At 39.6% G+C, this 120,676-nt stretch overlaps 11 protein-coding genes and 2 non-coding genes across 16 annotated transcripts in view; 9 read left to right on the forward strand and 4 right to left on the reverse strand.

The window, feature by feature from the left end:
* The window catches only part of LOC147866562 (ferric reduction oxidase 6-like), a 4,727-nt gene extending 4,117 nt beyond the window's left edge, over positions 1–610 (forward strand). Inside the window, exon 7 of the mRNA XM_087317015.1 lies at positions 166–610. Within this exon, the coding sequence (XP_087173141.1) occupies positions 166–347 (182 nt within the window). The 3' untranslated portion in view covers positions 348–610. The remainder of the gene's footprint in view (positions 1–165) is intronic.
* A 9,647-nt stretch (positions 611–10,257) lies between these two features.
* Positions 10,258–11,388, forward strand: LOC147866563 (ferric reduction oxidase 6-like). The gene is made up of 2 exons (XM_087317019.1): positions 10,258–10,765; positions 11,016–11,388. The coding sequence occupies exons 1-2, from the start codon at positions 10,267–10,269 to the stop codon at positions 11,195–11,197; spliced, it is 681 nt and encodes a 226-aa protein (XP_087173145.1). The 5' UTR covers positions 10,258–10,266; the 3' UTR covers positions 11,198–11,388.
* Positions 11,389–18,605: 7,217 nt separating this feature from the next.
* Positions 18,606–22,641, forward strand: LOC147866564 (ferric reduction oxidase 6-like). Its single transcript, XM_087317018.1, has 7 exons — positions 18,606–18,874; positions 19,026–19,389; positions 19,600–19,834; positions 20,256–20,601; positions 20,725–20,986; positions 21,074–21,891; positions 22,196–22,641. Exons 1-7 carry the CDS (start codon positions 18,631–18,633, stop codon positions 22,375–22,377), a joined length of 2,451 nt encoding a protein of 816 aa, XP_087173144.1. The 5' UTR covers positions 18,606–18,630; the 3' UTR covers positions 22,378–22,641.
* Positions 22,642–24,696: 2,055 nt separating this feature from the next.
* On the reverse strand, positions 24,697–34,100 carry LOC147866565 (kinesin-like protein KIN-12E). Its single transcript, XM_087317020.1, has 26 exons — positions 33,539–34,100; positions 33,135–33,290; positions 32,931–33,014; positions 32,709–32,828; positions 32,510–32,623; positions 32,301–32,393; positions 31,902–31,991; positions 31,706–31,776; positions 31,541–31,615; positions 31,364–31,451; positions 31,221–31,279; positions 31,008–31,071; positions 30,661–30,726; positions 30,395–30,577; positions 28,112–30,280; positions 27,823–27,930; positions 27,593–27,741; positions 27,401–27,491; positions 27,202–27,276; positions 26,888–27,100; positions 26,697–26,795; positions 26,535–26,603; positions 26,295–26,341; positions 26,053–26,164; positions 25,433–25,558; positions 24,697–25,112 (listed from the first exon to the last, which is right to left on the reverse strand). Exons 1-26 carry the CDS (start codon positions 34,097–34,099, stop codon positions 25,026–25,028), a joined length of 5,169 nt encoding a protein of 1,722 aa, XP_087173146.1. The 5' UTR covers position 34,100; the 3' UTR covers positions 24,697–25,025.
* A 10,661-nt stretch (positions 34,101–44,761) lies between these two features.
* Positions 44,762–47,125, forward strand: LOC147866566 (pentatricopeptide repeat-containing protein At4g18520, chloroplastic-like). The gene has a single exon (XM_087317021.1). The coding sequence runs from the start codon at positions 44,852–44,854 to the stop codon at positions 47,000–47,002; it is 2,151 nt and encodes a 716-aa protein (XP_087173147.1). The 5' UTR covers positions 44,762–44,851; the 3' UTR covers positions 47,003–47,125.
* Positions 47,126–49,190: 2,065 nt separating this feature from the next.
* On the forward strand, positions 49,191–53,568 carry LOC147866567 (putative protein S-acyltransferase 22). 4 transcript variants are annotated; one of them, XM_087317022.1, is made up of 9 exons: positions 49,191–49,434; positions 50,408–50,521; positions 50,753–51,091; positions 51,165–51,233; positions 51,328–51,399; positions 51,507–51,635; positions 51,890–51,970; positions 52,060–52,245; positions 52,368–53,568. In XM_087317022.1, exons 1-9 carry the CDS (start codon positions 49,393–49,395, stop codon positions 52,941–52,943), a joined length of 1,608 nt encoding a protein of 535 aa, XP_087173148.1. In that variant the 5' UTR covers positions 49,191–49,392; the 3' UTR covers positions 52,944–53,568. The 4 variants fall into 4 exon arrangements, with proteins under 4 accessions (XP_087173148.1, XP_087173149.1, XP_087173151.1 ...); XM_087317023.1 differs by lacking the exon at positions 51,890–51,970 and having other exon boundaries at positions 52,021–52,245; XM_087317025.1 differs by lacking the exon at positions 50,753–51,091 and having other exon boundaries at positions 50,408–50,452.
* A 3,054-nt stretch (positions 53,569–56,622) lies between these two features.
* On the reverse strand, positions 56,623–60,759 carry LOC147866568 (uncharacterized). Its single transcript, XM_087317027.1, has 5 exons — positions 60,417–60,759; positions 58,858–58,982; positions 58,656–58,783; positions 57,343–58,059; positions 56,623–57,054 (listed from the first exon to the last, which is right to left on the reverse strand). The coding sequence occupies exons 1-5, from the start codon at positions 60,590–60,592 to the stop codon at positions 56,785–56,787; spliced, it is 1,416 nt and encodes a 471-aa protein (XP_087173153.1). The 5' UTR covers positions 60,593–60,759; the 3' UTR covers positions 56,623–56,784.
* Positions 60,760–65,553: 4,794 nt separating this feature from the next.
* On the forward strand, positions 65,554–65,625 carry TRNAP-UGG (transfer RNA proline (anticodon UGG)). The gene has a single exon. It is a non-coding gene; the product is annotated as a tRNA-Pro (tRNA).
* Positions 65,626–75,485: 9,860 nt separating this feature from the next.
* TRNAP-AGG (transfer RNA proline (anticodon AGG)) lies at positions 75,486–75,557 on the forward strand. Its single transcript has one exon. It is a non-coding gene; the product is annotated as a tRNA-Pro (tRNA).
* Positions 75,558–79,031: 3,474 nt separating this feature from the next.
* On the forward strand, positions 79,032–80,520 carry LOC147866571 (SNF1-related protein kinase regulatory subunit gamma-like PV42a). The gene is made up of 2 exons (XM_087317031.1): positions 79,032–79,916; positions 80,042–80,520. Exons 1-2 carry the CDS (start codon positions 79,056–79,058, stop codon positions 80,453–80,455), a joined length of 1,275 nt encoding a protein of 424 aa, XP_087173157.1. The 5' UTR covers positions 79,032–79,055; the 3' UTR covers positions 80,456–80,520.
* A 1,074-nt stretch (positions 80,521–81,594) lies between these two features.
* Positions 81,595–100,980, reverse strand: LOC147866572 (sulfate transporter 4.1, chloroplastic-like). Its single transcript, XM_087317030.1, has 17 exons — positions 100,266–100,980; positions 99,244–99,292; positions 93,551–93,770; positions 93,306–93,474; positions 92,782–92,847; positions 92,581–92,688; positions 91,262–91,369; positions 90,984–91,049; positions 89,087–89,147; positions 87,188–87,315; positions 86,998–87,039; positions 86,792–86,908; positions 85,665–85,716; positions 84,820–84,958; positions 83,808–83,878; positions 82,295–82,371; positions 81,595–82,214 (listed from the first exon to the last, which is right to left on the reverse strand). The coding sequence occupies exons 1-17, from the start codon at positions 100,587–100,589 to the stop codon at positions 81,951–81,953; spliced, it is 2,061 nt and encodes a 686-aa protein (XP_087173156.1). The 5' UTR covers positions 100,590–100,980; the 3' UTR covers positions 81,595–81,950.
* Positions 100,981–104,607: 3,627 nt separating this feature from the next.
* On the forward strand, positions 104,608–107,605 carry LOC147866573 (pentatricopeptide repeat-containing protein At2g03880, mitochondrial-like). The gene has a single exon (XM_087317029.1). The coding sequence runs from the start codon at positions 104,782–104,784 to the stop codon at positions 107,353–107,355; it is 2,574 nt and encodes an 857-aa protein (XP_087173155.1). The 5' UTR covers positions 104,608–104,781; the 3' UTR covers positions 107,356–107,605.
* A 1,256-nt stretch (positions 107,606–108,861) lies between these two features.
* Positions 108,862–112,373, reverse strand: LOC147866574 (uncharacterized). Its single transcript, XM_087317028.1, has 6 exons — positions 112,080–112,373; positions 110,320–110,347; positions 109,910–110,137; positions 109,522–109,585; positions 109,364–109,423; positions 108,862–109,238 (listed from the first exon to the last, which is right to left on the reverse strand). Exons 1-6 carry the CDS (start codon positions 112,196–112,198, stop codon positions 109,189–109,191), a joined length of 549 nt encoding a protein of 182 aa, XP_087173154.1. The 5' UTR covers positions 112,199–112,373; the 3' UTR covers positions 108,862–109,188.
* Positions 112,374–120,676: the final 8,303 nt, after the last annotated feature.

Raw genomic sequence — 120,676 nt, forward strand, 5'->3', positions numbered from 1 at the left:
TTCTTTTTATGGGCAGGGCCAACTGGCATAGATCATAATTGGTTCCCTCTAACACACACACACACACACACACACTCTTAAAAATGATAACTAAAGTTGGTCACAAGTATTGAATACCAATGGTTTGAGAGGTAACCATTGATCATTTCATAATGCAATATGCAGATGTCTTTGATGAGCTTGCTGCACAAAACAATGGTGAGTGTGTTGGTGTTCTCGTGTCCGGGTCCGAAAGCATGCAAGCGGACATTGCGCAAGAGTGCAAGAGGAAATCCTCATTCTATTTGAAATTATCCGAACCTGAGAACATCATTTTTCATTATCACTCCGTAAGCTTTATCCTTTAGATACCAACCTCCTCCCTCCTTGCGGGTCGATAATTATGATTTCCGTCGTGTGCTGGTTTCTTATCAATGCCTCACTTCATTATGTATATAGAAGCATAAATCGAGATGTTGCATTGATGCTTTGCACATATGGTATTTTCGAAATGTTTTGCGGAATGGTGAAGATCTCACACAAGTTACATAATACAAAGCCTTTACTGTCCTTATAATTCCCATCCTTGTGGTTATACTCATCTAATACAATTTACCACCAATTACATGTATTGGCTCTTTCTTCCAGAATATTAATGGAAAACTCGTATACTCTAGATATCTTCAAAGAGGTGTCCCTTAATCCCCTAGATTGAGTTTGTTAAAAACGTGTATCATGCCACACATCATTCAACACAATAATGCATTGGCACTCATACTATGATACTATGTCGTGAAGATTTTCGGCAATAGTGTGAAAATCCCATAAAACGTACGAAATCGAGTATAAATCACATAGTACAATAATTGTGAAGATAACATTTTAAATAGATTTAATATCTAAGTACAAAATGATGGAGGTTTCGAATGCACTTTATTACACGAGAAACGGACAACTAAATGTCAAGATATGAGGGTATAAAGTTTGTGAAAGGAAAAGAGAAAATTGTGAGATATCCCACATAGGCACGACAAATACAGCTCTCATCATATATAAGGTGGCGCAAAAGATATTATCTTTGTGTCTATGTGTGGAGCATAGGGAGTTCAAGGTAACTTGAACTAAGAGTGGAGGTGGGCTAGCTACTCATAAAGGGTTTTGGCCAACCAAAACCGGACCGGTGATCCGGCGAGGCACCGGTAACCAACGACATCCGGCAAACTGGCGTCCGGCGACTAGATAAATAAATATATATACATATTTACATATACAAGGAGGGCAAGTAAGGATTCGAACCTTGCACCTCCAAGTTAAGAGTCAATTGGCTTACCATTAAGCCGTGCTATTTAGTTGAAATTATATTTCTATCATTGTACTTTTACATGTAAATTCTCATACATGAGAGCTAAAATGAGTGACATGGTTATCATGCACCACATGTAATACTTAAGCGCCAAATGGCAAACATGCAATTTATGCATGTCTTGTACCCTCACATGCATCATATGCATGAGAGCATCTATAAAAGAGGGAAGGGGGAGGAGAAAAAGGACGGTTTTTTATTATTATGAAATTAAGAAGAAGAAATTCTTTATCAAATTGATGGTGTAACTTGTTTCTTAAATCCAAAGATAAAAAGTTCAATCGATCTTTCTCAATCGTTTAATCTCAACTTCTCTCTTTCCCAATCTATCATAAGTACTTTCTCGCCAAAGCTTGTATCGACTCTAAATCCTTCTGGTCCAGAACCCCGACGGTTCCGCCTCACGATCCGCGCGTAGTGACGGATCTTCACGACAACGAGGAAACACTACACCTATACTAAAAGCATTCTATATTGAAAGAAATAAAAGTGATGTTGTTTCTAATACCTTTACCTTATTCTTTGTTTGTGTTGACTAATATTTTTTTGCAAGAATTTCTCGAGGAGGTGATTTTTGGTGGGATTTATTTTTGGCGAGATAACTATAGAAGTGCATGGATTTTATTGGTACTATATATATGGCATTTCAATCATTTTTATATGAGCATTTCACAACCTTGATACATGGGTTATCTATAACATATACTTTATTGTGAACCATATTGGTAACTAAATTTCTACCTTGTTTGTGTAGATAATAATCATGTGACTTAACTAGACGGTACTCAATAGTGTGATGTAAGCATGTAATGTGATGGTGTGGCAAATGTAAGCATCGAACTGAGTTAAAACAATGCATTCAAATGGATCACAAAAGGAAAATGACTCTCTTTGTAATCAAAGGACACTCCTATAGTATAATTTGTGTTCTCTCCATTACTTTGCTACCTTGTTGATTGTCTATACGTTTCACTCAATAAGAGGGAGAAGATTTTGCCAATGGTTTTGCTAGTGTTGTGTTGTGAAAGTGCCCAATATCCCTTGAGGATGTGAAGTTTGCCTTTTTGAATGGATATATCGTGGACAATGCATTCAAGGAGGAGCTACAATTATGTTTTAATATACCTTATTCAAAAGCACACGAAACGGTCGCCCATTTCACGATCCAGTTTCAGGATCTCTACTGACAACTGGCCAATGATGTTTCCGCTCATCACATTCTGGACACCTTCCTTTCCAGCCTACGGGAGCCTCTATAGGCGACTCTCGCACTTACCGATTTCTCGAACTAGACAATCGAGCAAGTCATCGCACGCGTCCATGCCATCAATCAGACACAACATACAATGGCTTTCTCCATGGGCTCTTTGCAAAGCACTCTTCCTTAGGAAGACAACCGGTTCCGACAAGCCCTCCAATGCACAGTCTGTTCGGGCTCAGGCCATCTGGCTCTTGAGTGCCCTCACTGGCCAAATTGTCCAATCTGTAAGTTCTGATCCCACACGGTCGAACAACGCGAATACAACATGCTCAACCGCACATGGTCGAACAATGCGAATACAACGATGGCTCCGGTTCGCTAGATCGAGCCTCAAAATACTTACTCACACTAGGACGAACGTCAATCATACCGACATCTGGAGAACAAGTGACCACGATTCTCAGATCGTTGGCGCCGCGAGGACGACTACTGTCGCCACGATAACCGCTACCGCCACGATAATCGCAGGAGATTGGACGACCGCCGTGACCATGACCATGATGACCAATATAGAGCAAGAGATGAGTATGACCGGTACGATCAGCAGTATTCACGAAACGATAGAAAAACCTCTTACAAAGGTTCACGGAACAATCGACGACAGAACAACAATCGTCATTGGGACCCCCCTCTAAATGTCCCAAACAACATGCCACGGGCCAACACGCCTATACAAGTGGCCGAGAACCACTCACAACCTTTCCCACACACTGAGCACGGTGACACCAACAACTCGGCATTCGTTACCTGCTTTAAGTGTAACCAACCCGGCCACTACGCTACCCAATGCCCAACCGGCCGTGAATACTATTATGGCCGACGTTCAACACGTCACTACACGTAGCAAGACCTAAGCCAGCCAATGGCAAGAACAAGATGACGTGCAACAAGCAGCGAAGGAATGGATGGAGATGGCCAATAAAAACAACGTGGAACGGATGCACACAGAGATGCAGGACGTGACCATCGGCACACCACCGCTTGCAGGACCATCCACCGTGGTAGAAGATGACCATCTGTGGGAAGTCCTTAATAGTGCTAGGATTTCGCTGCCATTGCATAAGCTTTTACCGCTCATGCCGTGCTTTCACGACTAACGACAAATCGGTCGCACCCCCTGTTAACCTGAGAGAGCCAGGAATGGGCCCACCCATCATGGATTCCTAGAATCTAGCCGTGAAAATCATGATTAAAGGACACGACCTTCATGGATGCATAATCAACGGTGGCTCTGGTGTCAATGTCATCAGCGAGGCCACATGTCACACACTCGTCCTGAACCAATGGGAACCTTGCCCCTTTCAGCTTCGGATGGCCAATACGCGATCAGTTCGCCCCATCGGGTTAATCCGCCACCTTGATTTCACGTTAGACGGCCACATGTTCACTATCTAGGTAGTCGTGTTACGCCTCGAAGCTTCGGGGGCCGACCCTGGCTGCGCACAACAAATATTAAACAACATTGGCAGGGAATATGATCTCTTTTTACCGGGGGAAGATCAACGTACGGGTAATAATAGAAGAACGCCTAACCACGCCCCACAACACCACACCCTTATACGTGGAAGGGGTACACATGCTCGACGGCTTAGCCGACGAAGAGGTGGATGACTTCCTGGAAGATCATCCCACTATCATACCCCTCTTCGAAATAAACGCCATCTCGGGTTTCGACACACCACCGGACGAGTATATCATGACAAATTCACTTCCCCAGGACGAGGTTGATTCCACAACTATCACGGAGTAACGACAAGCTCGGGACGCGTTTGAACGAGAACTCGCCATCTCCCAACGAGTCAAAGCATCAACGCTCGAGTCACTGAACCTCGGCTCCGACGAGAACCCACGTACACTACAAATCGCTAATTACTTACTAGCCGACAAATGGTCAGCCCTGATACACATGCTCACAGAATATCAAAATGTATTCGCATGGTCTTACACTGATATAAATGGATTGGATCCCCAATTTTACCAACACGAAGTACACCTCCTGCCGGACACTCGGCCGATCCAACAACGACGGTACCATATAAACCCCAACTACGCGGCTAAGGTCAAAGAGGAAATCGACAAACTCCTTCGAGTAGGCTTTATACGCCTAGTAAAAAGAGCCACATGGTTAAGCCCAATCATCGTCGTCCCCAAGAAAAACGGGAAAATCCGCATTTGTGTTGATTACCGCAAACTCAATGCCGTGACAGTCACGAATGGGTTTCCTCTTCCGTTCACGGATAGTGTCCTTGACACCGTGGCTAGTCATGAATGCTATAGTTTCCTCGATGGTTGACTACGTCGAGACTCTGTCCTTGTTGTGGGTCAACACTTGTAGTGAGCATGCTAGTACCAGGTATGACTTGACGCCATGACGGTGGTATGGGATGCCGATCAAGGCTCGAGTCGGTGTCGATCCCTTCATTCGGGGGTGGTCGAGACTCGGGTGGATCGACACCCTTCTTTCTCTCTTCTCTTATTTTCTATCTATATTATCCTTAACATATGCTCACATTAGTAGTTAGCTCTAACAGAGGGGAACAAAGAAGAACAATCCAAGGGTTAGGAATAGAGTTGCGGTAGAAAATAAATGAAACAATCCTCCCATAGAGATGAAAGAACATTTAGCCAGTCCCACTCAATATGGGTATTATGGGGCTAACATTTGACAATAAGGCGCAAGTAAATCCACCTAGCGGACAATGTAGAATATTCCCACAAAGGTTAGAGGAAGAACCATCAATTTTTTATGGTTGATTGCTATAACATAATTCCCACACCGTATTTAGAGATGTAATGTTTTGTTGTCACGTAGTTCGATGATGAATAATGATTGAAAGTACAAGTTATTTTGTAAAAACTTTTGAAAACGTTTCGAGATTGTGACAATCCTAAAGTGTTTGTAAAATTATGCGAGAACTTCACGACAATAATTGTCAAAATTATGAACAATATTTTTGTGGTTTGAAAATCAATGCACAAAAATTGGTGCTATCTTTTGTTCAGAGTAGAACTTTTGGGTCAGATGTGGGATAATTCATACAGGCGGGGGGAAAGGATTGATTAGTCTCAATCATATGGTGGGAGATAACTTTAGAGTTTTTTATCACTTGACCGTTTTAAATAAAGTAGTCAAGTGTGAAATAGATAAGGGCATAGGGTTCGATACTGTACAAGAGGGCTAGCTACCTTCATGAAAGGGATCATCTTTATTATTTTAATTATAGAGACTTTGTCAGTGTGGCAAAGCTCTAGCTACATACACGTGTGTCTCCTTCTTCAAACCTAAGGTATGATCCATGTTTAAACTCGGTGGTACGGGACACCAATGGTGAACCCAGACTTGTCTCTCACCTTCATTAGGGTTGTTTGGGTGGTTTAACACCTTTTCGTGTTTTTTTCTCCTTAATTTTGCTTAGCAATAATTTAAATTCTTATAGTTGTATTAGAGTATACTTAAGTTTTATTTTGTGTTCTTTTTGTTTTTCTACTTTCTCTTAATCCTACAACAATTAATGCATTGCGTTTTCTCGATCTAGGAGCAAGCAATTCGAGAATTACAATATTTTCCATTCCTCTATTCTTTTGTTTTATTCAATCATGTTAATTATCCTCAATCATATTGGTTCATTGGACTACCACCTTAACCTTCCAATTGGCATCAAAGTTTATTATGTCTTTCATGTTAGTAATCTCAAAGGGTTGTTGGTTGGGAGTGTAATTCATTTTCTATTAAAACTCTAGCTAGTTTTGAGGATTTGGCATCCAAGCCTCATAAGCTAGAAAGAATTCTCAATTCTAAGTAAACGCTTATGATCTAAGCATATTCAATTGTTTAAAATTAAATGGATGGATGGTTCTATAAAGAATGCTATTTAGGAGCAGAAAAATGCTCTTAAAATTGGCTTCCCTAAATTGTCATTATTAGAAGCAAATATTTAGAAAGGGGGAGTTGATTACGAGCATAATCGTAACCATAGTTCTTTAACCTGAGGTCTCAGTATGAGCTAATTCATAAGGAACGAAGGGTAAGGATTGAGTTACTCTCCATCCTATGGTGGGAGATAACTTTAGAGTGTTTCATCACTTAACCACTTTAAATGTAGTCAAGTGTTAAACAAACGAGGGCCTAGGTTTTGAGCCTACTGTAAAATTATGCGAGAACTTAAAGACAATAATTGTCAAAATCATTCAATTTTTGTGGATTACACCAATCAAATACTAAATATAATGTGGTAAGGATGGAGGAGGAGCAAATGTATAAGGAATCACATATCATTGCTAGAAAATGTCACGAATATTGTACTAACATGTTTGGCTCTGGTCAAAACTGATGGTGGTGGTAAACACATGTAAACTTCATTTATCACCGTGGGTAGGAATATTGATGAAGATATTAGGGAGGATGAGGTATAGGTGGGTGGTCCCACACTTTCATGGCATTATCAAATTTGGTCATGCTTTGATAAAGCCATGAAAGTGTGAACTTGTTTCTTTTGATTTAGTTTTGAAAATTAATGTAGAAAAATTGGTGCTATCATTTGTTTAGAGAGGAACATATAGAATCTAGGCTTGGCAAAAAATGGCGACTTTCTTTATAGAAAAAGTCGGGGTTAAATGCGGGCGAACAAGTATACTAGCCAATTGGTGGAATATTATAGTGAACCCTACCAACAAGTGAGAACTGGGGTTCAATGATAGTAAATCATTTGTTGACATCAAGGCGTAAGTTGTTGTAAGATGTACCATGTTGTCCACCTCCGCACATATAATATGAAAATTCTTCGAAAAGGGAGTTCCCATGAACTTCAAGAGCATTGGATTGGTAGGATAATCCTTCCTCCCCTATTGAATCTCATTGAATGGGAAGCGTTGGATTGATTACAATGGTGATATGTTGTCCACAAAGATAACTGCTTTAGGACAATTAGGTCAAGTTTCGGGATTCCTTGAAGTTGTAAAGAAGTGTGATTGGACCAATACTCCACCCACTACAAAAGTGTAGAACTTTACATCATAGTGGAGGTGGAAATTCCAACAAATAGGAGTTTACATAAAGTTAAACAAATGAGCTACATAATACATATATCTAAATTAGCATGGATGTTAGGGAGGGTTACTCGAGAATGCAAATTTAGCAAAATCATCATGTGGTGAAATGAGTAGTAGCGTTAGGATGGAGATATTGACTTCCATGTCATGCTACAAATTTTATTTGCATAGTGTGGGTGGGACGGCTAGTTGTATGTGTTGCAACTTGCATTAGAGATGAGAAACATTGTTGGTAGGACATGTTTCTTTTGTATAGTAGTTTTGAAACATATTGCACACAAGTTTATGCCTTGTCCCTTGTCCCTTGTCCAAATCAATTTTGGAAGCATCCTTGAAAAGGAGGTAAAAAATTGCCTTCCAATGGGTGTTCCCACAACTAGAGTTATTAGTGACTTTACTACACTAATTTGTGGTTTAGTTCTTGAGGCAAAGGGGTTCTAATCCTTGAAGTCCCTTGTATTAATAATACATATAATCAAAACACACACACACATACACACACACTCGCTCTCTCTCTCTCTCTCTCTCTCTCTCCAAGCGGTTGTAAACAAAGAGAGAGGATAGACTTGCATTGGCGATCCAATAATATCTTGCTAGCCTAAAAATTGTAACAATCTTTTTAAATCATTTGTAAAAGAAGAAGAAAAAACTTTGCCTGCCTAAAAACTGTAACAATCTTTTTAAATCATTTGAAAAAGAAGAAGAAAAAACATTGCCTTCTCATTAGTTCCTGCCCCTAGAAATTTTCATATTGTGCTTCATTTTTGTATAACTTTATCTTTGTTATCTTTTGTAAAATGAAGGGTGCTTCTAAAATAAACTTGTGAAAGTCAAGGGCACATTTTATACGTGAACTTAAAGCAAAGAACATTTGAAGTTGAAAAATATCCTAAAATTAATATGAAGGGCAAATGAGACCATTTATTTACCCTCTCTTCCAAGTACATATTCTAGGTATATAGTTTAGTTTCTTCCACATGTATTGACAAGCAATGATGGGTAAATGAATGTATTAGTTCATTTAATGCAATACTAATTCAAAATATACCCCCACTCTATGAGCAATATTAGAGTTGACTAGTAGAGGTTATATAATTCAAAACTTAAGCACGATGCTCGTAGTATGATTCGGCTAGACAAATCATGTTCTTGCAGTTATACAATACATAACTTAACCAGGATGCTCGTGTGTGTTGTAGGACTAGATAGATTACATACTTTGGTAAACTAATATGCAACTTCCAAAGGATGACACTAGTAACATCACATGGCTAGACAATTTTACTTGCTTGGGCCATAGAGAAACTCCATTTCGGCTACTAGTAGAACCCCTCCAAGATGGACTACATGTAAATATTATGTGCAATGAGCACTTTGTTTATTGTAACTTCTAAAATGTAAATAAAATTGCAAATTGTATTTGCAATTTATCTAGCAGTATGCCACTACATGCATCGTGCTTAAGGTAGATATTGGTTAGCTACAAGATCATCGAATTAGCCACATGATGCAAAATCGAGTATGTCATGGGTTCAAGCTCATGTATGGTGACCATAGTGAATATTTAGGACTACATATAATGTCCCATGGGCAGGCACCTGGACACTTGGTGTCGACAAATGAATCACGTGGCATTAATTTACCTCGATTCGACACAAGCAAACAATGTCGCATGAACTTATACTCAATCGTATTGGAGGTCTGTCTCTGATCATTAACTCGACGTATTATGTGATCAAAGCAAACGAGTACATTGAGAATCTTCATGATTCATTATCTCGCGAAGTACATGGCATGATGGGTAGTACACGTTTGACTTAGAAAAAGGTTCGTACACATTTGGGTTATTTCAAGTATGTACGTGAAGAGGATAAGAAGGTACAAAAGCTTATTCAATAGTACTGAATGTGGAACGATAGTCAAAAGTATAAATAGAGTGAATTCAGTGTGAGCATACATCAAACAGCCTCCCCCCCCCCACCCACCCACCCACCCACCCAACAAATCATGCTTAACGGCATCCCGGCCTTGTCGACCGAGATCGGCCGCCCCAAGCAGGACTTGGAGGTGATCAAGCAGGAAATAGGTTGGGCGCGCTTGGCAAAGTTCACGGCGCAAGCCATGATCACGGCCTCGTGCGTCTTTTGGGCTGCGTATTGTCTCGTCTCACCCGACCCCGCGGCCCACAACAAGTATAATTCCGACGGCTATGAAGGTAACCTTCAGGAAGCCTAATTACTTACTAAATAGTCGAGCTTGCAAAATCGAAGGTTTTGAATGCCCGACCACCGTAATTAGTAAAAAAAAAAAGAAGCTTAGGATTAATCAAATGGTTTCAAAGCATTTGTCCATAGTGTGTTTGGAAATCTATAGCTCCAGCAGTACTGATTGTATTTTTATTCCCCTTCCATCATCCCCTCTTGCCGGTCCGGGGTATGTGTAATCAATGATGCACGTTCGGCATTCATATACCAAGCCATGCCATTCATGGTGGTGGCCATACTGGGGTTCACGGTGATAGAGCTAAGGGCAGTGATAAAAAGGAAAGAGGTGGAGATAGGTTCATTAATGTCGGCTAATTCAGCGGGAAATACCGCGGGATATGAATCACGAAATGTTCGACATTTCTACATTTACGGCATCACATCCAGGGTCACAGACCTTGGTATTCCGACCACTTGTTGGTAATGGGGGAGATGTTCAAGGAGCAATTTCAAGTATAGGCATAACTGGGAGTACCTTTTGGGTAGCATGCACCACCATTGCATCTATTCTAGGTTATGTAGTTCTTTCGGGCCTAGCCAACACCCTTATTATCAAATCTTCTACTGAACCTGGTTTCCCTAACTACAACCGTGCACATATAGTGGTAGCTTGCGTGTGTTTAGGAGTTGTAGTATTTGGTGGACTTGTCGTTTTCATGTGGTCTCAAAAACTTAAACAACAAAGGAGAGATACATCCTCGGTACAACCAAGAAACCAAAGTACAATTAATTCTCCATCCAATAGTAATGATGAATTCATTGTAGATGATGAAACATGTGTTGGATTGGATGTCAAGGCATCTCCATGGATCGGTGATGTGCACCTTTATCGTCGTCCAAAGTGGAGAGGTATAGGCCAAACAAATTGCATCCAATGCTTTAAAATATGTTAATTTCTCTTTTAGTCCATGATTGTTAGCTTGATGGGATCCTTGTCATGGTTTCCACCGATATGTCCTACATATCTGAATTGGTTTCCCTCTAAAACACACAGTTACACACCTAATGAAAATTTTACAAACATTTTCTATTAATATTGAAATTATACCAAATTAGGTTTGAGAAGTACTTACCTTCTATTTCATAATACAATGTTTAGATATTTTTGATGAGCTTGCCAAACAAAACCATGGCGAGTGTGTTGGTGTTCTTGTGTCTGGATCCAAGAGCATGCAAGCAGACATTGCAAAACAATGCAAGAGAAAATCTTCATTTCATCTGAAATCTTCAGAACCTACAAGCATGATGTTTCATTATCACTCTGTAAGCTTCAACCTTTAGTTACCAACATTCTTGGGGTTAATGCTTATGATCCCATGATATTAATGTGAGCTTATCTATAGTTGCTCACCTATTTCTTAGAAATGTTGCACTTGATGTTGTAAATAATAAGCAAAAATCGAGATACGTCATATATGTTTAGCATACAAGGTTTGTGAAATGTATTGTCGAGTTGTGAAAATAGTCACAAATTGTGTAATCAAATGTATTATGATCCTTATCATTTTGTTTTTTGTGAATATAGTCATATAATATACAATTTACTACAAAAATGTATTTACTCATTATAACAGGTATCTAGCTCTTTCATCCTTAATTTGAAGGCAAAACATGTCATCCATTCTTAGGCTACTAGCATACATGCTAAATTCTTAAGAAAATGGAAAATCTCAAACTTCTTCCTAATGTAATGAATTGAGTTTACCTGAAACGACTACCTTAAATAGTTGCATTCCAAGGCCTCAATATAGGCTAGTTGAGGGATTGGGGACATCACTCCCCAATGTCAAACTAGACTACACCATACATAAACACAAAAGCACATGTTTAGAACTACACTCCGTGCAATTATGGAAGGCTTAAAGGCTTCTTAACACACACCTAGTCAACACATAATTAAAGAAATATGTTAGTCTCACTTAAATAGATAATTATAGTATAAGAACATTCAAGTCATCTTAGTTAATTGATAAATAAAAAACGTGCATATATATCTTGATCTTGATTAAGTACAATAACTGTGGAAAGGCTACACAGAGGAAAGAAACTCTTAGAGTATGCAAATTAAACGGTTCCAATATAATTAAACGGTTTTGTTTGGTTCAATTATTATTAAACAAATTGGTTCTAAAACTCAGTTTATTGGTTTATAGGTATTAATGAAAAGATATCCAAAGGCTACAAACAATCCATACAATAAAACATAACCCTCCTATCCCACTTCAATGAACATGTCTAGTAGCAGAAGCCTTCATGTAGTGTTGTTCCACGACAGGGAGAGTCATCTTGGTGGAGCATATCTCCACTTTATTCTCTCCCCAAAAAAGGTGAAGACCTGTGCCTTTTTCCAAATGTTGTTGCTTACGAAACACGACATCAGGTTCACTAGGTATTGCCTCATATTGACCTCTTAGAGTATGCAAGAGCATCAATCATAACTCGAAAATGTTGTTGCTTAAGTGGTTTGGTTTAATGGTAAACTTTTGTTTTTATTTCCTTAATGGTTTAATTACGGTTTTTTATTGATTTAATTAATTAAACTTAAATGCTTATTTAATTTTATATATTTTTATTTATTTAATTTTTAATTAATTTGACTTGAATAGTTAGGTTTAAATTTGCGATTAAATGGCTTGGTTTGGTTTCAACGTTTCCCTAACCTACTGGGTTTAGCTTTTCCTTAAATGGTTTGGTTTAAGTGGTTGGGAGTTCATAAACAGTTTGGTTTGGTTTTTGTTTTCTATAAAGGGTTTGGTGTGATTTAAAGACAAAGAACTGAACCAAACCGAAATAGAACGTTCTCTTAGTTTCCACATTTTCTCACCTTCTTTATTGTATTATGTTGGTCCCTATCTTGCCTCATATCACTCCCATAATCTCATTATCTCCCCCCCCACCGAACCAAACCGAACCGAACCGAACTGTGAATCCGTAAAAACCGCGGTTTCGTGGTAAGGTTTCGGTTTTCAAAATAGGTCAAATTTTTAATTTTTTTAAATTTATAATATTTCATTATTTAGAATTTTTAAAATTTTTAAGATGTTCCTAAAATGTGAGAATAAGGTGTAAAAATGAAAAGATTGTTAAAAAACAATTTCAAATTTTTTTTTAGAATTTTTTTAGAATTTTAAAAAATAAAAAATAGAAACGGTTTAAACCGCGATTTTTTACTGTTGAAACCGAACCGAAACCGAACCGAACCATTAAAAAAACCTAAACCTGAACCGAAACAAACCGTAGAAACTGTTAATCCACGGTTTCGCGGTTCGGTTCGGTTCAAACCGAACCGTTGCCGATTGTTAAGTACACTTGGGAGTGTACACATATTAGGTTGGAGGGTTGTGAAGTATCTCTCAAATATGTTACTTGTTATGAGCATAATTGTAACTATAGTTCTCAAACTGTAGGGTTAGGTTTGGTGGGAGATAACTTTGAAGTATTTCATCACTTGACCACTTATAATAAAGTAGTCACGTGTGAAATAGACAATGTTCAGTGTTGGGGGGTGGGGGGGTTGAGTATATATTAGAGGGATAGCTACCTTGATGAAAGGGATCATCTATTTTGATAGAGACTCGATCAATGTGGCAAAGCTCTAGGTTCATGCACATGCGCCTCGTTCTTCTTCAAACCTAAGGTATGATGCATGTTCCAACTTTGTGGTGTCGGACACCAATGGTGGACCTAGATCCGCCTTTTAATTTCACTAGAGGGGTTGTTCTAACACTTGTTCTTCCATCTTCTCTCTTTAATTTTGTTTAACATTAATTTGGATTATTATAGTTGGTATTAAAGTGCATCATTAACATTTTCTTGTTTGTGCTTGTGTTTTTCAAAATTTTCTTGATCTTACAGCAACTATCGGAGTATGTTTATCAATCTAGGAATAAGCAAAATGTGAATTACGGTATTTTCCGTTTCTCTCTTCTCTTGTTTTTTATCAATCAGGTTAAGATTTTTTTCTTCCTCTTACTAAACATATGATGTTCGCCCTTCATGTAAAAATTCTCTATGAGTAAGTGTGCTAAATTAACCGCATGCTTTTGTGGACCTTTCGTAATCCTCAATCATATTGGTTCATCAAACTTCTATCGTGACTAACTCACACAAGGTTCATCTTGTCTTTTATGTTAGTCGTCTCAAAGAGTTCCTGTGTTTGGAATGTAACTCATTTTAAATTAAACTTTGGTTACTTTCGAGAAAATGATGTCCAAACCTAATAGGCAAGAAGGAATTCTCGATTCCAACTAAATGCTTATAATCGAAGCATATTCAACAGTTGAAATTTAATTAAATGGATGGATTGTTCAATCAATGATGCTCGTAAAACCAGTTTCCTGACTTTTCATTATGAGACACAAATTTTTAGGAAGGTGCAGTACGTACAAGTATAACCACAAACCTAGTTCTTCGACCTTAGGACAAAGTGTGAGCTGAATTATAAGGAACAAAGTGTAACAATTTTGTTATTCTCAGTCCTATGGTGGGAGATAACTAAAGAGTGTTCCATCATTAGATCCTTTATAATAAAGTAGTCAAGTTCCAAACAAACAAGGGCCTAGGGTTTGAGCCAATATAAGAGCTCTAGCTACCAACTTCATGAAAGGGATCATCGTTTTTAATTTTGATGGAGACTCTTGCAATATGATAAGGCTAGCTTCATACACATGTGCCTCCTTCTTCTTCAAACCCAATGCACGATCCATGTCTAAGCCTCGTGGTATGGGACACCCATGGGGGAATCAGATCCATCTCTCATTTGTCACGGACACACCGTGACATCATCTTTGGTAAGGGGTGTTTTGATGGTCTAGAACCCTTTTTCCTTTCTTTTTCTAATGAAAAAATAAATTCTTACACCACCTCTTATGTCATGGTTTAGAGATGCATCAAATATCACTTGGATTAGGGTATAAACGTGTTACGTAATATCCATGAACCTTGAGGTGGTTCCCATGCGAGTAAGAAATAGTTTTTGACCAGACTAAAGGGGATGCTACAATTAGTTGCAAATGCTAAACATTTCTACGAATCAAGAAGTTCATTAAGAACCAAAGAGCAATAATTCCCTCATTAAGCGTAATGCACATGTGAAGCAATTGATCAAAACATCCTTAAGCAATTAAGCTTCTTTATAAGTGAAGACTTGCATGGCTTACTTAAGCAAAAGCAAATTATCATTACATGTTTTAGAAGAATATAAAGTTTTAGCGAATAAAACCACATGCTTATTGGTTCTCAATAACCAACTACTCAATAGTTTCATTTTTATGTTAATTTATAACAAACATGGGCACGTGTAGATGTTTCACAAAACATGTCAATCTTTCATTTTACATTAGTTTGTGTCATTCAAACACATCATCATGGAGAAGTTTGCCTCCATTTAATAATCAAGCAAGTGTTAAAACTACGTCTAATGCCACTTGTTAGAAATGTTTGGATGTTATGTCGCATGATAGGAAGCAAAGCTAATAGTATGATGTCTAATGAAGTAGACCAAATTTTACCAATAAATCCAGAAAACAGAATATTATACCACCAAAATCGCATTGCACACAGGGAGCGACGAACATGGTGATGTGAAGGCATCAATGTTTGGTGATGGTAAGCCAATGATGGTACAAGAATGTTAAGTTTCTTAGGATTGAACTCTCCTCACCCTCTAATTGTGTGTGTATATTATGTGCCATTGTTCACACAACAAAAGACGAAAATAAACATGTAGGTGTCCATAGCCCATTCACAGATGTAGGAAATGTTAACAATATATTATATCATCAACAATTGAATTATTTATCCTCCCATTCAAGGAATCTATCAAAACCTTATAAGTTTTCTAGTTCACCTTGAAATGGTGATCAATCTCTTATTCTTTTCATAATGAATCTTTTTTTTGCCAAAAAAAGATACTACATTAGTATTAGAAAACGCCCTTAAGACTATACATACAAGATACACCATAGATCCCCTTTTTTCTAAATACTAACCATCGGCTTAAATAAATACTTTGGTGAAGAGTAAAACCACTCCACCTTATTAGAAATGCAAGTTGGGCTTATAAAAGCAACTTTGTGATTTGTCATAGTTGGCGCTTGTAGACACAGACAATATTTCTTGGATCCCCAAGAAGACGAAAAAACCCCATTGAAATGTTGAAATTGGTTCAAGTTAAAAACACAAGCCCATGTAAGCATTGTAAGTGCATGTCAGTAGGATAAATTGTACAAACTTGTTCGTCTAGAATCAATGTCCAATTACTCACACATCTCAAATTTACTAGACACTTGTGGGATATCTATGTACTGGATATTTCCATGTTGAATAAATGCCATAAATGCAATGGTTGATTTTCGATGCAAATTTGTAGGATTTTTGTACTCTAAATCATGTTGGGAGTTACAAATAGTTTATGCAATGTAATAAGAAAATATCATTTTCATAGAGGTCAAAATTCTCATATGAGATTCACTATGTTCACAAACTTTGGTTTGTACATAATACTTGGTGGTTGGAAGTATGAATTGGTATGATCATAATATGTTGTGTATGACATAGTAACTAATGTCATACAGCAAATGATAAAACAAGATGCTTTTATGGTCTAGCTTCTTCACATTTCCATTAAGCATGAAGCAAGGATTTAGCCTTTCAAATTGATAATATATGAGCCTTTTTATAAGATTCATGCAACACCATTGTTTCCACTCCTTATGCTGAAACACGAAACACAACTAACAAATACAATAGAAATGGATTGAAGTCACATTGTATTTAATGTTGCAAAGCACAAGGTTTATTGCTATGGTAAATTTTTAGAAAAAAAACGATTTATTGCTATATATTTATCATATGCTTTACAATACAATATGCCCAACCTTATTATCTACAAGTAATGATTTGTTGGGACTTTTAAAAGTTTATTATTTTGAATATAAAGAGTATATTGCTTTCCTTTGTGCTACAAAATCATAAAAGAACAATTTGGATCATCTTCGACAATAGCTAAATATCCTTGTAACTATATTCAAGACCATTGACATATTAAGTATCTAAACATATAATTCTCGAGATATTCATAGCATCATCAATTTAGGTTTATTGTAGTTGACAAATGCCTTCCAAGTATTTGAAAACTTGCATATAATATTATTGTTCCTTGGTTTTCAAATCTTTGTCCACATTTAATAAAGACAATTAACGCTTGGCAAATGCATGCATTAGTTCATGTGATGCAATACTAATCCAAAATCCAATGTGCAATAATACATTTGAGTAGTACTCATGTGAATACAAGTATCATTTTAATGCAATTTAGAATAGTGTCTTTCGAAGGTCTCATTGCACGTAATATTTACATAAAGTCAACCATAAAAGGCATTGTACTAGCAATTAGAGGAGTTTTCATGCGGCCCAGGTAAATTCAATCAACCAAATGATGTTGCCACAGGTATCATCGAATATTAATTACAAATAACCATGTGCAAATGCATTTATCAATTCATCATGTGATGCAATGCTAATCCAAAATGCATACCCATTTGTATCCTCAATATTAGAATTTTATAGTCATGTGAATCCAAAGTTTCATTTTAATGCAATTTTCTATAGTAAATGATGCTTTCATTGCCTCTCGAAATGTTTACATAGAGTCAACCACAGAGAAGTCCTAGCTGTCGAAGAGGAGTTTTTGGTCTGGCCCAGGTAAATTCATCCAGCCACATGATAGTAACTCAAGCATCATTAATAATGACAAGTAACAATCGGCAAATACATGCATTTGTTCATGCGATGCAACACTGTTCCAAAATACATCCTCATTGTGTGTACAATATTAGAATTGAGCAGTAGTCATACAAATACAATGTGTCAATTTAATGCAAATTTGAATAGTAAACAAAGCTCTCATTGCATGTAATATTTTCATAAAGTCAACCACACATGAATTGTACTAGCAATCGAAGAGGAGTTTTCGTATGACACAAGGAAATTCATCTAGCCATATGACGTGGCAAGCATCATGCTCTGCAAGTTGCATATTAATGGATAATCACAAGATTAAAATAATGCCTCTAGAGTCGTATGATACTCCGAGCATCATGCATCATGATTCGCCTGGCCATATGCAACTGCAAGCATCGTGCTTACGTTGGATGGTGAATGCCCACAAGAATGTCCGTCTAGCCGCATGACATGTTGTGCTCAAGTTCATGTATATTGGCGATCCATCAAGATGTGGGATTATGTGTGTTGGGCCCATGGGTATGAAATGCTCGGTCCCGATTCAAGGTGTAGGATGTTCTAGTGCATATTATATGGCCACTGATATGTGGGGCATGACCCTCGATAATTTAGTTTAATGCAGGTGCCACATTTTAACTTCAATTCGATGGATACCATCCCATGAAGTTACTCATAGCGATCAAAGACTAGTACATGATCATCACGTGATGAAAGACTAGTACATTCGAGAATCTTAATGTTTTGTCACTCTATGTAGTACACTGGAGTACACTCTTGTGGTAGTACAAGTTGACTTTAAAAAGTGGGAGTACAACAATGGTTGTTGTCAAGAATGTCAACGCCAACTACATAATACATAAAGCTAAGGGCTGGATTCATGTGGACATGCATGGTAGCTGAAGGTTGATGGCCTTTTAAAATCATATCATTTAAAAGCTTGAGTAGCAACTAATCGAGGGAGCTTAAATCAGATGGGCAAAGCGGCAATTGCGACAGAGATGGGAAGACCCCATGGAGACACGGCGCGGATCGAGCAGGAGATACGTATGGCACGCGTGGCGAAGTTGGCCGTGCAAGTTGTGATCGTGGCCGCGTGCTTCTTCTGGGTCCTGTATTGGTTCATATCGCCTGACCCCGCGAGCGACCAGAAGTATGTCGAGACGTGGGTCGGCGATCGATCCCAGTCTCGCTTCTTCCGTACCGACGGCCGTGAAGGTAAAAAAAAGCCATGAAATTAAGCTTGTAATATATGCAGGTTTTTGGCCATGAATCAAAATGGATAAAAAAAACCAAAACAGTTGTACAAGGAAATTTAGAGCTAGGGGTACCCATCGTGTTTTATTGATCGGTATGTTGTTGCACACAGGTTTGACATTCACATTCCAAGCGTTGCCATTCGTGGTGGTGGCCGTGTTGAGCTTCGCGGTGATAGGCCTACGCGAATTCATAAAGAGGAAGGAGGTGGAGCTATGGTCTTCATTGTCAGCCGAGGGTAAGTCGGCATTGGCTCCATCATCGCCGTACTTGCGGGAGTGGCAATGGAGCACCTATCCATTGTGGATCGACGGGCGCGTGTTCGGCATCCTCACGGCCGCAGAAGTGGTCGGCATCCTCGGGATCCTCTTCTTGATCTCATACAATTTCGGAAGGACCGTGCACCTCTCGTTCGGCCGAATCGATGACGGGACTGCGACGCAACACCATCACCATGGATCCTCACTACCATCCAAGTAATCATACAAATCCATCACTCACTATATATATATAAATATATATATATATATATATATGCTAAAGATAGATAGATAGATGGATGGATGGAAGGATGGATAGATATGTATATGTATATAGATATTTTTATGTATTGTAACCATTGATGATGAATCTTAATTGTATGAGGTATATCAATATATTGTCGAAATGTTTTTGCGGATATGTAGGTCCTGGCAGAAGGTAAATTCGGCAGCGTTCTACTTTGGGACGGCCGCGATCGTGCCATTCTCATTGCTGTGGATCCCGGTGTCGCGGGGCTCGGTGCTCCTGCGGATTGTCGGGATCCCATTCGAACGCGCCGTGCGCTACCATATCTGGCTTGCAAACCTAATGATCCTCCTGGTCACCCTCCATAGCATAGGCTATATTGTCTTCTACTACTACAATGGCCAGGCAGAACTGGTAGATATATACATACATATGTCTCAACAAGAAGCAATCCATTCCTATGCTCAAAACTATCAGATTTTATATGCATCTTTTGGTCATGAACTTGTCAGATCAGATTCTATATGCATCTTTTGGTCATGTACTTTTTCAGATGACAGATTTTATATGCAACTTTTATATCAAAGCATCTTTCATCATGTACTTGACAAATCAGATTCTATATGCATCTTTTATACCAAAGCAGCATTCATCATGTACTTGTCAAAATCAGATTCTACATGCATCTCTTATATCAAAGCATCTTTCATCATGTACTTGTGAGATCAGATTCCATATGCATCTTGTATACCAAAGTAACTTTCATCATATACTTTTCTAATCAGATTCTATATGCATCTTTTTATATCAAATCTTGTCATGTATGGCATGTCAGATCTATGGATGGGTGACGACCAACGAGAAATGCGCTGTGGTCGCAGGCTTAGTTGCGTGGATATTGTCGGTCATTATATGGGTCACGTCCCTCGACATCTTCCGGCGCCGTTTCTACGACATGTTCTTCACCGTGCACCACTTGTATCTCCTCTACTCCCTCTTCTGGATCTACCATGCCGTCTGGAACTATCACTTCTTCGTAATCCCCATGTTGCTCTTCTTCGTCGATCGCTTCCTCCGGATGGTCCAATCCCAGACCGTTGTTAATATCCTCTCCGCCAAGGTCCTCGAGTCCGGCGAAGTGGAGCTCAAGCTCCCTCTCAACCCTAATAATAATGACCAAGGTATGTCCTTCTTAGCACTTAAAATAACAAAATGACTACCATCTTTTGGAAGTCATGTCCCAACGTCTACAAATATAACTAAATCATGTGCTACCATCCTACTTGAAATGTGTTTGTTATCAGGACACCTCTCTTACAACGCACTTTCCACATGGTGTATCCAAATAGCCGGTATCTCCAAGCAACAATGGCACTTCTTCAGTGGAACATCATCACCTTTAGACAATAGCCATGCAATCTCCATCATTATCAAGCCCCTCGGTAATTGGACGAGAGCATTACGTGACGAGTTCGTGGGTACCAAGCAAGCATCAAACTCTTGTCCTTTCTCCTTCAAGGCTAGAGTTGAAGGTCCCTATGGTGATGCATCCAATTTCTACCTAAAGTAAGAACCTTGTAGTAGCCCTTTTTATGAACTTCGATAATATTGCTCAATATAACGGTTTGCCATGTTTGGTTGTAATTGCTATAGGTATAAGACACTCGTGCTTGTGTCCGGAGGCATAGGAATAACTCCACTCCTCGCAATACTTCGTGACATTTTGCATCGATACAAAAATATAAAGCACAATGTATCCACGTGCCTTCCTACTTCCATTACCATTTATCATTGCATAAGGAAGCCTGAGGAGTTATGTGTGTTGAATAGTGTAGATCCTAACCAAATCCTTCCGGGCTACGACACATTGGGGTTGACAATCAAAATTCATGTATATATAACTTCACAAAACAAGGACGATTACCACAAATTGCATGCTAAACAAATTGGGGGGTTGGATACAAATCGTGAAGTATTTGACATTTCGACATTTAAGGTATCACATCCAGGGACACAAACCATGGTATTCCAACCACTTGATGGTAATGGAGGAGATAGTCAAGGAACAATTTCGAGCATAGGCATAACGGGGAGTACATTTTGGGTAGCATGCACCACCATTGCATCTATTCTAGGATATTTGATTCTTTCGGGCCTAGCCAACACCCTTATTGTCAAATCTTATTCCGGACATAACTTCCCGAATTATAACCGTGCACATGTAGTAGTGGCGTGCATGTTCTTCGGAGTAGTGGTATTTGGGGGACTTGTCGTTCTATTGTGGTTTCTAATACTAAAGAAACAAAGGGGAAATACATCCTCTATAGAACCAAGAAACCAAAGTACAGGCAATTCTCCAGCCATCAATATGGATGAATTCGTTGTCGATGATGAAACACACCTTGGATTGGATGGGAAAGCATCACCATGGATCGGTGATGTGAGACTTTACCGTCGGCCGAATTGGAGAGGTATAGACTAAACCCATTGCATTGAATCAATGTTTCATAACATGGTGGTAATTAGCGTAGTCTCTCTCTTTCGAACTCTTGTTGTTGGTTTTGTTGGTTTACACCATACCATCAAAGTCATAAATTTGAGAGAGCCCAAGTTTGGTTCTTTCTATGGGCAGGGCCAAGTGGCATAGATCATAATTGGTTCCCTCTAACACACACACACACACACTCTTAAAAATGATAACGACAGTTGGTCACAAGTATTGAATACCAAAGTTTTGAGAGGTAACTATTGATCATTTCATAATGCAATATGCAGATGTCTTTGATGAGCTTGCTGCACAAAACAATGGTGAGTGTGTTGGTGTTCTCGTGTCCGGGTCCGAAAGCATGCAAGCGGACATTGCGCAAGAGTGCAAGAGGAAATCCTCATTCTATCTGAAATCATCCGAATCTGAGAGCATCATTTTTCATTATCACTCCGTAAGCTTTATCCTTTAGATACCAACCTCCTCCCTCCTCGCGGGTCGATAATTATGATTTCCGTCGTGTGCTGGTTTCTTATCAATGCCTCACTTCATTATGTATATAGAAGCATAAATCGAGATTCTGCATTGATGCTTTGCACATATGGTATTTTCGAAATGTTTTGCGGAATGGTGAAGATGTCACACAATTTGCATAATACAAAGCCTTTACCGTTCTTATAATTCCCATCCTTGTGGTTATACTCATCTAATACAATTTACCACCAATTACATGTATTGGCTCTTTCTTCCACAATATTAATGGAAAACTCGTATACTCTAGATATCTTCAAAAAGGTGTCCCTTAATCCCCTAGATTGAGTTTGTTAAAAACGTGTATCATGCCACACATCATTCAACACAATAATGCATTGGCACTCATACTATGATACGAGGAAACACTACACCTATACTAAAAGCATTCTATATTGAAAGAAATAAAAGTGACGTTGTTTCTAATACCTTTAGCTTATTCTTTGTTTGCTTTTACTAATATGTTTTTGCAAGAATTTCTCGAGGAGGTTATTTTTGGTGGGATTTATTTTTGGCGAGATAACTATAGAAGTGCATGGATTTTATTGGTACTATATATATGGCATTTCAATCATTTTTATATGAGCATTTCACAACCTTGATACATGGGTTATCTATACCATATACTTTATTGTGAACCATATTGGTAACTAAATTTCTAAGTTGTTTGTATAGATAATAATCATGGATAATCATGTGACTCAATAGTGTGATGTAAGCATGTAATGTGATGGTGTGGCAAATGTAAGCATCGAACTGGTTTAAAACAATGCATTCCAATGGATCACAAAAGAAAAATGACTCTCTTTGTAATCAAAGGACTCTCTTATAATATAATTTGTGTTCTCTCCATTACTTTGCTACATTGTTGATTGTCTATACATTCCACTCAATAAGAGGGAGAAGATTTTGCCAATGGTTTTGCCAGTGTTGTGTTGTGAAAGTGCCCAATATCGCATGAGGATGTGAAGTTTGCCTTTTTGAATGGATATATTGTGGACAATGCATTCAAGGAAGGGCTACAATCAAGTTTTGATATAGCTTATTCAAAAGCAAAGGTCTAGTTGTAAACAACTCTATATGGGCTTTAGTAGGCATCAATGGCTTTATGAGATTGATAGATTTCTCAAGGAAAGTGGATTAAGAGATTTTAGCCTCTACATTAAACCATAAGGTAACTAGATGATAATATGTGTGTTACCGTAGACAATTTCGGTCTAAATGTCGGTGCAATTGAAGTATGAGCTTAAAATTCCAAGTGAATGACTTTACCTTGAGGTGTACAACACTTGTGTATGGAGATGTAACAAGTGTATGGAGATGTAAATATGGTTGTTTAATTTCAAAGCATTTGGGATGTAGGGATATAGTAATTTGTGTTGACTCTTATGTCCGTAGAAGTAAACCTAAATTTTATGAAGATAAGAAGCAAAATGATCGATAGAACACCAAATTCTTCTCCAACAATAAATGGCCCTCCTTACAAATGATAGATCCAATCACATTACAAGCAATCTTCAAGAATAAAATTGTTTTTTCCAAATCAAGAGTAACCCTTCCTCTTCGAAATCCATCTAAATATCTTTAAATATGGACTTCGGGGTTCCTAATAGCCCCAATGTGCACTTGTACTCAGTTGCACCATTGCTTGGGAAAGAGCAAATCTTGCCTCGTTCTCTCCTACCATAATAGTGAGGGTCCTATAGGTGTTATAAGTTTATTTGGTGTAATAAAGGTAACTCCTCTAATGCAAAGTGCCCACACAACTCACTTGCAAGAACTCGTAAATCAGATTATCTTTAAATTCAATAACACAACCTTCTCACACTTCAATATTTAATTTTCATCATTTATAAGTGGTCGATCATTAAATACAATCTCTTGCAATTGATCCATGAGTAGTCACATATAATTATGGTTAGTTCTTCATGTCAATTACCTCCTACATGGTTGCATTTTGTTTTTCCTTGAGAGTTCAATACAGGCTTATGATGGGGCCAACAATAATACAGTGGACAATTCTAAATTGAATTGTGCACGAATGAGGCATTGGGCACTATGTACAAAACCGCAACTCTCTTCTCTATTCCACACTTCAATTATGGAAATACACAATGGTAGAGAGCATTTAGTACACTTCAACAAGACAAGGTACTAAGCAAAGATGGCTCAAAAGTATTCACAGCTATAGAGTACTGGGCCCAATGTGTCCAATCATAGACTTGACTTGCGTTGCAATTTGATTGACCATTTACGCAAACACCTTCGAGCATTAACATTATGTTTAACCTTATTCAACATAACATAATATCCCTTCTTACATTGTCTTATTTACATGCAATCGGGAATTAGCAAGTCTCTGCTAATTTTATCATTTGCTATTATTACCGAGTAAAGAAAGAATGTATTATAGATAGATAGATAGATAGATATACAAATGTGTGCAAACTTTGATTTGCACATAATGGACAAATGGTCCACAACAACGAGCTTAGGGTAGATAGAATATATTATACATGTATAATGAGTATATGAATAATACACACAAGCCTAAAGCTCTTGTGACATTTAAATGTAGTATAATAATCACTACAAACAAACCCTTTCCTTTGTTTTGCTCGTTCGATGCCGTGTCTTCTTTGAGCGCTTAGTTCTCAAATCTCCATTATATTGCAACTGCAAGGAAGGGAGTAAAGTGAATAAAGAAAGAAAAAGAAGAAATACATTGTCTCTCAATGAATTCACATTAGTAGTAAAAACTCTGGTTAGGATTATGTGCAGAAACAACTAATAAAAACTCAGGCTATATTCCGAGTTCATCCCTCAGCACATGAAGATAGAAGAGCTTGATGGGTTTTGACCAACGGTATTTCGGGAAATTTTATTAGGGGCATTTTGTAGGAATAAAGAAAAACCTAGGGGTAATACTACTACTATTATCTCTTCAAGTATTTAGCTTTTCCCCCAAGTGTGAATATTCAACTGTAAAACCCTACCTGAATGTCTAAGCAAGCACCAATTGGATTTGTATCTTTGTTGCATCCTTCTGCTTCTGAAGACTCTGCTTCTTCTTCACCTTCTTTCAGCTTCATTAGCTTCCTCTTCTGCTTTATGAGATCAGCCTACAAGAAAACATAACACCATTTGTTTAGCGTGGAACTTGACTCTAATGAGCATTGTTGAATTTCGGTTAGAGTGAAGATTAATTGAATTCTCTGAAATGTAGCACTGAGATCAGTTAAAAACAATTCTATAGTAGTGAATTACGTCTCTTGAACTCAATGAAGAATACAAGTAATAGTGAATCAAGTCTTGGGAACGGAAGTTTGATTACAAATTAGCTAGTGAATGATGAGATCTCATATTTATGAATGGATTTCATTTTTGGGCACAGATTCAATCAAGATTAATTATCCAATTGGTGATTAAGATTCATTGTGTAAGTAGATTGAAATGAGTTAGGATTTTAACAATCGATATCAAATGAAGCTTTGATGTGATGAAATGCATTATTGATTTGAGTTTAGATGACTTCAATCTGTTATACCAAGTCTACATCTGGAATGCAGAGGATTCAGTTTTGATTGTAATGAAAAAAAAAGAACTGGGATGGTACCTTAAGTCGCTTATTTTCAGCTTTGAGAATGAATTTCTTTTGACGCATTTTTTCCATCATAATTTGCACCGAAACAGCCTCCCTTTGTCGCCTATTCATGTCTTCTAACCAACTGCAGGCATGTATTTTTCCAATACCATTAAGTAATAAATTCTTGGACAGTTCAATCATATCAATACATATTGACAAATTATTCTTTTCAATTTGACGGAATAGATTTGCATGTTATTCCTTTATTTTACCTCGTTCTTTCTTCATCGTATTGATTTCGTAACATCTCAAGTTCCTCCTGAGAAAAAACCGCAGAAATATATATAAATTTCTGGCTAGATAATTATTTATTAATTTCTGGCTAGATAATTATTTATTAATTTCTCATCATTTTCTGCATATTTCATGATAGAAATGGGAACTATGGCGATTAATTAACTAAGCAACTCTTCTGCCAACCCTGATCAGATCAATAATTTATCTGGATATACCTTTTGTACTTTAGTGTGATGAGATGCCACTTCTGAGATTTTTTGAAGTTGTATGTGACCTACATGTAACTGTAATGTGAAATTCTTGTCAGATAGATATCCCAGTAAGAAGCATACATAAAGCACACTGAGATCCCAAACATAAAATATATATGCACGCACATTGTGAGCTGTGAGGTCAGATTTTACGCCAAGTAGGTCTCTTATCACTTCATATGTCATTGTTTCAGCTTCAGCAAGCCTCTTGTTGAGCCTCAATATCTGAAAGTAAAACTCCATCACAAAACTACATTAACACTTTACTGAAAAGCTACATTATGGATTATCATTGATCAATGATGACAAATATATACCTCTTTCTGACGAGATGCTGCTAGTTCTTCGAGATCATCAATGCGCCGCCGATTGGAATATAGCTCTTTCTCCATGTCAATGCTTATTTGTCGAGCTAATCCGAGTTTTAAGCATTTGAACGGGGATGTAACGGCATCTTTCTCATCAGCCTTTTTTATTGTTTGTCCTTTCTCTTGCTTTTCTTTGTTCACGTTCTCAATAAATGACGTAATCTGTGTACGAATTGCAAAAGTGCCATAGCAAATTTTGATTTAGCCTATATGTCACTCACTTTCAGTAATTTATCCAAAATAAGAGATGCAAACATATGTACTCGTTGGTGATGCGTGGATGCTTGCTTCTCTGCAGTGCTTATCAAATCTTCGATTTGCACCTTCAAGCTTTTTATCTGCATGCATAGAGACAAGTATATTCTTTTAAAATTTGAGACAATACTAAATGTCTGCCCACTGTTCAATTATTATCTCCTCCAAACTTCCTGTGACCTGAGAATTAGTAAGAATGGAAGTTACCTCTGCATCTTTTTCTATAACTTTCTGTCGTAACGACATTGCCTCCATTTGTGCTTCGAAAACTTTGTGCTTTTTTGAGACATTATTATCTCTACAGGCATATTAAGTAGTTATCAAAATCAATAATGAACTTAATAAGAGTCAAGATAGTGAAATGTGATAGAAACATTGCATTCCATGTGATGATTGAACCTTGAATCAGAGTCCCACGAGTCAGTAACCCCTGCATCTCTATTGGTAGCACGAGTGCTCAACATTTGATGTCTCAATGCTTGCAACTCCATCTCTAAATCTTCTTTGGTCAGATTGTTTGCCTCTGTCTCCCTTCGCAAAATCTCCAACTGCATGCAGTTTTGATGGGTCGACTTTGGTCAATTTCAGCAAATAGACAGGTAAATAGCTATTTGCATATGGATACTTACTTGACTTTCAAGAGCATCTACTGTGCCCTCAAGTTCTAGGACTGATCTTTCCAAAAGCTTTATTTCATCCTCTTTCTCTTGAATGTCAGATTTTAATATATTCATCACCTGCATTTAACCACAATTGCAAATTGTTGAATGAAATATAACAATACCATATCCTATTAATCCAAAGCAATCAAGCAAAACATGGCCCTCCACCCATATCAACACAGAACTATATGAATATGAATGTGTGAATTTAATGAATATTACTAGGCATCTAGGAACATACGAGATAGGGACTTACTTCTTGTGATTCAGCAACCAGCCTTTTGTTCTCATCTGAAGTATCTTTCATCGATTCAAACTTTTCATTCACGATGGCCAGCTTTGTTTGCAATTGTTCATTCTCATTGATGGCTGACTTTAACTCCTTGTTAAGTGTAGCAATCATTTTCTGCTCCGTATGAAAGTTGATGTCAGACATCTCTGACTCCAATTCTTCAATCGTAAGCCTTCTCTCATTCAGCAGGGTGTCTAAAGCCCATATTTTCTTCTGTGATTCTTCAAGGTTCTGCTTTAGCTCAGCATTCTCTTGTTCCAAGGTTGTTGCCCAATGCTCAACCTCAGATAATTTTGTTTCCAAGAAAAGCAAAGCATTAGAAGTTTCCTTCTTTTCATGTTCAAGACAAGCTTGTTTGGCTCCCATAATTTGTAGCTGTTTGTCCCTGCTATCAAGGTCTTCCTGCAGAGATTTGATCATGAGAATTCCCCTGTCTATCTCCTCTTTCATATCAGTGGACTCCACAATGCTTTCTTGTAGCATGCTAAGGTCAAACATAGATCCTTTGAGCAGCTCATGTTTCCTTTCAAGCTCTTTCTCTAGATGGTTCTTCTCTGCCAATGTGTTGTCAAGCTCTGCACAGACAAGAGTTGAGAGACTGAGGTACGACTTTGCATCTTCTTCCAGCTTACACAGGGCAAGATCAAGATTGCTTAGAAATGAATCCTCAGCCCCAGGAAAATTCAGAAGTCTATTACTGATTGCTTCCAGCTTTTCCAACAAACTGCTAGTAGTTTTGTCATATGTTTCAAATACTGAATTCATTTGCATCTCTGTCACCTGATGCAGTTGAAGTGCGTGTTCTTTAACTTTGTATGACTTTTTAATTGTATTTCTCAATTCCTCGATCTGAGCTATGGAAGATTCTCGTTCTCTGCCCCATTGCGTTATTAGATCGAATTTCTCTCTTCTTGCACTTTCATTCACTCTAGTGAGAGTAGTGACCAGTGTTTCTGCTTCTCTAATCATCTCTTGGCTATCTTCAAACCTTTTTAAAGCTTCATTTGCCTCGCACATTCTCTCAGCTGCTTCGATCTTTACCTTGTTTAGCTGCATACACATATCTTTTCTTTCCCCATGCCAGGCAGCTTCAGCCTCCTTTAATCTTTCCTCCAATAGCAGCGGGATACTATTTATTCCACTCTCCATCAAGGTTAACTGTTTTTGCATGTGATCTACCAATAAACGAGCACCAGCAAGCTCCTTTTCTAAAGAAAGAACATGTTTCTGGTCCTCATTTGGGCATTCATGCTTTCGGATATCCTCTGTCATCTTTTTCCTGCTGATCTCTGCTTCTTGAAGGCTTGTAAGAGCTATCTCCATCTCTCTTTTCACACTCATGAATATCTGGTCTCTCTCATACACTTCAGACATAAGATTCCGATACTTGATCTTTTCTTTCGCTTGATCTTCCTCCCGGTCTACCAACAACTCTTTGTAAAGTTTCTCAAGGGCTAGTCTTTGATTTTCAGAGGATTCTAGTTGTTCCTCCAGGTTCCTTAGCTCTTTTTCCATCCATTCCTCTTTCTTTAACACGGCAGAGTTATCATTAATATCAACTGGTTTTTTAACACCTAAGAAATCCTCACTCATCAAAATATAGTCAGAACTTTTTGTGTCTGTGGCAACCTCCATTCTGTATTCAGATTCACATTCCTCCCCTGAAGATGAAAACCTCATTTCACTTTCACATTGAACACTCCAGTTGTGAATAGATTCCCCAACACTTGATACATCATTATTAGCTATAACATTTTCACAATGTGTACGATTTGCATCATTGTGAGGCTGCAATTCAAACAATTTTTTCCATGATTTTGTGTTCACAGTTTTATTATCAGTCATGACTATGCTACAAAGACCTCTAATTTGGTGTTCGACACCCTTGGTCATTGAGCAAATTTGCTGCATCAATCTCTGAAAGCTTTCATAGTTAGCATTATCGTGGCTCCTCACCTCACCCTCCATTACCAGGTTTGGTGCATCATTGTTCATATTTTTTATTTCCTGCAATGCCTCATCTAGTATCTTGTTTCCCTCGTCAAGAAAGCCTTTCAAACCTTTCTCTGTCTCCAAAGTTTCAGAGTTGAGGCTGATCAATGAAGAGTTTTCAAACTTGAGTTCTTCAATATTCTGCATTTATTACAAATGGAGAGGAAAAACCAACTTGACATTAGTTTCATGTACATAATTGTGCTGTAAAGGCTTCAGTGATCATGCATTAGGAAAACTAAATAAGGAAGGTACCTTTTCCTCGCCTGGGACAAACGAATAGTGCTGCTTTTTTGGAGTCTTCACAAATTCTTGCAAACATGATTCGGTAATTATATCCTGATTGTCAATTGCATGGGCAGTTTCTGCACTTTTTACTCGAGTCATTTGCAAATTTTCTGATGATTGTGTTTGATTACGCAATTGCTCAAGTTCCTCCTACAAACATGAAGTTAGATAGATGTAGTTATGTTCATAAGTACTGCATCTTGACGTCCAGTGCTAGGATGCTTATCTCAAACCTTGAGATTTTGTATTTGTGTGCGAAGTTCCATGATATCACCTGATGCATCCTCATTAATGATAGCCTGGCATCCAAGACACTTAAGTCAGTATTTAACATGTGTACCTTGGATTCCTAGTACACCATTTCAAGAAGGTTGATAAATATCTTATTCATTAATGTTTTATCCTGTCTTCCACGTGAAGATGTCTCAGCCATCCACAGGAACCCTCAAGATAATAATAATTTTCACATGGACCAGAGGTAGTTATTGCAACCATAAACTCTTGAAAAATACATCATTTCAGTTATATACAAACACGTACTGCAAAGGCTGCATACAAACTAGAAGTATTATAACCATACATTGTTTTGGATGAACTTAGCCCGCTGTGCAAATTTCAATGTGCTCAATGTCTCATTGGCACACCTGTAATAAAGAGAGGTTACCAATGTTAGCCTGCTTACAACAAATCAACTCATGGTGAGATTTGAGGTTGGTAATAATCATCAACAGGATTGTGTGTCAGTTTCTAAGGCTGAACAAAATATTTAAACAAGAATTCTTGCTAGACTTACGAGATAGACGGGCTCACTGTAGCAATAATAGCTGTTTTCGAATTACCACCCAAGGAATCCTGTATTAAATATCTCTCCTTGAAACATCATCATCTACAATTTTCATGTCCTGATAATCTATGTAGACTCAGACAGTGACTTACTTGAAGTAAGAATGTGAGTTTGGAATCTCGGTAGGGTACATGACGTTGTTTCCCATGTGCAATGTCCACCAACACCATGATCACTAAACTGGAATGGCAATTATATTTGATAACTTACTTATGAAACAAAGTGCACATTTATTTAATATAACCCCGTGGAATAAGAGATTTCCTTACCCAAGTGTGGAAAGAGATTTATTAATGCTTGCAGCCTCTCTCAGTCGCTCACCTTCTGCCCCAGAGGTCTTTTGCCTGTCAAATACATTTGCATTATCAATCAACTGATTATTCATGCTTCTTATATCTTTCTAACTGGGAGAGAGTGAGAGAGAACCAACCAACCTCTCTGAACCAGCAAGGTCAACTAAATTCAACCTTCCAAAACGGAAACTTGTCACAGAATCTGTCACCCACTGAATTTAGAAAGAAAATAGATTAAACATTCTTATTGCACCATATTCATCTATTTATAGATCTAAAACCGTAAAAAATGTTGACTGTTCTAGGAGAGGGATGTATGTGATTTGTAATAAGTTACCTTGCTCTCAATAATGCAAGTGAAAACACAATGTGAGCGGCTGCTCTCTTGGTTCATTCGTGTGTGAGCAACTCTCCTGTTGGCAGCACCCTTCCATCCAAATCATTTATCAACAAAATCAGCATTGCTTGTTTCTCAAAAGTAATAAGAACCTTACACAATGCTAGCAAAGCAAATCTACATGAAATAAAGCATGCCTTTTCTATAATTTTGACGATTAACAAGTTTTGTTGATGAGTGACAGTATGTGATGGAGATAGATGGAATGCACCAAAGTAAACATAGAATGGAAACCACTGTAAAAATTATGAGTGCAATGTCTCGAGTCTTCTTGCATGGAGAATTACATAGTCCTAGTTGGAAATACAGACCAAATATTACTAACATTGACATGTATACCTGATGGAGCAATTCCATCACATCCCCAACATTCTTCACTTCCACCTCTGTCAAGTTCTCCACAAAGAGACCCTTTTTGGGATCTTCGTGTATCTGTCAAATCAACCAACACATATGACAGTTCAACTCTTTTTGGTACTGCAAAGTACAATCAAAGATCAATAAATAGAATACTACACAAGTTTGTCAAGAAAAAACAGGAGATCTACTTGTAAGTTGCTTGAAGCAGGCTCTAAGAGATCAGTAATTTGTTCATTGTAGATCTCCAAAAAGGAGCATTTACAATTAATTGTCAGATGCTCTTGTCTGCGGGAGGCTTCTTCCTGCATCAGTATTATAGATAGGTCTCAACATGAGTGCAAACTTCAATGTCAGAAATATTCAAGTTTATGTTTTGCAGAACCATACCATTGCGATTTTACTGAACAAGTACTCAAATATACGAGGGGTCATCCCACGATGTGGATTTGGTTTACCATTTACTTCCTCAATGTCGCCCATCATTGTATGTGTTTTACCACTTCCTGTCTGAAATAACATACCAGAGCAAAGATATAGCAGAAAAACCAGGATTAAACACGCAGCAGAGCATGCACAGTGGATTCAATAAATGAATCTGAATGCAATTACCTGGCCATATGCAAAAATACTGCTGTTGTAGCCTTCAATGCAATTATCAACCATAGGCAACCCGACCACTTGAAACAGATTTTCCTGCACATAACAAGGAATACAGCATACATTTAAAATAAAGAAAATGGGAATCGATTTGAGAAATAAGATGGATAAAAGGAATTATTATTCGTTCATTACTATCCGAGATAAGTAACCCACTTGTGTAGTATTTGGAGAAGCAACGTGATCGAATGTAAATCTCGATTCGGGCTGCCCTGTCCAACTCAATACCTGTGAACTTTCTTGTCTCAAACATGTGCTCATCCCATTGGCAGTAGTTTCTGAGTGATTGAAAGGTCTCATGCGGATTAACACCTAGCACAAGACATTATCCACATCAGCACAAGTATTAGCAACTCCTCTTTACTGAGTAGAAAATAATCTGATCTAGATATGATCACATGGGAATCTAAACGCATTTCTAGATACATTTGACATCATCAGATTACATAAACAAGTTCATGGTCGAAGACCACTGGATTCTAAAGAACCCAGGTCAAGCTTACCTGTAGCTGATTTATACTTACGTAAAGCTCTACAATTAAAAAATGGATTTTGAATACCTGGACATTGTGATCCTTCCAGAAGTCTTTATCGAGTTGCAACTCGAAATGGGGAGCATCTGAGTTGAGATTTTTGTGCGGGTAGGAAGAGAAAATGGTGAGAAGTGACTTTGAAGTGAGTGGAGGTCGAGAAAGTTCACTTCTGTAAGCATAGAAGCCATGCTTCTGCTTCCGATGATGCTTGCGTGGAGTGGTAGCATAACCTGGATTCCGACCTACACAAGAAGCAGGAATTGTGGAAGAAGAAGAAGAAGAAGAAGATTGATGATCTCCTCTGTTGGGAGTTGTGTATGCTAAAACGGAATTATCATCATGTTTCAGCGATGTTGTAGGTATCTGATCTCTTCCTTTCTTCATCTGGCTACGCAGGGATAGAGCTGTGTTGAAGTGTTGCTCTGTTTTGCCCTCTTTCGCATAGAAGTGAGCTGCTTGCTGTTCGGCTCCCTGTCTGGATGAAAGGAGGGAGTTTTCTGAGAAGGGGGGTCTCGAAGGAGAGCGGAGGAGGGGAGTGGTAGTGAAATCGGGAGGCGGCGAAGAAGAATTGGGACCTCTGTTCTCCATCTCTTCTCTGTGTCGCGCCCCTCTGCTTAAAGGGAGGGGGGGAATTCTAGCAGATTGCTGTGTGCAGAAGAAGAAAGGATCGAGATTCTCTCTTCGTTCTTTCAGATCTTCGTTGACAGGAAGGAGAAGGAAGGGGAGAATCGATGGATGGAATTGCGCAGAGAAGAAGAAGGAGAAGAAGGAGAAGAAGAAGGAGAAGGAGAAGGAGAAGGAGCAGGAAAACAGAGTTTTGAAAAAAAAGCTTGGATTTTGGTTTTTTGGGGGCTTTACTCTGTTTTTTTTTTTTTTTGTTTGTTTTCTTCTCTCTTTCCTGCAACGGTCACAAAAATCAATTTCTTTTGTTGTTTTCTTCTTCTTCTTCTCTGCCAAGAGTCTCTCTTCTGTTCCTTCTTCTTTTCTATTGCTTTGTATTTTTTTAGCATGTTAAGTAAGAGTGTGTGTGTGTGTGTGTGTTTAAGTGTAAGTGTGTGTGTGTGTGTGTGTGTTATGTTGTGTTGTTTTTTTCCTTTGTATTATTTTGCTTGTTAAGTGTGTGTGTGTGTGTGTGTGTGTGTGTGTGTGTGTGTGTGTGTGTGTGTGTGTGTGTGTGAGAGAGAGAGAGAGAGAATGATAGATAGATAGACAGACAAATTATATTATCGTCTTCGGAGGTCAAATATGACCTATAAGACCAAAAAATATTACATGTCACGTGGTACGTGTGAAAGTGAGTAGCGACTCTCGATGTTCAAGAACTTTACCAATGAATGTCGCAATCAAGAGTGCACATTCTAGTTGTGAGAGAAATTTGTGCAAGGATTGGGCTTGGTCAAAGAGATGTGGAAAGCATGGTCGAATATGACCAAAGGCAGAGCAATGTATCAAAGTGTGATACGCAGACTCTCGAACTTGTATCAAAGAGAGAGAGAGAGAGAGAGATACATAGTGAGAATGAGCTTGGTAATGATAGCTCGTGTGCATCTCCTCCTCCTCCACCTCTTTCTATATCTCACCTCCGAGTCTCCCTACTTCCTGATGTAGTCGTCACTTGTCCCAACCTCACCTTTTGTCCTTGCGTGTCGTACCCACTTCGCCTCTGTTTGGTCCAAGTTTCAAGGTAACTACATGTCCCAGCCTCATTGATTTTGTCTCGTTTCGAGCTCGATCGTTGGGGTTGTGATTCCCATAGGTTCGGAACAGAAATTATTGTAAAAGTCTGAGTCATCATTCTGTGAGGACTTATTGGCATACAAGTAAACATTACTTGCAGCCTTACCTCTTATTGTCCATTAAACCATTCTCGTTAGTTTAACTACCACAATCCCCCAGTTCACTCTCCCAACTCACGTCGCTTTTTATGCATCGGCTTGTTAATCACACATATGTCGGTGCCTTACTACTAGGATTTTTCACTTGTGACTTCTACAAGACTACCTCGTAGTCAACATTCACCAACCTTGTCATGGACAATAGATTTCTGGCGGACTTGTGTGGTTGACACGTCTATAAAACACTTCGTATCACTTGCGTCAATCTTTATCTACATTATCTACTTTCCTTCGTTAGACATTTTTTATTGCTTTATGATCTAGCTATGTATCTCCCATTCATCATGTAGAATTCTCTAGAAATTTGTCACCCTTGATCTCTGTTGAATTAACCTGAATGAGGAATCGATTACACACATCAATATTGAATGCATGGTGTCTCATAAATTGTCTTTTCCATGCATGCACATTAGCTGTGTTGAGAATAATCAAGACTATCAATTTTTTGATCCAAATTTCCACTGATTTTGCTTGGACCTCGACCACAACATTCAAAAGCTCACAGGAATCCAAATTTGGGATCAAGTTGAACTTTTACTGTGTGTAGTTCATTCCATTAAGTTTTCCTCCTAAAAGCATTAGAGGTCCTCACCTCAACTTGCAAGTGGATCCATGTCGTTCACTTGGTCATTATCATGTCTTATCAACTCTCAAATCTTGGCATTATAACCATCCAGACATGCAGAACCTTCAAAGCTCAAACACATTAAAAACACGTAGTAGTGCCCCCTACACAACGATATAAATGAAATAAGAAAGAATCTTAACTTTTAGATGCTTGAGAATGAAATAACAAGAAGATGATACAATGGACTCGTGTGCCCCTAAGCAACAAAGAAAAACAAACACAATGATGGCTTGAAATACAACCTTAGTTCTATCATATAAGGTGGCTTTTTACCATAAATATGCTTACATATAGACTACATTTAACTCCTTGACCACCTATCCCATTGATTATTGTCAAAGGAATCATTTAGCTTATTTACACCATGTTATAGGCATCACAATCATTTATCTCGTGGTATTTGTACCGTAGTATTCTACAAACGAGAATAAAAGTGTGAGAGTTAATCGAGAGTATAAAAAATGGTGGAATACTTTAATCCTAGGGATTGCAGGTTGATTACAACACAACTACTATGGGATATCTGATCATTTATGGCCATACCTATAACACACCACCAAATAATTCACGATGAATCAAAGGAAAACATTTCGAGATGGCCCATACCAATGAATTAAATTAATCATGTTGGAGGATAGAATTATAATTTTTTGGCAACACTTTATATTATTACCATTGTGAAACTTCAAAAGGTGGGGAAAAGTTGTATTCAAAAGCACTAAAGGAAATTTTGATAACTAGCAATAAAAATATCATGAAAGTGGAGACAATCATACAAATTTATAATGATTGCTTCTAAGAATGTTTGAAGAATCTAAATTCATGAAAAGCGGGTTTATTGAAGACGGTATTGTTGAGTGATATCCACATAGTCCATAATCCCCAAAACCTTACCCAGTTTAGAAATTGGATATACTACCATGCATCCCTAGGAATGAGACCAAATATCTACAAAATACTTACCAAAATGGAGGGAGTTGGTGCTTTAATCCCCATAGGAAATGCTCAGTGCTTCAAATCCATGGCAAGTGTTTAGCATTTCCGAAACCAAAATTAGATTATTGGATCTTGTCATGACAACATGCATTCAATGATAAATTATCCAAAATTGTGAAACCTAAGTAAGAAATACCATAGTGGCAAGGCTTGCTAAGAACATTTTCCATCAAGATTATGACTTAATTATACTCCATTTAGCATTAATGATCACTGAATTGTTTTATCGACGGAGTCGGAAGAGGCAACCTCATAACTAATTGGTTGTTATGTGATCCATAGGATGATTTGGGGCCACCAATAAGATTCCAACCTTGAAACCTATTTTATATTGCTAGTGGTAGAAAAACTACCTAAAGATAGTTGAGTTTCAAATTGTTTCCATTGTGTTCTTGAAGGATACTGAAAAAGATTATGTGCGGAAGCAATAGAAAACTGAACACAGAAAATACGCAGGTTTAATGGAGAGCTTGAATATACACAGTACACGGGAGAGACAGAGAGAGAGAGAGAGAGAGAACACACAGAAACTCAATTCAAAATAATACTCAATCTATACATACACCGTGCTCAGTGAGCACCTTTTATACAAGCCCTAACAATAGGGCTGACACAAGTACTGATAGTACTTGACTGCTCATAAATGAGCCTCGACACTCACTCCCAAAATTATTCCTTACGAGGAATATCTCTTTAACGGCCTTTTCGGTTTACGCACCGATACAACCAAGTTATGCGTACTGATTTACGCACCCAGTCTACGCAATGGGTTACGCATCGTATTACGCACGAATGTTGAGCTTGTCTCGCAACACTCCCCCTCAAGCTCAACTTGAGGTTCCACCTGCTCCACGCCTCGCTCGCGCTCCTCGACCCGTTCGATTCCGCGCGCCTCGACCCTTCCGGTTGGCTTGTCTAGTTACACAGCCCTTCTCAGCTTCCTTGGTTGTGCAGTGTTGGCGCCTCTTCTGTTGCCTTCTCTTCTGCTTGGCCCTTGGTTGATTTAGCGTATCCGAATCAAACATCCAAACTGACTCAGCTTCCTCCGATCGGTTTCCGCTCTCGTCCGAGTTGGCTGTCTCCAACTCGTCTTCAGTCTTCTCGCCCTTGATGGCTTCGTCTCCCCCATGCTTGGTTGGCTTCGACTCTTTCTTTCGTTTGCTCTTCCGCGGATCAGCCCTCGGCTTCTTCAGCCGATTCGAAATCGAAATCGTCATCCGACTTGGCATCACGGTCTATTCCGTTCCTTTCCTGCTCCCTTCCGTGGTCATCATGGACATCTCTCCCCCTCAAGTTCGGCAGGTCGAGGTGACGCAACCCAAGCGCACCTGAGAATTGCCACAACTTGTCCAGACCAAGAGGCTTGGTGAAGATGTCGGCGTTTTGCCGATCCGTCGGAACATACTGAAGTTCGACTTCACCGGAGAGGACACGCTCACGGACGAAATGGTAGTGCACCTCAATGTGCTTAGTCCGGGCATGGAAGACAGGGTTCTTAGCTAGTTGGATGTTGCTGAGGTTGTCACAATAGATTGTTGTTGGATCGGATACCTCCACCTACAAATCCTTAAGTGGTCGCTTCAACCATATGGCTTCGCATGTCACGACAGTCGCTCCTCTATACTCAGCTTCGGTGCTCGACAACGCAATTGTCAGCTGCTTCTTGCTACTACACGCGATCGCGGCACTCCCAAGAGAGAACGCGAAACCGGATGTGGGTTGGCGATTGGCGGTGTTTCCGACCCAATCAGCATCGGTGTAACCGACCAACTGCGTGGCAGTATCAGTCCGATATAGTAGCCCCGGTCCTTAGTACCACTAACGTACCGGAGTACGCGTTGTGCGCACTAAAGGTGCTCCTCGGTCGGTCACGCCATGAACTGACTAATCACCTTGACTGGGTAGCTGAGATATGGTCGGGTGATGGTCAAGTATATAAGGCTTCCGACTATCTGTCGGAACCTCATCGAGTCGCATACCTTTCCGGAATCGGGACGAAGCTTCACGGTTCTATCCAGAGGCCATCCCGAATCTGAAGAGCATACTCAACACGTAATGTCGTTGACTGATCAGTATGCCTTCGAGGGTACGGATCACTTCGATCGCGAGGAAGTAATGAAGGTCCCCCAGATCCTTCATGTCGAATGATGCCGCAAGCTGGAGCTTCACGCGGTCAATCTCACCTAGGTCGGCGTTGGTGATGACCAAGTCATCAACATAAAGTAAAATGCTAAACGGCCCGAGTCAATTTTTCCGGATGAATAGTGAGGAGTCCGATTTTGACGTTGCAAAGCCCAACCGACGCAATCGTTGCGTGATCTTCGCGTTCTAGGCATGTGGGGCTTGCTTTAGTCTGTAAAGGGACTTCTTCAATCGGCACACCGCCGAAGTGTTCGTTCCGGAGTGAAATCCGGGGGGCTGTAGCATGTACACATGTTCCTCAAGTTCACCTTGCAGGAACACATTCTTTACATCCATCTGATGTAAGTGCCACCCCTTTGCCGTAGTGACCGCGAGCAAAACACGGACGGTCGTCATTTTTGCGACCGGTGCAAATGTCTCATCGTAGTCGATGCCGTGTTTTTGCGCCTAGCCTTTCGCTACTAACTGGGCCTTGTATCAGTTGACCGAGCCATCAATGTTGTACTTGACCTTGTACACCCACCTACATCCGATCGGCTTCACACCTTTCGGTGCGTCAACTAGGTCCCAGGTTTCATTCTTCGCTAATGCGCGCATCTCTTCCTCCATTGCGGCACGCCAATTCGCGTCCCTCGCCACTTCTGAGTAGCTCTCTGGCTCACGTACCTCCGCTACACGCGTCATGTACGCATAGTTGATGCGCCATGTACTCGTTGTAACTGAACCGCACAACAGGGTTCTTCTGGCAGGTTGATCAGCGTAATTGCTCATTTGCCGAAGTTGAGGCTTTCTTGGCCGACACGGACTTCGGTCTCGAGGGCCCGTCGTTACTTCCCTTGGAGTCGGACTCGCGTTAGTCCGACTGGTTCCTATTTGTGCCGTAATCCGACACCTTCTTCTTCCCTTTTTCTTTGCACGTAAGCCGTCTCCTCGGCTTCCTACACGGGGAATGCACGGCCGAGTCCCCACTACTCGCCGGCTCTTCATCGGACTAGTCGAACCGACTCAGTCGTCCATTCAGTCCGCTTAACCGAAACAAAATCGGACTCTCTTCGCGGGTCCCGATTTCAGGCTCATCCGGAGGCATCTCGGCCTCGCTGACCTCATCGTCAGAACTCGGATTGGAGGTGAGGTTCGGAGTCGGAGGCAAGTACCAGGACGCGGACTCGTCAAACACAACGTCACGGCTCACGCGCGCTTGTTTGGTGTGAGGGTTATAACACTTATAACCATTCTGCTCGTCCAAGTAGCCGACCAAGATACACTTCTCGGCTTTCCCGTCCAACTTCCTCCGTTTCTCCTTCGGCACATGCACATACGCAATGCTACCGAAAACTCTCAAGTGTCGTAGATTCGGCTTCCTTCCGAAATACAGCTCATGCGCCGACACTTTGTCTCCGATTCGATTATGGATGTATACCGCGGTTTGTACCGCCTTGGCCCAATAGAACTTGGGCAAGCTCTTTTCCTCCAGCATTGCCCATGCTGCTTCCACAATTGACCGGTTCTTCCTCTCGGCTACGCCATTTTGCTCCGACGTGTATCTACAACTGAATTCATGTCGAATTCCCAGTTGTTGCAGATAGCCATTTAATTGACCGGAAAAGTATTGTTTTCCGCCATCCGACCGCGAGCACTTGATCATCTGTCTTGTTTCCATTTCCACGAACCCTTTGAGGTCCCGGAAACAGTCGAAGACTTCACTCTTCTTCTCGATGAGATAGATCCATGTGTCCCGCGTATAGTCGTCGATGAAGGAGACAAAATATCGACTCCCGCCAAGACTAACGTTTTGTGCTAGCGCCCATATATCAGAATGTATCAAGTTGAGCTTGTTCCGGCTCCGGTTACGCTCGTTAGGGAAAGGAAGTCGGTGTTGCTTCCCTAGCTGGCGGGCTTCACAAAATTGTGCCTTCCGGCCACTAAATTTGGGCAATCCGAACACCACCTGTTTCGATTGCAGGTCCTAAAGCCATTGATAGTTGACGTGGCCTATCCGCTTGTGCCATAAGTCGATATCCGACTCGACTTTTTGTCCTTTCGCGAACATTGCGGTGCCACCGTCACTAGAGTCGAGGATAAACATCCTCCCGTCTCTACGCCCTTGCGCAATAACTCGGCCTTCTTCTTCGATGAAGCACCCGAGATGTGTGAACCGGACTTGCATCCCCTGGTCGATGATTTGCCCGACCAACACCAGATTCTTCGTGATTGTCAGGACGTGTAACACGTTCATGAGTTTCCCTTTCTGCCCGACATGGCTCAAGGGAACTTCATCGACATTCGCGACCGGATGCAGAGTGTCGTCTCCAGTTGCGACTACTCCCGGTTGCATCGGTTTCTCAAGGTATGAGAACCACTCCTCGTGGCACGTCATGTGATTTGACGCATCGGAGTCGACGTACCACACCTCATTCGATTTCGGGGTGCACATCTTCATCGAGTTCGCTTCGTATCTCATCACGAAGACTCACCCTTTTTCGGCTTTTCCAGATCCTTTGGCGTAGTGCGATCGCTGTCGATTTCCTTTGTCGGTTTGTCCGGAACCTTATCCAGACCCGGTTCTCTCCGACTCGGCGCACTTTTTCCAGCACTCGCTCTCCCTGTGGCCTTTCTTGCCAGAGTACCAGCATTCCGCAATAGATTTCTCTTCCCGGTTCTCATCGCCTCGACTCCCCCAGTTTCCAGAGGGTCCGGAATTGTTGTCGGCATCACTTCGGTGCCTTCTTCCTTGATCCCATCGGCTGCCTCCATTACGCACTGACTCGCCTCGTCCGCCACAACCACGGGGCCTATCTCCCTCCGTGTACAACATCTTGTTGTCGGCATGCGTGCTCGTCGACGCACCCGCGTGGTTCTCCTCTATAAGGAGCATCGACTGTAGGTCGAAAAATGACGACGTATTCTCTGACAGGAACTACACGCTCCATATGCGCAACGCTCGGCCACAACCGAGCTTAGAAACATACACCGAAAAAACGGGGAATGGATGCACGACACAGGAGAGAAGAGTACACAGGAAAGAAAAGAGAATACAAGATGTTAACGTGGAAAACCCAAACTAGGGAAAAAACCACGGCAACCCACATATTGCAAACTATCACTATATCACAATGATTACAACAGTGAGCTCAAAGAGGCAACGACCTCGTGCTCACGATCTTCGCCACAGGCGGCGGTTACAACAGAGATATGAACTCTTCGTCTCTCTCTCTCTGTACACGGTTGCGCTATAATCTTGCAACAACAAGAATGACAACAACAATAAAAGAGTTTGCCCTAAGTCATATTTATACTAATATGACTTTTTGGCTATTTACACATATAGCCCCGATAGACTCTCAGAAACATATTTACGAATATGTCCCTTCATCCGGTGAGCACTCCTCACCGGGTCTGCATCATCCGGCGCTTGTCGGGTACTCGTCATCCGGTTCTCACCGGGTCTGCACCATCCGGCTCATGCCGGGTACTCCACATCCGGTTTCGGCCTCGGCCTATCGGCCTCGACCGAGTTTGCTCATCAGTACTGTTCTCCTCACTTCCCATCCGGAGGGACCTGTTACCTAACATTCTCCCATGTACACACAGTAGTTCGGAATGCTCTGAACTTCGACGCCAGTCCCTCGAGACAGATCTACACCATCTCGCCTTCCCCGACGTTCACATCGATGGAGGCTAAGGAGTCACATATATCTTTGATCTTTGAGGTGTAATCAGCCATCGACAAATCGCGTTGTTGTAGGTTGCTCAACTCTTGTCGAAGTTGAAGCTTTCTAGCTGTAGTGCTTGCAGTGAAAATCTTCTTCAGATTTCCCCAAACATCTTTCGGCGTTTTTGCATCTCGAATGTAGCTTAGGAGTTGTTCGCCCACACAAGATGCAAAGCAGTATAGTACTCTGCTCACCGATTGTTCCCACGCCGGGAAATCTCTGTGTGTCAATTCGGGTGCTGTGTCATTTGCTCCGTCGACGTAACTCTAGTAACTGTGCCCGAGCAGGTACTGGTGCATCTTGTAGGACCAAGACGCGTAGTTGTTTCTGTCGAGCTTCTCGGTAGGAAGCGAGCTAGCCATGCTTCTATCCATTTTGTTTTTCCTGTTCTTCTTGGTTAGTTTTCTTTTCAAGCTATGTCGGCTGCTGAGGTTCTCAACCCTCGCGCTCTAATACCATGAAAAAGATTATATGCGGAAGCAATAGAAAATTGAACACAGAAAATACGCAGGTTTAATGGAGAGCTTGAATATACAAAGTACACGGGAGAGACAGAGAGAGAGAACACACAGAAACTCGATTCAAAATAATACTCAATCTATGCATACATTGTGCTCAATGAGCACCTTTTATATAAGCCCTGACAATCGGGCTGACACAAGTACTGATAGTACTTGACTGCTCATAAATGAGCCTCGACACTCACTCCCAAAATTAGTCCTTACGAGGAATATCTCTCTAACGGCCTTTTCGGTTTACGCACCGATACGGCCAGGTTATGCGTACTGATTTACGCACCCAGTCTACGCACTGGGTTACGCATCGTATTACGCACGAATGTTGAGCTTGTCTCTCAACAGATACACATGTTTGCTTTGTTGACTTTGCATTTCTAATGAAACCAACTATATTGTCCTCAACACTTATGTTGACAAATGCTTCAACTTATGATGTATTTCTTTTTCTATCCATGATTAGGTTTTGGTTCTTCTATGTGACTATGTTGCAGATGTTCTTCACTGTGACTATAGTTTGTATATTGAAAGTCCAAGCCCCATATGACAATTCCCAATAACATGTTATTAAATGGATCCATAATGAATTATTGGGCGACATTCTCAAAGGATTCTAATATACTAAAAATAACTGCAATATGTGTGGCTCCAATGTACACAACATTAAGAACACATGTATGAATCAACACCTACATGCCAATATCGTTGGGCAAAGGATGCAAATGTCCATATACCATATTAGTAATGAATTGGGCAAGAGTGGTTGTCAATCAGTGTCAAGCCTCTAGTCTCGCAACCCTAACATTACAAGCTCTTACTCACACTCCCTTGACTCTCAACTTAATATATTAAATAGGTCTTAATCAGACTTCACAATTAAATACACTTACACATCAGATAAGTACACATATAAAGACAACAAACACTTATGGCACACATACAAGAGGTAGAGTAATTAGGTTTTGGCTAATTAACACATAACCTTAATTAAGAGAATAGAGTTAGAACTCTAGTTAAGATTATATAAAAGAAGAACAATGTCATCAAGCACCCGCATATCCTTCGAGGTAGCCACATCAAAGTGCATTACAAAATATCCTCCCAAAGCTTTGGTCTTAAATACGACACCGTCACAGGTGGTTTGACAATAGGATACCATCATTCACCCCAAAAATCTTTACAGGGTGAACATAAACCAACCAAATTTCTCGTATGAAGAATGGTAACTCGACAAGGAATGAACACTTTGATCCTTGCTCTGAAGGGGGGGGGGGGAGATTGCCATGCTTATGAACCATGAGAGATGGTTCTCAAATGTGAGCCATAAGGCATCCATCCATCCATCCATCCATCCATACATACATACATACATACATATGGATGTTCCCATAGATGAGGTCTTGGGCTCAAATCTGATAATGGGCTTAATGATAGGAATAAGATGAGCCCATATGCAGAAGAAGCAGCAACAACTAGGTGTGCCATGGATGAGCAGATTGCAGTGTCTTCTCCGAGAATGCACAAAGAGGAAAGATGTCCACACTGGTACAAGATTACATGGCCTCATGGTCACCCACAGACTAGACACTGTGGATCTCTTTGGAGGTCTGCTCATCCTTTTTTATACTCAGTGTGGGAGGTTGCAAGATGCTCATCACTGCTTTCGCAGGATCATCATCTATGGAGGATCCACCTCTGTTCACACGTGGAACCTCATCATCTCTGCCCATCTCAAGCTAGGCAGTAGTCATATGGTTTTCCACTTGTACACTCAAATGAATGAATTAGAATGCCTCACCCCAAATAGAACTACGTTTGTTTCAACTCTTAGAGCTTGTGTTGACTCTCAATTTCTGGGGGAGGGTATGCTTCTTCATTCTCATATGATTCAAAGTAATGTAGATCATATGGTGGATTCAGAGCTAGCTTCATCTCTCATCTCATTCTACTCGAGGTTTGGATGTGTTGCTGATGCAGAATGTGTGTTTGATGCCGTCCATGCACGAGATCGTGATGTAATCTTATTGGGCTCTATGATCTATGCATATGTTGAACATGGATATGACCATACCAGTATTGAGCTTTTTGAAGGCATTCTAAGAAAAGGTCTTGAGCCGAGCCACTTCATCTTAAAATCTATGATGAAAGCTTGCAAAAGTTGTGTAGCTCATGTCTTGAAGATGCATGATCAAATTGTTAGAAGTGGGTATGAATCAGATGTTGTCATTGGGAGCTCGCTTGTTGATGTGTATGCAAAGTTGGGCGAATTTGATGGTGCATCAAAAGTTTTCAAAGGTCTTTCCAATCAAGATGTTGTATTGTGGGGTGCTCTCATAGGTGGACATACACATCATGGTCATGGACACATTGCTCTTGAGCTCTTCGATGGATTAATGAAACAGACGCACCTAAACCCAGACGTGGCAATCCTTTTAAGTGTAGTACTAGCTTGTACACAAGTCAGGAATGGAAGTAAAGGAAGAATAATTCATGGTTTGATTGTTGAGAATGATCTTGAATTGAATGTAGCTATTGGGAGCAGCCTTATCCGCATGTATGCTACATGTGGTTGTCTACCAGAAGCACATCAAATCTTCGATAGGTTGCAAGATAGAGACATTATCTCATGGGGAGCAATCATGGCAGGTTACATGGAACATGGACAATGCCAAAGAGTGATAAACCTCTACAGTCGGATGCAAGATGAAGATTTCCGGCATGAAGTAGATAGGGTGATTCTCATGAATTTACTGGGAGCATGTAGTGGTATAGGAGATATAAGACTAGGCAGGAAAATACATGATCAGGTGATGCTGTGGAATGATGTGCTTCTATTTGATGATGTCGATGTCGGAAATGCATTTGTGAACATGTATGTGAAATGTGGGAGTCTAAAAGACGCTCATCGCATGTTTGATCACATCCCCACTCGGAATTTGGTTGCATGGGGTGCAATGATTGCAGGATATGTACAAGAGGGTAACGTCTCCGATGCATTCAAACTATTCGATCATATGTTGCATCAACGAATTGAACCCGATGAAGGCTTGTATGCGTGTATTTTCAAGGCATGTACATTGACGGGAGTGGCGAGGAAACTTGGAAGGTTGTTACATGACCGAGTCATTCGAAATGGCTTCGATAACATATCCATTGTGTCGAATGCAATCATATATATGTATGGAAGTTGTGAAAGCCTACAGGAGGCATGCAAAGTTTTAGACAACATGTCAAACAAAGATGTGATATCATGGAGCTCATTGATCACTGGGCTAGCCTTGAATGGAAACAATGTAATAGCCGAGAAGTTACTTGTTGCTATGCGATTGCAAGGTTTGACCCCGGATGATACATTGTATGCAACACTTATGTCTTCATACACACATCGTGGTTTAGTGGAGGAAAGTATCATGTCTTTTAAGAATATGGGAGACATCCAAACCACATACAAACTATATAATTCCCTCGTAGACCTTTTTAGCAGAACAGGACACCTTTTAGAGGCTAAAGACTTGCTCCACACTATGCCATCCTTGCCAGATGGGGTTGTATGCATGTCTTTGCTAACAAATAGCAAGACTTATGGCCACTATTCTCTTTGAAAAACAATGTTCGAATCAAATGTATGTAGGGCCGAATTGTAAAACATGGATACACAATCAACTAACTTCCCTAATGAGTTTTCTTCTTCTTGTTCTTGGGTTAAAAAAATTTGCTCATGATAACTTACTCCAATTGTAGATGTAAGTGACCAGTTCTGGACAGTGTAAGGCCTAGCCGTTAAGTGCAAAAGATCAAATGGAAGGTGAGGCTTACTAGCAAAATTCTAGTTATAACTTATACCTATCAAGCCTAACCTCTTTTCCTAAATTCATTAAATCATTGTTCTTATAACAAGCATGCCATAACATGAAAACTGGCCTTGATAAAATCACACAAGGAACTTTTTATTGTCCCACAAACAAGTGCTCATAAAAGTTAAATATCAGTAAAACGTTCTTTGCAACATGTAGGTCATTGATGAAATCCACATTGGCGTTCATTGTAGAAAATTTACATAATCTTCATGAGAGATCATGCACACTTACCACCTGGGTTCTTTGTTGGGGCAAATCACGAGGATGCAATCGCCATGGTTGATATTGAAATATAAGATCATGAATGTCAGTGTGAAGGAGAGCTACATACATATATGTTTTTTTAGATGACATGAATATAACAAATGCATGTTCATGTGCATCCCACCATTTCATTGTGGTATTAGTGTGTTGGGTTGATGTGGATGCAATCGTTTGTGCAATAATATATGTGACAACATCGTGCCATCCGTACAATAATGTACATGGGTAGCTATAGTAGTCCCTTCACTTTCCATATTTTGGTGACTTATGAGAGAACTCTTGCAAAAGACTTCTTTTATATGGTCAATGCACAATCGTCAATAAGTACTATTTTGTCCTCACCTATGCACCCATGTGATCCATTATATCACGCATATTCCATGCCCATTTCAATGTGATCAATCGTTGGAATATATGCTCACTTTGTGATCTGTGCAACACCATATTGTAGTTATTAATACAACATTGACTACAAAGAAAAACACAACCAAGAAGAAACATCCTTTTCCGTAATAGTTCCAAATGGATCGATGGGGGATTGCAAGCGAACAATTGGGGAAGGAAAAACCCAATGAATGGTGGACCTCTCAATGACATAAGAAAATGGTTCAGAGGATGGGGTGTGGGTGATGTTTTAGAGCTTTCGGGTGATGTTGTGCATTATGTAATGATCGAGTAAAGGTTGGTGGATCATTAAGGATGAAGTGGTAAGATGCTAAGAGGACAAAGCTAGAATACTACATTGCAAATGGCAACCCTGAATGTTGGCCTCAATATAAGGCAAGAATGTCTATTGATCATATCCAACCTTATCTCATTACCAATATGAGTAGTAATGCTTGTAGACCCTTACACTACTTCACACTCATTCTCACAAGTTAGGTATCAAAGTTACATCATGCTATCAAAATGTAACAAATTTGAAGGCCTGTAAAGTATGCAATGAAGGCATGATAGAGGATGAATGTCACTTGCTCTTCACATGCTCGGCATATAGCACAATTCGTTCAAGATATGATGACATATTAAGACGGAGCGATAACTTAAGTGCCATACTTAAGACACCTCCTAGAAGGTTGAGCTCGTATGTGCATGCCGTATTCACGAATAGAGGCTTTGTGCTTCAATGTATGAATACCCCTTTTTAGGAAGGAGACACATATCAAGAACACATGTATAGTCAAAACTGGCCTCTTTATGGAAGATAAAAACAATTCTAAATCAACTTGTTAGTGTATAAAAGTGTCTAGAAAGCACCGTGAGATGTAGGTATGACGGACACGCAGGGTTGGGCGCCAGACAAATGGAGAGTAGAAGCATACATACATACATACATACATACATACATACTTACGTATGTACACATGCATACATATTGATACATACATAAATACATACATACTTACATACGTACACATGCATACATACATACATACATACATACTGATACAAGTTGATTTGTGGAGGTGTTGGACATTCAGACAATATGTATCTATCAATCATGTTCTTATTATTAGACTTTAGTATTACATTGTGGGGAGGAAGGCGTTGGCTTTGTCTTTGGAAAATAGCTAGAATTAAAATTGAGGCCATTTCCTGCGGAACACTTACAAAAGACATTTTGTTTGTTTTTTTGGAAAAAGAAGAAGAAGAAGACATTTTGTTTGTTTGTTTGTTGTTTTTTTTACTGTGGAATCAGACGCTGCAGGAAAGAAGGAGAATAAGAAGAAGCAGCAGAATCGCACGACAAAGAATCGGATGAAGGAAGGAGAAAGAGAGAAGGAAGGAAGGAAGGAAGGAAAGAAAGAAATGTTGCTGTTCTCTAAGTCTTCGGAGGTGATTTTATAGAAGGAAAAGCGTAAAAAAGAAAAATGCGACGCCATGGTTGGCACCTCCCTTACCATCCCTTACAGGTTTCTATACATCTTTCGTTCTCTTCTTTTCTCTTGATAATGTACTAAATTTCGCTAAATCCCTCTCTCTCCTACAGTTCAATATCGAACATTAAGCCATAATTATGTACTGATATTTGCTTAGATTTTGTTGCTGAAATCATTCTTTTCTCTTGATAATTTATTGATTTTTGTTTGGATTTTGTTGTAGAAATCGTCATGATCTCTTGTATAATGTACTGAAATTTGCTATAGAATTCATTATTATCTCTTAAAATTTGATGTAGAATTCATTATTTTCTCGTTGTAATTTACTGATTTTAGGAGTAATGGATTTTTTTGTGATGCTTTTGGATATAAAATCGCACTTTTCTCTTGATAATGTACTGATTTAAGTAGTAAAACATTTTTGCAAATTTGTTTGAACATAGAATTCATTCTTTTCTCTTGATAATCTAGCAATTTAACAATTAGAAAAAAAGGTTTTGGATGCAGAAATCATTTTTGTTCAGTTACCAACATCTCTTCTTCACAGTTCTGAAACCAGAAAAGAAAAAAGAAAACGTCTCATGAAAATATCATCTATGAAATTTCCAGCTGTTGATTTTACTATTTGTTTTGGCAGCAAAATCAGAATGTGCAATTTGTTTTCGTTGGTTCTGACAGAAGTTTTGTAATTTCCTTAACAGCAAAAGAAGGAGAAAAAAAATGCTTTTCATAATTGTAAATTAAAGTCTTGTTTTTACTCATGCAGAAAGAAGTCCTATAGAAAAGTGTTATGATTTTAACAATGGTTTAAATTGTTGCACATTTTTGCTTTCTTTTACTTTGCTGTTGTTATAGTGTACTTTGAACTGAAACATTCTAAAAAATTCTGGCTCCCAGAAAAACTTCTCTCTTAACAAACAAGATATATTCATATTTAACAACAGTTTACAACTTGCTTCAAAAGTCTCATACAGATCTATTTAACTATGGTTTCCATGATTTGCAGATTGTTGCTGTGTCAATATTCCTGGTTTTGGCATTTACTTTCTATGTATTTTTCATCCCTTTTGTTGGATCAAAGGTTTTGGAGATAGCTTTGTTTGTCTTGTATTCTCCAATGGTATGTGAGATTAGTTCATGCATAGTTGTTTGTTTTGAAGAATGGAAAATCCTCGGTGTCTTTTGAACCAATAATGAGCCAGGGATATGTTTATGGAGTTCTGTAAACATTTTCACATATTTCTGAGAATAAGATTCTAGCTACCTAAACTTTTTTAGTCTGTGTGTTGCCAAATGCATGCCAAATGCACGTGTTTAGCTCATAATACAACCATTGGCCCCTTTGTGTCAGGTCGCTCTCGTCTTTGGACTCTATGTTTGGTGTGTGGCTGTAAATCCAGCAGATGACGGAGTGCTGAGAAGCAGTAAAACCCATAATACATCACATTCATACTCTAAAATGGATGAAAAGGTTCATTTTCATCACTGTCTTCAGTTTGATAAGTGCTTGAAAAAGCCTGATACTGAATTAGACAAGAAAGGAGGCACTATTTCTCATAAGTCAACAGAAACAAATCAAGGGATTTCCCCGTGGAATCGTATGCTATCATCTTTATTATGTAGCAAATCAAAACCAAATATTCCTCTTAGTGAAGAGACCATGCTTTATTGCAGTTTGTGCGATGTTGAGGTAGGTATCGGGTTCTCCTCCATTATGAATAATGTCTTTGTAATCTGAAAGTTATTTCTGCATTTATGGCAAGATCTCCAAGGATACTAAACATTGCCGAATCTGTGGCAAGTGTATTGATGGTTTTGATCACCACTACCGTGTGAGTCTATTCTTTCTTTGAAAATGGTTTTCTCTTTAGAATTTTCGTTGTACAGATAAGACACAAACAAAATTTCCTGTGTTAAATCATGCAGTGGCTGAATAATTGCATTGGTAGAAAAAATTACAAGGATTTTGTGGGTTTGTTGGTGTCAACGATAGCAATGGTACTTCACAGTCTGTCTGTTAATTGTTTGAGTAATTCAATCTTTAAATATTGAAATTGGTTGATAAAGTGTTTTAGAACATCTTTTTCATTGCCATTTGTTTGCAGCTCATTTTGCAGTGGTCAGTTGGATTATGGTTGGTGGTACATTACTTTCTAAGAATATCTCGTTTCCAAAATCTCATCGTGTTAAAACTCGGGAGCCGTTTTCCATCTCTAGTTTACCTAATAATAGTGGTAAGTACTTATGAGTTCAGTTCTTTGTATGACAGTTCAGTTTAGAATATTGAGTTCTTAAATATCTAGATTCTTTAGCACCCTATGTTTAGCTATATTTATTTTGGTTTAATGGTTCTCAAGGATGGGCAAACATTGTAAGATATGATCTCGTGTTTGGTCTTGTAAGCCATTTTAGCCTCCAATAAGACATTATTATTATAGTGTTCTTTCGTTCTATCTTCATATGTTTGATTGATTAGTTTTTATTTTAGGCATTTTGTACATTGCTTTCTATGGCAGCTACATATCCATTCAGTCAACTCTTCTTGTTCCATATCATACTTATTAAGAAGGTGATTCAGCAAGGTTGCCATGCAAATATTTAGCTGTTTATTCTTGACAGCATGAAAATTTAAAAGGTTTGTCAATTATGCTATGTCAGGGGATGAGTACATACGATTACATTGTCGCAATACGGGAGGAAGATCAGAAAGGTATAGGTGGCAGTGCCCATAGTCCTACTTCCCCTCTTGGTGCTGTTGGAACAGGTACCTGTGGCGAAATCTCATTTCTTGGCATACAAGGACAAGCATGGTGTACTACCCCGAGATTCCTCATTGATAGTGAGGTGAGAGAGAGAGTACTGTTTGGTTGATGTGGCTTGGTAGGTAGGGTTATTCAGTGCAGCTAGAAGTTCATGTGTTCATCACCTACAGAAAGAAAAGTTTTCTTAAAGAATGTGTTTCACAGGAAGATGCAGCAACTCAGAGTTATCTTTCAGTGAAGGATTTAAACTCAGGCATTCATTTGGCAGCTCACCAAGATAGAAAAAAGCCAATCAAGTTAAACCCATGGAATCTGGCATCTTTAAATGCAGAGGAGGTTTTGCGCCTTGCTGCAATCGCCAAGAAGAATTCATCTATATTGCGGCCAGGCGGTCCTTCGAATGTCAGGGTGGTTTTGGAAGATGTGAACATTAGCATGTGTAGCCCGCCATTTTCAAATGTCAGTATTAACAGCATAATAGAGGCCAATATTGATTTATCACATCAGTCATTTGTTCCAATGAGTAATTGTGAACACAGGAAAGTTCCTGTTACGTCTGTGTACGGTAGTGGAAGTAGTGATGTGGTAAGGGGCCTTAATCCACTGCAGATGGTGGCCATGAATGCATTTAAAACAAGCAGGGAGTTATCTACTGGTGGAGTCACTATTTCATCATCTCAAATTTCTCATGAAGATTCAGATTCTTGGTCCAATACTGTAGATGTGGTTGAAGTATCTCAAGCTTCAGGTACCCCATCAAAGACTTTAGAAAGGGAGTAGTGGGAATTAGTGAGATGATGAAAGTGAATGACCACATGCTTCAGTTATGCTATTTAACAATTCACAAGTAGTGGAGGCTCGGATGACTATGAAGGTGTTGTATTAGAGAGGTTTAGGGTTTATGAAGAAGGGTGATTGTAGGTTCTTATGTATGTGATTCTTACTGATGTTAAGATATGGTTGCCAAACACAGCTTAAATCTACTCAGAGGTCCCATGTAGATATGATTGTATAGCGTGTCATTCCGGAATGTGATGGACGACTATTCTTCATGTAAATTGTAAATCTTTTTTCAGTTTGTTGATAACAGTTATTCTCAAGATCAGAAGATGGTGGGCATACTTTATCTATTAGAATAATTTGCTTCAGATACCCAACTAAATCGGTTGAGAGTTGAGAAAAACCAAAATCTGTTTATGTTACCTCTAATAAAAGAGCAAACTAGAACAACTTCCAAAGAAGCCAATTATAAAGCCTGTAACAAGTAAAGTCCAAAATCGATAGCAATCCAATGGATGGGTCTATGAAGAATGTATTCAGTTTTGCCTGTGTGGTCTTCTAGAATAATGTGTCGTCAAAATTTAATTTTAATGAATGAAATAAAAACATGTTAATTAGTTCTTTAGTCTAAATATTAAAAACTCAAGTAAAGATTCCATAATTTTAGTTATAACTTTTAAAGAATGAGAGACAAACAGAAAGAAAGATATGTCTATTAGAGGCCAAAATTTCATGCTCTTCCTTCATTATTAACTATAGCACGATGGTAAAAAAAGCCAACCAAAAAAACATAATCCTTGTTTTGCCTCAAGCCATCTTGAAATATATGAAATCAAATAGCAATATTCTTCAACTAATAAACACCATCATCTTAGTTGGTGGTTGACTTTTTTCTCTTTATTAATACATTTTATTACCTATGGGAAACCTCAAGATAAAGTGGCAAACCAATGATTGATACACGATAAGAGTGCTAAGATGTTTTGGAATATCATGAGAAGTATAACATAGAAAGACAATTGTAGTGATTTCTTGAAGGTAGAGATTGAAGAATGGTAGGGTTATCATAATGAACATGGTTATAGAGAGATCATAGTCTCTGTAGAGCTCAAAATGTGAGTTATTTGAGAAAAGTTGCATGAAAGTAACTAAAATTTGAGAAACATTTGTTAAACTATAACCAACAATCTCAATTGTAAGCAATGTTGTAGTTATGCAAGATAATGTGTGAATAGATAGGTCCACAATGAACATAACACATTGTCAGTAGTGGCATTGTTGCAAGTGACATTTTTTCAGCTTGATGACATCTCCAATGTTATATGAGACATCATTAATGAGGTGGTGGTAACACACATATAAAGTTAAGAAAGCACCTATTAAGCACAATGGTTTAGGGTTTAGGCTTTTGTCTTTTCATCGACAACTTGTAAATTTGAAGTAAGTATGTGTATATATGTATGTATAGACAGAGAAAGAAAGAAAGATATATTAACATCTTCTAAGACCAAAGTTGGCCCATGAGACAATTGGTTACAACAAAATGGAGCGAGGTTTAAATCATATTTCCCAACTTTTATGAGTATTGCTACTAGTTTTTCTTCTTTTCAAATGGAATGTCCATCTCTTATTGTTTAAAATATGCCACCTTTAAATTTGCCTATCCTAATTCTTCGTTCTCTTTGGCAATTTTAGCATTTTCAATATAACTTAGAAAACGATAATTTCTACTAAAAAATCTTCAAGGACGTGATTGGATTATTGCCTTGACTTCATATAGTTCTTTTTATCACACCTTACATGCCTTGTATCAATCTCATCTCAAAAGTTGAATGAAGTTGATAATATTTTTGTATCAATCTCATCTCAAAAGTTGTTCCTGAATTCTGAGCATTTACATTAGTTAACATAACGTTTATGTGTGAGAGAACCTTAGAAAAAATCAAAGATTTTTATTTCCCACTGAAGGGATGTTTGTCTTTGAGAATTGGGTTGTTTTCTATTGTTTATTGCTTTTGTTTAAATTATGTTTTCTAATAGTTGGGCTTGTGTTGGATGTCAACGCACATATTCTTGAGTGACATTAATTCCATGTTCTCATGAACTTATGAATGACATAAACGGGCAAGGAGACGTGTAACATTGCAAATGGTTCATGTATGAGAATCTATGTACGGTGTAGAGAATATAGTAATCCTTACTTTTTGGTCATGTGAACACTTGTATAAGATTTATAAAGTTGACCTCAAGTAGTTTGATGTAATGTGCGGAAGGATGAATAAATTTATCTGGCCCAACCTTCACTTTCCTCTTATATTCAATATAGATACAAGTTACAACTATTGAAGGAGGGGGGTGCAAGAAATTTGTGTGTTTGTTTGTCCCTCTTTTCTTTGGAAAAGTGGTTGTATACATCAAAGCACACAAAAACAAATGGACTATAGGGGGAGTGAGTAGAGGAAGGTTTGATAGTGGACCCATCTAGTAACATATATAGATGGACCATATCATCATTATATCATGAAGATCGTTGCTCACCGTTCCACCCAAAGACACCCAAGTCACAAATGCACTTGTTGAACTTCATCGTCTCACTTCACCACACCAACTAACCTTTGATGCCACATCCCCCAACTATTACCCTACATAAACATATTGGCTACATACTCCATGCTTGCAAACCGTCTTCACATTTATTCCACCACATGCATTAAGATCATTATGGTGTATTTTTAGAAAACTTGAGCATGAATGCGCCCATATTTGTAGTCATGATTCGTAACATTTTCATAGTAGGCGTGGAGAAGATTACTTGCAACATATATTCAACTAGAAACCTTCCACCTTGCATTTAAAGATGTCTGGTTACAATGGTATGTGTGAGTGCTAGACGTATGTAATAAAGAAAAGAAAGTTAATGGGAAAGATGGAAAAATGTGAAGTAGCTATATACATGTAAGCAACAATGACCCAATTATACCAGCAAATACGAATTCCCTTCATCACCTACTTTGTCGTATACAATTGAACATCTAGAAGAGTTTATCCACAAAACCATAAGTGAACATGATGAAAAATCAGACATTGAACAACCATAAAAAACAATGCTTTTGTCACCTACTCAACCACATAACCAAACTCATCCAAGATCCGAAAAGTAAAGTCGGAAATCATGCGTAAGTTTCCATTTCAGTTTTTGTAAAATTACACTTCGGATATGGCTAGGAAAGTGCTTTGTAAAGTTTCTTCCTCCTGGCCCCATGTGGATGTTAGTACGATATCAACGTCTCTTAATACAGCAATGTGTTTCAATGATTAGCCTTGTATCAAATTTAAACTTGGATTTCTCACATTCTCTCTCAACTACATGTATTGTCAATTGCAAAGATCATTAGTAGAATTCTTGAACATCGGGAATAGCTTAATATACCCTACAAACAATGCATGAGAATGCCACTTTGACCTTTGAAGGAAAAATCTCTCTCTCTCTCTCTCTCTCTCTCTCTCTCTCTCTCTCTCTCTCTCTCTCTCTCTCTCTCTCTCTCTCTCTCTCTCTCTCTATCTATCTATCTATCTATCTCTCTCACTCACACACACACACACACACACAAAAGAAAAAAAAGAAAAAAAAGAAAAAAGAAAAAGAAAAAGAAAAAAAGACAGTTTATGTGCTCGGATATACTTAACATAAATGATTCCAAAAAATGAACATGGGATCTACAAAGTAATGACATAATTAGAGGCTGTGTGAGGAAAAACGAAGGCCAATATATCCTTCGAGTTTGTATACAAGCAAGCACCCTTTATTTTTCCACTTGGTGCTTCCAATGGTTCGGATAACCTAGGCAGCAGGTGGCCTCAATGTCGGATCGTGTGGGCTTTCTGACTCCATTTGTGAGCGACCATCCACCACCAAGTCCTTTCTATGACCTTGAGCAGTAGTCACACAAGTTGTATCTACATCCACTTTATTCTTCACAGAATATGTGGATGAATTGATCGAAGGGGAACTGATAGAAGATGAACTGACACTCTTCACATCATTTAATTCTGCACCACCACCCTCATTCCATTCATGCTCTCGTGGCCCAGCAGCTGTTGTGTCCTGGGACTGGAAAGAATGCAGTTCCATTAGAGGATCCTGGTAAGTGTATCACCATAGCCTATCTATAAGCAAATGACTAGTTTTCAAGAAGTTTGATAAGTTTCAGCTAATTTTATGACCAATGTTTTTGAGAGATTTTCCCAATAAAATAAAAGTATTCTTCATCACAATAAGCTAAATATGAAAGATTAACCTATTTTCTCTACTCTTGGGGTTCCATAAGCTACAAGTCTGTACCCTGAAATGTTGTAATATCATAGCCAATAGCAAAATAATAGAGAATGCAATACATACCCCGGTAATATGGAAATCTGAAACTCGCACAGGCAAGGCCATAACGACTGCATTGTCTTGCCCTTGTTCGAGTGATGTATGTTGAGAGCGGACACTTTGTGGAAGATCCTTATTGTTGGAGTGTTTGGACTTTGACCTTGAATCTTGATTTGAATGTGCCACAGCCGGAATGGCAGCAGCTGCGCCGAGAGCAGAAGCTGCTGTTTGGGAAGCAAGATTAGCCGGAATCTGGACAACATAACCCCCTGGTAGAGGTGGCTGGACAGATGTTGGATATTGTGCATAGGGTCGCTCTATATGCGAATGTGACGATGTTAGAGCCTGTGGTGGAAAGGTTGGGAAAGGCATGTATGTATTGCCACCTTCACCATGCCGATTTCCAAACATTGCAGCATAAGGGTGCATAGGAAATGCTCCAATAGGTGGTGCCACAGGAATGTATGTGGATGCAGGATTAACAGAACCAGGAGGCCCTCCTCCATACTGATGTGAATCATTCTCGCCCACAGATACTGGTTGTGGAATTGGCATTGGATATGAGTATGGTGGTTGTGCTGGCGGCGGTGGTGCAGCCCCACCCATCACCAGAGATGGATCCATTGCCATCCAAGGTGATGATGATGATCGAAGACGTTGTTGCAGTTGGTTCTGCAACCTCTCTGTCTCATTCTTCAAAGTTGTCCTCTCCTCTCGGAGTTCATTCTTCTCTTGTGTGAGCTGTAAATTACAAGACAAGCCAAGCCAAGCATTACTAAATGTTGCACTGTCTGAGTAAGTGTGTCTTTGGTGTGAATGTACAGGTACAGGTACATGTATAGTACAGGTATATGTATGTGTACAAGTTCACTCTTCTCTTGTGTGAGCTGTAAATTACAAGACAACCCAAGCATTCACTAAATGTTGCACTGTCTGAGTAAGTGTGTCTTTGGTGTGAATGTACAGGTACAGGTAGAGGTATAGCACAGGTATATGTATGTGTACAAGTTCACTCTTCTCTTGTGTGAGCTGTAAATTACAAGACAACCCAAGCATTCACTAAATGTTGCACTGTCTGAGTAAGTGTGTCTTTGGTGTGTATGTATAGGTACAGGTATAGATATAGTACAGGTATATGTAAATATACATATACATATACATATACGTGTATATGTATATGCATATGTATATATGTAGATGTATGTATATGTATACGTATATGTATATGCATATAAACGAACATTGAGTTTCTACACCAGCAATATAATGTGTTACAAAAAAGATATAAGGATAAATGTATGTGCATGCATGTCTATAAAAACAAAGATGCTGCATACATCAGTAGATTCATCCAGTAGAGAAGAATGCTCTGTCTTCAACCTCTTCACCTCATCCCGAAGCTCCTTGACAACCTGAATACTTTCTCCTAGGATCGTTGCTTTATCATTTTTGGGTCTATCTGGATCTGAAGAGCATAGGGTAAGGACTTGGAGCATGTTCCATTATAGAGAAAACAGTACAGGAACCCTCAACTCTTACCTAATGCCTTTGCAAGTTCTGAAAATTGTTCATTCAACTTATCCCTTCTCAGCTTCTCACGATCAGCTTTGTGCATCCGCCTAGCAGACATTCGATCGTCGGCACCTTGACTTCCAGCATTATGACTGTCCACATGGCAAATTCCACAATTTTAAGACACTAAAAATTTTGTTTACACCAACACTAACAATATGCAAATTGACAAACGTAATAAATAAAAGATAATAAAAGAATTGACAAACATGATGGTGTAGGAAATCCAAATCTAAGCATATACATAGACATAGACATATAAGAAAAGAACCAAATAACCTGATGAGGTTCCAATCGACCACATCTAAGAGGCAAAAAATATGGTTCAATCCATAGAACCACAATATAAACATGAAAAGGTATATTGAATATCAAGTTATGTCATATAAGAGCTTCTGCTTCCTCAACATTCATGTGATACAAGCACCATGAATCAATGTCATAATCATTTGTCTCTGTGATAGTTTTGCAGGCTTCCTATCATCAAAAACAATTTGAATTAAGCTAGTTTTCCTCCTCGTTTTCATGCACATCGTGAGATGCTACCTCAGATTTTTTCTTCATTATTTTTTTAGATGATTTCACTTCAACATAGTACGTAGTAATAAGTCTAAGGACTAAGCCTTAGATTCTTTCACCTTAGTTATGTTGGGAGATACTTGCATATACAAAATGACACTTCTTTGCATCTGATCATTCTAAGATTCCAATTCCAAGGATGTCGGTCATTGCACATACATCCATGCAATTTTCTTTACTTGGGACCAGTAGTCTTTCATCCACGTTTTAAAAACAACATGGTTCAAAATGTATCTATGAACCCAAAGTCATGACCATTTTTGGCAAGCTCTTTGCTTCAATACATGAAAATCTGCTGCACAGAGCCCTCTGTCTCACCACAATTGCAAATTTGATAGTTTGTGATCAACCCAGTGATTGTTTTGAAAATGTAAGACAAATAAACTCTAATTCATAACAAAACAAAAAAAACAAATGCTAACTTGATCATTTATGCTCAACAAATAATTCACTTGCAGTTGTAAGATTAAAGAAACCTCAATCTATCCTCAACAAAATGATTCTTGAAAGATGTAACACTGATCCATGGCACCACAAAAATCAGCATGGGATGAAAAGGGTCTCTCTGTGTGTGCTTAAACTACATGACACCATATATCCCTTCCTGGTTTCAACTCTTACTTCCACACATCTTTGCTACACCATATATCACTTCACCTAAACTACATGACACATCGGTTAATCGAATTAACATCCTCACAGTCTCCAAAAGGTTGACACAGCCATCTCAACTGTGGCATCAAAATCCATCTCATGGTTACACAATTGCATTAAAAGCCATAAAATTCAGAGAACCAAATTTCAATCATTTCCATGAGCTTTGAACTGTCCCATGGATAGTATTCCAATTTCTGATGGCAGTTAATCAAATACCTACAATCTCTCTCTCTCTCTCTCTCACTCATATGCATATGCGATAATCAATGGAAGCTTTATTTTCCCATTACCCAAGAGTCGCAGCAGCAGTGGCGGCAGAGGAGGACAGATCCACTGTGCTGCTGTTGAGTTGTTGCTGAGGATGATGTTGATGATGGTGCTGTTGTGAATGTTGCTGTTGCTGTTGCTGTTGAAGAACGTCAGGGAAGTCTGTCAGGAAGGAGTGATGCCATGGGCCATGGGCCATGGCAACAACACCATCAGCAAACCTCAACCCTGTCTCTTTTCAGACTGAAAGGGAACAAGAAAAGAAGGAAAGGTTAGAATTCCCTTCTTTCTTGCTCTTTTTCTTCGTCTGCAATTCCTTACTCTGTACTACACACACAGACTACTTCCTGCTCCTCCTTTTGCTTTCCTTGCTTTTCCCCCGGCCCTGCTCTGTTCTGCTCTTTTTTCCCTTTCCTTTTTCTCTATCCTTTTCTCTTCTTTCTTCTTCTTCTTCTTCTTCTTCTTCTTCTTCTTTCTTCACCCAATCCAAAAGAGCAGCAAGAAGGTGTCTTATGGCCAAGTAAAAAAGTGACACAACTCGGACGATTGTTAGTCGCCAATCAATTAGCTAGATGATGATTCTTTGCCCCGCCTGCTACATATCTCTCGTCATCGATTGATCGGCTATATGTGATGATTCTATCTCTCGTCGTCAATCAATTGGCTAGATTACGCTTCGCTAGATATCACTCATCGCCAATTGATCAGCTCGATGATGATTCGTTGCCTCACTTTACTATATCTCTCTCGTCATCGTTCGATTGGCTAGATGACGATTCGTTGCCCCGCCTGCTAGATATCCCTCATCATCAATCGCTCGACTAGATGATGATTTTGCCCCACCTGCTAGATATCTCTTGTCGTCGATCCTTACCCCGCCCGCCTCTTAGATATCTGTTGTCGTTAATCGATTGGCTAGATGAGGATTCGTTACCCCGCATGTTGAATATCTCTCGTGTTGAATCGATCGGCTTAGATGATGATTCATTACCCCGCATGTTGAATATCTCTCATCGTCAATAGATTGGCTTATTGATTGAATTGTTGCCCTGCCCCACGTGCTGGATATCTCTCGTCATCAATAGATTTGACTTATTGATGATTTGTTGCCCTCACGTTGGTTATTGTGGTACACTGCTGTTGTTGTATCCTCGAATTGATTTCTAAGGGTTGGGAATGAAATTATGGATTTGTGTTTATTTACACTCACTCGGGTTTCTTATTTGAAATTAGTTGGGATTGAACACTTTATGCATGGTAGAGATTTGGTAGAGAAAGTAAAAATGAAATTTGACATTAAACCATGTTATTGGCGCAATTTTGAAACCTTGTGTAACTAAATGAGGTAAACCAAACGAAATGTTAGCAAGTAACACACGCCTTATCCTTTTTCATTCCCTAACAACACATCCATGGAGAGATGACACAATGCATTCTATTCTCCATATCACTTGTTACATATATGGATTCAGTTAATTTCCTTGGGAGAAACATTAGCTCAATGGCATGGTATCTTTAGGCCACAACTTAAAGTAAACATCAAAACTTATTAAAACTCAAAGAAAGGTAAACGATGAAGTAGAACCATGCTTTTTCACTTTACAAAATCAAAGGATGCACAAAATATTAATTGATTTTATTGCCATATAACTTAGATCATATAATCTCTTTGTTTTGACAATCCTAGTTTGAAAAGTTATTGTAAAACCTTTAGTTCAAGATAAAACATAGTAATTGAAAACTTTTCATTTATTTATTAGTGCCTTTGGCTTGAGGCAATTTTTAGTCTCTTGAGAAGAACAAGATAGTTGTGATTTCTCTATTAGAAAACATTTTTTCTTGAAAATATATCCTCCATTGGTATTAGATTTACAGTGGCCAAAGGCCTTATACAAAATAGTCCAATATTACATATGACTGCAATCAATCTTCGTAGGTAAAGATAAGTAAGAAACACACGTAGCCAATCTTTAGAGACAAAGAAAATACAATGAAACCATATCCGTCTCCAAATGAACAAGGTGAATAGTCCAACCTCTAGAAAAAAACCCGGCAAAGTAGCCAACTTCTCAAAAGCACGCCTCCGCCTTTCACAAAAACATTCCTACAAAATCAACCAGCTTTAGAAATATTGGAATGTGATGAAATCTTGGAAGTCATTGGCTGGAGTCGAGCAATGTATTCCAATGTGTTGTTGTGTAATAAAGTGTAATTTTTTGGACATAGGGGTAGTTTGGTAAATTTGGAACTTCCAGGGGCATTATGGTAAATAGACGAACTTCTAGGGGTATCTTGGTACTTTTCCCAAAATTGTAAAAGGGTGATGATAGAATTAAAATCTTTGAGCTTCAAAGCATGTACTCTCCCCGACCCTCAAGAATATGCTTCCAACTCCACACCAACACTCATAAACCAAAAAAGAAAACGCTTATACTCTCCTCCTCCCCTCATGAAAGTATGCTTCAGCCCCCGGCAACCTCATCACTCATCCTTATTAAAGAGAGAGAATATGCTTCCTTTTCCCCATCCAACATGTCGCAAATTACCTCCAAAGTTCACATCAACCATCTCACTGTAGACCAACAAAGTCTTGTACATACCAATAACATAATGACACTACTCTCTTGATCCCCTCATGAATTTTTGCTTCATCCCCCGACACCATCGTCACTCATCCTTGTCATTAGAAAACATTTTTGTAAACACAATTGATCTTTTCTCATCTTGCTTTTCTTAAGATATAACCAATTGCTTCATAAAGCTTGGATTGAACCATTTATTGTAAAGCCTAAAATCAAGATTTAACAATCGTTTCATCTTTTGCATTGAAACAATCAACGTTTGCTCAACATTGTTATGCTTTTTGGCACCCCTTCTCTTTAAGAGGGAATGGATCCTCATTTGAAATGATGTTATTATACAACTTATATCTCATTTGCAAAAGGTTAGTCAACATAACTAGGGGACTCTCTGAAAAGGGATTGGATCCTACCAATAATTGCCTAAGCATTGGAATGTTTCGATGTGGACATATGAACCATAATGAATTATTATGCGTCTTGCAATTTAATAAAATGGTTCTACAAGATCAATTTGTTTCTTTTGTGCAAACTTTCTTTCTATATATACCCACGTACCTTTGTAATTATTCCTCTAAATCGACTTTGTCTTGACTATATTCTTGTATAGTATATCTACTAAATCTGAAGTTGGGCATGTGTAGTAGTCACTTTCCATAGTGATCTTAAACTTTTCATCCACAATTGTTTGACCATAAATATGCATGTCCACTCTCATCCTTGAGATATGATGCATGGAATTAGCCTTTGTTGCGGTTTATGTTACAAATTTCTCATTGTTATCCATCTAATTAGGCTACCTAATGGAGTTGGAGGTTTTTATATCTAGTATGTCATTAGTTACCTTGGTACATAGAAATCTATGCATATAGTTGTAGCTCTCCATGTCTCCACCCACTTGAATACATTCACATGCATTCATGTCACCAAGGACAAGAACATCTTTCTTAATGTAAGTATGCTTGAAAAGATCGAGTCTTTACCATGTCCAAATAAGCATAAAAATTAGAACAGTAATGAGGAATGTATCGTCCACCTAGATAAGTACAAATCTCACTGGATGTCATTCTTACAATCATATGTGGAATTCAATTCTTGCTTAGGGTGCAAGATTTCGACGAGATGTGAGGCCAACTTAGTAATTCAACATTAAGAAGGGCATTTGGTCAAGTAGCATTAGCCTCGTTTAAGTTACAAGAGGTCCCGAGTTCAATTCGACATTTGGTCTAATGGCATGATTCTCACTTAGGGTGCGAGATGTTCCAAGTTAAATTCTATAAATCTTTACTAACTTCGACGAAAGGTCTTTGTGTTCAGTTGTCAAAATGTGGCTAGTGGTATGATTCTCCCTTAAGCTATTAGAAGTCTCATGTTCAACTCTCGAAATGCCCCCACTTTACTAACTTTGACAAGAGGAATTTGAGTTTAGTTGTAAGATTGTGGCTAGTTTAGGAATTTAACCCACAACAAGGGTACAATACTCAAACTGTTAATAACATCATTTGGTCAATGTAATATTTGGTCTATAGGGAATTTGATCTATTGGTAGTATTCTTGCTTTGGGTGCGAGAGGTCCTGAGTTCAATTCTCGGAATCCCCTGCTTCATTGACCTTGATGAAAGGTCTTTGTATTCGATTACCAAAATATGCCTAGTTTATTGATTTCAACAATGACAAGGGCATGAATGTTGACTAGGTGAGTTCAAGTCTCAGAATATGCCTAGTTTATTAATTTCAAGAATGACAAGAGCATGATACTCATAGTGTTGACAAGGGCATTTGGTCTACAAAGAGGTCCCAAGTTCAATCTCACTTTACTAACTTCAATATAGAAAATTTACTATTACTAATTTTGATCTGACAAGAGTTGTTGTCGACCCCAAAATCTTTCAGTTAAGTTGTGTGAATTCCCACAATTTCTAAAAGGGTTGTTGCTATCTTAAAAGAAGCAAATAACGACATTTTGAAGGGCATTTGATCTATTGACATGATTATCACTTAGAGTAGGAGAGGTCTCAAGTTCAATTCACGGAATGTCGCCTCTTTACTAAATTCGACAAGAGCTCCTTGATTTCAACATGTGCCTAGTTTAGTAACATTACTAACTTCGATGAGACGTCTTTGAGTTCAATTGTGAGAATGTGCCTAGTTGAGTAATTTAACAAAGGGAAAAGCACCAAGATACCCTTGGAAGTTCGTCTATTTACCAGAATGCCCCTGGAAGTTCCAAATTTACCAAACTACCCCTATGTCCAAAAAAATACACTTTATAAAGTAAGTACAAAGGACCCAAAGAATCTCTTAAGTAAAGAAATTTGTGTTTTAAGGGTATTATGGTAAATAGGGCTTGTAGATTTGAGTGTATAATTACTTTATAAAGTGTATTTTTTTGGATATAAGGGTAGTTTGGTAAATTTGGAACTTCCAAGGGCATTCTGGTAAATGGACGAACTTCCAGGGGTATCCTGGTACTTTTCCCTTTAACAAATGACAAGGGCACAATACTTAAAATTTTGACAAGGGTACAAATGACAAGGGCACAATACTTAAAATTTTGATTGGACAAGCGTACAAATGACAAGGGCATTTGGTCTAGTGGCATGATTCTTGCTTTGGGTGCAAGAGGTTCCAAGTTCAATTCTTGGAATGCCCCCACTTTACAAAATTCAACGAGAGGAGTTTAATCATTAATGATAAGGGCATTTGTTCTAATGCCATTATTCTTGCTTTGGGTGTGAGAGGTCATGAGTTCAATTCTTAGAATGCCCTTACTTTATGAACTTCGACGAGAGGTCTTGGAGTTCAATTGTCAAAATGTGCGCACTGCGTAGTTTAGTAATTTAACTAACGACAAGGGCACAATACTCAAAATGTTGAGACCTTATCTAATATATGATATACAAGGGCATTTGGTCTAGTGCGAGAGGTCCCGAATTCAATTCTCGGAATTGTTCTAGTGTCATGATACACAAGGGCATTTGGTCTAGTGGCATAATTCTCGCATTGGGTTCCAATTTGAGGGGTATTTGGTGTAGTGGCATGATTCTTGCTTTGTCCCAAGTTCAATTCTCAGAATGCCCCAGCTTTACTACGATAGGTCTTTGAGTTCAGTTGTTAGAATGTGTATAGTCTTGTGATGTCAAAATAACAAGATAAACAAGGGCGTTTGGTCTAGTGGCACGATTCTCACTTAGGATGTGAGAAGTTAGGAGTTCAATTCTCGGACCTAGTTTAATACTTTACCCAGCGTCAAGGATACAATACTCGAGTGTATTTTCTAGAGTCACGATACAAGAAGGACATTTGGTGGTCTATTGCCATAATTCTCCCGAGTTCAATCCTCAAAATGGCCCCACAATACTAGCTTCCACGAGAGGTCTTTGAGTTCAATTGTCAAAATGTGGCTAGTTTAATAATTTACCCAATTCGAAGGGTAAGAAGTGTTTGTTCAAAAGGGCATTTGGTCTAGTGGCATGATTCTTGCTTTGGGTGTGAGAGGTCTCAAGTTCAATTCTCGGAATGCCCCCACTTTACAAACTTTGATGAAAGGTCTTTGAGTTCAATTGTCAAATTGTGCCTAGTTTAGTAATTTAACCAATGAGAAGGGCACAATATTGATAGACTATGTGTTTGTTCTAGTGTCACGATACACATGGATATTTGGTATTATTAGCACCCATAATACAAAGGGCTTTTGGTCTAGTGGCATGATTCTCGATTAGGGTGTGAGAGGTCCAGGAATGCCCCCATTTTGTGAACTTTGACAAGAGGTCTTTGAGTTCAATTGTCAAAATGTGCCTAGTTTAGTAATTTAACCAATGTCAAGGGTACAATATTCAAAATACTGACAAGTGTTTGTTTCAGTGTCATGGTACACAAGGGCATTTGGTCTAGTGGCATAATTCTCACATTGGGTGTGAGATGTTAATTGTCAGAATTTGGTTTTTGATTTTAGTTCTCACATTAGGTTTTTGATTTTAGTTGTCAGAATTTGCCTAGGTTAATAATTCAACCAATCCCTTTGCTAACTTTGATGTGAGGTTTTTGGGTTTACTATTTGAATGTGATAGTTACATGGATCAAATGACCTGCCCAAGCTAGAGAACTCACTCCAAAAAGTCCGGAAAGTTGGTGGTTTAGGCAGGATCCCGCATTTTAAACCAAGAATTACCTTGTTTCCATTTCGGCTGCAAATGTAGCCAATCAGCTAGTAAGAATGCCGCAGAAATAGCTAGCAGGAAGATAGCTCCATTATAAAGATCTTGGTTATTGCGTAGACAAGAATCCATGTGGACTCCAAACATGAAGTTGTCTCATACAATACCATCTCATCTATTCAATCCCAATTTTCAAATTTGTTATCACCTAGTCTATTGAAACGAACAGAAGGGGAGGAAATTGTTGCTCATGTACCTACAACGATTCAACTTATTCCATTTGGAGCAGATTCCCCCAAATTGCTCCTGTGATCTTTTGGAGCGTAGACAAGAATCCATGTGGACTCCAAACATGAAGTTGTCTCATACAATACCATCTCATCTATTCAATCCCAATTTTCAAATTTGTTATCACCTAGTCTATTGAAACGAACAGAAGGGGAGGAAATTGTTGCTCATGTACCTACAATGATTCAACTTATTCCACTTGGAGCAGATTCCCCCAAATTGCTCCTGTGATCTTTTGGAGCTATGGTGCACTATTTCTTGATGTTAGTGTTTGATTTTGGTGCATTTGACCTAAAATTCCAGCAAGTTAACCTCTTCATTGTGCAACTATGGCATCATCTATTTGAGATTCGATGATTTCAAGGAACGGGTTTTAACTTGTGGAAGGAGAAAATGCAAGGAATTCTCTTTTTGAAGGATTGTGATAGGGCATCAGACACAGAAAAACTAGAGAACTTGCCAGAAGATGCATGGCGAATTTTGAACAAAAAGTTTGTCACATATATTAAGATGGTTGTTTTTTATGAGATTTTGGTAGATCTCAAAGGCTTGGTATCTATTTCCGAAATATGGGCTAAGTGGAAGACTACATATGAAAACACTACACATGTTAATCAAGCACATCTGATGCGAAAGCTTGTTGGCTTGCAACTGGATGAGTCTAAGAGTGCAGCTGAACACTTGTCTATGTTTACAGGCACCTTATCACAACTGCAAGACTCAGGAATGGCTGCTTTTGATGACAAGCTCAGAGCCATTTTCTTGCTTATAACACTACTTGACTCATGGGAGACATTGGTAGTCTTATTGTCTAATAACCCCAACTTCACCTTTGATGGTGTTAGGGGTTCCATACTCAATGAAGAGATCAGGAGAAAAGCAAGTGGAGAAGGTGGCAACTCAGCCAGCATGGTTAGAGGTAGGATAGATAAAAATAAAAACTTGGTAAGGGCATTTGGTCTAGTGGCATGATTCTCACTTCGGGTGTGAGAGGTCCCGAGTTCAATTCTCAGAATGCCCCCACGTTAGGAACTTCGACAAGAGGCTAGAATGTGCCTAGTTTCATAATTTAACCAATGACAAGGGCACAATACTCTAGAGTTAACCAGAGTTTTGTTCTAACTTCACAATAGAAAGGGCATTTGGTCTAGTGGCATGATTATCACTTTGGGTGCAAGAGGTCCCTAGTTGAATTCTAGGAATGCCCTCACTTTATGAATTTTGACGAGAGGTCTTTGTGTTCAATTGTCAAAATGTGCTTGGTTTAGTAATTTACCCAATGCCAAGGGCACAATACTCAAAGTGTTTACAAGAGCGTTTGTTCTAGTGTCGCGATATAAGAAGAGCACTTGGTGGTCTATTGCCATAATTCTTGCTTTGGGTGGGAGAGGTCTTTGTTGTAGACAATGTCGTCAATGCGGAAGATCAAGAAGCATTCGATTCGTGCTTGAATACCTGCGTATGACAGTTTCTAGGTCTTTGCACAGAGAGAGAGAGAGAGAGAGGCACAAAAACGACTTTCTATTTCCCAAAGCAATAATACAACATCCAACCTTACAAAGAGGTTACAAGGTCACTATATATAGTGACCGACTTAGGGCAACTACCCTTTATGCTAATTACATAAATGGCCAAAACGGGATAGTGTGAATACGTCCATTATACACATGTATTCGACACTCCCCCGTAATGGGCGTATACATGGGTTATCTAAGATTACAGGTATAGACTTAGGTTCTCGGACATATCAGCTTTGTTCGAGTCGGCAGGGTCCGAAGGCAGAAGACCGAACTGGTCGGGTCGGGACAGTTGAAGCCGATCATTAAGGAACTGATGTCGGTTGTCGGGAACCATCCTGCTTTGTGTCCGGCTCTAACCGGACTGGTTTGTCGTTACGCCCATCTGATGCCGAAGGGACCGAAAGCGGTCTACCGAAAGACACTTGGTCATTCCATCTGCGACATTGTCGGTTGTGGATATTTTCTCTAGACCGATTTTCCCTGAAATGACGCAGTCCCGAACGAAGTGATATCGAACGTCGATATGTTTGGAGGCGTTGTGGTGAACCGGATTTTTCGACAAGGCAACAGCACCTTGACTGTCGCTGTAGACAACTGGGGCCGAGTCATGGTCGACTTGTCGAAACGTGTGAGCCAGCCGACCGAGCCACAAAGCTTCTTTTGCTGCGTCGGACGCAGCTACATATTCTGCTTCGGTCGTTGAGGTCGCTGTGCACTCCTGAAGTTTCGACTTCCACGAGATTGCTCCATTGCCGAATTTGAAGCAGTATCCGGTTGTTGATTTCCGACTGTCTATACAGCCGGCGAAATCCGAGTCGGTGTAACCGACTACGCCTGAGGTTCGGTTCGGACCGAAAAGAATGCCGTGGCCTTTTGTGCCAGCCAGATATCTGAACACATGCTTGACTGCGTTCCAATGCGATCGGCCAGGATTGTGCATAAATCTGCTAACGACTCCTACGGCGTGAGAAATATCAGGCCGTGTCGCGACCATCAGGTACATAAGGGAGCCGACTGCCGGTGCATACGGTACCGACTTCATATCTTCCCCCTCCGGACCGGATGTCGGGCAGTCTCGCTGAGAGAGCCGAAGATTCATGGGGAGCGGGGTTGAAGCAGATTTGGCTGATTGCATGTTGAAGCGTTCCAAGACACGTCCGATATAGTCGGTCTGAGACAAAAAAAGATGTCGTTTATCGCGATGCCGACTAATTTTCATGCCAAGGATGTGTCGTGCCGGACCGAGGTCCTTCATGGCAAACTTCAACCGCAGTTGCCGAATGAGATCGGCAAGTTCGCCCGCGTGGCGTCCAGAAATTAGCATGTCGTCCACGTAAATGATGAGGAAGATGGGTGATCCATCTTGAGCTGTGTTGGTAAAGAGACAATGGTCCTCATCGCTTTTTGAGAAGCCGATCGATTGGATGAAGTCATCGAACTTCTTGTACCATTGTCGCGGTGCCTGTTTGAGGCCGTATAGACTCTTCCTGAGTCGGCAGACTAGATGTTCTTGGCCAGTCGCCACGAAGCCTTTTGGCTGCTCCATATAAATTTCCTCGTCAAGATCACCATGGAGGAAGGCTGTTTTGACATCTAGCTGAATCAGCTCCAAGTTGTCGGCTGCCACTACGCCGAGTAGAAAACGAAGGGTTGTCATTTTCACCACTGGTGAAAAAATCTCGTCGAAGTCGACGCCATATTCTTGTCGGAAGCCCTTCGCAACTAATCTGGCCTTGTACTTTGGGGTGGTCGAATCAGGCGTCTCTTTTAGTCGATAAACCCACTTGCAAGGAAGAGCACGTCTGTTCCTAGGTAATTCAACCAGATCCCAAGTCTTGTTTGCCCGAATGGAGTGCATTTCCGACTCCATAGCCAGATGCCAGGTGGCTGAATCGACAGATGTCGATGCTTCTTCGTAAGACGTCGGTTCGCCGGCGTCGGTGAAGAAAATTCCAGGAGAATACCTCTCCGGAGGTTGCGACAGTCTCTCAGATCGTCGAGGTAAGATTGGACTGGTCGCATCGGGTATCAAGGTCGGATGGTCCGAAAGCGGATTGTTCTGCTGTGCCGAGTCGGGGTTGTCCGAGTCGGTAGTGTAAGGTTCAGCTACCCGTGAAGCTGACCGTGTGTTGAGAGCGGGGCCTTCTTGAAGGGTCGGCACATCGGAAAATGTTACCCTTCGGACTTCGATCGGTTTTTCGACTGATGGATTCATAGCCGACTCGTTGAACACAATGTCCGAACTTCGAACGATTTGTCTGCGTTCGGGGTCCCAGAGTCGGTATCCCATTTCGCCGTCGGATCCATATCCAAGGAAGATGCATTTCCTGGACCGAGGTGCAAGTTTTCGGCGATCATCTTTCGGAATGAGGGCGTACGCCTCGCATCCGAAGATCCTCAGCTTGTTGTAATTCGGCTTACTGCCGATCCATAGTTCCTGAGGAATTTGAAGTCCTAGAGGTCTACTTGGCGACATATTGATTATGTGTACTGCCGTGAGTAGAGCCTCTGCCCAGAAGCCATCCGACAGTCCGGAGTGTTGGAGCATGGAAACTATCCGTTCTTGGATTGTCCGATTCATTCGTTCTGCAATCCCGTTTTGCTCCGGACTGTGTGGTGCCGTAAATTCACGTCGGATGCCGCGTTGTCGGCAGAATTTGACGAATTCTTCGGATTTAAACTCTCCCCCATTGTCTGTCCGAAAGCATTTCAGCTTTCGGTCGGTTTGATTTTCCACCATAGCGAGCCAATCGGTGAAGATCGAGAAGACCCGATCTTTGGTGCGAATTGGATAAGCCCACACCTTTCGAGTCGAATCGTCAATAAAAGTGACGAAGTAAGAGGCACCGCCGAGAGACTAATGCGGCATTGGGCCACAGACGTCCGAGTGGACCAAATCAAGAGGTCTCGTTTCTCTTGGTGCTGATGTCGGGTGTGATGCGGCTGCTTGTTTGCCATACTGGCAATGCTCGCAGAATTGATGGTCCGAGAAGGAGAGTTTGGGGATGTATCCGGCTCTAGATAGGTGCGTGATGCCGGCCTTGCTGAGGTGTCCTAATCTTCGGTGCCATAGTGATGACACAGGAATATCCACCAAAAACAGGTTACCCTCTCTGAGCGTAACATGTAACGGATACAAGGAGTGTATCTTGGGTCCTCTAGCAAGCAGGAGGTTCCCCCTGTGGAGTGTCCACCCTCCCGAAGAAAAACCGGCACGAATGCCGTCTTCATCTAGTTGTCCGACTGAGATCAATGGCCTTGAGAGCTCGGGTACATGTCGGACATTGTGGAGTACAAGTGTAGAGCCACCTGCAAGGTTGAGCTCTACTGTGCCGATTCCGATGATATCACAGTGTTGTGAGTTGCCGACTCGAACTGAGTCGGAGTGACGGATCGTATATTGCCGAAACTGGGATCGATGAGGAGTCACGTGAAATGACGCGCCCGAATCTAAGAGCCATGTGCTCGATTCTTCAGTCGTGAGTAGAACTTCTGATCCGACTGGATTTTCGATTGATAGTATATTCGGGTCGTCTGGTAGCACATCAGCTGAGAAGCTGACGTAATTGACCTCCTCATGCCGGCCACTCTTCTTGTTGTTCTTGTTCTTGAGTGCGCGGCAGTCGGCTTTGATGTGTCCGGGTTTCTTGCAATAGTTGCAGATTCGGTTATCCCGTGACTGGCTCCGTCTTCGCTGATTGTTCGGCGGCCGTGAGGAATCTCTTCCTCGTATGTTCGATCGGTCTGTCGAACCTTGTACTACATAAGCGTCGTCTGTTGAGTCTTTGGCGAAAGACTTTCTCCGAGCTGCTTCGGTCAGGATTGCGCTCGTGACTTCGGAGTATTTAACAGCCGTGGTTGACGCGTTGCACACGGTTGTGACGAAAGTTTCCCATGATGAGGGAAGGCTGCTCATGAGTATCATTGCTCTGAGTTCATCCTCGATTGCCGTCCCCTGTGACGAGATTTGGGAGCTTATGCTTTCGTACTCATTGAGGTGTGATTGAACCGAATCGGATTCTTTCATCCGCAAGTTGTAGAGGCGCCGGATCAGAAACATCTTCGTTGCGGCGACCTTCTTTTCGTAAGTGTCCGACAGTGTTTTCCACAGTTCGAATGCTGTCGTACACGATTGCACCGTAAAGTATACCGATTCCGATAGGTGCATCCGAATCGTGGCGCGGACGATTCTGTCCAGCTTCTGCCACTCAATTGGTTTGTATCCTTCTGGAGGTTCTTCATTTTCGATGGGATCGATTTGCCCCTTGACTATGAGATAGTCCTGCATTTGCTCCTTCCAGAAGTTGAAGTTCGATCCATCGAACTTTCGTAGACTCATTTCTGACGAGCCGGATGTTGATGCCATCAAATTTGGTTTCGGTTGACGAAGCTCGGTTCGGAGTTGACTACGAGCCTTGTTGGAGTGCAGCCGGTTGGCTCACCCGATATTGCTCTAGTCGAATTTGAACCCGAGTCGGTTCGGCTTCGGAACTTGCTCGAATTGACTCCGGTAGCTTGAGGGACAGAACCGACTGGTCTTCCCGAATGTTGCCGAGTCGGAGTGAGCCCGGTTCGCTTCGGATATATATGCCGAATACCGATTATTGAAACCGATTATCTGGACCGATTCTGCTTCGGTTGACTGCAGCAACGAGAGAGACGGATCCAACTGATCCTCCCAAATGTCGATCAGCCAGATGAAGCACGAATTTGGGTTGTTGTCAATGTTGCACAAGGGGATTTCACCTCGAGCGGTTACGATCACAAGGAACAAAGTACAACCTGCTGGCTTACTCCAAGCGAAGATGATCTAACGCGATGAGATGCAAACCTCGTTTTTCTTCTTCTTCTCTCTTCGAATGACGCAGGAAACCGAATGCTGAGACGACGGCCGACAGCGGATTGAAGGACCGACTACTGTGCAGGCTCTGATACCAGATGTTGTAGACAATGTCGTCAATGCGGAAGATCAAGAAGCATTCGATTCGTGCTTGAATACCTACGTATGACAGTTTCTAGGTCTTTGCACAGAGAGAGAGAGAGAGAGAGAGGCACAAAAACGACTTTCTATTTCCCAAAGCAATAATACAACATCCAACCTTACAAAGAGGTTACAAGGTCACTATATATAGTGACCGACTTAGGGCAACTACCCTTTATGCTAATTACATAAATGGCCAAAACGGGATAGTGTGAATACGTCCATTATACACATGTATTCGACAGTCTTGAGTTCTACAGTCCTCATTCAGAGATATATTGATATACAAGGGCATTTGGTCTAGTGGCATGATTCTCGCTTTGGGTGCAAGAGGTCCCAAGTTCAATTCTTGGAATGCCCCCTCTTTAAGAACTTCGGTGAGAGGTCTTTGAGTTCAATTTTTAGAATATGCCTAGTTTCACAATTCACAATTATTGACAAGAGTGTTTGTTCTAGTGTCGCGATAGAAAGGGCCTTTGCTCTAGCGCCATGATTTTCACTTTGCTTGCGTATTTACTAACTTTATTGAATTCAACGAGAGGTCTTGAAGTTTAATGTTTTAAATGTGTGTAGTTTAGTGACCTTACTAACTTCAACGAGAGGTTTTTGAGTTCAGTTGTCAGCATGTGCCTAGTTTAATAATTTAAGTGTGATGAGGCAGGATTCTTTTGCTTCAAGGGGATGGGGAAATCCCCACATGAACCGAACCGAACCGAACCAAAAGAGAGCAAGAATGGTTGAAAGGAAGGAAGGGTACATGTACATACTACATATTACAGTTTTACATCATGAAATTTGCTTCATGTAGAAAGAAGGGAAGAGAAGAGAGAGGGTTTTAGAATAAAAAAGCAAAAAGCAAAAAACAAAAGCTTCTATTTCTATTAAATTCCGCGCTCTCTCTCGAGATGAAACTTCCATGTACATTTTTGAGATATGATTGATTGTATAGCAACTTTCTTATTGGTAGACTCACCAATGGAATGTAGGAATTGGATGTTATATCCCTAATGACGAAATATTGTCCTATTTCTATGGGTCCTACTAACGAAGTTCCCTCAGATGGTAACTCACTCTAGGTGCAAGAAGTCCCGAGTTCAATTCTTGGGATGTGTCTAGCGTGGGAAGACTTCAATTATCTAAATGTGGCAAAAAATTTAGACATTGAGAAGGGCATTTGGTCTAGTGGAATGATTCTTGCTTAGGGTGTGAGAGGTCTTGAGTTCAATTCTTGAAATGCCCCCACTTTATGAACTTCAACGAGGTCTTTGAGTTCATTTTTCAGAATGTGCCTAGTTTCATAATTTATATTAACCAATGACAAGGGCACAATACTCAAGTGTTGAAAAGAGTGTTTGTTCTAGTGTCACAATAGAAAGGGCATTTGGTCTAGACTAAGTGCCATGATTCTCGCTTTGGGTCCCTAGTTTAGTGACTTTACTGACTTCGACAGGAGGTTTTTGAGTTCAATTGTCAAAATGTGCCTACTTTAATCATTTAACCAATCCATTACTAACTTTGATGTGGGTTTTTTGCTTGAATTATTTGAATGTCCATAGAAAGCTAACAAGGGCATTTGGTCTAGTGGCATGATTCTCGCTTAGGGTGCAAGAGGTCCCGAGTTCAATTCTCGGAATGCCCCATTTTTTATTACTTGTACGAGAGGTTTTTAATTTTAGTTGCCTAGCTTAATAATTTAACCAATCACTCTGACTTTGATGTGATGTTTTTGGCTTCATTACTTGAATGTCACTTGACAATGGCATTTTTTCTAGTGGCATGATTCTCGTTTCGGATGTGAGAGGTCCCGAGTTCAATTCTCAGAATGCCCTTGTTTTGCTAACTTTGACGAAAGGCTTATGAGTTTAGTTGTCAAAATGTGCTTTCAATTCCACATTTTGAGATCTCTCTACTTGTTCAAGATTTAGGAGGCCATTCAATAGTTCAATATGTTTAGGAGCACCATCCTAGCGAGCGTTAACTACTCATCCATGAGTTCCACCATTGCATGATCTTAAATCTTTTGAGAGCTCAATATATCTTCAATAATTTAACAATCCCTTCACCAAGTTTGACCTATGGTTTTTGGTTGTTTGGTCTAGTGGCATGATTCTCTCTTAGGGTGCGAGCAGTCCCGAGTTCAATTATTTGAATATCCCCATCTTTATTAACTTTGACGAGAGAGTTGCTATTTCACTTGTTGGATATGCCTAAATATACAATATCACAAGGACATTTGGTCTAGTGGCATAATTCTCACTTAGGGTGTGAGAGGTCTTGAGTTCAATTCTTGGAAACCCTTTGCTTTAGTAACTTCAACGAGGATTTTGAGTTCAATTGTCTAAATGTGCTTTTCAAAACTCTTGACAAGGATTCATATCTTTTAACTCTAAATTTTATTTTTTAAATACAAAGATTCTTCCATTTTTAAATATTTTGACAAGGGCATTTGATCTAGTGGGATATTTTTCGCTTTGGGTGTGAGAGGTGCCTAGTTCAATTCTCGGAATGCCCTCACATTACTGACTTTGACAAGAGGTCTTGGAGTTCAATTTTTAAAATGTGTGTACTTTAGTGACTTTACTAATTTGGACATGGGGTATATAAAACTAAGAACAACGTTTGGTCTAGTGGCCTGATTCTAACTTAGGGTGTGAGAGGTTCTGAGTTTGATTCTCGTAATGCTTCTCGTATACTTACTCTGAAGAGAGGTAGAGGTTTTTGGTTTTAGTCAAAATTTGCCTAGTCTAATAATTTAACCAATCCATAACTTCGACGTGAGGTTTTTCGCTTTAGTTACTTGTCAAAATGAACGCGGTTAGTAAATTCGATTTTACTAACTAGTTGTCAAAACTAGCATAGATATTAAGCTGAATATGGATAACATTTGGTCTAGTGGCATGTTTCTTGCTTAGGGCAAGAGGTTCCCGGTTCAATTCTTGAAATGCCCACTTTAGTGACTTCTACGTGAGGTCTTTGAGTTTACTTGTTAGAATGAGTCCTGAATCTAGAGGTTCAATTCTTGGAATGCCCCAATTTACTAACTTGTGAAAATGAGTTGATTTAGAAAGTCCAATACGGCATATGGTCTAGTGGAATGTTTCTCATTTAGGTGCAAGAGGTGAAATGAGGTTGGTTTACTAAAATGGGGTTTATCTAGTGACAACCAGTTTACTAATTTAACATCAACAAGGCATTTTGTTTGAGTTCAATTTTTCGAAAGCCCCACTCTTTACTAACTTCAACATGTAATACACAGAAATGGTATATTTTTGCTTTCACAAGTCATAGTTGACATCCAAAGACCTATGTTATATTGTTGTTTCAACCTGTAATGTGTGAAATTGTTATAATTTTGGTAATATGTCATATTTGACCGCCAAACACGAGAAAATCTCTCCCTCTCTCTCTTTTTTTCTCGTAATTAGCTTACCCTTGTGGTAAGTTGTTAACACTACAAGCACTGCGTCTTGGGTTCGAAACCCAATTTTCTCACTTCTCTCTATTATATACTTCATATATATCTCTTAATAATTCACTAGATGCCACTGTGGAATGTAGGAGTTGAACCCATGACCACCTGGTCTCCATTGGGCAACCTTACCAACTCTCTCTCTCTCTCTCTCTCTCTCTTGGTAAAAGCACACAATTATATTAATTGTATGTAAAATCCACTTAGTTACAACACTTCTTAGTCTCCTTTACCCATCATGCCTATGTAGGGAGAGGGACGTCCTGTAATGCTATTAAAAAACCTGAATATGCATTTGAGGAAATGATCCCCACATGCTCTAACATCCAAAAATTCCACATGAGAATACCTTTAAGCTTCTTTATATAGGTTTTCACCCCATGTCTATTATCAAACATGAAAGCATTGCGCATATTCCAATTGTGTTGTAGACCCCAATAACGTAAAAATTGGAACAATATCTCCATTTCATCATTTGAATCTATTTTGAACATATTGAGAAAAAACCCATTGTTGAGGTCTCAAACAACAATGGGTTAAAACTTGCCAAATGTCCGATAAGTACTTCCAAATGGTACACGTTATAGGACATTTAATGAACCTATGTATACTATCCTCCAATGGAACGGTGCAAAAGAAACAAGTGTCAAACCCTAGTCCTCGTCTCTTTAAGGCCAAACCTAATGGGAGCCCACCAATCATGACTCTCCATATAAATACCTTTGCATAAAATGGTAGATGGGAAGGCCAACCACGTTGTAATATTTTCCACCGCCTTGCATCTTACTTATATACATTCCACAACTTCGTTGCTTTAGGAGATAGCCAAGATAATGATGCCATCGCATGATGATACAATATATTTGTAGTGACCTGTAACAAGCGTGTACCATCTTGTAACCGCCAATCTACCCAAGGTGCAAAATTGGTTTTCAATGGCAAATATCCTTGCAACAATGATATATCATGTAATTTCTCCCAAATAAATCCATAATTTGGGGGAATACATAACCATCTCTTGGCATCTTCAAAATTCGACAACCTTTGAGATTCATTATCAACCACATCTCTCTCTCTCTCTCTCTCTCTCTCTCTCTCTCTCTCTCTCTCTCTCTCTCTCTCTCTTTGAGGTGCTTATACTTGGAATGTGATATAGGTGGAACCTAGAAATAAGGTCCAAGGCCAATTTTTAAGATGATCGAGGGATTAAAACTCGTCGACCGTAACCTCTTATCATCGATCATACACCAAATTGCATGATGGGTTAATACTATTGGAGGTGGCAAGGGGGTCTAATCGAGACATGTTCAAGCCATTTCTAAGGCTCTTGCGAGGTTGTCGAGCATGACATATAGAGATGTGTGGGAAGGATCACAACAACAACAATAAAGTTAATGGTTGGTCAAGTTTTGACTTCAAATAAAGAGGAGAGGGTATATATGTGGAGGAGGGACCATGTGATAACTTCAGCATATGTTATATGTACATATGTCATAAAGGCCAAGCAAAGTGTCTATCTGTGCTAATCTACCAAATATAGAAATGTGCCCCCTCTAGGCAACACGTAGAAGAAGGTTTCCCAGGAAACTAACACAACACAGAAGCTATGGGAATCTGAAGAAGCTTCACAGGAAAACAAATCCCCATCCTATCCTTCTTACCCTAACTATGGCCAATTACACCAAGGTCCAGCAGACCATGCTCCATAACATGGAATGGCTCCGCGAGCCGTTAAGGTCGGCCACGGTCGGCCAGTTGGTCCGCGCGAAGAGCCGCCACCTCGTGGAAGTTCCTTACATAGCTTCGGTAGCTGACACGCTCCATGCCATGCAGACCCATAACATCCTGGCCCTTCCGGTTGCAGCTCCTCCCGGCCACTGGATCGGTGCCGGAGGCTCCATCATCCTCCAATCCGACAAGGCCACGGGTGCACCCCTCAAACAATACATTGGCATCATCTCCACCCTCGACATCCTCATTCATCTCTCCGAGCTCGATTCCAAGTCGACCACCGATCCTTGTCCCCATGGGGGCCCCAAATCCGATTTGTCGGGCACCATCGCGGAGGAGGAGAAGCTATTGGCGAGTCCGGTGTCTTCCATCATTGGACATAGCCTTGAAGGATTGAGCCTGTGGTCATTTAGCCCGCACACGAGTGTGTTGGAGGCGATGGAGCCCATGAGTAAGGGTATCCACCGAGCCCTCGTGGCCCTCGAAAGCCCACCCATGGACCATGGGGTGGAGACTGATATTGCATCCCCAGGTTATGGCATGGTGACCCAGACAGATCTCATCCGCTTCATACATGAGCTGATCGCGAAAATTCGTAGCTCATCGGCTAATACCTCCGGAGTTCGGGACTTGGGGTCCCAAACTGTGGAATCACTAAGGGTGGTTCAATCCAACATATTTGGTGTTCCGGCAAATATGCCCCTTGTGGATGTCCTCAAGTGCATGTCCCAAGGACTACTGACAGCCGTAGCAATTCTCGATATTCGCCAACAACTCATCAAGCCGGAACTAGTCCCGGTGAGTCGAGCTCCTCCCAAATAGATATTCAAACCCTAGTAGTCGTGTAACTTGGTTAGGTCCCATTACCAATTGATTAAACCATAATGTTCTTATTGTTTTAATGTCTTTTTAATGTTCTACAGGCACGTCACGAGAGGATCCTAGCTACTTTCTCAGCCAGTGATTTGCGTGGATTTTCCGCGGAGGCGTACCAGAGTTGGAGAGGTGAAAGCGTGTTGAGTGTGGTGAAGAGAGCCCAATCCATAAGGAAATTTGGTGGGATGGGGAGTTCAATCTTGGGGTCTAGCACTACCATATCAGGTGGCACACATTACCATGAATCATGGGTGAAAACAATTAATGTAACCCATGAGGAGAGTCTTGATGATGGGCAAGTCACATGTTGGATGAGTAGCCCTTTGGAAGAGGTGATGAGGAAAGCTCTAGAAGCAAGGGTTCATAGGATATGGGTGGTTGAGAAGGGGACAACCGATGTTCTCCTAGGACTTGTTTCGTACTCAGATATCCTAGGGGCAGTTCGACTCTCGTGTCAATAGGTATATTGTCAAATTTTTAGTAGCTGTAATATTTTCCTAAAGTAATTGGGTTTGTGGTGCAATGATCAACATATCTACTTTGAACAAATGTCTTCATGCTCGCTTTTTGGAAATATTTGATTTAGTGGCCCCAAGATTACATGATTAGAAATGGAAAGAGTGATTTAAATTGAGGGGAATGTCTTAATAGGTTTATATCCAAACTGAGCCAATTCTATTGACTTAAGCCAAATTTAATGTTGCAAGAAGATACCAATGAAAGAGCAATAAGTTATTAAGCTAAGATTACTTCATCAAGGCAAGATTTTCTAATATTCTCCCAAATTTTAGATGAGTTCAAGATAATAGTTACTTGATATATCCAAGCAACCATTGAAATTGTGGCGTTCCATGATTTGGTGACTATACATGATAAATGTTTGGTACTTTGAAGGTCACGCAGCTAAAAGAGAATTTTGTTGAATACCCATGGATGATGGAGGAGAACACATTACAGTTCATAAGCAAAACACCTCCATTAGGCATAAAAGAGAGGGGAAGTATCAAATTTGCCACTTCATCATAAGAGCAAAAAGAAGATTAGGGAGCATTAATCTGAGGCATGTAATGGGGGTCAATGACATTAAGTGAAAGTGATTTAGCCTCTTTTATACCTTGGCCTTTCACTCCAAGCCATTATATCTCTTGTGAGGTTAAGGGAGAGCATTTGGTTACCCATCTAAAAGAGTTATGCAATCTGTTTTCTTCATTTCGTTCCTCTTGAGAGCCATTCATGTCCTGTCTGTCACCGGAAAATTTCTATATTTTTCATAATATTATTCACATTGAATATCAAAATATAGCAAATATCTTTACCCCTATTCATTATTTCATCAAACAATTCTAATCACCGTGTGTTTCTATATTTTTCATAATATTATTCACATTGAACATTAAAATATAGCAAATATCTTTAACCCTATTGGTAATTATTTCATCAAATAAAATTCCAATCACGGTGTCTGAAGGATGGGAATATTAGAGCTTGAAAACAATGGGCAACCAGTGCACTCTTGACACTCTTAAAGAGTCACATAGCACACGTTACCATGCTAGCATTTTTTGCATGTGACATTATGTTTAATTCAATGAAGGCACAATGGACGAATGTTCGTAAGATGTGTACTTAGAATATAATGTGGAAAGTTACATAATAGCTTTACAATTGCGGAATCTCTTCCAATGTTATTGTCATTATTATTGTTAATTACTACTATACACACATCCATAATACAAGCTTTCAAAAGTAGTCTTCCAGGAGCAGTAGAATAGAGCTGGTAGCATTCAAAACATTCCTTCAAAACCTCCTTATCATTGGCATTCCCTACTGCATTCATGAAAAGACACATCTATGCTACATTATCATATGCTACATATCATGAATAATATCTTTACATTCTTGTACTAGGAACCTTTCTATGCCTGTGCTTGAAGAAATTCCAATCTCATTATATTATTATACATTTGAATTATTGCCGCTCAAAAATGGTTCAGTTTCTGAGTGCTGATCAAATGCCATGGGCAGCGCATTATTATGCTGCTGTTGCTGTTGGCCTTCATTATTAACATCCACTTCGATTTGGCGTGTTTGCAAGTGGGTAAGACAAGTCTGTACTGCGTCATGCATCCTCACAAAGAACCATTGCTTGCCCATGATGTCTGGCATGCGGGACTTTGTCAATGTTGCCATAACTTCGTGGTTGGGATTTGCAAATGCCATCTGTACACAATTTTCAACTTCAATTTCATCATGGCATTCGTTATTTACAAAAACCATTCACAATTTCACATCTGACATACCTGTATATTTCGTGATTTATATTCTTCATGCAATTGTTTCAACGCTTGAACTGCACTACTGTCGATGTGAGTTACAGCTGCACAATCCACATATCAAATAAATAGTCAATTGCATGACCTAAGAAGAACATACTTGAACCCTTGTAGAGAACAGAATGTAGAAAAAGTCTTTTAGAATTATTATTTATGTACCAGTCAGTTACTAGCATGTAGGATGAAAGCAGCCTGAATAAGCATTCAGTGCCCCACAATATAATCTGGGCTGTGAATGGGATAAGCCCCAATATTGATCAGGGAAAATATTCCAAAGTGACTTATGTCTAACGGAGATTCCAAAGACAAGATAGCTGGGAGACATGGAGACTTATAGTTACAAGATAGGGATTTCGGCCCTAAATTCATCAAAATAGCTGGGAGACATGGAGAGACTTATAGTCACTATGCTAAAATGTAAGAATGGTTCCAATCACATGACACAAATAAAACGTACTACCCTCATTCCAATGTAGCTTGGATTGTCCACATTTGGACATGACCAAAGTGGAAAAGCATGTTTAATCCAGACTGGATAATGAATGGGCATGGATCAGTCCTACAACGCCTCCTGGAATGGATCAGCAATCAGATGGACGCAATCAAAGCCAAGTAGAGGCTATGCATGTGAATAATGGGAACTTGTAGATAGGTCTCTCAGCATGAAGTTGCAGATTGGAAAGAAATTTGTTGTTGATTCAATGGGCCTATAATGCCAGAGCTATGCATGTGAACTTGTAGATAAGTTTCTTGGCAAGAAATTTATTGTTAATTCAAAAGGCCTATAATGCCAGCTTTAAAATGTAATGGTCGCTCAAAAACTGTAAGGGTATTGATTATTATCAAATTTCTGCACCAACAGCTAGAATAACCAGTGCGCATGTATAGCTATGTCTATCACCGCATTATGTATGGTTGGCATATGTTTCAATTGAATACTCAAATGGCCTTCTTTATAACAAAGCATTTTTTGGCAAATCGAAGCAGAGTATGCAAACTCAAGAAAGCTCTGTAAGATTGTGCGCACCTGGTGATTGGCATAAGCACATTCATTCCCACTTTGGTGATTGTGAGTTCACTCAATGCCCATATGAGAACACACTGTATGTGCAACTTCATGGTGATAATATGCTCATGATAGTGGTGTATCTCTGACACCATTGTATCTTTTCTACTTCACTTCAGTGTCCTAGATAAGTATCCAATCTAAGCTAATTCATATGGTAGGATAAAATCATTGCAGAGTCTCCAGTTACTGTCCAACCTTATTTACCCAGTATAATGGGTAGAATATTTTATCCTAATCAAATATGACTAACATCACATAGAATCATAATATTAATTTTCTGAACATATGGAAAATTAGCATCGCTTCAAAACTAAAAACATGAAAGGACTAACATCACATAGAATCATAATATTAATTCTCTGAACATATTGAAAATGAGAATTGTTTCAAAACTAAAAACATGAAACATACGTGATAATTCGATGATTACATATTGCAAGGGTTCACCAGCACTTTCCGGCTTAAGCTCATATTTCCTTAATCTGTATAGCAACGATTTCATAGTGAATATAATACCCAAAAGCTAAAAGAAAACAGATCAATTATTAAAGAATTCTTTGCTACATTTCACTAGTAGAGACTGAAACCCCACTCCAGCCTATATAATCAAGCAGAGTTTGTACCAAAAATTACTCCAAAATCTTAATAAATGGATGAGGGTCGCAATATGGTCAATATTGAATAAATACTGAGTTAATCCTTGTGGAGTCTGGGAAATGCCTGAAAACAATGAAATTCTCCATATGCCGGCAGTGTCAATAATATCTAATCTGATGAGCTAATTGTGGTTGGACTGTGTTTCAAAGATTTCTTCACATTAGCTTAATGTGGTACTGGATCTATCAGAGGCAAGTGCTGAAGCATGGAAAAAAGCTTAAGGAATTGATATAAAGACTTCTGCTATATTGACATCACCTGCAGCTTTCCAATCTCTTTTTGTTGAGAGACATCAGCTGCCTTTCTGATGAATTGCAGCGGTACTCAGTTTTACACTTTGTAGATTTGAAGGTTTTCAGAAATTGCAGCCATTGCAAACTTTCAGTTTTGAGATTCGCTGACCATTCTAAACACTATATCCTCACGTTCATAGCATGTCTAGTTTTAACATATTGTATAAAACCCATGTTGAATAGCAGTAGAGTAGAATTGATATAAGAAAACACTCAGTTGATCCACAATGCAAAAACTCAAAAGAGCACATTCTTCTAAATAAAATGCCACAACGAAGAAAACATAGCATAGGGGGTTAATATACAGCTCCAATGTCATGGGGACAAAGCCAGGGTACCAGCATATCTACAAATATAGGTTAACAGTACGCCTATAGAACAGGGTTAGTCTTATAATATTTATCATAGTCGAAACCCCATAAGAATGCTATGTGAAAACATTTTCATTTTATTTTTGCAAGTGAGAAACATACCCATCTTTGATAAATGATATATTTGCGAAATACATAGGAGCATCAATACGAATAAGAACAAGCCCAGGATATCTGTAGGCTTCAGGATACTGTTGAACATTTCTGTAAACTGTGGTGCCAGGAAGCCGTCCAAGAATGGCTGAAATCCATAGTAAAAAGGAAATTAGATAGGACAAAGATTTTCACACTATTTTGCATAGGATAGCATAATCCATATGAATGCCTGTTACTGGGCAAGAAGGCAATTCATTTGGAAATACAGGGGAGCCGCTGATTTTGATTTATGCAAATCTACCAACAAAATGGGACAGGAACAATATCTGCACAGCTGTGTGGATAAGAAACACTTCCAAATCATGGGTGGGAAGTAATTTGAAGAACATGGAAGAGGCATGTCATAAGAATGTCATTTATTGATTAGACTTAGCTGACCACTGGAAATTCTAGACTTAGCTGACCACTTCAAATTCATAAGCCCTTCTAAGTCCTTCCAAAGGGAATGTACCTTTAGATTTAAGTGATGCATCTTTTCCAACTCGTCACTGCCTGCTGATTTTCAATAGAATTAATAAAGAAATACCTATAGGAGCTCTAATCTTTGGGCCCAAACAGAACTGACATCAGCTCTCTGCCAATCTACAAGTCTTCATTACTTTTAATTATTAGTTAAATGACAACTTGAGCCTAGTTTAATACTGCCACAAACTGTTAATCCACACTTGGTATTTGAAACACGACACTCAGATACCATGTTTTTCCAAACAGTTTCAATCTCCTGGAAAGTCCTACCTCCAGGATTAAACCTGTCAAACTAAGCGAGAAAGTGATAAAGCGAGAAAACATACCAATATGTGGATTTGCAGATTCATAGATAACAAAAGCAAGTGATAACCCAACCTGAAACACATAGTTACAACATTAAGTTTGCTTGAAAGTAAAAGTCCATTAACAGTCATCTGAAAACTTGAAGCACGAAATAAATGCGCACATGATTTTAGCTAGGAGAGAACTATGAAGAAATATCTCAATGTAGGAGTCCCTTTATGCCTTACCCTAGCAACACCTAATTTAGGGGAGGGAACTCATTTTACTTCTCTATCTTCTCATGGGAATTTATTAGCAATCCAAAGGAATGTCTTAAACCAAAATTTCCAGTAAACCTCCAGTGCAGCATATTGTCGACAGACTGGACACGAGAGATTACGAAAAAAGGTGAATCAACAGGATATATTCATATTCCCACATCTCAGTTTCAATAGTCAAGATTATTTGTTTTCCACTTTCAATAAGTAGAACTTATAATATGACCACAATTCAGAACTTATACAGACACTCTCTTAAATAATTAACCAGAATTCACAATCGTCATTAGAAGTATTTGATTTCTGAGCCTATCAATGTTGGCTGATATCTCAGTAGTAGATGCTTCAATAAAGCAAGTGTGATCTATAACAGGCATCAATATTTTAATGATAATCATTATAGCATTAGCAACTTGAAACATGATTTTCACATCTAACTCATGAAGCTGGGTGTTGTTATCATCAAGAAATGTTTGGATAAATTTGTGCTATGAGAATAATTGCAAACTATATGACAGCTACTAATTTTATCTGGACAATGTATCCAAACAATGCAAAGAATAATTGCAAAGAAGGGGCGTGGCGCAACTGGATAAAATGAAAATATAAATCTTCATGGAAGGGATTGAAAAGGATGGAAGATCCATTAATATCTTTCCGGAGCCTTGATAGTACCTAGGAATATAATATGGAGGGTGATTGTCTAGGAAATTATGATATGGCATTTGAGAATTTCATGTAGTGTATATTCAGATAACTATGAGTGTGAATAGGCATATTCATGCATTGTCAGTCTCAATGGACCTAGCTGCAAATATGTGAAAGAAAATATGCATTCATTACAAGGTAACTTAATAATTAAGACTTTATGTATAGATTATAGAACTCACAGCAATAAGCACGCCAATTTCTACACCAAAAAACAGTGTGGTGACAAAAGCTGTTGTCCATAGTAGGAAGTCACGCTTGTCCACTTGCCATAGAAATATCGGTTCCTCGTAATCTATCTATGCCCATTCAAAATTCACAAAACTAGCATTCAATCAAGGTTATAATATGAGATGGTTATTAACACATGTTCCAAACTAACACCTACCAAACCCAAGACGGCCGAAATAACAATAGCTGCCAGAGTACACTAAATACATAGAAAACAGAAAACTATTAAGATTCAAGTTGCTCTGACAGTTACACTGTCTCATGTATGAAGACAATTATGAATTTTTAAAGTTTTTGAACAAATAACCTCATAAAACAAAGAATAACATATCAGCTGCCTCTAATACCTCAGGCACATGTTCAAAAATTGGTGTCAAGAAAAGAAGAGCTCCTGTCATAACTAAGCCTGTTATAATTCCTGTAACACCTGTCTTTGCTCCACTTTCATTATTCACAGCAGACCTTGAAAACGATCCTGCAAGGAAGTGGACGGTGAAAAAATACTGTTGGCTGTTCCATCATCATTAAATTAAAGTTCTTTAAAGAACATATTCTATGGATCTTAAATAGGACATATATTGATATAGATATAGATATGTGCACTCGTAAATATATCAGGTAGATGGGCTTTTGTATTGCGGAACTGCTTCTGCTTTCTATAATCTCTCCTATGTGTTAAACCCCATAATCATTTTTAGTTTCTATATCTCTGCCTTTAGATATTTCAGAAAATTGTCATTCTAGGTTCACTTCTCTATAAATATCTCACATATTAAAATTCTTCTGTACTCAATAGTATAAAGAAAACAGGCATGTGCTGACAAATGCACAAGAAAAACACGCCCTATGTTGTAATCTATAAACTATAAGATTATCCATCACCATTCCAGAGAGACAGATATGTTTAGACTTAGTATATAATAATGCTAACCATCTAAAAGGGTAACTGGAAACTTTGCAGCACCTCCTATCCTTCATGTGTCAGCTTTTCATTTGTTGTTCTACTAATGTTATTGAATACCATGATTAAGTTTTTGGCTGGTGAAAATGGGACATCTGTTTGGAGACCTCACGCAGACTTAATAGGGTTTAGAGTATTTAATAACCAACGTGTTTTCTCCTATACCTTCCCCACAGCATTTGCTTCAGCCAAAAAGGAGAGGCCCCACATATCACTATAGCTCAGATAAGTGGTATAGAATTGAACGTAATTATTGTCAAGAATGATAAGACTCCCAACCAGAAAACCAATCCAATAGTGTTATCTATCAATCAGAATGCTTCCAAATTTGATCTTTCCTACTCCTGCACAAATAATATGGCTCAGACATCTATGTCGAGCATGTTATCATACGATGGGAAACTGTTGTATGGTTTATTGATAACCAATATTCAAGGTTTGGCTGATATTAGAGCTATGCATATCCATCGTATGGAGAAACAGGGAATTTTTTTAGAAATAGGATACATTGTCTACCATCCCTGGACAACGAGTAGAAACATTACAGATCACCAGGAGGCATGGTCAACTAGTAGCTACACTTGATACAGTGGATGAACGTTCAGGGCCACCTTTTTGTGAATCTTGGTATCCTAGATTGTGCTTTTTAAACAAAAATTGATGATCAAGAACAACAACCAATCCACCTATGTCGCCATGAGAGGAAACTTTGACTTCTTTCCTTTCCTGTCCTGGAACGGCCAGTAGAAACATCCAATTGATCCTTCAGAGTAAGTAAGAACCACAGTCATTAATACTTTCAATGTAGGAACTGACACTCATCAGCAAGTATGTGAGAGCATCAGCTCTTTCTGATACACCACAGGATAGTGCTGGATACTGTACAGGACAGATCTCCTTTATGGCACCCCAGATCACACAAGACTGTATGCCAAAAGGGCCGACAAATATTCTGAAGATATGAGCGTAAAGACAGCCTGCATAATTCCTATACATACAATAAGTGAAAGACAGGTCTGTCATAAAAATCTTGTAGTTTGGCTCCTGGATTAATATTGTCATTCTTTATTTATATTCTATCAGGAACATCTCTATATTTATGAGAAAATAGGCTGAGCCTTAAGATATACATAAACTGAGTGTCTGCAGTTACAAAAGAAATTTAATTTCACTCAAATATATAAACATCCTTTTCTGTCTACTGCATATAAACTAATATTAAAATATAGTGACAGAAGTCTTTTCAGAATTATAGCACTACACATTGACATCTGTAACCAAATACCTGTGGTAGCATAGCAACAGAAAAAGGAACCCAATACATTGGAAACACCAAGCCCGAAAAGCTGCCAAGAAATAAGAGACTGTCAATTATTTGAAATGCAGCATTGTCACAGGTTTTCAAATTCAGTGTTACTGAAGCTGAGATCTAGTTAAAAGCGTTTCTTTCAGTAGTTAATGAGTCTGAATATTACAATTTGAAGAGGAATATCATCTTCTAGGAAATTATGAAATTTATTCATGAGAAAATTGCAGCATAGGAAAACACATAAGTACACAAATCCAACTCTTAAGTTTAGCCCAAAGTTTTAAGTTTTTACCTTTGGTTTTTTTCATATACTGGCTATACTTTTATTTGGTAATAACGTTTCTAAAGGACCATAATGACCTATGAGACCAGACAAAGATCACAACTGTTTATGTTAAGTCATCAAAATAAGACACAGGCAAATGTCTTTCCACTCAAGCTTCTTTAACTCTTGACTTGAACTGTAATCATGAATAACCAGCAATCAGGTTTGGTGCTGATTGTTGGATTTGAAACTGCTGCTGCTGCCCGCTGAGAATATCCAACATTGAATGATCAATATGGAACATTCAACGGGATAAGTAGGGTGTCTCCAATGCCATGTGATGATGGATTGGATCTCGTAAAGGTAAGCATTGGAATCATGATCCCAATTGATGTTTCTGACAAAGAGAAGTGGCTCTAGTAGTATCAGTTCAGATGAAACCTGTTGAAGTTCTCAGGCTAGTTGGATCGGTGAGTACTAGCTCTCCGTCATTGTGAGAAAGAATAGGCAAATTTAGCCAGAGTGAACAAATGGAAGAAAATCAATTTCAGAAATTTTGGAAAAATGAAGGCAACCAAAGTCAGGGAAAATGCTAATATTGCAAGGAAAGAGAGTCAACAATGAAGGAGAACAAGGTGGCAATATGTAGGACAAGGGGGGAATAGTTTTGTGTAAAAGGTATGAGAGAGGACAAACAAAAAATTCCAAGAAGTACAGCAAAAGAGAGGGAGGATGCTCAATACTGAAATGACAGATAAAGCCGCAACGAAAACAGTGAAAGAAAGAAATATATGAACGTCATTAAAAAGAATGGCAAATTATCTCACCAAGGTTTAAACTGTATATGTTCACATTATAATATCAGTAACAAAAAATAAAGAAGAAAGATAACGCTAATGTCCTTTATGACCTATAAGACTGAAAAACAATTCGATCTTAACATGTAGGCTTGTCTTTGAGGACAAACAAACCAACAGAAATGTAACAAAATGAGAAGAACTTCCTGAAGTTCCAGAGAATCTCATTAGATAAGCAGTGAATATTCTTAACTTAGATGAACTGAAACTTCTGCCCTAAAAGATCTCAACATGGGCCAATCCAAGCTGGAGAAACCTTCGAAGCAAGTGAAGCACTTTAGATGTTGGGAGATAATGGTCTTTATCAGTCAATAAAAAAGGATCATTATCCGGATGGACCTAGCCTACATGCACAAGAATTGATTTTGCACAATCTATAGTAACCTCAGACAAATTATTATTACCAGGCCATAACATGGCTAGGCACTGTAACACATACTGCCAAAGAAGATGGATACTCTAGCTTTAGATATACCACCCTAGCAACCTTGAAATTTTCCAAAGTAAAAAGGAAAAACCTTATCAAAGCTATTAATTGCAAAAAATGATGTCAAAAGAGCACAAACACATTAATCACTCACTTCACACAATAGTGTGAAGATATAAGTTTCTTGTTTAAAGGTTCGGTTTTCAAAGCACTGTCACAATCCATTTCCCTAGCATATCTAAACAGGTTCCAAAAAGTCTAATGTATGTTGAGTTTTCCAAAATACAAAAGGCATAACTGGTTAATAGAACAAATGTAGAAAACCTCTTGATTGGAATCAAGCTCATAATTGTTCCTAGCTGCCAGTGTTTTTGCAATACCAACTGATTCCTGCAAGGAAAGAAAAAACCATAACTAAAGAAGAATGTGTAACAGTAGTAAGAAAATACGCAAGGGACACACTCCTTTTATTTTCTTTTTTATGTGAAAGGATATTCCCAGAAATCAGAACAAAAGACAACTTTCACAACATGTACTAGCTGAAGTGCCTCTACATAAATACACCTTGAAAGAGCATTTGAGAAATGCTTGAATTAACTTACCAAGATGGCAACACAAGTTATCAACAAAGCAGTTCCTATCAGGTCTGGAACATTTCCGAAGTGTTTTGGAACTGTAAAAGAAGGAAGACCCTGAGGAATGCTGCCCACCTATCAGTCAAAATCGAAAAAAAGAACTCAATAAATTTTACATTACAATTCATAAGTGCTCTCTAATGATTTTTAAGGCACTATAAATAGCGCCCATCATTCCAAATGATATATCTAAGATAGTATTCGATGCAAAATGGCCCACAAGAAGAACATGTAAGGTTTTATTTTGATTCTTAATCTCTGCACAAATAGAACAGAAACTAATCATTTTTCCCAAACTCTGCTTCAAAGAGTTCTGATAATCCATATATTGACACTCTTTTCTCATGCGGAACTTGACAATTAATCATAACCATGCCCTGCCAGGAAGCTATTTATTCATCATTTCCTTATGACAGGCCTTATCAAAATACAAAATAAAAGTAGATTATAAAAAATAAGAAAACCGCTATGCCTTACACATTGTCTAGTTTATAGGGAGCTATTTATTCATTTTTCACTTATCATTATAAAAACACAAAATAAAAGTGGATTATATGAAATAAGAGAACCATAGTGAGTAAAACATCATCTCCTCATTGTCAGACCTTATTAAAACGCAAAATAAGAGAACCACAGCACATGCACACAAAATTATATAAATTCCCAGTTCTCTTTCTAAGTTGTCCCAAGGGTTTATTCCAAATTAAGAAAAGACAAAGAAGCTAGAATACTCCACCCTAGGTTGATTAATTAAGAGATAGACGCGTCTTAAACTTATGTAAATGTATCCATCCACCTCTTCTGCTACAAACCGAGCCCGCAAATATCCCCTAGCTCACTGAGGATGCATGAACATATGCTGTACATGTCCATTTTAATCTCATACTCTTATCACCATAAATCCTTCGCTTGCGCACACACACACACACACATCATATATACACTGTCAGCTTCAAGGATAAGGCTTCAATTCTTTTCCCCTTAAAATAGTCGAAAGGGGTACATGCAAGAGGGATATCAAGTAAATGGTCAATGAAGGTTGCTCCAGATAGGACGAAAAGAAAGGCCATCAGGCATGCCAATGGCAGCAGAAATAATGGTTGTATGTGTGGCTACAAGTAGAGATGATATAGTGACAGAATCAAGAGTTGAGCAAAGGCCAAGAACGTTTCCAACCATCTTCAAGACATCTCTTGAAATCAAATCCAGTATGAATTGTGAACTTATTCTTTAAGAGGGCTAAAAAGTGACGGTTATCAAAATACAAGTAAGAATGGACTAATTACCAAACTTATATCTGCTGGATTCACAACCCACGCAAACAATGTTCCAACCACAACTGCTGTTAAAGGTCCTCCAGCGCGCAAAAATCTGAGTCTCTTTCTTGTCTTCCCCTGAAGTTCGGAAAGATTAATTTAGAGTGAAGCCAGAACAATTAAGATATAATAGATCAGGAGCAGAAACATAACAGTGCCTCTGATATTTACCAGATGCTTCATTGTCAAGAGAATAAAGAGCATTACCGAACCAAATAGGAAGGGACGCCATTTAAACTGCGTAAGGGACATCAATATATTTAGACAATTTCCCAATTATAAGACAGGAAGATAAAATATCCCAACATGAATTGTATCATTGTAGAGGCTTCAAATTATTTTCCAACAAGCTTCCTTCACATCAAGAACCAAATCTCATGATATTTGAAGTGAACACATTTGAACTTGTGATATGAAAAGCTTATAGAACACTACAAGGAGAGATTTTTTATGATCAAATATACCTACTACCAAGTGAATCCTAGACAGTTTTGATGGAGGCACAAGGCAGGCATTACCTAATATTAATCTTAAATTAAATTACCTAATATTACCTGGATGTATACCCTCGTGCACATTCAATGACTCATGGGAAAAACTTACAAGACAACACTGTCGTCACTCACTCAATCATAAATGTACATAAGAAATTCAGAATGGGCCTTCTGACTGTACTAGAGGACAGAAATATTCACCTCACTCAAACCAGAGGAAATACTTTCCACAAGAGGAATAATTTTGCTGCTTCGAGTAACACTATAGCCCAGAAAATATTTGCTTTGCGAAAGGGCAATAACAATTGCAGATGCCGAGGTAAATCCCGAAATAACGGTGTGGCTTATGAAACGAATCAACCAGCCAAGCCTGAGACCATAACAAATCATGAGAAAAGCCTTGGCTCATTCTATACTGTTTTTGAATAATAATAAATGAAAATCACCTAAAAATACCCATTAGGCACTCTATTACTCCAACCATCAATGCCAACAAGATTGCTAATTCAGTATAATAAGTCTGAGTCTCATCGCTCTCATCAGTTACATCAACAATCTCAGCAAGGACATTAGAGACCAGCAGTGATACTAAAGCAACTGGGCCAACGGCAAGCTGTCTCGAAGACCCAAAAACTGAATACGCAAATACAGGAACCACACCAGCATCTGTACAAACGTTGGAAGCTCTCTCTCTCTCTCTCTCTCTCTCTCTCTCTCTCTCTCTCTCTCTCTCTCTCTCTCTAGCATACATCTTTAAAGAGCTGTGTGATGATTTCCCTACTAACTGGACAGAACATACTACTGTGGCAATCTTAAAGAATGGAGATCCCATGATGCTGAGAAGTTATATGACAATCATGATTGGCCTTTACTTGGCTAAACAATATGGCTCAATCCTAGAGTCAGAATTGAGTGTATGGGCAGAGATGAATGGCGGCAGTTCAGCTGGACAGCAGGTTTTTGACAGGGGTTGACAACATTGCATCACATATTGACCTCTGAGCCTTTATCGAGGATGGCAGAACCCAAAAAGAGTGGATTTCTTGCTGCTATCTGAATTTCCAAAAAGCCTTCATCACAGTACCCCATACTTGGCTCATGAACTGGCTAGAAGCCATTGGTGTCAACGTAGATATGCACAGGGGAATCGATGAACAATATGAATCTGCGTAAGGAAAAACACGAGGTCTTCCAAAGGTTGTCAGAGGCTGTGATTGTAGCCATTGGAGTAAAACAAGGATGCCGACAATCACCCACTCTCTTTGGCCTCTATATGTATGAGGTATCACATGGAGGTTTGGGAGCATACCTACCAGGTATAGCCATATAGACATTACTATATGTTGATGATATTGTGCTCAGCTATGTCTCTTCAAAGGAACTACAACGACATAAATACCTCAAAATCGTTTTGTATGGACAAAGATTTGTCCATAAGCCTAGATCAAACTAAAGTGATGGTGTTTAACAGCTTTGGGAGCTCCCGAAAATAAGGTACTCAAGGTCAACGTTTACATTATCAAAACAATTGTTGAAACATGGACATAATCATTGTTGGTATGCTGAAACGCAATAATGGCTCCAATCACATGGGAGAATCATAATAACACTCGCCCTGTTCCAATATAGTTTGGATTGTCTCCATCTAAACATGTCTAAAGCAAAAAAGAATAGATTGATTCAAATTGATATTATCAAATTAGATAACGGAAACACAGTTTTAGCACCACAGCATCTCTTGGTAGAAAGAAGGGATACATTTAAAAAATCGGAGCATAGATACAATATCACGCCTCTTATATGGATATACATCTATCACATGCGAAGTGAATTGTGATAGGGCACCTACGGACCTCCTAGCGTCCATTAAGGTATTGAGGTAGGAAAATATGTATAACTAATCAATAGACCAAATTAAAGCAAAAGCAAGGTGAATAGATTGGATAAAAGAACCCATTCCTCCCAACCACTCCCAAGCTATGATCAAAACATAGCCATCCTAACACCGACATCCCATGCCGACGGATATTAGGATGACTAGTACCTTGGAATAGGTAACACGATTGTCGCAATGAAAGCCTAACCCGCACCACTAGTGTCTCAAGACTTCAACCTTTTGACATACATGTCTTGTGAGACTTCAACTTTTTCCTAGGCCCCTTGAATAGATGTGCTTTTCTAAAAGACTCTCCATTCATTGGTTGTCAAGATCATGATAGTGGATGTACCTATCATTCCTTCTATCCAATCACATTACTCCCTCTCTAACATTAGTGAACATACCCTTTACTTATGTTTTGTAAATATTGGTGACCTACCATCACCTATGTTTGTGTAGCTATGGGCCTAGTTTACTCTCGAACCGAACCAAACCATTAAGCCATGGTTTAACGGTTTGGTTTTGGTTTGGATTATTAATAAATGGTTCGTTTTAGTTCAATTTGGTTCTAAAACTTAGGTTTATCGGTTTATTGGGTCATAGGTTTAAGTTTTTGATATAAAGGTTTATTGGTTTTTTGTTAACTTTTTTTTCCTTAATGGTTTAATTAATGTTTTTTACTGATTTAATTCGTTTAAATTAAATTCTTATTTAATTTTATGGTTTAATTAAACTTTTATGATGAAATTAATTTAATTTAACGTTTTTTTATTTTTTATTTTTTTAATTGATTTGACTTAAATGGTTAGGTTTAAATTTTTCATTAAATGGTTCGGTTTGGTTTCAACTTTTCCCTAAACAGTTTTGGTTTAAATGGTTTGGTTAAAATGGCTTGAGAGTTTATAAACGGTTTGATTTGGTTTTTGTTTTATATAAATGGTTCAGTTCGGTTTCAAGGCATAACCGAACCGAACCCATACCCAGTTATGTGTACTTAACAATATGCACACACACATAAGGAAGAAAGAATCTGCTAATTCTGTCATCAAGGAGATACCATGGCCTCTTTAATCAAGAACATTATGTTTGTCATTGTAATGTTTTTTATCAGATAAGACGCCAATCTGAAGAACACTATGTTTGCCAATGTACTGTTTTTTTATGAGATAAGAGGGTGATACCACAGCCTCATTAACCAAGGCTTTGACCCACTACGCAAGGTGATGGAATACGAGGACCAATGATGCGTGGGACTATTTTGCTAGAACTCAAGAACACGGGGATAAGTTGTTGAAGGACAAGAACACAACACACAAGCTCATCAACAAAGAACAAATACAACTTTCTTTAGCCCATCATACTTATGCTAAAAGTCAATCAACAGCTACACAAGTGCCCTCCTGGCCAGGACATTGCAGAGGGGTTACAATAGATCCAACAATAGCACCCTGGCCTTATGGACCATAACCTGACCGCCCTTGTCATTGACAAATAATCCCCCATCATTGCAAGAGCTTCCCTCACATTGAAGATCTCCCCATTTTGGATTAAATCATACTAGAGATCTTTCAAAGGAAAATATTATAATCTCTCTATCTGACTTGAGAATATTATAAATATAATGTGTGTGTGTGTATATATATATATATCAGGATTCTTTAGTCACTTTTATTTTTATTTACTTTTTACTCACATTTATTTTGGTTTTGTTGTTCTCAAAGACAAGAAAACATTTTAGGATGTAATATCTTGTTTGGTCTTATAGTTCAAACGAGTGATTACATCTTAAAATGTTTGTCTTAAAAGACATTAATTCTTTCTTTCTATCAGAAGACATTAATATATCTTTTCTATCGAAGACGAGAAAACATTGTATGATGTAATCCCTTGTATGGTGGTCTTATAGGCCATTATGGCCTCTTAGGAGTCTCAACCAAGTCACTCAAAAGGGGTTACAACAAAATCAAGCAATAGCGATGTGCCATGCACATGGCCACAACCATTTCGACTATGGCCTCATCACCCTTGATAACTAAGGTCATTATCTCTCCATGTTAAATTTCGGAAATTTTTTGAATACAAAAGTTTCAATGTATCCAAGTTTAAGATCTTAAGTTCTTAGTATACCAGCTCATTAGTACCCTGTGTTTAGCTATATTTATTTTGGTTTGTTGTTCTCAAAGACGAGAAAACATTGTAAGATGTACTCTCTTGTTTGGTCTTCTCTGCCATTTTGGCCTTCTAAAAGACATTAATATAACATTCATTTAGAGGTCAAATATTTTATTAGCCACAAACTAAACTGTGGTTATTTGATACACATGTCACACCAACTCTTCTCTATGGAGTAGAAACATGGGGACTGAGTCTTAACAAGGCAAATCATTGGAAAGATTTAGAGAGACCTTTAGTGTCAATGATTGCTCGCATGATAAGGAGCAAAGCATCGGTGCCCCACGATATAATCCGAGCAGAGATGGGAGTTGCACCTATAATAACCGAGGCATTGTTCCGATCAGTGACATTTATCCAATGTCTTTGGGAGTTCCCTAAACGAAGGTACCCAAGGTTGGCACTTATGTCATCGAGACAACTGGCTGAAAATGGAGACACTCATTGTTGGTATGCCGAAATGCAACAATGGTTCGAGTCACATGGCATGAGTATAAATGCACTACCCCCATTCCAATATAGCTTGGACTGTCCCCATCTAAATATGACCAAAGTGGAAAAGAATTGAGTGATCCGAACTGATATTATTAACTTGGAAACCAAGATAACATGGATCAGCCCCAAAATACCACTTGGTGCAAAGATGGCCCACTATAAGACACTTCTTACACGCATTGGAGGATGGATTCATCATCAGGCCACCTTATATGGACATACATCTATCCAATGCGCTGCATAGTGTGATAGGGCAGCTGGGAACTTCATCACATCAATTACAGATTGAGGTAGGCAGATATCCACGACTACCTCTAGAAGAGGGAATTTGCCAATTGTGTCATCAAGGAGTGGAATCTGAACACTATATTTGTCATTGTAGTGTCTTTTATAAAATCAAAGGGAGATACCATTACCTCTTTAAACAAGGCTTTGGCCCACTACGCAAGGTAATGGAATATGAGGACCAACGATGCCTAGGACTTTTCTTGCTAGAGCTCAAGAGACATCGGGAAAAGTTGTTGAAGAATACAGCCACACAAGCTCATCCACAAAGAGCAATCACAACTTTCTTTAGCCCCATCACTCCTAATGCTACAAGTCAATCACGGGATACACAAATGGGCTCCAAACCAGGACATAACAAAGGGGTTACAATTGATCGGGCAACAGCAATTTGCCGTGCACGTAGGCCCCGGCCCCATGGACCACAACCTCGACCTCGACGCCCTTGCCATCGACAAATAAAAGCCATTATCTCCCGCCATCGTAGGTGCTTCCCTCGCTTCAGAGACATTTCCATTTTGGATCGACCTATGCTAGAGGTCTTTCGAAGACAAAATCTACAATATATCTAACTTGAGAATCTCACATGTGCCAAAAACCAGATTCCCTCGTTTCTTTTCTTTTCATCTTATTTACTTTTATATTTACTGTGTAATATTTATTTTATTTTTATTTGTTCTCAAAGACGAGACAACGCTTAAGATGTAATCTCCTATTTGGTCTTATAGGCCATTTTGGCCTCTTAAAAGACGTTAATATATCTTTCTTTCTTTCTTCTTTCTTTCTCTCTAAATTATGATAATATCACAACTCGTTTCATTCCTCTCTGAAATATGTTGTTTTGGTTTTGTGAGTCAATTTTGGCATTTCTTCAAACGTCAATATGATATTTCATCTCTTTTCTCACAGTTGTATTTAAATAGTAAAGTTCACACAGCCACTCTAAACGTTGTAACTGCCTCTTCCTAATTAGTAGTAAACTCAACAGAGTTAATCCATTCCATTTAAATAGCTCATCACTACTAAATTCAACAAAATTATTCATTGATAATATTTACCATGAAATAAGTAAAATTGGGAGTAGGGCTATATGGCGTATTAACATTATTCATTCAAAATTATTCATAACATTAACCGTGAAATAAGTAATAACATGGGGGTAGGGCTATATTTTCTAGATCACCTTGTGCATTACATCAAAGATTTCATATTTGGTTCCTATAGTTAGAAAGATCTCCCTTAAATATCAATTGCTACAAGTTAAATTTGATAAAACAAAACAATTTATGTAGAGGATAAAAATCTTACATAGCCCATAAATAGAATCAAGACCAGCCAGGTTTGCATAAGACATTGCCTGCTCAACAACAAAAACAAACCATTGTGTAAGCGATGAAATAAAAACAATGATACTGAAAGAAAAACTAGGAAAGTACTTTAACTTTTATGCATCCAAGAAATTTGTGGCCTAAAAAACGTCATCACATCCAAGTTTCATATCTAACATTACAGTGAATAAAAGCAGTACTATAAAAAAATATTGTATATATAAAAGCAGATTAAAATATGTCCATTAAAGGTTATAGCTTAATAATTCAGCACAATATTCATGGGTTATAGCTTAAGCCTCACATATGGTCTTCTTAAGCATCGATTAGTAGTTCCTTAGAATGTGCATGAATCTTTGATAGAAATGGGCTATGTTTGAATAATCTACCAGTTTATACATGAGCATTTTAATGCAATGTGGTAGAGAGAGGACGATGGTTGTATACCGACTGAAAACATTTCAAAGCATAATGTGGACACAAAATTATTTATGATACACAGCACATTGTAAGTATAAGCTCCATTCCTTAAGCTTATGTTGCCTAACAATTTGCCAGCATAAGTTCCCTGCTTAAGCTTATGAAATCTAACATAATAATGTAAAACATAAGCACCCTTATTCACCTCAACAAATCTAGCATATTCTGCACAGTCAAATCCATAAAAAAGGTGACACAATAAAGCTTCTTCTCAAAAACGTTGTACATGTTATAAACAAAGTCTTCCTTGCTTGACCATACAAAATTTAACATTTTGCAAATGTAAGGTTCCTTGGCTTAACCTTTCCATGTTTCATATGAAGTAAACATGCCTATAAATTTGCTTCTCAAATCCACAAACGCAAAACCACAGACAAGAAATCTCTTTCCCAAATTCACAAATGCAACAGAAGTCCAATATTCAAATCGTCTTCTTTCTTCTCAAGCATATTACTTCAGGATGTGATGATGATGATGGTTGATGAAAATGTTAGTTAAAGTGACAGCATTTGAAATTTTTACCTGCGGTACAAGCATAGTGCCAACCGTGAGTCCGGCCATGATATCGAGTTTGAGGTCAGACCTCCAGTCATAGATACGCATCCAGCGCACACAGGGGAGGAAGAATTGAATCCATTCAATCCACGAGGAAGGCCATCCTTGGGATAAGTCCCCCCATACCTCCTTGAATTTCCCTTTCGTGACTACATCCACAGGAGCATTACTACCAGGGTATTGCAAGGGTAGAACTGATCTCCTCGTCCCCATGGCTGCCGCTGTTGTTCTAGAAGAAGGCGGCCATTGCTGAATAGACTGGATATCTCTCACACTGTTGGAAGTATGCATTTCTTCGTGTCCTTTAGGAACCTCGGTCTAGGGATGGAGGATTGGAGGATGGAAGATGGAAGATGGAAGATGGAAGATGGAAGATGGGAGATGGGAGATGGGATAGGGATGTGGTAATGATTGGGATGGGGGAAAGGGATGGTTTATTTGAGCTTGGATAAGCCCTGCAGATGCTGCATCAGGCAAGCTGAGGAGGAGCTGTGTCTGAGAGGCTCAGCATGAGGGGATGGGGTGGATTGTGTAGGGTTCTTATGCGATGGATGAATTTGAGGCAGATTCATGAACCTACGCTGAATGCTGACAGATGAGGAGTGATGATGGGGATGGTCCGGTCCCCCCTGCTACTGGCACTGCAGCAACACCAGGAGCACGCTCGTTCCATGACCTCCCCCTCTCGCTCTCTCTCTCTCTCTCTCTCAAATCTGTATCATGTATGACTATTGGTTCGGTTTGGTTCGGTTCGGTTCGGTTTAGGGAATAACGAGAAGAAGAGAAAGATAGAGGTTATTGCCTGAGTGAGTCTTCTTCTTCTTCTTCTTCTTCTTCTTCTTCTTCTTCTTCTTCTTCTTCTTCTTCTTCTTCTGCGTCTTTGTCTTCTTTCATTTTCGAGAGTCCCCCTGATGAGCGAGCAAACGAAAGCCGCGTTGTGTGATCTAGCGTCGTTCCAACCCCCATGGGTGGGGCCACCAGGCCTTTTTAGAGACACACACATGAGCAAAGCTACAATGACACAACTGTGCTTGTCTTGTCTTCGTAGGTGCCACTTTGCCCTTTTCTCAAGAGGTACGTTAATGCACTTTCTTCTTCTATCTCGTCTTTTGCCTAAGCTTATACCCAGATTCCAAGTCGTGTGTGTGTGTGTGTGTATAGAATCTTTCATGGCTAGAAAAGCCTCTCTCTCTTCCTTTTTCTTTCTGAGCATGAAATATCTTCTCTTCCTCTAGGTACTTTAGGTTCGTGTTCGTATTACCAATAATGCCTTTATTACTTTATTCGAGCGTTGTCATTTCTTGGTCGCGACAAAGAAACAATTGTAAATTTAGATATGGAGTACATAATTAATATACGTATTGGGAAGCAAGCATGCTCGATCGAGGAGAAGTGCCCCAATAACTCAAATGGCCCTCTATAAAAAGAAAAGAAAATAGGATGTATAATATATATATATATGGCCATTCACTTGTTGAAATAGCATATACAGGTACTCATGATTGGGTTAAGGAGCATTTAGGAAATAAAAGAATGCGTTGAAGTTATTTCAAAGCTTTTCTCTAAAACATTTTTTAGTGTCCAGATTCAAATTCTAAACCAAATGATATGACTTCATGGAAATAAATAGCATTGACCATACTACCAAGCCAAAACTTTGCAATTGATTAAATTCACACTTCATACTTGCCATCACAACCTAATCATGTGTCATCTCTCTCTTCAAATACACAAGAATTGTTGCAAGAAAGAAGCATATGATGGTTTAAAACAAGGTGTGGTGTAGGTGCATGCCAAGCCTTGTCCTCCCAACAATAGGACATATATTATAGCCTCCATGTAAAAGGCTACTTTGCAAAATTGCATGTCCACTCATATCCCACAACGTTATGGTTGTGTTTCCAAACCCCATACTTGGAGGCATCTTAAAATGGTCCCACGACAGTTTGGGTCACTCTAGGAAAACATTGTAATACGTAAGTTTTGTTAATAACTAATGTACTTGCAGTTGACTTCTACTAAATGTGATATTTATCAATGGAAGTATGGTGATTTCGTGTTATAATTTTTTCATCAATTAGTTGATTAAAGTGTTCATCAATCCCGTTCCTTTAATTAAACGGATGTAATGATGATTTCTTATTGTGAATTTGTCATTTGAACTAGTTAATTAGCGTATTTGTTAAGTATGATAGGTTAAGTCTCCCATTCTTAACAAATTGGGCAAAAAAATAAGAAATCATGGTAGTCTTATTTATTATATCGCTACGTATCTTATAACAAAACATCCAAGCATGAGTTTTCCATTGTATACTCATTTATCTCGATTATAACTAGATCCAAGTCAAAGTTTGAACAGGGTGAGATATCAATGCTTATGTTATGCCCTTAGCTTATGGGGGTCTCCAAACAACAAGAAAACACGGTTGGGACACCAATTAGGACACAAATCATGGCTATATCTTGTTATGAATACACGAGCTTACAACCTTCCCAAATCGGGACAAACCACTCAGAGTTGGGACAAGTCGAGACGAGTTGGGACAACTCCCCAAAACCACCAACAGGAGTAGATAGCAAAATGATTACACGATCTTTAGAGCCAAGATGAGAATGAGAGAGTGTGAGAGCATGTATCTCAGAAAATGGTGCTATGGGAATGGTTACAAACAAGGAAGAATTCTCCTTGTATATGCCAAATATGGCCGTTGGGACTAGGTTTTCCCAACCCAAAGTGGCGTCTTCTTTGGCACTGGGACTGGTCCTCTTGGTGAGCCCCAACTCAGATTGGGACAACTTAGGGACACCACACCTTATTTGGTAACCGAAATGACAACTACCTTGCTCCAATATTTGGCCATGCAATATTAGCACATGCCTTTCAATGCAACCATGACAATAAGAATTTTACATCACTTCATGCAAAACAATTTGAACTTTACTAAGTTTTTTGAATGTTGAACACAAAAAGCGTAAAGACTACAATCATCAATGTTGATACTCTATTGTTGAACTATAAAAGTTGAACCAATGTAACTATGTTTATAGCATACATTGCATTCTAAATATATGAATTTCACTAACCCTTGAACTTATGACTTCAAATAGTTAAAAGAGTGACACTTCACCACAACCAATGACCATCCAAAGCCCACTTGTCACTAATACAAAAGATTTTCTTCTCATCTTCTTCTTAATTTCCCAATTCATCATTGTTTCGGGGCTTTGGCTATGATAGTGCTCGAGTTAAAATGGACATTTACATGTTGTAAAAGCCTTAATCGAGTTTCTGCAAAGGGGTCAACACAACTCCTACCTTAGATTGATGACTTCCAATAGTTAATATCAAGTCCCAAGGGGTCTCCTTCCTCAAGATGACCATATGAGTTATGGTGGCATCACTCACCAATTACAAATAATGCATCATTATTCAACAGATAAAAGCACTAACCTCTCCACTCATGTGAACATGGAAACCTTGAGGGCTCCTAAGGTTAAAGAAGTATATTTGTCTCGATTAATAAAATAATTACTATTTAAGAAACATACAAGTCATCTCAATAAAATAAGTAGTTGCTACGTAAAAAAATATATTTAATGTTTTGGAAAAGTTACATGGAGGATTGTGACTTTTAGTGCATGGAATGGGGCAAGAATGACAACCAAAAGGTAGCCCAAACGTCGATAAATCCAAATGCCCCTTTTATATGAGAGCTTTTGCTCTTTTATATAAGGTTGAACAAGTCCCTTTCACATTATGAGACCATTGGGCATTAGCCATTGCCACCTAATAAAGGTTGAACAAGACCCTTTCACATTATGAGACCATTGGGCGTTCTCTGTGCATGAGGAAGTGACTTCCATGAAAGCTTCCCATTCAATTCTAGTGTTGTATCATATTGAAACATTGTCTTTTGTCTTAACATATCCTCAACCATGTTGGCATACATACATGATGCTCTTTTTTAAATCAAATCATTCACAAATATGGTTACATATCTTGCATTATCGTTTAACTTTCATATACTCTCAAATTCCTTCCATACATTTAAGACCATATAATACATATAATGTCAATGACATTATTCTCATTGCATTTTCGACATCTAAAATCACCGACATCATTATGTAAAGATATACCAATTTGCACACGAGAGAGATTTGATCAAGGTAAAGGCGAGACTTATATGAGTTTACGAATAAACACATATCCCTCACTTTTTTGAATCCCTTGTCTCTTGCAAAGAGAACTAAAAAACTACTTGGATCTAACAAAGTTGGAACAGGGGATCTTAATTCAGCACATCCATTGGTTTAAATCAAGCTTTTGGAGGCCCTGCTTTCCCCCCTTATATTGAATCCATGAAGTGCATATATGCTCCAGTAAATAATCAAAGTTTTTGGAGGCCATGGATTTCCACTTACTGCCAATCCCTGAAGAACTCATGTTCAGCAAGTAACTGTTAATGCAGATCTTCTATGTATGTTTCATGTTCATCCTGCCAGATTACTGAACAGGAGGAAATTCTCTTCTCGGGGACACAATCAAAAGGACCGTCATCATGCCTATTGTGATGGGCATCTTGAAACTGACAAAGCTTTCCATCGGTTCAGACAAATGCAAGAAGAAGGGATTTTGCCCAATAGTGTTGCTTTATGCAAGCTTCTCTCTGTTTGTTCTGCGAATGCAAATTTGTTTTCTTTTGACAGAGAAAAGAAGGAAATTCTCGCTCAAGTCTTGAGTAGTGGGCGAGAAACAGAGGTCGTTTTAGCTACTTCTATTCTCAACCTATATGGAAAAAGTGGAGACATCGACAAAGCAAGATGGTTCTTTCATCATAACATGCCCAAGAAGGATACTATTGCATATAATGCAATGATTGCTTCCTGTGTAAAGCATGGATTTAGTGAAGATGCAATACAACTTTTTGATGATATGCCAATTGAGGGAATCATTGCTGATCGAGCCACATTTGTTAGTATATTATCTGCATTTTCTAGTGAAATGGAACTTGACAAAGGAAAATCAATACATTCCCACATAGTAAAGGTTGGATTAGATTCTGATACTTTTATTGGAACAACCCTCATTCGAATGTATAGCGAAGGCAACCTTCTTTTAGATGCAATGGATGTCTTCATCAGATTGCCAAAACATAATCCGATAATATGTCTTTGTTTTCTCTCTGCATGTGCTAGCCATAGAGCATTGTCTCATGGCATGTTACTACATACTTATATGATAGAATTGGGTTATGTTCTCAATGTCATCATGGTAACTGCCATTCTAACTATGTATGGAAGATGTGGTAGCTTGGAAGATGCATTCATGATGTTTGAGAGAGCTCCCAATCTAAACCTAGTTTCTTGGAATGCAATGATAGCCACTTTTGCTCAATGTGGAAAATCTGCTCATTCAATATCTTTATGGGAGAAGATGATGTGTGAAGGGTTTACTCCCGATAAGGTAACATTTGTGTGTCTTATCGATGCATGTGCAAAGCAGATGGCCTTAATTGAAGGTATACGATTGCATGCTTGTGTGCATGTTCTTCAATATGACCGTGATATTGTTATAGGGACTGCCCTTGTGAGCATGTACGGTAAATGTAAGAGCTTAGAAGAGGCATATAAAGGATTTAACATGATTCATCAATCAGATTTGACTTCGTGGAATGCCTTGCTTTCAGGTGTATGCCAGCATGGTAAAAGAAAGAGTGCGTTCAGAATTTACATGCAAATGTTGCAAGAAGGGGTTATGCAAGATAAAGTTAGTCTTGTCAACTTGCTTAGTATATGTGCTATAGAGGGAGGTCTAGGAAATGGAAAAATGGTTCATGCTCAAATTATGTGCTCTGAACTTACCGATGGTTATAATAGTACCATGGGAAATGCCCTTGTAAATATGTATGGTAAATGTGGCATTTTGGAGGAGGCACTATACACATTTGAGAGGTTAGTAAAGAAGGATAAAGTGGCTTACATTGCTGTTCTTTCAGCCTGTGCTTGTAAGGCTGCATTAGTAGAAGGAAAGCAAATCCACGCTTATATAATCGAAGAGACACAACTTGTATCAGATATTTCCATAGGAAATGCCATCTTAAGCATGTATGGAAAATGTGGTAGCTTAGACTATGCATACCAAGTTTTCAATAAAATGCATGACAAGGATGTTGTCACATGGACAACAATGATCTCAATGCATGCGCAAAATGGGCATGGGAAATACGCTCTTGAGATTTTTGAAGAAATGAGACGAAATGGGATCGAACCTAACTCTGTGACTTTTCTGACTGTTCTTTCGGCTTGTAGCCACACAGGTTTAGTGGAAGAAGCTTGTGAGAAATTTACCATGATGTCGGATATCTATGGTATTACACCCAATATAGATCATATCAATTGTATGATAGATATACTAGGAAGGGCAGGAAGATTAGATGAGGCAGAGAATATGATGATAAAATCTCAACCAAGTGCAGTATCGTGGATGACTCTCCTTAGTGCGTGTAGGCATCAATCAGATGTTAGAAGGGCTGAACGGGCTGCAATGAGAGTATTTGATTTAGACCCACAAAATGCTGCCCCATATGTTATGTTATCTAATGTATATACTGATGTGGGTAGAGATGATGATGCAATACAAGTCATGAAGAGAATGAAGGATAAGGGTTTAAAGAAGGAACCTGGATGTAGCTCAATTGTGATCCATGGGAAAGTGCACAATTTTCTTGCTAATGACCATATCCATGCCCAAAAGCAGAGTATATACAAAGAGTTGCAAAGGTTAAGGCAGCTTGTTGAAAATAGTGATAACGTGAGTGATGTCCTTCCTTCTCAATGGTATCATAGCGAGAGATTGGCCGTTGCTTTTGGGCTCATCAGTTGTCCTGGTGAAGGAACACCCTTAATTATCACTAAGAACCTTCGCATTTGTCCTGATTGTCACACAACATTTAAGTTCATCTCTAAGATTATGAGAAGGAAAATCAGTGTGCGAGATGTGATCCGATTCCATCACTTTGAAGAGGGAATTTGTTCTTGTTCAGATTTTTGGTGAAAGACCCATACGGCAAAACTCATTAGACATCGATTCATTTTCATCTATTGATACTTGTAAACGTATATCAATGCATTCTTCTGTATCAATACATGTAAATATAATTTCATCTCTAAGATTAAGAGAAGGAAAATCAGCGTGCAAGATGTGATCCGATTCCGTCACTTTGAAGAATGAACTTGTTCTTGTTCAGATTTTTGGTGAAATACCCATATTGCAAAATTCATTAGACATTGATTCATTTTCAACTATTGATTTATTCTTCTGTGTCAAAACATTTAAATATACGTTGATGCATTCTCACGTCTTTGTTTAATATCTTCCATCTTCTTGTCATGTATTGAACTTTCATGGCATTGATTCTCAAACAACACTTGAGAATGATACTAAGTTTATATCTTAACTTACTTCTGTGTCAACCTGTAATTCTGATGTTACCAAACATCATCGGTGGTTTCCTTTCAATGTATCCTCTATAGTAGTAGCTGCTCACGAATAACATCCACAACGACTTCACAAACAAAATGGCAGTGTATTTCATTACTTCACAAATAATTCAGTGTTCCTAGCGATGCTCTTTTCATGTTTCTTGAGTGACAGAATGATATTCTGCTTCAGATGCACTACTATCCTCTGTTGTTTATTTCTTTGACACCCATGCTACCACATGATTTACAGAATAGGGCATTCACTGGTTATACTCGTGTTTCAAGGATCTTCAGCTCAGTTTGAATCACAATACGCAAGAGCCAATTTCTTATTGGAAAAAGCACCTCCATTGAAGCAACCAAGTGAATGACTTGAATGAGCAACTTATTTTTCAAGGATCTTCAGGCCTATTTGCAAAATCGTACAATGTCTACTATTCCTGCGATGTTGTGGGATACCATCTTGCATAAGCAATATCTGGCCTTGTGATCATTAAGCATGCGATCAGGCAAAAGCATTTCTGGCATCATGATTCAATTTCTTTCCACAGCAGTCTCGATCATGATTCATCTCTTCTCAATAAACGCCTCGAATATTTAAAATCATGGTTTAGTTACTTCTAGAAACAACTCCTCTTATTGGAGTCTTTCTAGATGCTTATCCAACTTCATTTAGAAGATAGTATGTATATAAAATTTAATGATTTTCTCCCAACTATAAATCCCAACAAATTCAAATAATTCATGATGATTTTGATTACAGTGTCAGGGATAATAGTACTCGCTCATAGGATATTTTCTAGATTTGATTACTATAGTCCAAACCCTAAACCTAAGCCTATAAATCATCGGCTAGCTACTGTCAAATACACAGGAAGTGAAGATTATCATCATCAGTAAAGAACATAAATATAGATAGATTGGTACTGGCACACAATCACAAGGGTAGACAAGGAAAACAACACATTGAAACCACATAACAAATGAAATACATAAATAAATTGAACACTGGTTGACACAGCTAGATAAATGAAATAAAATATTGAAACTCAGGAAGCAACAAAGCAAACGAAAGCAACCTAGAACATTGAGCTTCATTATATCAAAGAACATCTGCCCACTTTGTTACACGTGAAGTGATGAAAAACCAAAGCACAACCAGTTTAAATAGTGTCATAAACACTTCCAAGAACACCTCAGGCAGTACACTTCTCAGATATGAACGAATATAACTTCGATCAGAATATAAGAATTGTTTTTTATATAGGAAATATAAGTATTGCTGTCTTTATTTTATACTTCCATTTCTTCTCACTCACTGCAATTTACAGCTGAGTCTGTCCCCACATTTACGTCCGTATGTACTTGCATTGTAATATCATTTAAAAGCATTCCATAGCAATTTTTATCGACCTCCTGCATCTTTGTAATGTCTCAACATTACCTTCTTATATTCTGTTGCAAATGACCACCACATGAAAATGTTTTAGAAAAACATGCTCAACAGTTGATAGTCTTAAATCACCTTATATACTATATGATGAGAAAACCAACTACATAACAATACATAAAGCATTCACCTTCTTGGTTAGCCCAGAGACCAGCAGCATAGCTGTTTAAAGGACTATCATTATTGGGTTCTATCAACCATACGAAAGACCACCGTGTTAGAGGAATTTATATCATCACAAGTATTTCACATGCGAAACACACAGACAAAGATAATTGAATCATTTACCGCCTAGAAGACTCTGGATTGACAAGAGAACCGTTCTCACATCATAAGCAGATGACCACTTGTCCTATTGAATAGTGATACAAATGTTACAAAAATTAGCAACTGACTGAATGTAAAAATAATGCACATGCAACATACAACATACAACATCAACACATACATGTGCGCACTCAAATGAGCACATAAAGATTGAGATTGTGAAAGTAAACAGACACATATACAGAAAGAAAGGAGAAATCCCTTAAGATATGTATTAGGGACATATGTACAGAATATATCCATAGAACATATATATTCATGATTTAACAATTAAAATAAAGATATGCCTTGACATGCATGCAGAAAAAATGCATACATTCATGATATATATATTGAAGAACCTGCCTACCTGGAGAATGTCAAGGCAAATATTCCCATACTGATCCACATTGGGGTGAAAGCATGGAGGATCAAACTTGATAACTGGTGGCTTGAAAGGGTAATCAGTGGGGAATTTGAGACAGAGTTTGTAGGACAATCCATCATAAACAGTCCCCAAACTACCTTTAATTGTACCAACCCAGGAGAATATATTGTCTCCTTCAGGAAAAGCAGAAACACCAGGATCACCGCGTGTCTGGATAATGAGCACAAGAAAATCCTCAACCCAGATAATGACCTCAATTTGCTGATAATTTATTCATCAGTATCACTCAATAGGCTCGTGTTCCAAACTATGTGCCATTCTTAAGATGTGTTTACTTGAACCTATGCAGCTATTGAGTTAGTTAAACATAATAATCAGAGTAATAAACGTACCATTAACGTCATCAATTCCGACTGTAGCCTGCAAAAAACCAATTGAGAGATGAATATGAGAAAATTATACTAAACCACTACCAGCACAATTAATACACAGTATGTTACAACTATACCAAAACAGAACCCCGCAGTATGGTTGCAAAACTCTATTTACTCTACGAGATACTGATAAGTGAAATTAAAAACATTTGCTATAAACTTAATGTGTCAAATTCAGAGATCTAAGCACGAACAGTCTCCAGATGGTCCTAGACTTAGCAAAGCATGGTATTAGAACTTGATGACGCATACAATGAATTTATCTATATGATCAGTTGCGAACAAAAGAACCCTGGGAACTATACTCCTATTTTATAATGAAAGAAAGTTGAACTATACTCCTATTTTATAATGAAAGAAAGTTGAACTATACTCCTATTTTATAATGAAAGATAGTTTTGCTTTACATAGACCAAAATATATCTCCATCATCAGGCCTCAGATCGTCCTAGTCTTTGTAAATTTGGCATCACAGAGTTACCATAAATTATAAACAATCATCAGTGGCCCGATTCGCTGAAGGAGCCAAAAAGAATACTCAAACATCGCAGCATTTTGAACTACTATTTGAAGATCAGTACCAGTGCATATCTATCAGGCCTCAGATCGTCCTAGTCTTTGTAATTTTGGCATCACGTATGTCAGTTACCATAAATTATAAAATGTCATCAGTGGCCTGATAGCAAAGAAACATATTTACTAACTATTTTCAGCAATAAAAATCATTTTTCCCAACAAAAACAGTCTCAGCAACAGTGCTTGTGCTTATCTTCGGGCCTCAGGGAGGTCTTAGTCTTTGCACATGATTATGTTCGTATAATAACGTCAGTTACCATGTAACAATACAAGATCATCGTAGGGCTGTTTAGATCTTTAACAAGAAGAATCATAGATAGATAGCATGGAACTGACAAAGGGAGGAAAAACACAATTGCAAATCTCAATGATGCCTCAGATCGTCCTAGTCTTTGCAAATGCGGCTTCATACATAAGATTATGTCAGTTACCATATATTATATACGATCATCAATGGCCAGAAAAATACCTTCTCATCTCTGCTGTAGCCATACATCTAAAATAAGTCAAATATTTCTACTTAAGACAAATATTTCCCTTTCTATCATAGGACAAATCTAAAGAATGAGCATGTAACTCTGAAGAAAGTTAAATGAGTGATATGGCAATCCAAAGCCTCACGTACATACGTAGAAAAGATAAAAAAACAACACCAATATCTTCAGTTGACAACAACTCGAGAAACAAAGCAAGTTATGTCAGTTACCATATATTATATACGATCATCAATGGCCAGAAAAATACCTTCTCATCTCTGCTGTAGCCATACATCTAAAATAAGTCAAATATTTCTACTTAAGACAAATATTTCCCTTTCTATCATAGGACAAATCTAAAGAATGAGCATGTAACTCTGAAGAAAGTTAAATGAGTGATATGGCAATCCAAAGCCTCACGTACATACGTAGAAAAGATAAAAAAACAACACCAATATCTTCAGTTGACAACAACTCGAGAAACAAAGCAAGTCAAGAATAGCATCCATATAATTCTTTAAGGACAGTCAAAAACCGCATGTTATGGTGGTATCACAACAAACATCAAAACAATGAAAAACGACCAGAAAGGCGCTAACTTTAGTATTGTCAGTACAGAAGACATAAACATGGAGTAAACTCAGAAAGAAGCGGATGAATAAGTACCTCCTGGAGACTGAGTGTGTTTCCACAGGATTTGAAGGAGCTTTAGGGTTTTTGAGGCTTGCCGGGGTAGCTGGTGCAGAGATAGCAAGGTTATCGGGCTGCGGTCGATCGAAGTTCATGGTGGAGCGTGTGTGTGTGTCTGTATGAGAGAGAGAGAGAGAGAGAGAGAGAAATGGATGGAGAGAGGCCAACGAGACGGGAGATGGACGGAAGCAGAGGAAGAGATCAAACAGAAGAAGAAGAAGGAAGGAGGAGAAGGCAACACAACACAACACACTTCTTGCTTCCTTTCTTCTTCTGTCTGCTTGCTTCGCGTGTCTCCAGAACCCTAACCCTAGAGCCTACTACACAGGGAGACGTTTGGGGGGGCTTGTTTTATAGGAATTAGAGAGAGACAGAGAGAGATCTGGAATGAGTGAGTCTCTCTCTCTCTCTTTCTCTCTCTCTTCTCTCTCTCTCTCTCTCTCTTCTCTCTGATTGGATGGATGGATTGGATTGATTGGGTAGAAGAAGAAGAAGAAGAAGCAAATTTGACCGTTGGAAGTGTATGTATGTATGTATCGGTATGTATGTATGTATGTATGTATGTATCAGTATGTATGTATGTAGAACGGAACTAATAGTTACGTGTGTTTTATTTACTTTTTTGAACATTGTGGCCCCCCTCCTGCCTTTCCTTGTTTGTGCCAATGTAATGAATGAATGATGCATCGGTCCCTTTAGCCTGCCTGCCGCCCATATTACGGCCGGGGCAGTCGTCCGCAGAGCGCACATGCCTCCTAGTGCCCGAAACACACACTCTGCCCTGCCCGAAAACACACACTCTTCAATCCTCAATGGGAGAGCGAAGTCAATCTTGTAAACTGAAGGTCTTGAGTTCAATCCTCAATGGGGGCATATGTCAAGAGGTGTTGACACTTCGAGTGCTTTAAAAAGCAACATATAAGATATTTAGTAGGGGGCATATGTTCAAAAGTGTGTTCTTATATCCCTTGACGCTTTGACTCGATAAGCAACAAGTAAGATCTTTGGTTGAATGTTGGGTTCAATCCTTAATGGGGGCATATGTCATAAATAAACTGTGCAAACAATGATATATTATAGAGTTTGTATGTAAGAAAATCTCAACAACAACTGGGATCTTAAATAAATTCATGGATAGATAAAGACATTTACTAAAACAAATCGCCTCTATAGCTTGCAAACTGAAGGTCTTGAGTTCAATCCTCAGTGGGGGCATATGTCAACAAGTGTCTTCTTGTATCTGTTGACACTTTGAGTGTTTTAAAAAGCAACTTGTAAGAATTTTGGTATAAGGTTAAGTTCTACCCTTAGTGGTGGCAATGTTCAAAAGTGTGCTCTTGTATCCCTCAACGCATTAACTAATAAGCAACAAGCAAGATCATTGGTTGAATGTTGCATTCAATCCTTCACGGGGGCATATGTCATCAAGAACGTAACCGTGCAAACAATAATATATTATAGAGTTTGGATGTTAGAAAATCTCGACAATAAGTGGGATCTTACATAAATTCACGAATAAATAAGGGGTTTTCTACGAAACACAATGCTTCTATAGCTCATTGGTAGAGCGTCAACCTTGTAAACTAGAGGTCTTTAGTTCAATCCTCAGTGGGGGAATATGTCAACAAGTGTCTCCAAGTGTATAGCTCAGTGGTAGAGCATCCTTCTTGTAAATTGAAGGTCTTGAGTTCAATCCTCAGTGGGGGAATATGTCAACAAGTGTCTCCAAGTGTATAACTCAGTGGTAGAGCATCCTTCTTGTAAATTGAAGGTCTTGAGTTCAATCCTTATTGGGGGCATGTGTCAACAAGTGTCTTCGCTTCTATAGCTCCGTGGTCTTGTAAACTGGAATGAAGGTCTTGAACCGACCCGATCGGGGTTTAGAGAAGCGAATACCAGTGAACACGGAGAAGGGACTGAGCGAGGTCGGTGGCCACGAAAAGAACACCCGAGAGGGATCCTCCACACCTAACCCAAAGACTTCGGCAGTGTCGGATCAACATAAGACCAAGGGGATGAAGGTCTTAGCAGTCGATGAAGTTGTGTAGAGTATTGCGGAGAACGATAGGGGCCAAGAGGGCCGGCGAAAGGGGGCGATCCTCGAGCAGAGCAACGTATTGAAGAGTACGGAGGACCGGAATGGGTGCCGGGAAGGAAGGGTGCTTCACTTATGAAGGTACACAAAGGACGGAGCAAGAGGCATGCATATGGTTGCTTGAGGACCAAAGAAGGAGCATGCATTCGGAGGAGCCGTGACAAGTGACCGACAATGGAGGTCGGATTGAGCCTACAAAGAGGCAAGCGCAAACCGAAAAAGGAGGACAACCCGAAAGTTGACGGTTTGGGACGGGTAGAGGCCAGCATGGCAGCCGGGGGTCGGAATGGCGGAGGATCCGGTTGATCATTATCGCCGAAAATCTCTCACCTTCTTTCCCTCTTTGCACATGCCGAAGGATGTGCGGTTTGGTGGGGGTGGATTTCGTGAAGATTTCCAGCTACGGTGAGAAAACCGGATGGAATGGGCAAAGTCGATGTGCAACATGTGCAACTGTACATTAGGGAATGTATATAAAATAATAAGGGAAATTATCCCACATTGTAACGTCCTTCTCTCCTTGGACTATTTCTCTCGGTTCCTATCTCTTTTATTGGTTAGGTTTTAGTCCGGTTTAGAGCTTGTATGGTCTGAGGGTTTCCGTTCGTAGCTCTGTCACCTATGCAAGACCCCACTCGTGTAGGCGAGCCTGAGTGCTCCCCGATTGGTGCTTGACTGTAGAAGACTATTGTATATGTTCGGTATTGGACCGGCTCGAAACCGGTGTTGTAACTTGTGTCCCTTGTAAATATATATGAGAAACTTCGGTGTGCATATATCTGTGTCGATGTCTTTGGGTTTCGTCTTGTCCGGATGTGCTTGTGATGTGTGTGTGTTGAGTTGTTCCGTGTCGCGGTGTGTCTCCTTTTTTGATCCGTAGACTCGTGATTTTGTATATAAGAGGGTGCGAAGAGTCGGTGTGTGTGCTTGTGCTCTCCCTCTCTTCAATCCGGTTGCTTCCGGAACGCATCCGGTCGCATCCAGATCTGTCCAGTTCAGTTGCTTCCGGCTCGCATTCGGAATCGTCCTGGTTGGTGCGACAACCAATGTAACCGGCCCCAGAGAAATTGGCCTTCCCGCAACCATCTCTCCCTGGTCCATGACCTTGTTGGACACGCCCGATCCGACACATGCGCACGTATTTCCACGACAATGTCAGTCTTGTAAACTAAAGGTCTTCAGTTCAATCCTTAGTGGCGGTATATGTCAACAAGTGTCTTCGCCTCTATAGCTCAGTGGTAGAACGTGAGTTTTGAGTTTTGTAAACTGAAGGTCTTGAGTTCAATCTACTATGGGGGCATATGTCAACAAGTGCCTTCACCCAACTCTTTACACTTTGAGTGTTCTAAAAAATAAATTGAAGGTCTTGAGTTCAAACTTTAGTGGGGGCATATGTCAATAGTTGTCTTCGCCTCTATAACTTAGTGCTAGAGCGTCAGTCTTGTAAACGGAAGGTCTTGAGTTCAATCCTTAGTGGGGGCATATGTCAACAAGTGTCTTCGCTTCTATAACTCAGTGGTAAGAGTGTCGGTCTTGTAAACTGAAATGAAGGTCTTGAGTTCAATCCTAAGTGGGGGCATATGTCAATAATGTGTTTTGTCAACTCATTTGTTGACACTTTGAGTGGTCTAAAAAGTATCTTGTAAGATCTTTAGTAGAGGGTTAAGTTCTACCCTTAGTGGGGGCATATGTTGAAAAGTGTGTTTTTATATTATATAGTTTGAACGTTGTCGAGTTGTTACGCTCTTCGCGTGCAGAAAGAGGCGGAACCGTGGGGGCCTTGAACCAAGGAGTGTGAGAAAGAAGGGAGAGAGAACAAAGTCTTAATTACAAAATCAATAACGATTACAATCGGCAAGCCGGCAACGGACCCAACTCAGGCGAATACACACCCACATGATACTCACGCACGCACATAGCCCCGATTGCACCGTGGAGCCTCTACCGGAAGCACACGAGTTGTCCACGAAGCAGAGGCAACTCAGTCCAAAACCCTGCAGAGAACGACGAACGATGGAGGAGAGAGCTCGGTCCCAGTCCGACAGCACTTCGTCCTCGCTCCTCAAAGAAAACGCGCTCCCCCTTTTTTTCCTCACTTCTCCCTCTCTTTTATAGCCCAAGGAGGGAGGCCGTTACCACTCGTTACATCATGTTTATTCCCTGTCCGAAAGGACAGGGATACGCCTTGAATTCCTCCCTACCGAATGCGTGCTACCTAGGATTTCGCCTCAGGCGACTTGTACCTACCTACGTACTATACAACAAAACTTGTGCCCACGTGTAAGGGCCGGTTTACGCACGTTATACCCGGTTTCCGCCTAGGGACGGTTTTCTCCACGACATCCGCCCCCACCTAACTGCGCATCCACCGGTATGCGCCAAAATTAGACTCTTGCCGGAGAAGACCGGCCCACGCTTATCCTTCGTCTTCCGGATCGGCATCCATTCTGAGCCGATCGTTGTCGCTATCCAGGTCGTCCGGGTCTGGTTCAACCTCGTGCCGCATTTTGAATGCTTTGATCCTTTTCCCCACCACCGGTACCGCCATCCTTGTCCCGTCGAGGAGATTGTCTGCTCCGTTGGCATGATCGACTTCTGCCCGTACATTAGCTCTGCCAGCATGAACCCGATTACCGAACTGTGCGTGGTTCGGTCTGCCCACAACGCATAGGGTAAGAGCCGCGGCTAGTTCCCGACATGGCCTCCACACGCCCGTACCAATACTTTGACAATCGGCCCGTGTCCGCGTTCCACCTTCCCGTCAGCCTCCGGATTGTACGCTGTGGTGAGCGAGAGTTTAACCCCTAGCCGGTCAAACAACTCTTTTGGCTTTTGCGCGTCTAATTCTCCGTGGTCGGCCACGATATTACCGACGCACCCGTACCGGCATACCACATCTTCGATTAGAAACCGGCACACGGCCGCGTTCATTTTGTTCTGCAACACTCGGCCTTCCACCTGGTTCGTCAGGTCCTCCCGAGCCAGCACCAGATATCGCATCTGCCCTACCCCCATCAACATTGTCACCAGATCCACCATCCACTTGAAGTGGACCGTCAGAGGGTAGGTCGGGTGAAGCTCATCTTGATGTCGGACTATGGAGTGCATCTGATAGCTTTCGCAAGTCGTCACGACCGAACCGCGCAACACTCCGATTGAGGTGGAGCGCGATCTAGTCGTGGATTGTTCGACTGGGGCCAGAATCGGCATGAACGTGTCGATACAGAAGGGGGTGCGGGATGAGCAGTCCTCTTTTACATGGGGAGAAAGACCGACCGGGCGAAGGTCGGGAATCAAAAGGGAGGTGATGAAGGGTACAGAACGAGTCGGACAGGATCGACATCGGAGCCGAAACTTCGGACATTGGAGAATCAAGCCCAAACGGGGCTTGATTGATCACAGAGCGGATGCTTTCCATTGACACCACTAAAGGGGTCGGTGGCCCGGATGAGTCGTTAGGGGTAGTTACAAAATCGATGTCCCCACATCTTGATCGGAGACTTCGGCAGCCGGCAACGAGGCCGACGTGAGACCGAGAGAGATGGAAGATGGAGGCAGGAGCACAGCGAAAAGATCGATGACGAGTTTGAGAGAAGTACAAGGTATGAAGCGGAGAGCGAAGACCGGTCCTATGGGTCACCTCACACCAAATCTAGAGACTTCGGCGGTCGGCATCAGATCCGATGTAAGACCAAGATACTGACGGTGGCGGCAAGAGAATGGGACTCGGCAATCCAGAGAATGACGGACGGACCCGGACGGGAATCGGGCAGAGCGGACTTCTGGATAACCGATCCGGAAGAAGGGAAAGAGCAGGCCTACGAAGAGGCCAGGAACACGGTACGTCGGTACCACGGGAGAAAGTGTGGAGCGAGCCACCCTCTCGACTTGCGGGCAAAGATGACCTAGGATAAGGGTTCGAGATACGACGAGCCCTAGGAGGATCCTTCACACCGGCTCTAGAGACTCCGACGGTCGGCCCGAGAGCTGTCATGAGACCTAGAGCGACGAACGGTGGTGACGAGGGGACGAAGGCAAGGAAGTGTGGAGGGGCGATCCTACGACGATCCTCACACCGATCCGGAGACACCGGCAGTTCAAGCCGACATGGCAATGTGAGACCGAGTGAGAAGGATGGTGGTGGTAGGTGAACGGGATCGAGCAAAAGGGAAGGTCCCACAGAGATCCTCACACCGATCCGGTGGTCGGCCCGAGTGCCGGCGTGAGTCCTATAGGAAAGGACGGTGGCGGTAGGAGAACGTGGCTGGACGACGAAGGCGGAGCGGCAAGGAGGTCCTATGGGTTCCTCACACCAATCCGGAGTCACCGGTAGTTCAAGCCGACAAGGCAACGTGAGACCGAGTGAGAAGGACGGTGGCGGCAGGAAACGGGAACCGGCGATGTAGGTAGAGCGGACCGGAAGCTGGCAAGGCCAGAGTTGACAAGGGCGAAACCCTTACTAGCCGGTTACAGGTTTGAAAAGGAGCCGGTAAGAGGTGAGCGAGGAGCAGTGTGCCAAGCCGGATGGGCACACCCGGGAGCGGATCAAGAGACGTGCATATGGTCATTAAGGGCCGGTTTGAAGCACGAGTATGGGACGATGTTTGGCACGGGTAGTGCCGAACAAGGACGACGGAAGACAACACACGGAGGTGCAGAAAGGATGTATAGGCGCGAAGGATGATTTCCGGTTCAGGTGATCTCGAATGGAAGACCAAGGAGACGGAAGGTGGCGGCGAGGGGATGAAGGCGATGGGCAACAACACAGGGGCGGCATCCGGCGAGTGAAGGCGGGGAGAAACCGGATTGGCAACGGTGTTCGGGAGGGCCGATCGAAGAAGAAGGCGCGTGCGGCGGACGAGGTGGATCGGGTGGAGCCGGCAAGACAGACGGGTGCCGGTGAGGTAGAGGACCTGGTTAATCACCGTCGCCGGAATCGCTCACCCCTTTCCTTTCTTGGCACATACCGGTGGATGTGCGGTTTGGTGGGGGTGGATGTCATGAAGATTTACGGCCACAGTGTGAAACCATGGTGGAATAGGGCAAGTCAGTGGTGTGCAACATGTGCACATGTATAGTAGGAAACGATGTATAGAATAAAGGGGAGTATTTGTCCCACATTGTAACGCCCTCCCCTCCTTGGTCTATAAAAGGGGGGAGGGGTCCCTTGTTGAGGGGTTGCCCATTTTGAGTCGTAAGGGTATACCATTTTTGTGGAGGGTCTTTATGAGGAGGAGAGGTGCATGGGCACACCCGAAACGCTCCCTCGTCACAAGACGACCGAACATTCAAGGAAGACACAAACACACACAAGAATGCTCTTACGCTGTCGTAGTGTATTTCGTACACTACGTGAAAAAATAAAAATAATATAACCGATTTAATTGCATATAAATAAATAAAATCAGAATATCAAAATACTTATCACGTGCATAAGGCAAGATTCAAACCCTGTACCTCCATGTAGCCAAACCTCAACTTTACCATTATGCTACCTTATCTTTAGTGTTTTATAAATAGATTTAATAACTATAAGTGCTTTATTTGTGCCTACCTTTATTAAAAGGTAAATCATGCATTTTTAGAGTGTGTGAATATTTTATAGAAAAAACGCAATCAACTAAAAAGTGACTCATGCACATCTAGTGTGCATGAGCACTATATTTAGCAAATAAAAGCAAGGATTAGAAAAGCATCACATGCATATTTAGTGTGCATGAACATATTAGAAAAAAGCATGTAGCTATGCTTAGTCTCTCCCATCACTATATAAGGATGGGGAGCACATTGTAGTTTTGTTGATTTTTTTTCTATAATGATCAATCAATCTAAAATATTCGTGGGATTCACGAATTTCCTAAAATAATTCTCTCTTTCTACCTAAATATTGACTAAATATACTAAACTCGTGGGATTCACAAGATTCTTATCTTATAACTCTTTATACCTATTCTTTACTAGCCTTATTTGTATTTTTCTTCCTCCTAGTCCAAAACCTCGGCGGTTCCCACCCGACTCACGCAACGATCCGGAGCCGAAAGGCACGACACAGTTGGTGAACCCGACGTGAAGACGGGTGGCAAGGGGATGGAGAATCAACAAGAGGCGATGAACATGATGATGATGATGGTTGAGCGGATGCAACAAGAACAACGCGCGATGATGGAGATGAAGGCGGTAGTAGAGCGGCTTGTGCGACGAAATGGGGAATTCAACGGAAATGATGTGTCACGCTATCTACGTGACTACAAAGGGGAGATGATGCGATGTGGGATACCGGAAGGATTGCAAGTGATATCCTTCAGTCGGGTAGCCACGGATGAGTTACAAGAAAGAATCTACAAGATACAGCAACAAAATCCAACATGGGGGTCCTTTGAAGAAGCTTTACGAGAGGCATATGACTACGAGAGATCGAAGGGACGAGATCAACACGAGTTTGACGAATGGGTGGCATCGGAGAAGACCCACCGAAGTG

This window comes from Azolla caroliniana, unplaced genomic scaffold (assembly GCF_043228905.1).
Source record: "Azolla caroliniana isolate FFs.n. ecotype wild unplaced genomic scaffold, voAzoCaro1.0.p SCAF_3, whole genome shotgun sequence".
Classification (NCBI taxonomy): domain Eukaryota; kingdom Viridiplantae; phylum Streptophyta; class Polypodiopsida; order Salviniales; family Salviniaceae; genus Azolla; species Azolla caroliniana.

Coding starts and splice junctions, on each gene's coding strand:
- LOC147866563 (XM_087317019.1), top strand. CDS start 10,267: ATGTTCGACATTTCTACATTTACGGCATCACATCCAGGGTCACAGACC. Junction 10,766..11,015: donor TCGTCGTCCAAAGTGGAGAG/GTATAGGCCAAA, acceptor TACAATGTTTAG/ATATTTTTGATGAGCTTGCC.
- LOC147866564 (XM_087317018.1), top strand. CDS start 18,631: ATGGGCAAAGCGGCAATTGCGACAGAGATGGGAAGACCCCATGGAGAC. Junction 20,987..21,073: donor GCATCCAATTTCTACCTAAA/GTAAGAACCTTG, acceptor TAATTGCTATAG/GTATAAGACACTCGTGCTTG. Junction 21,892..22,195: donor CCGTCGGCCGAATTGGAGAG/GTATAGACTAAA, acceptor TGCAATATGCAG/ATGTCTTTGATGAGCTTGCT.
- LOC147866565 (XM_087317020.1), bottom strand. CDS start 34,099: ATGGAGAACAGAGGTCCCAATTCTTCTTCGCCGCCTCCCGATTTCACT. Junction 31,616..31,705: donor GACCTTGCTGGTTCAGAGAG/GTTGGTTGGTTC, acceptor TGTATTTGACAG/GCAAAAGACCTCTGGGGCAG. Junction 25,559..26,052: donor CTGAAAATAAGCGACTTAAG/GTACCATCCCAG, acceptor GTTTTCTTGTAG/GCTGATCTCATAAAGCAGAA.
- LOC147866566 (XM_087317021.1), top strand. CDS start 44,852: ATGCAGAAGAAGCAGCAACAACTAGGTGTGCCATGGATGAGCAGATTG.
- LOC147866567 (XM_087317022.1), top strand. CDS start 49,393: ATGCGACGCCATGGTTGGCACCTCCCTTACCATCCCTTACAG. Junction 51,234..51,327: donor GTTTTGATCACCACTACCGT/GTGAGTCTATTC, acceptor TAAATCATGCAG/TGGCTGAATAATTGCATTGG. Junction 51,400..51,506: donor TGGTGTCAACGATAGCAATG/GTACTTCACAGT, acceptor ATTTGTTTGCAG/CTCATTTTGCAGTGGTCAGT.
- LOC147866568 (XM_087317027.1), bottom strand. CDS start 60,592: ATGGCCCATGGCCCATGGCATCACTCCTTCCTGACAGACTTCCCTGAC. Junction 58,983..60,416: donor ACTGCTGCTGCGACTCTTGG/GTAATGGGAAAA, acceptor CCATGTGGACAG/TCATAATGCTGGAAGTCAAG. Junction 58,784..58,857: donor AGAACTTGCAAAGGCATTAG/GTAAGAGTTGAG, acceptor TATGCTCTTCAG/ATCCAGATAGACCCAAAAAT.
- LOC147866571 (XM_087317031.1), top strand. CDS start 79,056: ATGGCCAATTACACCAAGGTCCAGCAGACCATGCTCCATAACATGGAA. Junction 79,917..80,041: donor TCAAGCCGGAACTAGTCCCG/GTGAGTCGAGCT, acceptor AATGTTCTACAG/GCACGTCACGAGAGGATCCT.
- LOC147866572 (XM_087317030.1), bottom strand. CDS start 100,589: ATGCATACTTCCAACAGTGTGAGAGATATCCAGTCTATTCAGCAATGG. Junction 91,370..92,580: donor ATCCAGCAGATATAAGTTTG/GTAATTAGTCCA, acceptor TTTGACTGATAG/GTGGGCAGCATTCCTCAGGG. Junction 83,879..84,819: donor ATATCATTTATCAAAGATGG/GTATGTTTCTCA, acceptor GTTGCTATACAG/ATTAAGGAAATATGAGCTTA.
- LOC147866573 (XM_087317029.1), top strand. CDS start 104,782: ATGTTTCATGTTCATCCTGCCAGATTACTGAACAGGAGGAAATTCTCT.
- LOC147866574 (XM_087317028.1), bottom strand. CDS start 112,198: ATGAACTTCGATCGACCGCAGCCCGATAACCTTGCTATCTCTGCACCA. Junction 110,348..112,079: donor ACACACTCAGTCTCCAGGAG/GTACTTATTCAT, acceptor GGTTTTTTGCAG/GCTACAGTCGGAATTGATGA. Junction 110,138..110,319: donor CGGAATTGATGACGTTAATG/GTACGTTTATTA, acceptor CTCATTATCCAG/ACACGCGGTGATCCTGGTGT.